At 35.0% G+C, this 125,775-nt stretch overlaps 2 protein-coding genes and 1 pseudogene across 23 annotated transcripts; 2 read left to right on the forward strand and 1 right to left on the reverse strand.

Moving 5' to 3' along the window:
- The first annotated feature begins 31,256 nt into the window (after positions 1–31,256).
- LOC121298129 (microphthalmia-associated transcription factor-like) lies at positions 31,257–74,181 on the forward strand. Of its 22 annotated transcripts, none has more exons than XM_041224978.1 (13): positions 31,424–31,480; positions 50,808–50,890; positions 55,572–55,821; positions 62,659–62,745; positions 67,537–67,761; positions 68,440–68,550; positions 68,670–68,787; positions 69,329–69,421; positions 70,081–70,137; positions 70,512–70,587; positions 70,682–70,708; positions 70,976–71,123; positions 71,467–74,181. In XM_041224978.1, exons 2-13 carry the CDS (start codon positions 50,835–50,837, stop codon positions 71,863–71,865), a joined length of 1,647 nt encoding a protein of 548 aa, XP_041080912.1. In that variant the 5' UTR covers positions 31,424–31,480; positions 50,808–50,834; the 3' UTR covers positions 71,866–74,181. The 22 variants fall into 22 exon arrangements, with proteins under 22 accessions (XP_041080906.1, XP_041080907.1, XP_041080908.1 ...); XM_041224977.1 differs by lacking the exon at positions 31,424–31,480 and adding an exon at positions 49,261–49,396; XM_041224972.1 differs by lacking the exon at positions 50,808–50,890 and having other exon boundaries at positions 31,257–31,480.
- Positions 74,182–78,248: 4,067 nt separating this feature from the next.
- LOC121298394 (2-epi-5-epi-valiolone synthase-like) lies at positions 78,249–80,611 on the reverse strand. Its single transcript, XM_041225504.1, is given in 5 exon segments — positions 78,249–78,395; positions 78,596–78,829; positions 79,105–79,241; positions 79,244–79,438; positions 80,593–80,611. Coding segments are annotated over 5 exon segments (732 nt in total).
- A 3,328-nt stretch (positions 80,612–83,939) lies between these two features.
- Positions 83,940–98,412, forward strand: LOC121298396 (annotated as a pseudogene).
- Positions 98,413–125,775: the final 27,363 nt, after the last annotated feature.

Consider the following 125,775-nt stretch of genomic DNA (forward strand, 5'->3'; position numbering starts at 1 on the left):
TCATAGTTTCATGGTCAAATTCCTAAGGTCACAACACAACTGGAGAGTTGTTATTATTACTTTTATTATTATTATTATTATTTGAAAACACTTCAGCAAGTGGAAAAAATAGTTTTTTCAAAGACAACAGGAGTACAGTATCACATACATTTTCCATTTGAATGCAATGTGCTTCTCGTATTAGAATATTTTGTTCCACTCTTATTAAAGTCAGGTTGCCAGAAAAAATAAAACCATTGGACATTAATGGGAGGCAGAGGAGGGGAAAACACCAAGGTCTTATAAATTAGTTCTTATTTAAATACCTACACTAAGAGCACAGGATTATCACTAACAAGTTAAGAACTCCTTTTTATGGTAAATACCAACATAAAAGAAATATGCCTACATAAACGGACCAAACTAAAGGCAACCTAGGGGTAGATACTGTGTAAATGAACTGAATAAAATGCATAGAATTATTTTAATGGAGACATATACCTCACTGAAACCATTAACAAAACTGTACTAATATCCACAATGTGTATTGTCTAGGTTATTTTAGATTTAATCAGAAAACTGCTAAGAATCTAAACACTTGCAAAATATTACATTTGCACGCTCTTTTCCAAATAGGTTTTAGCATTTTGTGAAATGTTGTGATCTTCCTCCCCATTCATTACAGCTTCCTTAACCAAATATTATGTTAGTAAAACGCCAAATCTGATGATAAGAATTAATGAAATAATAACAATGTAACAATACTGGCAACAGCAAACTCTTTTACATTTCAAGTGGTCAAAAAGGAAGTGGATTTGCAAGTCCCTTTACAGCTAATTAAAAACTAGTATCACTTATAAACAGTGTTTTAATGCAACAAGGAAGGTGACTGGCTGTTTGGAAGTCTGTACTCTATATAACAATGTAATAAATTGTAATGTTATTGTAACCATGCTTTTAGAATACCAATTAATTAGATTAATTAGAATAACTAATTACTTCTACATTGGATGAAAGTCTGTAGCTTTTCACCAAGAAAAAACAACAACAAAGAAAAAAGAAAAAAAACACATTTACAGGTACCTCTACATTACAAAATAGACTTCCACATGTCTTTATGGTTGTTGATTCTGTTCTGGCAGTTGTAGTGGCTTGCCTTGCCTTCAGACACTGTACTGATACCATCCATTCAGGGACTGGTTTGAACAGCACAGTTGAGCTTCACAAATCTCCTAAGCCCTTCCCAAATTGAACCTCAATCCAACAGAGCAATTCTAGAATGACTGTGACTCAGGTTTAGGCTGAAAGGCATTCTAATATAATAACTATCCAAGTGAAAAATCTCTACGTGGTTAGTGTGGTGGGAAAATTACATCTCATGCAATTTCTGTACTAACCTCTGAGCTGTTTGTTCATGTGTTTGCTTAGTCTGTGTGACTTAAAAAGGGATCATTCCAATGTAATAAGAAGTTTGAAGTTTATTTTTTATAACGTTTAGAATTAAGAAATACACTTTTATAGTCTAGATGTTTCTCTTCCTTTTTCAGCCTTCATCACACATCCTGTTATTGCTAAGTGAAGAGGGTTTAAGGTAGATTGAAAATACCCATATATAGTCATGCTTTAAAGTAACTGCAAGAAAGCCTACATGACAAGACAGAGATTGTCATGGTGTCAGGAGAAACAAGACATGCTCGCTAAAGTCATAATAAGTTAATTATAAGTAGTTATGATATTAGTTATATGATGTGTTGTTATTGTATAATTTGATAGGCCACTTTAATGTTGCTACTGCTATGATTGTTTAGGGTTTCCATGCTGAGGTTTAAATGCTATTACGGGTTATAAGATTTAGGTATAATATAATAATAATGTGTTATTATCGGTAGTTGTTTGTGAATATACTTCCTCTTTCTTTCTGAAAGACAGGTGGCCCTTATAAGGGATGGAAAGGTACTGACTACTAGCTAGAAAGAGGAAGTTCTATTTCTTTAGCATCCGCAAGCTGCTTCCGTGGCACTTCACAGAAATGTCACCGACTTACTTTTATTTTAGGGTGCTTGCAATTTAAATAAGTTGTTATGATTGGTCTCATCTTAATCTTCCAAGTTGTTGCTATCCGCTAATATTGAGTTAAGCTTCTGTGATTGGCTAGCAATAACTGTAGGTTACAAGGTATATATTATGCTTACTGGCTCTACGTAGGCAGAACACAGCTCGATTTTTCTAACACCTGCGTGTGTTGACTGTGTTGCTCGGGTTTGTAAACTATTAAACTTATTTACTCAATCTTGTTTGTTCTACTGATTCTCTGTCTTACAGGAGTTTGAGTTGTAAACTTCCATCACAGTTAGCATACTGAAAAATAATTTGGATGGTTGAGACTGACAAAGTTTTTAAAGGTCACAGAATATACAGTATAATACAACTGAAAGAGCAGTGAGAGAGAGTCAGTCTAAGACTGTATTGCTTGTTTGAAGTCTGAAGCCCTGACAGGAATTAGTCAGCATTAGTGCCAAACATGAACAATTAGGTTGGGCAAATATAAATATTAAACATTTAGCACAAAAGGTATATTCTCACTCTTAAAAAGGTTTTGTATTTGCCAGACAACCTTAGGACAGAAATCAATATTAATCCAAGCTTTAGCAAAGCAGAAGGATCAATAATGCAGAAAGATACACTGAAAGTGCATTAGCTATGGTTCAAAGTAATGGACTTGTATAAAACATGCATCTGAAACAATGTGTGTCAGCACTATTAGATGAACAAGTAACCAGGATTTATTTAGACCTGTTTCAAAATGCCAGTTAACACACTTCATCCAATCCTGTTCGATTGTTTGATTCCAAATGTGTGACTGTACCTTAATCTGTTTGGTCACGTAGCTCCTGCTGCAGTGTTGCAGACAGCACACTACTGGCCTTTTCTGCACTCCTCTATTATCCACTGTGCAATGCGTCACCGGAACAGCATCAGAATAGTGTGGCGGCTTAAACTCATCACTGGCACCTCAGATACAGTAACAAGTCATCTTTAACAGAGTTAATATACTGCAGGACCTCAAAGGCTTTTTCATCTAGTCTTCAACAAGCATCCCATTTGGTACTGAATTAAGGTACATTGGGGGTCTGTTTTTTGGAGGTGGAAATTAGTGCTGTACGTGGAATGCATGAACAATCTGTTCAGATACTATAAGAGAAAAAAAAAAAAAAATATATATATATATATATATATATATATATATATATATATATATATATATATATATATATATATATATATATATATAGTGATGGAGTGTACATTCTGGAGCAAAATTGGTCAGCTGTGAGGCCGTGGCTGTAAAGAATGCACACTCCATCTGGGTAACGGTTGTGGTGATGGTTTCAAAGAAAACTAAAATAATAAAATGTGAAGACAACATAAACCAACTGAGTAGTAAACAAACTGTGAAATAATGTAATGTATTTAAAAGTAAAATTTCAGTTAGTAAATTAATGTAAATGGGTTCCCACAGTTTGATGTGTTAGGTTAAATCACAGACTTGGGTTTATGTTATGTTTTGTTGAAAATAAGGTATTATGTTAGACAGGATATATGAAGGCTTTAAGACCCTGGGGAGCATACCTAGGTGAGGAGTTATCGTCAGTTGGTCTTAATTGTTTAATTAGCTAATTATCTAGCAGTTAAAGCTGGTAAAGTTGAGATGGTAGAGGGAGGGGAGAACAAAGAGAAGAGACCAAACGCTGAGGTAACAGAGGACTTTAAAACTGAATGGACAGTTTGTTTCAGGGTGAGCAGAATTAGCCTGCCCCTGTTTAGTTTGGTGGGAAAAAAAGTTTAGCTTAGGACCCAAGAAAGGGTTAGGTTTTGTTTGTTTATTTGATTTTGTTTTTCTAAAATAAATACAACCCAGGGAGGGTAACTGGACTGCTGTTATCAGTGTTTGTTATTTAAACACACCTGGCAGTGTGTGCAAGATTATACTATACAGTCACAAAGTGCGATCAGAAGCAAGAATTCGTCACAATATATTGATGAAAATGCAGACAGGTTGGATGAAGAGAGGACACATTCAAAACTAGGTTGGCCCGTGTCGCCCACATGCTTAATTTTTATGCTTTTCTTATTGATATTTGTACATCTGCTATTAATGTAGATGTCCTGCCAACAATAATGACTGTGACTGTGTTACACACATCTGGATGCCACAGAGACTGCGCATCATTAAATGCATGATTATTTAATTTTTTTTTTTAAAACATCAATACAATGAAAACATAGAAATGTAAATAACCTGAAATCATTTTTTATGTCACTATGGAAAAGGCAAGTAAAATACATGAATTAATCTATTTCATTACTGCCAAGCATTTTATTCATGCTTGCCTTACTAGACTTTCTTTTACAACTGAACCAAGACTTTACCACCAAATGTATATAACTGGTACTTCCAAATTAGGTCAAATGTTTTCATTCACTCGAGGATTCAAACAAATAACTACATTAGATTTGATGCAGGCAGTTTTACGGTCATACACAAGGCTAGTTTTCCATAATAACAATGTTTTTAATGCCAGAAAAGGCTACATCTTCAAGAAACTGCCCCAAGTAACAATAATCCCTGGGTCTTAAACCACATTTTTGATCAAAATAATGGAATGTTTTTTTTTTTTTTTTTTTTTTTTTTTTTTTTTTTGTTTTGTTTTTTGCAAAGAACCTTGCAAAGAACCTTCATTCTAATGAATAAATGATATCAGACATACCGTGCTCCTGCCTGGTAAAAAGAAGCTTGTGAAAGTCAATTTGTTGCTGACAGCATGGTCAGTAACTCACATGTCATGACAAAGCAGTATCATTAAGCAGGGTTCTCAGTACATGCTCTGAATTCAAAAACACAGCTTAAAAATGCAGAGAATAAAAAGACTGGGCCCAGTTAAACTCAAATAATTAAATACAGCACAATTACACCTTCAATAGAATCAATCCTTATTCTGCAGTCTTCTGATTATAACAAAAAATATAAACACAGTGAGTGATAGGCAAGGTGTAATGGGAAGATTAGAGGGATGCCCATTGTTAAGGCACAAAAGGCTGTTTGCTACAAAGAAACTACTGTCATAAGCTCTAGTATTGTTCAACTTTAGTGCCAAATGCACACAACTGTGTACATGTTTCGTTGTTATATTTTTTCCTTCAAAAAACCTTTACAATAATGCCTGTACACAGCAGTGTCTCTGCTTGCAGCACCAATCAAAGCCCCCTCTAGTGGACAGGAGAAGACTCAGCCAGGGAGAGAACAGGTCATTTGCTCTACTTACTTACCAGCGCCCGTATTTTAAAGTTCGGCTTTCATAGTCATATCAGCAGCGCAGGAACAAAGCATTCAAGACTACTGTTACACTATATTCCTGGTGACTTTAAACAAACACATTAAAAAAATTCAAAACAAAATTTATGCAAGAGGTATTTGAAATACATCAGAATGCATGTGCAGTTTCAATGTTCAATAGTTTATTTGTTTTTTCAGGGATGTCATTCTGAAGAGTTTGCTCTAAAGCACAAATCCTGAAACTGTGTCTAATGATGTTTGTATTGTTCTTGACAACTATTTAAATACATATATTAAACAACTGCACTACCCCAATATTTATACTAGAACTTTTTTTTTTTTTTTTTTTTTTTTTTTTAATGAAGACACCACATTTGCAAGTTTAAGGGTGGCAGTATTTAGAAAAGGGTTGCAGGTTTTCTTAATAATACTTCAAATAACAATCTAGACTTTTATTTCAACATAATGTACCATTTGCATGGATTTACCCACTGATCATCAGTGTCTGACACAAGACACAATACAATCACATGGTCTACTGGACCACAGATCAGAATTCATTAGCACAAGCTGTGCCTTGTATGCTGACAGTGCAGGCCTGCTGTGTCTCAGTAGCAGGTGCCTTACTGATACAAACATGTCCAGCATGAATAAAATGCCAACTGTTTCCTTTGGAGTTCTGCTGGTGTCAGTGTATTCATGTGTCTATGGCTTTCCTCATTACATTTCCCCTTCCATTTAGCTCAACTAAAACAAAAGGCTTCTACTGTTTTGTGTAAGACGTTTTAAGCAATAAATAGAACGTGTTTGTCAACATAATTCAAATAATCACTTTTCTTGGACTTACAATAATGAGTTAAAATTGATATTACATTATGAAGTAGGAGCAGCTTCTGATTTCATATAAAAGCTGATAAATATATGCAGAAAGCAAAGGATCTGGGCAGACCATGAACTCCCATCTTCATAATTCAAATACAAAGGACAACAGGAACCATCATAGACAGAGACAGACCCCTAGCTGGCTGGGAGTGTACTGCAGGATAAAGGATCACATTTATTGTGTCTATCTTTTATTGCTGCGCTTCACGGCAAAATAAATAAACAAATAACAAAATAATCATTTGGGTGTTCAGATATGAAAAACTGGCATATCCAAGCACAGCTCAGCATTGCTCTTGTTATATGGCACAGGGACTGACAGGGCATGCATCAGATCCTCCCTACAACCGCACCCCCGTCCCCCCTGGGACCGTCAAGTCTTTGTGTCTGACAAGGGGAAGAACATCCTGAGAGGAGACACCAATCCACTTAAAGAGCCAGCAGAGCTGGTTTTCATTTTCCCTCAATAGGAAAGGAATTTAATTTCTGTCTCCAGAGATCACTGATGCAGCCAGCACCTCTGGTACATACGTTGTGTTGCTTTTCCTGTTCTCTGACACTGTACAATATTTGTGGTTGACAAACAGGTTCAACAGCCACAGCATCTAGTGTATACAGTACGTTTAATTATATATAACGGTTCTTTCACTGAGTGTCATAACTCATTTCTTCAGAACCTTCTGGCTATTCCTCTATTGAGAACTTAAATCACATTAGACAGATGCAAAATAAAAGAAGATCCTCACCCCTTCTATTTCTGATCAACAGAGGCACTACCGTTATAGTGCAAAACTATTGTATATTAAATATGCAGCATATTTCTTGGATTATTAATGGACATGTTTCAATAAACCTTTTAAATTACATTGTAGAAGGCTCATGAAAACACTGTTCCACAATCAAACCCCTTAATGACATTAGCATGCCTGCTGCAGAAAGTTTGATGTGCTGATTCATTTAGTGCACTGTAACTCGATTCTGTGAATACTGCTTTGAGATCCACAAACCCACTGCCAGAACAAGGCTTGCTTCTTCAACATTTTAAGAGGTACCAACTGGAATTTTAGCTTTCGAATTTTAGATTAGCATTTTACAACAGTGTTCTCATCTTTTCCTTATCAATTAGATTCTTGACAAGTTGAAAAGCGTTCCGTAACCCACGTAACCTTGGCGATGAAGCATGCTGTATTTCTGTGCTGTCAGCAAGGGGACTCGTTCATTGTAACAAGCATACTAGTTTTAGAACACAAAAACAGCATAAATTTAACAGTTTATTTACCAGACAGAATACCGTTGCTTAATTTATAACACATTCCAAGGTATTTAAATCACTCTGATCGTTGTCACTTGGCCCAATATTTAATCTATAACACATCATGTACATTTCCTGACATCATCAGACAATATAAAGTCAGAAAAGCTTTCCACCAATCAATAACGTTTTTCACACAAGAACAAACTCACATTTCTTAAACGCTGGTTCCACTAGAGGGCAATATTTGACACACTATATAACAGCATATAGCTGCACAATGGTGGTTTTATGGTCTTAGGAAATAGAAAAAAATACAAACTTAAACAAATAAAGTACCTGAACCTACTGTACACAACCTACAAACGCTACGTTAGACAGAAAACAAGTATAGTAACTGAACTACAGTAACTTGTGTATGAATTTAATTTACTATGTATGCTGAATTAAACATCTGTTAAATTGGCACATGGTACAGATAGCACAGCATTATATCTGCTATAGAAATAGCAGTAGTGACATTATCATTGCAGCTGCAAATACTTTCTGTGGTAAATAACTGACAGTTCTTTATTAAAATATTCTGTTTTTCTCTGCTGAAATCACTTTAACCGACATAAAATGCTTCAAGACACGCTTTCTATTAAAAAGAGCAAAACGATGGTTGTTTTCAAGGAATTACATTGTAACATAATATTTAACTGTGAAAGAAGTAAAAGCACAAATTGTACACATGAAATGGTGATAATAATAACATAAATAAGGCTTCGCCATAGTTTAGTTGGCTATTTTCATTTGCTGCTAAAATTTAACATTGACTGTCTGTAACAAACGAAAAAAAGGGTTAAGGCCAAAAAGTGAAACTGTTTAATCAGATGCTGCGTGAAACACTTACGTCAAACAGACCTACAACATGTTGCATAACAAGGTATACCTATGCTTCAGAAGTGCAACAGTCAGTGTCTTTTCTCAGTAAGCTGTCACAATCATCTGTCTGCTCAACAAGTCTGATGCAAGATGACAGTTGCATTAACATCATTTTCGTTTTCTACACAAAATCAAATCAAGAAAAACTGATTAAATGGTTTGACTTCACATAAAGAACTATTCAACTACATGCAAGTGAAGCATCTCCTTATAGAAGCAGGCCTCATGCTGCTTGTTGCCAGCTGTGTAATGTAAGTGTGCATTAACTGCAATGTGGGGTTCATGCTAGGGATTGAAATCTGTTTCTCTTCAGAGCTGTGACTCCATTAAGGGTGTTACTGCAAAAAGAATGCTTTCTAATCGAGTCTTCCTTGATATTTTAGCATTCATGGGTCTAAATGCTTATTTAGACCCTTGTCCCAGTTCATTATTTCCTTTCAGCCGCTGTATGAATATGTAACAGTCTTGCATACTAAACTACCATCAAGATGAGCAAACATTAATTATAACTTGAAACTGCAGGGATCCTATTTTCATTCCTCAACATAGATAAAGTAACTATATCAAATCATGCATAGTACATTGAATCTGTGACTTCTCCAAACCTGCTTTGTGATATGCCAGGCATGCTTTTACTTGGGTAGGATAGAGGAGGAGATTAGTTTTGCAAAACAAAGTGTCACTGCCGACCCTTTGAAATGTCTGTTTTGCCTGGGATTAAAAACCCTGGTACATATGGCACCATTCTATACCCTCCGAACAGCTGTTGGACTGTAACATATTTGGTGTGTGCAAGAACCACACACTGTGACTTGAAAACACAATCCAATCAATTTAGGCATCCTGGCAATTTGAGGTTTATAAAAGGATTTTATATTTGATGAGGTATTTTTTTGTTTCTTTTTTCCCTTTTATTTCAGCTTTTCTGCAAATTTCAAGCCTCTTAATTTAATTTGCCTTCCTGAAAACCATTTGTTTTTCTACAGAGATGGCCAAGAATACCTTAAATTGTCAAATTAAGTTTTCATTATTCTGCTCCACCTGAGGGTCCAGAAGCTGAGGCATCACTCTGTGCTGCATGAGCAGCCTTATGGTGAAACACTCAGTTAGGTTTAAAATGGCTGGAAAAATGTTATATAATGCACAGTATTATTGTGCACAGATGGAATTATTATCTAGCTACTTCATGTGTGTTGTTTAGTGAAAGAAATCTCAGCCGTTAATAACAGAATTAAAAACAAATAAAGAAGTTAATAAGCAGTGATTATTTATCTTTTAAACATATATTATATCATTCGCCTAATGTGGATTAAAGAGGATTAATTAATACAGTACCTCCAATGATTTCTGCTAACGAATACATATCTGAATTACATTTCAATTACAGGAGTAGTTCATTCTTGCTGTCGTTCCAATCAGAAAACTCACTGTGATATATTAGTTATGTCAGTTTATATCAAATGTCATTCAGTTTTAATAATTTGCAACCACACACATACGATTATCAACTGATTGTATCAAAATGATACCATGAATTTTTAAGTAACATAATGCAAACACATACAAAAAGGTTCAGATGCCATCCTACATAATAAATGTACCCTCTGGTACCATTGTCGACAACAAAAACTAAACAATGGTAGAACATAGGCAGCATGATGCAGATAAATAAAGTTCTTCACATTGAAAACAGAAAGGCTAACTTCATGATAAAGCACAGTAAATGTGTTGTACACTAAAGTAGGATAAACAGCCATGAAACATTCCAAATATATGATAATCCTGTCCTGTCAAAAATAAATGTTTAGTCCCCTTCCAGTCACTTTTGTTGACTTGTGGTATTACACTCTCGTCTCACACCCTAATCATTTTAAAGCCTGTTTAAAACCTGTTTGTCGACATCACATCACGTCTTTCACTGGGCTTGACTTGATCCAGAAATGAACCTGGGAAACAATCCAAAACCCTGTAGCAAACCACAGCCACCATTAAAAAGGTGTGCTTAACCAGAATTAAAAGTAAGCTTAGTGGAGATCAACATCTATACTGTAAAGATGCACAGCACACAATTACATGGCCGAGAACAAATTTATGAGATGTATACAATATAGGAACTAACTGTCTAATTTGCAATCATTTTGAATCTTATTTTAACATATGCTCTTAATTTTCTAATTGATAAATCCTTTTGAACAATGTTAGTTTCAATTTTGCTGGTGTAAAACATCATGTGTTTTGTAAAATACTAATATGCTTCAGAGAATCAAGGGTGCATCCTTGATTGCGTCCCTGCCAGCAAGAAAAACACTTCCATGACAACACAGAATTAAAACAACAGGAAGAGCGATACTTCCTGGGTCAATGGAGCTCTTAGCCAACAGAAGCACCCAAACATCGCAAGGAAATTAAACAAGTAGAGAGAGGTAGTGGGGGGGGGGGGGGTCATCTTCCTCTTGAAACAATCAGAGTGGAACTTGATTGTACACAACAATTGTAAAATCATCACTAAAAGGTACAATGTGTAAAATTAAATGGCAAATGTGTGCATCCCAGGTGACAAACAAAACAATGAACAGTTCCTGGCAGTCAGTGATGTAGAATCAATCATTACTTCATTTAAAATAAAATAACTGGTAAATTGCAAGTCCTGCGAAGGGGCTGTGATGGGACATTTTCATCTACCTGTGTCAAGTTTGTTATTGTTTTACTCCCAAGAAGCCCACACATGCACTCTTCCTGATATTGTAACATCATTCATTCCACTGCTCATTACAGGGTAAGGAATATTAGCGTTAATGTTAGCAGTGTGCTAAATTCCACAAGGACACCTGTTCCCAGATCCTTATCAGAGACCGGGGTTTGATGCAAGATCATCTTCACTAGAGCTAATGAGAATGACGGACAGCAATATATTTATTTAGAGGCAGAACAGTATCATAAATGCTTGTTTTCATTTTACATGCAGATATTTGATACAGTATTTCAGCAAAACTACATTCGTAGTAAGTATTACAAAAAACATTGTCGTTATGGGCTTCACTTGTTTAGTTTCTAGGTATTAAATATTAATATAAATATTCATTACAAATAAACAGTGTAGCGTGTTAGATTTTGACTTATTTACCACAGTATAAGAAATTCATTTTCTTCCCTGCAACTAAGCTGCACATTTTACCCATGTGAGAGCTCCTGGGGCTGGTGATTTCATTCCCCCTGAATGACTGTAGTCACTCTGTACTCCATTATTAATGGTGAATGTAGACTTTGTCTTTGTCGGCTTCCTAGCCCCTGCAGAATAGGGTGTTCCTGTCAACAAAGGCTGACATCCAGACATCAGCCAAAGTGAAGGTAGAGATCTCCCCTAGCTCTTCAGCATGCACTGAAATCGGTCATACGGAATCCTGCTGGCAGAGCCACTGTCCCTTTAACATGAACATGCTGCTCCCTGCAGAATTATAGCCAACCAGCAAAATGCACTGTGTCTACAGTGAACCAGCTACCCACAATGCTTTGGGCATTTTCTCCAGTCTACTGTTTGAATGTCTTGCTCCATCCTTTGGATAGATTTATAAAATGATGGTATGAAAATATAACTTTCTGATGAATTTAAACAAAATATAATACTGGCTTCAGTTCAGAATGGATTCCATACCTTTGTTAACACCATTAATTACAGGAACTGTTACTTAAGTATTGCCTAGATTGGTGATAAATTAAACTATAAGTTACAGGTTTAATAAACATATCAACTTAGATCTGTGGCTGACATTTTAACAATTTGTATCCTTTAAAAAAAAGTAAATAGTTGAAGAATTAATTTGCTTGTAATAAATCTTTATATTTTAATTCCACTCGCTAGACTCTTGTTTCTAAAAGCAAATGACTACATCTTTGACAAGCTATATGATTATCACTATGTAACACAATTTTTGTTCCTGGGTAGTAAGTGTTATTTCCTAATTTCTTATGCCTCAAAAGTATAGAAAATGGCTATTTACAGTATAATTGTTAATCTCGAAAAACTACTCACTTCTAAATCTTTTGTAGTCATCTTTGCATTACTTTAGTATAAATACATGTTAATTTGGATTCATATGTTATTTTTTTCTGACTTTATGTGAACGAAAAGACACACATTTTTCTATTTTCCCATTGGAAATAGTGATATTTTGAAATATCACTGTCCTGGTCACAAAAGCAAAGTTTGTGGGGAATAATAGCCATGTTCTATACTTTTGAGGCATAAGCAATTAGGAAATAACACTTACTACCCAGGAACAAAAAAAAAAAAAAAAAACTTTTGTTACACAGTGTTATCCATACATTCTGTCAGTTTGTTAAATGTATCTTCAGCAATAAACCTTGTAGCTTATACTTAATACTGTCCAGAAACAGGCAGTGTTCCAATAATACAGTATGTTATCACGCAGAATCCAGGCCCATGGAAGGATGTGTACAGTAACAATTCTACAATATTCCATCTGTCTGTTGTCCAGATAAAGTAAACAATTTTGATACTGTTCCTTGTGAAACGTCAGTAATTTCTGCAATCTTGCCTGCTATCAGCACTTTGAAATTCTCTGTATTGTCCATTATGACAGAAACTGACTTCCATTAAAGATAGGAAGTTTTTTATATATATATATATATTACAACATACGTTACACAGATGCCATCTCTTAACAAACCAATCAGTTATGTCACCCCCCCCCCCACCACCACCACCCATCCTTTTTGCAGTCAAAAAGAAACACCTTTTTTATTCCTGCAGCTTTAACTCATGATATTGTATTTTTACTGATAATACATGTCAAAGGTCGTAGGTCGTAATAGGAAAGCACAATTATCTGTAAATATTGCCTTTGTGTAACCAAATATACTGTTCAATATGAAAAAAAGGAAAACTGAGTCCATTGATACGGTAAGAAAAAACAAATACAGCAGTGATGGAATCCAGTTTCATACTCAACAAAAGAGGTCAATATGATGTAACAACATCCCACAGAAGACAGACTGCACACCTATTGTTGGCAAATGCTTCTCCACAGGGGAAGTCTGGCCCAAACCTTGGACAGTGAGCAATCATCTCAGTCTGAGCTAAAAGGAGCCTGGCGGCATTAATATTTCAAAAGCAGTTTCCACAAAAAATATCAAACTGTTGACAAGGCAATGGTTAATTATTAACTACTATTGTGTGCTGGAAGCTGTGCCAGGACGGAAGATGTACAAATACAGTTTGGGTATTTTGAATTTAAGTTTGGCAGGGATGGGGTAAAAAAAATCCCATTCCTGCCAAATCCATCTGCAGAATGTGGCTAGGTCTTGATTGATTAATTGATGGTCAATCAAGCCCCAGCCATATGTTATAAAAAGGGGAGCTAAATCCTGGGATAAGTGGTTCAGTGAAGGTGAACGTCCAGCCTGAACAGTAGGAGCAAGGGACACAGGGTTAATGAAGGCACTGTGTTTATTTAAAGTGCTTGTAGAGTTTTGTTTAACCCTTTATTTTGTTCCTGTGGGTTTTTTTTTCTCTTCTATTTGTTAATAAAAGTGTGCAAGAGTCTACTTCCTGCTGGTAGCCAGCCTTGGCAGTGACTCTGTCCTACCACACAAACCCAACTTTCTTTGATTAATACAATCAGTTGTCTATAGTGGTAATTAGTTAGACTGAAGAGATATTCAAGCCAAGGTGTATGTACCCTACAAAGACTGAAACATAAACACTAAATGTAAAGTATGTTCTGTAAAATGCATGGAAGAAATACATATTTTTGGTTATGAGGCTGTATCTACTTATTGAAAATGTTCACATTGAGATTTAGGTCTATCGAAATGTCCCACCTTGTTTACAGAGTAGTCCCAGGAGACAGCAAGCATATTACACACATGTTGCATTAAACATGGGATGTAGAATTTCCTTTACATTACTTCCATGTTACAGTAGTAATCATGTATAAAATGTGCTATTACAGTGATCCTATATTAAATCAAACATAAAACACTACCAGACAACCAGTTATTACCAATGTTACTGTAAGGCACATTTGGCTGGTTATGTTTCTCTGATAACAATCCACTTTTAAATGGCTATGCAAATCATAAAAAAACAAAAAAAAACAATGTAATCAAAAAAAAGGGAACTAAGAAAATAATATTCACAGAGTTTAAAGGTTTACTGCACAGGGAGCTCATCAAATTGTCATTAAATCCTTTCTTTTGTGCCACAGTAATAAACCTCAGTTGCCGAACATAGTTTCCCAGAATTGAGGGGGGGGGGCAAAACATAAAAACAACACTGCTAATCAAATGAGGGAAAAATAAACAATCAACTGGAAAACATTTTGAAAATACAGTAGTTCCAAATCCATTCCGATAGGGTCCATTTATTTTTTATAATTAAGCAGCCTACTGTGGTTTTGTCCTTATTGAGGGACAGGTCAATGTAAGGACTAACAAGGCAGTTGTTTGGGTCTTCCCTTATACAAGTTTACTGTGATAAGTAAAGTCTAGTAAAAAAACATTGTAAAAGCATGGTAAAACACAGGCAAGTAAGGTAAATGCTATATGCTTGGTAAAGCACTGTAAAAAATATATATAAATAAATAAAATAATGTAAAGTGTTGTAAATGTTGACATGGGTAAAAATATGTTGCAAATATACTAATTTTGATAAGGGCTCAGTCATTCTCTGAGTGGACATGTATCAAATGCACTTAACATTATGTTGTCTGTGTTGTGTGTGGGATGTTCCATATTGGCTGCCTACTGCACTCATTTTCTGCTTTCAGCTACCTAAAAAGCACTAGATCTGATCCACAAACTCTTTACTAGTGCAACCACTAGTGTATGAGCATTACCTCCAACAACCACGTGACATACCTCTTATTTGGGAGAGTTGATGGAGGCACTGCATATCTGCTATTTCAGTGCACAGACCACACTTTCCACATGCTCTCTGTTCTGAAGAGGATACTCAAGTATCTTTGTTACAAACAGGAATTGTGACCCCCCCCCCCCCCTTCAGCTCATTTCCCTTAAGAATATACAAAAATAACCTACAAGTGCAGCTAACCATGTTATCAGACTCTTAGTTTTACCCAGTAGTCTTTTGTAACTTTACCTGGCTTTTTTACTGTTACTTGTACCATAAGAAATAGATATGGAAAGCAACTGAATATAACTAAATCTTTTCAGCTATTTTCTTTAAAGCCACACAGATTTCACTGTGTCCCAGCACTAATCAGAGATCTTTTCTCGTGGGACTACTGTCACGTAGAAAAACAATACTTTAGCGCTATACAACAAAGAACACATTTTTCACATATATTAACAAAAGGATTACATTATATTATGGCAATTTTGGAACACCAACAGTCAGGAAGTAAGTGCCATTGTCGCCTATTATCTTACACTTCTGCTCTTGTAGGATGTTGCATTCAGTCAGCTTCTATAAATAAACATGCTGATACTCAATTCTTAGTTACACTGTATTTCAAGTGCTGAATGAATAAACCTTTTATACTGTAATTCTAATCACTTGCATAAGCAATTGAATTACCTTGAAGATGACTTAAAAAAATAAGTAAATAACCCCACTAAATCTGAATAAATAGCATTACTGCATCCTGCATCACTGAAGGACTTCTAGGTCAAATGAAATAAAAGTATTGGTTGATGAGTGAATCAATGGTATTTCCCTCACAACTCTACAAAGTTGGAATGAGTTTTAAAATACTGCTTTTACCCTAAAGGTATTTGACCCCAGCTATCTTTGTGACCTGGTGTTAGTACAGACCCCAGGCATGCTGCCAGCCCTTCAGAGGCTGCTCTACTTGCTGTCCCAAGAGCGTTAATCTTGGAGGTGGGTGGAAATAGATATTCCAGTTATTATGCCCTAAATCCTAACGAAATGTACAATGCATTTCTTTGGGATGCTCATGCATGGAAGGTATTTTTTAATTTATTTTTTATTTTTATATACATTTTTTTCTTTTCTTTTGGAAGGTAACTGATCAGGAATAAAGCTTAGTAATGTGTGAACCATTACACACTTACCCTAAATGGCAGCATTAGACCATTCTACTGGTGAAGAGTCAAAACAGGTCAAAGCTATTACTTTCCTTGAGATACTACTGAAGCAGAAGAGGCCCTATTTATTCTATACATCTTTCCACTGTGTGCGCTGTAGAAAATAGAAAATGGTTTCACTTGAATCATTACCTGCAAGTCTTTGATTGCCTGAAAAAAGTGGTTGTCTGATAAGCTAAATTAATTACTGGATATGTTCCTGTCAAAGACTCCTCCACAATTCTGAGCAAAATCCCATTTATGATCCCTGAGGATTTGAGACAGGACGTGAGTGCTTGTCTTCATCTCTACTGAGTTAGAGTGGGGGTTGCAGCGGTGAGCCAGGTTGAATAATTGGTCATTCCAAAATTAGGAGAAAATCAGGAGTAAAATAATTGCTAATTCCAAATTTTCAAATAAATAAATCATGGTCCATGCAGAGCTTGCTACCTGTGATGTTTCTTTTGTTCATTACCCTGTTCCAATGAATGCAGTTGGAATCAACTTTAAAAACTTAAATTATTTTGACTGACCACTTGGATAACTGTCAGACAAACTGATAAAAATGACCACCTACCTGACACCTACCTGACTATCTAGACACTCGCTAGCTTTTAACAAATTACATTATATGCTATTATAACAAAGAAACAGTTATGTTTTCTGACAAATATGCAAACCAGCAAATGCAAATTCATGATGACCAACATGATGTCTCAGAAAAACTGTAGTATGTATACTAATGCTAACTCAACAGCACACATTGCCGACTGAACTTATTAAAATGATCAATAATACAATCAAACCCCAACCATAACCCTAAGCCCAACAACAAATGCACACTGGGGGTCTCGCCTCAGTGGCTGCCAGGAAATAAAAGTGAGTGTTGTGATTGTGTTCAAACTAATCAGTTTCCAGCACTGTTAAAACAGATTTGAAATTGAGAAACAAAAAAGACTCATTTTGACTGACCTTTTACAAAATGTACCTAGCATTATCAATAAAATACCACATAAGCAAGCACCATGAACTGCTTTGAACAAAAGAAAAAATATATATATTTAACTTTAATCCTGAAGACCAGCATTGTTGTTCTTTCTCTTCAACAGGTTACTGTTCGCGATGACTCGGTTTAGAATGGTATATTACATTGATAAAGCCATAAATGTACCTTGAATTACGCTGGCTGGATAACAGCGATGGAATCTTCTGTGACAATTAAGAGCTTTATTGAACTGGAACAGCTGACCCCATTCAACACAATACATGGCTTTCTGTTGTCACTTTTTTCTACTGTAAGTTGTTTGGCCTCTTTTAGAGCAGCCATTCACGCACACCTATAACTCTCTACTATTGTATGTTCCATTTTGAAGTCCTGGGGGATTATTTATAATACACTTTATTTATAGGTTTGAAAAACAACAAGTGAAGCCACTGACAGAATGATTTGAAGCATCTATCAAGCCCAATAAGGTATGTCCTAAAAAATGATTTGGTTCTTTCCTGGCAGAATTTGTGGCTCTAGTTGAATATTTAACAGCATGTTAACCATTTGATTTAGATGGGATAGTATAATATTATTTTCCAGCCTCATATACAATTTGCTATGGATTTACAATGGCCAAGTGAACCAAATTCAACAAACGGACATTTATAACTGTGACTACCAGTATTTTTTTCTTATACAACACATTTCTGTTATGTATAATTCCAGAGCAGTCACTTGGAGTGCAATGCTTGATCATGTGTCTAATGGCAGAAATATAAACAGCACCAGGCTTATTTTTTCCTCTCTTTTCTTATCCCAATAGAAGTTTTGAGGTCATTCGGCACAGGCACTTAAGACAGCTGTTTGTTTTTCACAGGAAGCAGGAAGTTAAGTGCTTGACGTAAAATTTAATATGCAGTGCCGACTGTTTGTCGCCGTTTTCTTTCTCTAAAACATTCACATATGCCTGCCACCTGCGCTTAAAGGGCACTGAACAAGTGTAAACATGCCCTTGTGTTTGCAGCAGCACTGGTAAACAAATAGCTGTTCCACTGTTGTCATGCAGCAGCCAACTCGCGATCAAAGAGAGTGTGACCAGTACTATTATTGTTTTCAAGCACTGTTTGTAAAGAACCCACTGGTTTGTTTGCATTCTCAATTGGTATGCATCTTCTAGGTTGCTTCAATTACATAATAGTTTTTTTTTTTTTTTTTATTCATACATCTCAACTTTCTGTGGGTGATTTAATTCTGCTTTCTGAATACAAATACAGGGTAAAAATATAACTGTATCCACAGTTGGAAAAGGTTAAGGATTCACTACTGTAACTGCTGTTAAATACTATAAATATTCATAGGGTTCAGGTTTATATTTGATCTTTTTTGGATGCTATCAACTTCACAACCAAGTTTGTAATATACTACAAAGTAGAACAAAGCTTAAATAAATATATTTTACAAGCGTACAGATGCAAAATAGTAAATACATCCTCAGACCTTTGGAAATGAAAGCTCTAATATTATACAGGGCCATACACAGCACAGCCCTTGAAAACAAATGTAACATTTGTTACACTAGATAAGTCATCAATATCAAAATACAGGCAAGTCTGTGACTTTTTAATGATCAAATGTCTGTGTATTAGGATAGAACCATTACTATAAAAACCATAGGCTTGCCATTAATCTGATACCGATGACTTATCACTATGACAAATGCACCATTTTCATAGAATGACCCAGCAGCAAAAACACAACAGGTGTGCCTATGAAAGTACTGAAGTTGAACATTTCTTTCACTTAAGATGCATTTCTCCTGTTCTTTATTGTCCATAATATAAACACTTGTGTAATTTTGTCTTTCTTTTTTGCAATATTATTTTCAGTACATCCATATTCATTTCACACTTCAAATCTGCTGAACCAAGAAAAAGGACATTTGAAAACATGATCTGATGCATTTAACTTTACCATACCACATTCAAGCTATACCTACAAGAACTGGTTAATCTGCTGAAATGCCTTCATTAATGCACTAGAGCAATTTTATAAATAAGGCATGACAGTTCAGTGTCCAAGGGATTCACATCTCTGCCCAAACCAAACACCAATAGACTATTAATGAGACTTAACTCCCTTATCTTTTATTACTAAAAGACACAGGTGTGGACCTGGAGAGCAATGCAGTTGCCAGGAAACCTGGACGTTGTCGTAACGGTCTTGTTAACAAGTTTCATGTACGACGCAAGATGAACATATATATATATATATATATATATATATATATATATATATATATATATATATATATATATATATATATATATATATGTATAAATGCAAACTGGAAGTGTGTGGCAAATCAAAGCCAAGAAAAGGATACAACTTAAAGCTTTTCTCTTTTATAAAGCAGTGGTTTCCTTACTACACACGACATTGCAGTGCATGCGAGGTAACTGTGTTACTGTGTCATTCATACTAAGCTTTACTTAGCTTGACATCTTTGGCAGAAGGTCTGGCACATTGTAGTTGCGTGCTGCACAATCAAAGCATTTTCTGACAGGAATGCTTACACAACGCTCCACCCAGAAAACGACACCTTACTTCTATTCAGTGCATACATACAGTATATTTTTCAGCTACATAATACTTTTACAAAGTCCCGGGATAAATAATAAGGTTCAGACATCACCGTGGTTCAGACTTCGCCTCGATTAATGGCAAATATTTTTTTTTTTTTTCTGCATTTGCAGCACGATAACTGCCTGCAATGGATCGACTTAATATTTCAATATCTAACATTCGGAGAAATAAAATCTAACGATGTCAGGTTACGCTAAGTAAATCCATGAGGACATTAAATTTGTTTCAGCATTGTGCATTTTACGACCGCCGATAGCACGATATTATAAAACAGCAGCTCACCTTTGTTTTCTATTGTCTGTTTCTTTCGTTTCAGCTCCCGTCTGCCTTAATGGGTCTCCAGCGTAAAGCCTATTAAACCCTTCTCGCCTTCACCCCCAGCCGAGCCTCCACAGCACACGAGGCTACAACACAGACCAGTATGTTAGTCTGCTGTTCTCAGGAAGCTGCATCCGCATATTCTGGCCGTTCACACTTCCATACATCACACCACGCCTTCGCCTCTGTTCTTTCCCTGCAGCTACTGCTGAGCCCTTTAATTTCCCTCTGCAGCTGCCGCTGCCAATGTGACATTACTGCTGTACTGCCCCCTTTGCTCGTGCCAAAGCACTGCTTTGCTGGTACACTGATAGATGGAACGTAACGAAGTGAGGGCTCCCTCTAAACCTGTGTACATACAGTACAGGAGAGTATGTGCAGTATAAAAAGAAAAATGAATGAAGGAGCCCACCACTGCCTCGTACTGCGCTAATGGCATAAAGACTAGGTTTAAGAAACACACTGACATTAATATACTACTCACAGTGGCTCCATTACTATGACATTGAAAATATGTGTATTTCCACACATTAAACTGGCAGTTACAGTAAAAGATTATTCCTGTGAATTGATGCATGTTCCATTAGCAAATGCTAAATATAGGACTGGCATTTATTATAAGGGTCAGAGGGGAAAATACTGTATAGGCATATTTTGCATCTGATTATGCAGACCCAGTATGAGTCTATCAAAGCTAAACCATCTGTCCTGTAAAATACGTTTAACGGTTGTTAACAAAATTCATCAAAATGGCAATTACTAACACCTAGTTGCTGAAGATCAATATTATTGAATGAAACTTAAACCTGGGGATTATTATGTTATTATGGAATATTAGAAGCAAAAAAAGATAATAAATAGGAAAGTTATCTTAATATGCAATATGTAGTATCTTTATTTTACAGTAAAGGATAACTAGTCTGACTAATGAAAAATGAACAAGTAATGATAAACACCACTGATAAAACACTGGTCTACTCCCACCAGTACAACTGAAAGAACCTGTGCACAGCAAGCAGGGAAATGCTGCAGCTGCGTATATAATCTCTATTACTCTGCACAGCACACCACATGCGCTTGACTCAGTAATAAATATGTTAGAAAGTCTTCTGGCATACATTGGTAATGGTATTTTTATGTAAACTTTAAAGGAAACAATATATGAATATTACCAATTTTGTCGTGTTTTAGCTTTTTACAAAAACGATACTACTTTATCATGGCATCCTGTTCCTCAGTGTGTATTTGATGTGTACACAAAACACAATGTTTGATAAACCTCTCTGGGTTTTAATATCCCTGCACCTTCATGTTGAAATTACTGTAAAGCCACAATCTCCCCCAGCATCATGGTCTTAAAGGTATGGTTCACTGTACCGGTATACATTGCCTCTTCGAACATGGCAACTCTAATAAATCAATTTGTGGAAACTGTCAGGGGAAAGGAAGGGTGGGTCTCTTTGTTGCAGAGGAACTTAACAATGGAATAAGGTTTGTGGCTAAAGCAGCAGTTCTACTGGGATGCTGCATAGGATCTAGGATATAAGAATAGAATTTCAAAGAGCAACATAGTGTTTAAAACCCTCAAAATGAGGTCCTTGTTAGAACTTAACAAGCTGTTAGCAGGCCACATTGGTGGCAAAGTCTACTTCAAAGCCTTAAATATCTTGCCCAAGGGAATTGCTGTTCCCAACAGCAGCCCCCCTCAGACCCCCACCTGTGTAATTCTGTCACCGTCTATGAAAGAATATCTCATTAGGCTATTCCACAGCAGACAGTATAATCAGGGCCTGTGTATCCAGACTACTGTTTTGCCTGAGGTTAATGAAAACCCAATATAAAACTATTTTGATTTCACAATTGTCTTCTGTATTTTTAGCCAGTCATATATGTTTGTGTTTTTTTTTTTTAATGGTATGTTGTGTTTAAATAGGTTCAAACAGTATAACTTTTTAAAATAAAATATGTTATAGGTTTCTTGCAGGCCTTGCAGGTTGCACATTCATAAATTGTCTAGATTTGAAAAGAATATATATTCTGATTTAAATCCTGTCGATTAAAGTTGACATAAATCCAGTCCCAACAGGTGGTGTCGCTATGCAGTTCCCAATGGAAAAGACAGACAGTATTTGCCTCTGGTTAGGTCCCTATATCTAAAAGCATACTGAGAGCTTTAACAGATGGGATCCTAATTATTTGTGACATAGATTCATCCTGTGATTTCCACTCCAGAACTTGGGGGTCTGCAATATGATTTGCAAGCAGAATTATAAGAAATACAAGTTTAGATCAATAACTAAAACCAGTAACACACTAATGGCTCATTTGATGGTCACGTAAAAGGCGTATGTATTAAGAGGTTAAGAGACTGAAAATGCATTTAGTGGCTTGTATTTGAGAAGGACCCTTATGTATCAGCATGGGGTATATTCTGATTCTGAGATTTATTCTTGGACTAAATTAGGTGCTTATTGCAGACAGGCAATATAAACCAAAAAAGTATAATTAAAACAATTAATCATTCAGTTTATTTTAAATTGTGGGTTCAAATTGTTAAAAAATGCTATTTAGATCCATTGATGTCATTTTTGGTTATTTGTTATGGGAAACGTACTTGGTACTTGTAAAACAGTTTTGGTACTTGTACCGGGAAACGCCTTTACTGTGCTTGATATATTTCTGTGAACAAAAACAACACACAATTGCACAGCAACAACAAAAAACAAATACAAAAATAAGAAAGGAGGCAAGGTATCAAAGACACCTTCAGAAGCAAGAGCTGTCCTGATTACAAAAATAAATACATACATACATAAAAACAGTGCTTTCTTATTCAGGAAATGAATACTCCAGAGAACTAACTAATGAGGTAATTGTGTTGAGATAATTGTAATAGATATGGTACCACCACACATTTTGAAGTAAGCATAGATTATTCTGGTAATTTCAAGCACTGATAGTTTAGTGTTAAATTAATTACATAAAATATTCCCACATGAGATCTGTTTTACTTATTTTGCAGCCTCTTTCAAACTGGATACTACAAGAAAACTTGTTTTAAATCAAAGTTGCAGCTGAAATTTTAAACCCAAAAGATGCCAAGTCAGACAAAAAATGGTCTGTTAAAAGGTTAAAAACCACTTATAAAAAATACTTTGAGGCAGAATGTCTTTGTATCTTTCTTTTTATAACCTTTATAGTGTGTATCAATAAATACACAATCTCCTAAACAAAGTGCTTTGCTGAATTATAAAGCATGCTGTATGAACACTGAGCTTAACTGATAAAGATCCATAGCATGATTTATTATTGTTACTGGCATGCAACCCTTGGGGCGAGAGCTAGCAATATAATAACAATCTATGGAATATAGAGTATTGGTTCACTAGTAAACTGATCATGAAATACATAAGAGGCATTTATCTTATACTCCTTGGGGGTATGTCTCTACCATGCTATTTTAAATAGATCAGTTAAAAAATTACATGCACTAAAGAAATAATAATAGTTTGTGATTTGAAAAAAAAACATTAAGAAACTAACATAGCACATTATAGAGCCTAGATTTATAGAGCCTATAAAGAATAAATGTATTACATAGTTAATAATTGAAGTGCATTTAAAGCTCACTAAAACATATTTCTTTTCCATTGCCCATGCAAGTAAAAATGTAACACTCTGTTGAAACCGAATAGAAATGATGGGTATGCAAATATATTATTTTCTAAGATGATAAAGAAAGTTCTAAACAGTAGTACAGTAACCGCTTTTAAAAAAGTTGGGATTTAAAAACTTACATTGGGGTATTGTGGTCCAGCATTAAAAACACCACTGCTTGCTTCAGTTAAGCCAGGAATGGATAAAAATTGACTTAATTGTAGACAATTGCAGATTATTGGCAGATTTTGCTACATAGAAATGCAAGGGAACACAAACAATCTTCCCATAACACTAAGAAGCCCATTGATCCACAGCTTGAATTATGTTAAAGTTACACAGTAAGTGAACACCGTAATGCTTAAAAGAGTGCTAACCAAGGGTTTAAAATCTGTTTTCATCCTATTAGTCCAAGCAATTTAATCTCACCTTTCTTCGTTAAAATACCTTTTGTATTTTTTGCTTGATCTTTATCGTTTAATCTGCAGGTCTTTTAGAGACACTGCTATAGATGAAAACAGCTTCCTGGTACCTAATCACATCCTGTGTTGTAATTCATTCTAATGGAGCTGCAATCAGATAATGTGACCTACAGCAAAGGTACCAGGATGCAGCAGTTTATTTTAACCATTGGGTGTTGGTCGGGCAGCAGGTGGAGGGGCTCCTCCCTAGTTAATCAAGCTAATCTATTAATCAACCTCCCTATTTAAGCCCTGTGTCGAACACTTATTCTCTGTCTGGTTTTTCGTGTTTTCCACCATCCTCCCCTCCTCCAAAATGCAGCACCACCTCTTCAACCAATCTCCCGAAGCATAGGCGTTCCTGATTAGTTTAGGGCAACACTAGTCTTCTCAAATTATTATTTTCATTTTCCCCTTACAGGGAAGCAGCGCTTGCTCACCAGCTTTGGAGACCAATCGGTTCAGTCTCACCTCACGAGCCAAGGAGAAAGCATGTCATCTTCCTTAGGGTGCAAGCACATAATTCCTAATTCAAGTCACAGGGCTTACTCCTCGCAGCCCTTGCTCCTATTCCTTTTATGGTTAAATATCTAAAATATTTACATATTTATAAAAACATATATATATATTTTTAATCAATGCTTACAAAAAAACATAGAAATTAATGTATATCTTTATGCATAATATTTTCCATAAATACCACTTTCCTAGATTCCCACAATTAGTTAAATACAGTACTACTGTATTTGTTTTCCTGTCGCCTATGTTCTACTTGTTTCCAATAAATCCACTTGCTTTTTTTCTTATAGGTTCAATATTATAGGTGACAGTAGGTGCCTAAAAATACTCAATGCATAATACAGTGTGGTCTTGCTCTGGGTTTAGCTCAGTAGGATTTATACCAACACAAATTGGATTACGAGCCTTTGTAAATTAAAGGGCCTATTTTAAGGTTTTCGACCTCTATAGACACGTGAAGGAAAAACACCTAAACAGTTCAAAATGACTGAGCTTTAAGGGCTGTAACAATTTGTAACATGTAATTCTTTGCACTGTATGTTTCTGTACACAAACTGTTTTTTGAGCAATGTATGTGCAGAGTGACCACTGTTAAGAGCTCAATGAAATGCTTTCATAAGTAAGTGTAGCATAGGCAGTGGGCATCTATGGCCTGCCTTTCAAAGATCTCCAAGTGCAATTGTAAAACACATTCCCCAAATGCATAACCCTAATACCTACAATCGATGAAAGCCAGGAATCAATATGAAAATACTTTGCGTTCATCATCTTTGAAGAGAACCCCATACTACTGGTACTTGTATTCACAGATTCATTAGGCCTTGTTTTTTAAATTTTATTTTTTTTGTTTTGTTTTGTTCTGATAACAGGGCCATTTTACAGTTTTTATGTTTTAAGAATCGTCTTGTTATTTTACGCACAGATAGTAAAGTATGGAGTTTGGAATAACACTTTGAACAAGGGCATGAGTTGAGGACACCAGTGTTGAATATGTATTACAGTAATATCTTTCTCCTTTCTTACACATTTTAGGCCTGTATACTCACCAGTAGACTAGCAATCATTCTGATACTGGAGAGTCAAATATGAATGTAGTGGTAGAATGATTTCTTTGCTTTTGGCTTAGATTATTTATCTTAAATTACACATTTGCCATGAACATACCTGAGAATTTGCATATATTCCATTGTCATTGACTATTTATAGTAATAAAACGTCAGTGAAAAACACTAGAAACAGATTGTGAGATATTAGTTTTTATTTAGTTTGACTTTAAGCAGTGGTGACTGGTACCAACGCTGTTAACAATAAATCACCCAGAAAGACAGAGGTAATATTTTCAATTAACATTCAACTGAAAGGTCACTCTCTCCTATAGTCAATTGTTTAGAGAGCGCATAGTTGGCATGTTTTGCATACATTATGTGCTTGTAACTTATTTTGTATCCGTATCAAGCATCACTATCTTTTCAATTATTAATTATTCTGGCCCATACCCACACAAAAACACAAACACTATACATGTTAGGTTTCATTGATCAGGGTTTGAAAATGTAATGCAGTCATTTTGAGTACATCATACTGTAATCCAGGGTTTCAGGTTTCAAGTGTTGAACAGAGTGGCAGCTGTTTATATGGAAATATATGTTCTTGGTAGATATGCAGAGCACCAAATCCTATCATTCCTTTTGTACCTCAGGAGGTTCTAGTGAAATGATGCTGTAATATATCTAGCTGATAAACTGCATTCCCCAGGGGTTCCAGGCTCCTCACTGCAGGCCGCCAGCAATCTCCAGTGCTCTAGTTTACAAAAACCAGAGCGTCTGTGTTCCACAATTTCATTATGAAGATTTCTGTCACACCTTGCAAACATCCAACACCTATTAATGAACTCATCTCTACAAGATGGGGTTTTCTTACGAAGATCAGTGGCTTCATCTTCTGAGAGCATTAATTTAATTAATATTCCTGGGTGTTAGACAGATAGGGCCATTCTAGCCATTCCAAATCTTGTTTTAAATAAAATTTTGTTAAAAACAAATCCTGGTTACTTTGTCGTCATTTTTATATTAAATTCCATTGTATTTTATCAATTTAGTTTATAACAACGGAATCCTGGTTACAATTAAAATATCTCAGTTTTTATTTCCGGTGATTTTTGCTTTGGAATATAATTTTAATTTTGCTCATTTGCTTGAAAATATGAACATTATAACTTTAGGTTAAATGTTTGTAACTATAACTTTAATTACACCCTACACAAATGTACAATCTCCAGTTGCAGACTGGATGGTGTAATACAGACGGGAGCGACAGCAGCTCCTGTCTCATACTGGAACGACATAAGATGTTTTATAGACTGGTTTCACATTGCAGATATAAAGATGTGGAAATGTTACCGATCATTTTAAATCCTCCTGGATAAAGTTTTCCATATGAATTAAAGCACACACCCCACCCCCCACCCAGGACAATTTCCAAACCCATCTTCACTAACAAATCTGAAAATGAGATGCTGCATCTCAGCATATCTACAGTTAAATATCCTGTGTAATCTACTGGCAAAACCAGATGTCATGTTTGGCCTTATCTGCATAATTGAATTCAGTTGCCACACTTCATGTATTAATGGCTTTTGATAAACAATTAAAATGTTACTACAATTGTGTAATGGGTTTTACCATACAAAAACAACTATGCTGGTGCATCAGTAAATACACTGCGAACTCAAATGAGGTGTTCATTAATGCAGCTGTTGGTCATATATACACGCCACATACATCCTTAGCTGTTTGAATGAGGTTGCACACAGATTAGAACCAGCAATGAATCAAGAACTTCCTGGGAGAAGACTGTATACTGTGGTAATTGGCTAATGCCAGTTATAATAGTTAAATAAAAAGTTCAGGCTTTGAGCTGTTGAGGCAGCGCCACCATTATGTAACACAAACACCAGATGGCTTTACTTGGTCAACAAGCAAATAAAGAGAACTGCTTACATTTGAACTAATTCGGGTGTAAAACTTCCTATGACTGGCTAGTCAGTTAATGTTCTGATATCCTCATTTATGGAAGAACTACAGTACTCCATGAACCTCCAGCATTAATCGTACTGTATTCTAGACACCCACCGCCTGACTTCTAATTGTGTCATCTATTCCTGCCCTCTTTGCCGAGCTTAAAATAGTGACAGGGGATCACATTACTAACAATATTTTAATCAAACCTCCCCTAGCAAATGTCTTTCAGTATTGGGACATAGTGAGGTTCCAACCTTGACTTAGGTCTGTTTTCAATTGCTACCCCTGTTCATTAAAGATATACAGTGCCTTGCAAAAGTATTCAGACCCCTGACCAATTCTCTTATATTACCGAATTACAAATGGTACATTGAAATTTCGTTCTGTTTGATATTTTATTTTTAAACACTGAAACTCAGAATCAATTATTATAAGGTGACATTGGTTTTATGTTGGGAAATATTTTTAAGAAAAAAAAACTGAAATATCTTGCTTGCATAAGTATTCAACCAACTTTCTATAACGTCTGTTTTCTGTACTGTATGCAGATTCAATGCAAACTCATACTGTTTACCACAAACATCTACAGCTGTCACACTGTATTCTGTATTTTCACTCTGCGTATTGCAGTCCAAGTACTTTGATTAATAGTGATATATTGAATGAGAAGTCCTTGGGTCAATGACATTACAAAGTTCAAGGGTAAGAAATGGTTGGGCAGTCTAATTACTGTTTTCCAGGACTAGAGAGCCATCTGCTGGGAACAAAGGGGAATGTTACAATCCGAAGGTTGGCTCTTTTGACCAGAAAGACCAGTTTTATAAATTATTATATATATATATATATATATATATATATATATATATATATATATATATATATATATATATATAGAACTGGGATGAATGTCACTCATGTCATATAAAACTGAAGACTTATTTTATAACTAAAAATGTTCGTACAGGGTGCCACAAACTAGGTAGAATAACATGGTAAAATTGTCTATTGGAAAACATGCTCTTTGACAAAAAAAAAAAAATTGTGGTATTTCCGTGTTGTGGTAATGCAAATCAAAAGTTAGAAACTGTTTTTTTTTTTTAACACCATAAGGCACAACACCATTACGTTTAGTTTTCAAGTAACTTGCTGCTGAAAACTAGTAAACTTGGCACTAGGAGTAAAGAGCTAATAAAGAAAACGACACATATATTGGCTATCCTATGTATTGTAAAAAGACTGTACATACATGATGTTGCCAAACATCTGTAGCCTAATATTGCCTGTAACAATTTGTAGTACCAAATAAGCTTATCCTGCCCATATATATATATATATATATATATATATATATATATATATATATATATATATATATATATATATATATATATATAGGGGTATGAATATCAGAGTTATCTTAACTAATGTATTCTTTTGATTTAAATTAATTTCAGAGTATCTATCATTTTGTGTTTCAGTCTTCACCCTGGTGTCTTTTTACAACTCAGTTTCAAGCCTCCAAGTACATCTGGTGTACTAGACTGTAACAATTAACTTCACTCCTTGCAAAATTCTGCTCCTGGTGTATGTGCCAGATGTACTTAGCGGTTAGACATGATTTTGAGAGCTATACTGAGGCTCAACAACAAGAATAATAACAAGAAGAAGAAGAATACGCAATACTTTTGCAATATACCTGCCTTCTCAGGGGCATCCCTGTCAATGGGATGTTGGGTCAGAAGATTTAACCCACTGGCAACTGAATGGAGGTTAATGGTTTCATTCTATTTATTTATTTATTTTGTTTTTGGGGGATCTGAGCTTTGATGACAGTAAACGTTTTAAGCTGATATTGGAAAAATAAATAAATAAAAAATTCCAAAAAATAACAATTCTGTTCCGTATTCCAACTTTCCCTTCTGACATGAAGCCCCAAGACATGGCATTTCCTGCTTCACATTTCACAGTTCCACACATTGTCCATTGAGATTTCATACTCTCGAATCTGATCAGCCATGGATTTGTATTAACAGGCCTTAATCTTTGGTTAGAAACATGTTAGGAACACATAAATATAGTTCACTATGATTGAAGGTCCTGTACCAAAAATATGTTTAAAGAACTAACAGGTTTTTACAATCTTTCTCTATTTCCATGGCAATGCACAGGAAAATTCTGCCTTTAGCAATGTTATGATGTGCGATTGACAACCCTCTCTCCCAAAACCACTGACATTCAGTCATACAGTTTACTTCCCAATTCCTGCTGAAAAGCTGATCAACAAGAAGGAAACTGAAAAAAATACAGCTATGACCAAAAGTTTTGCATCACCTTTAATTTTAGGATTGAGACATTATTATAACTCTAATTATGAACATAATTATATGAAAATAATTTAGATCTTGTATTTAACATCGTGTAATCAAAGAAACTATAAAATGATATTGCAAAAGTATACTGGAAGCCATAATAGTAGCACAGTATTTCATGTTAGCTTTCTAAATGTTTCAATTGTTGTCAGTTTTTTTGTATATAGAAAACTACACATTATAATTCAATATGTTAACGTAACAGTAACGTAACCAAATTCTGATGTTTAAACTGATTCAAGATAATGGTAAATAATCATAACGGCACCACTATTATTATTATTATTATTATTATTATTATTATTATTATTATTATTATTATTATGATGATGATTAGGCAAAAAGAGATACTGCGCATGCAATGCAGATGTTTGTGATTTGTTATATTCTAGACTGCTTACTATATCAGTTTATCTTAGCAATGTACCCATTTACGCGTTTGTCTTAAAGCATTTCTCGCCAATACACCAAATCTGAGCGTTTTTCTCATTTAATATAAAGTACTATCAGTGTTCTTAGGTTGTGTCCCCTATAAACCTCTTGACTGCTATAAACAATTACACAGCACTTTCCACTTACCGAACATTTCTGCCAAAACCAACCGTGGTGCCAAGGAATGAAAAGGGTGACATTCCATTGGTGACTGCAACCAATGAAAAGCTGCAAGCATTGACACTGTATCAAAACACCAAGCCTGACACACGCTAGCGAATGTCAATGCCCCGGAGCAATCTGGGATTTGTAGTTTTTAAATCCTCCTCATTCCCTTCGAAAGCCTCTCTAGAAATGTTTGGGAAAACTACAACTCCTACAAACTCTAGCGCCATCTAAGCGTAGATGGGAAGAGGACCGGAGTTCTGGAGCCACTGCTGCTGGTACTGGGTGTTTGACACTTGGAACGTTGTTACATTTTATTTTATTCTTTGTATTTGTATAATTTGACACTGACAGCGGAAAGAATGCAGTCTGAATCGGGGATAGTACCCGATTTTGAAGTCGGCGAGGAATTCCATGAAGAACCTAAAACGTATTACGAACTGAAAAGCCAGCCGTTGAAAAACAGGTTAGTGCGTAATGCAATGCAATGTAATGACACTGTAATGTAATGACACTGTAAGTTAACTGTAAACTGCTGTTTAGAGAATATTGCCTGGACAGAAAAGTTAATATGAAGTACAACTGTTAAAATATGTATATATTTAAAACTACAGTTACTTATTTATTAGATTCCCCCCCTTCAAGAATAATAATATTAAAAATTACTGTAGCTACGCATGTCATCATATTGTCTCTCACTGTCTATTCATTTTATGGGAGGGATTTGTTTGCAGATGGTTGTTTTTTGCACGGCACGGATAATACTAGTTTTTCTCTGGGGTGTTGTCATGTCTATGTAAAGCTGTGTCAATAGTTTTTAATGGACAATGCATTGTTTTAGGACATCCACCTGCATATCCTTCAGTAGTTGAATTAATAATAGTGTAAGTCTCTATGTAACTGTAAACACCCACGTTCATAGAAACATGTCTGGTTTCACAATTATCATATTAACATTAATTGCCACGATTTTGTGATGCCATAACCAACAGCCTGCCTCCTGAGGAAACAGCCCCTATGCCTTTCAGTTTAATCGGTATAATCTTGGTTTTCTTTGCTTTCACCTGTATTCTAAAAGTGATCTTTGAAAATAGAGAACGTGTTCTGTATTAATTCATTTTCATTTGTACCATGAAGTGTAGGCTGTTAGAATTTGGTGAAGGATCCAGAATTTGGATTGTTGTATTTTTGGATGAGGAAGCAGTTTTGACCGCATTTAAAGTACTGAGACATTATAGTCATAGATTATGGCTGTTTCACATCCACTATTTTATATGAACAGCAGAGATGGCAGTGAATATTGCATCATTTTGCTTTTTCAGTAATTATTAACATACACTATTTGTGGTACAAAAAGGCTACATTGTTACAAAGAAATGGCCATGTTGATTGAGTTTGACATCATACAGCATTTAATAACAAATGCATTGTACACATTGGCATTTGTTTTTATTCATTAGAAAGTAACAACTGGGATACCCTATTTTGGATAATCTTTGTTAAAAATGACTTATCAATGTAAAATAGTGCAACATTTGTTGTTATCACAGTCAATGTACACCAAGGTTTAGCATCACCTAGAATTTTAGAATTTTAAGATTGAGACAGAATTTAAAGGATATATATATATATATATATATATATATATATATTATATATATATATATATATATATATATATATATATATATATATATATAACATAATATAGATATTTTATTTAACATGTAATCAAAGAAACTACAAAATGATATCGCATCTAACGGAAGCCATAATAATAGTACAGTATTTTATGTTAGATTTAAAAATGTCATATTTTTCATTTTTAGTCATTTTTCCAGTAAGAATGTGGAAAACTACAAAGCGGTATGTAATTCAATATGTTAATGTAACATTATTCAGCAGGTTTCATTCGACTTTATGAAGCAAAATTAGTTAATTTTATAGGGTGATGGAAAACTTTTGGTCAGAGCTCTTATTTGTGCTTCTGTTATAACTCCTGCTTTAGCTCAGACTGGGACTGGTGCAGCATTGACCCTGTGTTGCAACTAAAGCATATTCCCATCCTAGCTAAACAATTTGAGTCCAGCTGACTCAGGTAACCTTTTAGCTCTTCAGTGAGAAGAATGGCCGCTAACTGAGTACCAAGTTTACTGATTGGATTGACAGTGCTGGGATAGTGCCTGTCAGAGAGGGCTTTCAGCCTGCGAATACTGTATCTTGAAAGTATATCAGTGCATCAGAAGGGATTACTTTATGTACATGTAGCTGCCTGAAATTTATCAAGATCTTAACTCCAAAATGCAATTTTCAACAATTTGTGAAATAAAACAAACAGCTTAGAAGACTAGAAACTGTGCCTTAAGTTTTTTAAATATATTTAAGTTATGTTACACTAACAGTTTGATTTTCCTTTCACAAATATTATACCTTGATAAACCTGAGCTACTGTCTCATAAGGACAAGAAACAGGGTCTTAGGCATCAGCCTTTTGTTTTCAAACCATTGACTGTTAGATGTCTATACTATGCTGTTTCATATCATGGAAAGAGATTGATAAAAGGTATGTTAAAACATGTTCATCTGTACTGCTCCTCACTAGTTTCAAGCCAGTTTTCTACAATGCACATTATTTTCATTCTGCAACTGCCTTGTTTTTGTAACATCAAAACCCTTTTGCTGTCTTCTAACTTACCAGCAAAACAGAGGAGCTCTGCAGAATAAAAGGGGAACAGAAAAGGGGTCTGATGTGCTCACTGTACATTTAGAAACGGTTTGAATCTATAAAAACACATCTGGTATGTGTTTGTTATATAAAAAAAAGTCTATCCATAATTAAATTATGGTAAAATGAAAGTGATGTGAACTTTGCATAAAGTGTTTATTTTTTGTCCTTTACATTGATAAAATGGCCTCAGTTTATCCTGTTACCTTTATCATAGTATTCCATGCATGAGGCATGTGACCTAGATAGCAGCTGTACAGATTCCCACTTTTATGAATAGGATATTGTATCTGTCTCCCGACTTTATGGTACATATACAGCTTGCATGTGCTGCTTCCAATTTAACAATTTCTTGAACTGTAGGGCAACTCCTTCTTATGAGAGACATGAGCAGTTATTTTCTATTTAATGTGTGTGTGTGTGTGTGTGTGTGTGTGTGTGTGTGTGTGTGTGTGTGTGTGTATTTCATTTCAGTTTGACTTTAGGGGTTTTCTTAAAAACAAAAAGAGAAACCATAGGGACGTATGCCCGAAATCTTGTAACCTAATTCATAATTCTAAACCAATTTCTTCATTAGTAAATTTCATTACTTTGTTACTAAGTTAAAACATGAATGATGTTTTTGTGTGAGCATACTTTTTGAACTAGGGCCACCAGATCCTTGGAGAAACTAAGGGAGATTAATTTACAATGGTACAGAGGCCATATTTTGATTGAAATTTTAGGCTAGTTTCTATGATAATGTAAAAAACATGCAGCATCTTGGAGCCAAATTAATGAGAGGAAATGTCATAGAGGTTGACTTCGCTAAATTTATATTTGATTTCTGTACACAGGACAATTCTTCAAATACACAGCAAACAGAACAAAAATACCAAACCACCTCAACCTTAGCACAAAATAATGTTATTATAATGAAAATAAGATTTCAATGTGTACTATTATACAGGTTAGAACATATGAATATAAGAAAAAATACAAGCAAGATGAGGCTTTTCTCCCTTTCGAGTAGCTGGTTGATCTCAAACCTTTGTCAAGTCAACCCACCTACAGTACACGCCTTCATAATCACCTTCCATATTCTCTTCTGTTTTGCACTGTGGCTGCCAACATCCGCTCACAGTTTATTAATCAAGTTATAAGATGCCTTTAACTGTCAGCAGGCCCTTGTTTTGCACTAATATAATTTAAAACAGCTTTGTTTTGTCCTCATGCCAACCTTATACAGTAGAAGCTTTCCTTTGGACATCTTCCTTATTTGATGCAGGTTTTTGTATAGGTGCTTGGCATGATTGCTTAGCAACACACACAGACTTAGGGTGACTTGAAAGTACATCGACAGCTGGCTCAGTATTAATTATGAAGGGGACCAAATTTATGCCTCATATTTGGGCAGATATTTAGGTTTGTTCAACTTGTGTGAATTTAACTTGTGTGAATACGCTTTGGTGATAGACTTTTGGCCATTGTAGTTGATTAAATTGTATTGTATATTAAATTAAATTAAATTGAATTGTATATTAAAATGGTGTATTATGAGGCTGGATTGTAAACAGTATTTTGAGGGTGTTGATTGATTGTTAGACAGCACTAAATGTGTATTACAGGATAGCATATTTCAAACCCATTGATATCTGTTTACAGTGCAATTTAAAATCAGACTTACCGTAAAGGAACTTGACAATAAAAGAAGGACTGGTGGAAGCTGTGGGATCTTTTCATGACTCTCCTCTGACCTTTAAATGCTGTTCAAAAGTTAATGCCTGAATTATATTTTAGACAGTCATCATTGAACTTTTGGATGTAAGGTACGTACAGAACATAATATCAAACGTTTAACATAAAAAAAGGTTTATATAAGAATCATGTACATTAAAATACATTCATTCCTTTATTTTACTAGTCAAAGTTGTTTGTATAACAGCTACTCAAGAGAGCACCACAAAGCTATGTACAGTACTGTACCTGTACATTTATAGCAGTAAACTCCACAAGGAAAGCCCTGACTGTATGTTGCTCTCCAACAATAATAATAATAATAATAATAATAATAATAATAATAATAATAATAATAATAGTAAACAGAAATTATAATAGTGCAAAATAAAATTACACCATTTTAATTAGTTTTAATAACTCCATGTTGATTCATGATTTTATTAAATGCTTCCAGAATATTCTGCACATACTTAATAAAAATGTATACAACATGTTTGGGAAATGTACTGAAACTGTTAAATCTCAGTTGGCAAAAACACGGCTGAGATTACCTGCCAAGCCACTTTGAGCTTTTTCACTGCACATGCAGTGTGCAGTAATCCATGCAACTACTATATGCCTTTTCTATCTGTTGTTACAGTATATTCAGGGCCTGTTCATATTGTCTGTTTTATATAAACACTTGTCTAAGTTACACACGACTTCCAACCTGGATTTTAGTAGGTTGTACGCAAAGTTCCCTTCCTAGAACAAAATGAATTACAACAGCATCTGTGTTCTTCTCTTTTACATTGTTTCCTTTAGTCTGTGCGTTTAGAAAATGTGATTAAGCATTTTCTATATTTAGAACTTCTGGAAGAATAACTGACGTTTCAATAAATATTCGTCAAAAATGTATACTTTCTAGACAGTATATCAATCTAGTATGGTACAGTACAATACAGTATCTACCAAAGCCGTTTATCTTATACTGTATAAAATGTAAACACATTTTCCAGTATTTTACATTAGCAAACATGCAGCGTATTTGTGTCTGTAAAATACCATTTAACATGTTAGCATTAACGCTCCAAATAAGTCTCTATGGGCTTGAGTCCTACCCAGAGAAACGTCCCTTAAAAACCGTGCTGCTCTGCTTGTTCTCTGATGACACTTGGCACCTGACTGTGGTACTAGTATGTTGCCAGTTGTTGTTCATGAATGACACAGATAAAGATGGTGACTCTTTATTCTTTATCTTGACTAAGTTAAAGTCAAAAGCAGAGCTGGGAGGGACACCGTTCATGAAAAAGGCAGTCACTTTAAGGTTGGGAATACCAAGCCGGCTATCAAGCCAGCAAGGTATAATTCAGCAATAACTTCTGGGCAGTGTGAGCAAATAACTGACACAAACTTCTCCAAAAGAAAGCACTGTAAAAGCAAAAGTTGCCCAGCAGTATAATTTTTATACCTGAGATCTGATAAAATGTTATTCATCTTCCCTGTATGCCTGTCAACAAAACAATTATATTTAAAATGATTAAGAGTACAGAGACATACATGTGCTACATTGTAAGTTTAAATACACTACTGTTTGGTTGCAGATAATACAGACAGAAGATGTGCATGCAGCAGTAAACAGTATATTTTCATGGTTAAGGGGGGAAGATACTGTACAAAGACCTTTATATTTCAATAGGGTCTTTGTTGGTGACCTTAACATTTGAATATTCTGCAACTGAAAAATGTTTGTGTAGTTTAAATAATAGTCATGCTTCAAGGCCTGGGTTCATTTATTAATAATAAGACACACTCATGGCAGTACAAAGCTCAGTTGAAGTTTGATCTCCAGCAGACACTTCACTGAAGCCCAAGCCTCGGGAGTAGCCTGACAACATCACTAATCACTGTATTGCATCAGTGAGCTCTAGGCCAAGAAGATCACAGAGTTTGACTTAAGAAGTGCGAGCTTTGTTCTTGGCTTCCACAGCTGGGAGACAATTCCTTGGGAATAAAGCATGAACAAAGGAAGCAGTGGACAGGGTTGTAGAATAAGCAGCCTGATAAAAGAGAAACTGTGAAGCGCCTGTGTTTTAAATGTACCATTTCTTAGTTGAAATAGTTGTCAGATAACCACTTTAGAACCATGTAGACAAACGTTATTAATCGACAACTACAGTGCACAAGGCAGTCACAGTCTTCCAATTGATTGAGATCCGAGGGAATTTTCTGCTTAAGAGGGGTCTCTTCGCTCTCCTGAATAATATTTGTCATTCAGGTAAAAGCAGTTGTTTCATAATTTGAAATGATTACACTTTTTGAGCTGGGTTTAACTTTTATTTGTATTCGTTATAATTTTTTAACTCCTAGATTTCGTTAAACTTACTTATTGTAAAGCAGACAAATAACATTTTATACTCTGACTAATCAACTGAGCTGGGGATGGAATAATGCTCTTAAATTATGTAATGCAAGTAAATTAAATCTTGCATGTAAATTAAAACATTCAAGCTATAAAACAGATATTGAAGCTGACATCCTGATTATTAAATTAAATATATTTAAGGGCTGTTCTAGAAAAGCAGTTATTGCCAGCAGTAAACAAGGTCAAATCCTTGTTATTTTGTTTAGTTAAGGCCGCCACACACCAGAGTCGATGCGATTTTTCATTGGGCGATAAAATACTTTCTCAGCGACATGACCACATACACCAGAAGCGACACAAAGGCAATGCGACAGATTGGAAACTGCCAAATCAGTAAAACTAACAAAAAATTGTTATTGACAAAGCTATGATCAAGACTGGTACATATTCGTCAACATGATGTAGTAATTATGAGTGCCTTTGAAATGGGCCCCTGTTTATTATCTTTAAAATCTGTACCTTTATAATTGCAATGATCTTAGTCATGTTTATGGGTATTTTTCCACAGCAAGTATTAGTTTCTCCTCTGTCATTTTGGATACTGCTTCACCCTGCTGGACCATGTGCATTGAAGCTGTTCTCTGATTGGTCAATTCCCTGGTTCATAAATTGCAAAAAATAAGATTCAGTTCTATTTATTTCACGTCACCTTGGTGTCACAACCCTGTGTTGTCTTGTGTTGCCAGTGATTTGAAAGATACTTAGGTTTGTTTCATTTTGTCACATCGCTGCACAGTTTCGCTTGCCGCATCATGTCTGGTGTGTAGCCTTTACTGTGTTTCAGTTGTAAGTTGACGATGCCTCTGAAAGCTATAATATATTGTACAGCATTAAAGGAAATGCTTCCCTCTTAGATAAGACCATTAAAATAGAGCTTAGTGAGTGTTTGTGCGAGCTGGCTAAAGGAAAGACTCATGTGAATCTGGAACCAACTCCCCAGTAATATTTTTGAAGCTGACACCCTAGGATCCTTCAAGAAGCTGCTTGACGAGATTCTGGGATCAATAAGCTACAAACAACCAAACAAGCAAGATGGGCCGAATGGCCTCCTCTAGTTTTTGTAAACTTTCTTATGTTCTTAAAGAAAAAGCTTCATGTCCCTGAATTGATCAGATGCAAACCATCAGGAGGAAAGAGTGCAAGTTCTAAGAATGAATTACTAAAAAAAAAAAGTTAAAACACCATTTGGAATCAAAGTGAAGCATGCACAACATTGTCGGTTCTTCTGGAGGTCATTGACCGTTAGGATATAGTTGTTAATTTCTGTTGAATTACACCAAATGCCATTTACTTACTGTACTATAACACAATGTAAAAAAATTATTTATTTATTTTTGTTCCTGGGTAGTAAATTTACAGTATAATTGTAAATCTCGAAAAACTACTCACTTCTAAATCTTTTGTAGTCCTTTTTGTATTACTTTAGTATAAATACATGTTAATTTGGATTCATATGTTGTTTTTTTTCTGACTTTATGTGAACGAAAAGAAACAAAAGCTCCTGTTTTTTCATTGGAAATAGTGATATTTCAAAATATCACTGTCCTGGTCACAAAAGCAAAGTTTGTGGGGAATAATAGCCATTTTCTATACTTTTGAGGCATAAGCAATTAGGAAATAACACTTACTACCCAGGAACAAAAATTGTGTTACATAGTGTAATCTTAAACGGTGGAGTTTCCATTCACAAAAGAGCTTGGTAAGGCTGGCCTTGGTGTGGGCTTCTTAGACAACAGAACTTCCTTATTTGAGTCATATAGGCCCAAAACAGCAACCGCCAAGACACAGTGTGCTTTATTTGAGCTAGTTAACACACGGCAGCTGTGCTGAGTATGTGGTTTGTTGGATGGTTTTGCAGGAATTTATGAAAAAAGCCAATAAGTAACGGCTGAACAAGACAGCGACAATATGTGAGCTGTTTGTCTTATGTGCCTTAAAATCCCTGCAATGGCTCATTAGAAATACAAAAGGTACTTTATTGTACAAGATACAACTGGGGTGCTCTTTTATATGTATGTACTGGTGTTAATTTGTTGATTTCAGATGTCGGTCTGTAAACCATCAACACAGAGCAGTAAATGTGTTTGTACAGTAGACTTAGTATTTTTCTGATATATTTTTTGTGTTGCTCGAATGTTTGCTGAAAATGTTTTCTCAGACTTGTATGCTGGGTTTAACAGAATAAAAATATGAAGGCTGCATTTAACAATTGCCGCTGGAGGGTTTCCAACAGCCATTTTATATGGTGAATATTTGGGAGAAGTGACTTCTTTTAGTATTTACAATACTTATATCTCTTAAAGCTTACATATTTTTTTCAAGGGCATGAACAAGAGCTATTTTTGGTACACATGTTTTCTTGGCGTTGAAATGTCACTCACAGTCAAGTTCTCTGTTCACCGAAGTACTGTGAAACTGCTATTGAAGATTTGATTTAAATGCACATTTCTGAAGTAGAGGTAATTCATGTTCAACATCAATTTCATGTACCAGATCGTTCTGTTTTATAGAGCTAAACTGTAAAACTTTTAACTTCAGGGTTCAGGGTAAACTTCTTCTAAAGATTTGGAAAGTACAGCATTTTCGTTCCACTCACACTTAGAGGTGCAGCTTTGGGTCCAATCTAGTGAAATGACAACAGCACATTTTCTGAAAGAAATACAACCATTTGGGTTGTACACATGTAGTAAGAAGCAACATAGTCGCAGCTACTGTAGAAGCAGGCACAGCCATTCCTCTGAGCAATATCTTGCTAGTTTTATGATGTTAAAATTGATGTATTCATATTCAGTGTAATGCTCAGGACATAGCTAGAATCATGATGCTATTTGTAAGAACTTTAAATGTTATTTCTAAAAACTTGCCAACAGTCATTCTAAATATTTACTTTAGTCAGCCCCAGTTCCACTCTGCACACAACAGGTGGCAGTACTTTGTAAACGTATTCAGAACAAAGCAGTCATGGAATCTGTTAGAACATAAAAGAATATTAATCCGTACAATATTCTTTTTGAGAAAAAAAATAAACAACCTCAAACTATTTGCAAAATCTGCTAGTGATCCCAATCTTGCAACTTGCTGTACTGGTGCTTAAGACCAGCTGTTGAACAATCACTACAAATCGTTCACTTGTAAAGAAAAAACCTTTCATTTAAAATTCACCCTGTTGCAGAAATAGATATTTTTAATGGGAAGTCCAGTCAGAAAGAAACACCCATATATACTTTTAGACTAAACTGACACCTAAGAGATGTATCATTAATATTTTTAGTGTATACATGTCACAGAGTGGCGCACCCTGGTTTTCCCCTGGTGTTGCTAACCCACTCATTAGTGAGCTTGCAGGGTGCGTCAACGTGTTTACTGGTAGTTGGTCACTAACAGAGTATTCGATTAAGAATAGTAACACATCTTTAACAACCTGAACTGTAATTATTGTGTCAAGATTAAGTGATATATATATTTTTTTAATATGCATAATGAGAAAAAAAAAATATATGTATCTTGATGTGAAAGGTAGCAAATGTGGTGACATCAGGCCAGAAGCAGGAACAAACACAAACAGGTAACTGCAGGGCAAAAGATCTCGCGGCGTCGTTTATTTATTTAAAGAACAAACTTAAAATAAATATTTAAACAAAAACAAATCTTGAACACAATAAGAAAATAAGTAATCCAGGTCAGGCTGGGCAATTCACCTTCACTGTTCTTAGATTTATTTTTATTTTTATTTCTCTCTTGTCTCCTCCGCTCTCGCTCTCCTCTTCCGAGCTGCAAGCTTTTATGCAGATGACCATCTCCCGATTAGCAACAAATTAATCACTTAAGTAATTCAGGAGATGGCCATCTTCTACACAAGGTTTTTAAATTGTGCATGGGGCTTCCCATCCACACTGCCAAACAAAACACCCATGGCTCTTCGCTGTCACATTTAATGCAAATAATAATAATAATAATAATAATAATAATAATAATAATAATAATAATAATAATAATACAAAATAATAAATTGCACAGGGGTGGAGGGGTACCTTGTTCTAAACTAAACAAATATGTGTTTTTAAATAACAAAACAAAACTAAGCAAATGCATTTATGACAGGGCTTTGCCCTGCCCCCTTTTCATGTGCAGGGCTCCTCGCCCTGTCACACTTGATGAAACAGGCTGGCCTGCAGACCTCAATAAATCTCTCTCTAATGTGTGTGTAGTAGACATGTGCAGAACTCTACTATATTTAAGGTTTCAGATCAAAACCTGAATATTGCAGACTTTTTGGGTGAGAGAGATTTATATTGCCTCATAGTGTTGTCTGTCACTGGATGATTGTGTAAGTCTTTATTGATAAAGGTGACTCAATTTTCTTAAATCTTCATTAAAGGGGGTGTTTATTCAGGCAAAACCTGCCAGATGTAGCTGTACAAACTGCTGTCCCATCAAACAGATTCTAACCAAGCTGAGATCATCTCAACACTGACACCACAGGGTTAGGATTCCTGAAGAAATGCAAACAACTTGCAGGCTCTTATATTTACATGAAGCTCCTGTTGAATTACAAGAGTGATTTTTTACAGTATTGTATTTATGGCCGTGGCAGAGTATGTGTGATACATTTTACTTGTTTCTGTTTGAACGGTTTTCGTTTCAGAGAACAACAAGGTAATCAAGACACTGATTTCTTTGTTATTCGCAATCAGCCTACAATATTCTGGATGCTTGTTCCATCCTTGTATATCTTGTACAGTAGCAAAAAATGCATGCTGTAGGTTTTGTGTAACAGGGCAATTCACAAAATATTTTGTGTTTATACATTAATTTGGTAATTCATACTTTACATGTACATAGCCTACATGTGATAAAGTGACAAAATAATGCATCAAACAGCCTTGCAAAAGCTGTGATCTAGAATGAACAGCAGAGGTTAAGCATTTTGATTGACAAGGGCAGGTGTCCGTTTGGGGTTTTTACTTGTGATTGTGTAAGCACATTACTGTACACTGAGTCACATCTAAGGTTTAAATGAATGTTTTGATCGTCTGCCCCGTGTTCCTCCTGGGTTATTATTCAAGCTACAAAGTGGAATAAAGCACAAAGAAAGTAAACGACTTCAATGGAAATTAGACCTATTAGCAGATTCATTTATGCTGAGAGGAATTTGTGTTAGTATGTTGCTTGTAAACTATTTAGAGAGGTGTGTTAAAATGAGTCCCTGATAGGGTCATGACTTCACTGTTTGTTTGTTAATCCAAATGAAACACAATGAAAAGGTTTCACAATATCAAGTGTGTCCTGAGGGAGCCTGAAGATTAACTAGAGATACAAGAATACTATAAACAATCCTACCCTATATATAATATTTTTTTTTGTACACACACACACACACACACACACACACACACACACACACACACAGATACAGTCAGCCTTGTTAACTCGACTGGTGGGTAACTCGACACCTTCACTTAATTCGACAGTCTTGGTCCCAGATTTTCTCCATAGAACGCCTATTTTATATCCTGCCTCTTTTTTAATATATATATATCCTGCCTCTTTTTTAATTAATCACCACGCTTTACTCGTAACTTGACACTTATTTCTGGTGCTGAAGGGACAAAAACTATTAAAGACTAGTTGACAACTTGACACCTGAACTTCCACAGCCTCCTATCAAACTGGATAAAGCCATCGCCACACTGGACACAGTTCAGATGTTTTTGGCTTAAGAGGGCACTGAAGATACTCCAAAGAGTCTCAGCTCCTTGTCACCAGAACTTTCAAAGCTTTTGTTTTTGCCTGCAAAACAATCAACGGTGCTTGATTTCTGTGTGAAACTCAGTTGTTTATTAGTTATTTTATTAATTCTTATTTCAGTGGAACAATACAAGTTGTACCAGGTTTGTACAGTACTTTTACTTCCTTCAACCATTTTCATAATAACATTTAACTAAAAATAAACCTGTACATACTGTAATACTGTAACCGTGTGAGTTCTGTTAATTATATGCATGTTAATGCCATGGCTCATGTGCACACATGGTTAACTCGACACCTCTGATAAGTTAGCACTAAATGGCATCCCTGTGGGATCTCGAGGTTGACTGTATATAGACACACACACATACACACAGTACATGTAGTTCTCAGTGTGGCCACTGTGGATGGCTGTGCTGTTTATATACATTACTGTACTTTGTATGTTTGGTTCCTCCTGTTATTTATTTCTTTCTTTCAGGAGTATTTCTAACCCAGGATTAGGCTCTTTTGCTGTCACTAATTTGGGCCCTATATGGTTAGATAAAAAAAAATAAATAAATCAACCAGAACACTTACTGTGGTATTTAAATGTATGATAGTCACTATACTATAGGAACAAATCTTTGTATTTTTAGCGTATATTGCGCAAGGAAACACTTGAGTCATTAAAATGTTCCTGTTTTTAATAACCGCTTAGAATATTAAAAATATCCTTGAATATTTTCCAGTTCCTAACTGATCTTATTGGTAAAATTGGATAAAATTGGTTTACGCCCATAGATGAGTCAGAAGCATAAGGGAATATGACTAAATAAAGTTTTATAAAATTTTATTTTTGCTGCTTTACAGTTACTGAACGTTTTTCCACAGGCTGTATAATGTTCACCTTGCTTAAAAGTAATACAAATATTAGGTAGTTCAAATATTAACCTTGAAACATCATACACTGTAAGATGCAAATGTGGCACGTCCTACTGTAGTGTATGCGAAGGAGAAACGGGACTGTCAGATTTTTATTTCTGAATATTTATAACCCATTTACAGGCTAGATTTTTCTGTCATAATAGCCTATTTACAGTGTACCTCAGAGTTTTTAAATCATGTGTAATACATTGAAAAGGGCAAAGTCATACTTGGTATACACTGAATATCCTGTTAAGGAGGAAACAAACCTAAATTCTAAGAAGTGAAACTTGTGTCTCTGTAACTGCAGACATTGCAACACTTATTTTATAAGGTCAATAAGTCTTGTTTGTAGTCCTTTCCTTGCATAGCACAGCACACACACACTTAAGTATGTGTTTATGTTCATCGCTGTGTTCTTAGGTAAATAACTTTTTCATACTGTATGTATTTGCTGCATCTTTTAAGCCATGCGTACACATTCAAAGAAATATCCCTTTATTCCCTCATTGTTAATTTTAGAAGTAGTTGTATTAATATGCTGTGAAAAAGGGTATAAAGTGCATTGAAATCACATTATATCTTTAAATTTTAGGTACAGCAGTGGGTGTTTGTATGAAGCTAACTTTGGTTTCACATAACGGAGGGAATATATATATATATATATATATATATATATATATATATATATATATATATATATATATATATATATATATATATATATACATACACAGCTTTTTTTTTTTTAAATTATTGATAGTTACTCAATTTCTAATGAACGGTCCTCTGCACCTGTATACTAATCCTCTTAGGGTCCAGTGGAGAGTTGTAATCAGTTCAGCAGGGTTATTTTTAAAACATGACACAGGGGGCTAACTCTTAGTAACCCACAGTTTGCAGGTTTCAGTTGCACACCTCCTTGAAAACACTTAAAGATTGTATTATTTTCAACCTTCCTATGTTAAGCAAGGTGCGGGCTGAGCAAAAGGAAATGGAAGTAAATTGTGGGAGTGAGTGAAGTCAGTTTCCGGAGGTAATCTCTCAGCAAAAGCTTAAAGCAGCACTGGTAATGAAGTTATTTCTTATGAGTCAAAGCGTTAACAGTGTAAAGACAAATCCATGAAGATTATAAGGTAGGAAATGCTGTTTATGCTGTTTAACATGAACATATTTAATGTTAAAATACATATTTGAGTGTATGTGCTTTAAATAGTTGTGGTTTTAATCATTAAGGCCTAAATGATTCTCTAATGAAAGTTATTGTTACCTCTTTTTGGTCTTTGCAATAATGTTGCAGTCAGTCAGACAGCTAGCAGAACAAGATGTTTAAAGGAGTGTAGTATGAAATATTGTTGATCACATTTCAGTGGAGGCTTGTGCTAATATTTAGTTTATTAACAAACACATTCATTCCAGGAGAAAAACACAAACAGATCGTATTTTTATAGACCTCATACCCTTTATTAATTATTAAAACAATAGCGGTATTTAGCTGTGACTGTACTCTATGCTGCCATCGATCGATATTCATGTGCAGAATGGTCTAGCAGGTGAACTTCTAACAGCTGAAACACTGGAGTCACTCAAGAAACAATTAGCCTGTTTGCTTGTACTGTATATTGTTGTCATGAGAACAATATTGAACTGATAAGAGTATTGATGGACTGAATATCTTCCAGTCTCCAACATTGCACATGCTCTGTAGAACGTACAATGCTACCGGTGATGTGTAGATGTGTCTTTATAAGAGTTGGAAACCAGTTGCCCAAAATGAGATTCCTCCAAGAGGAAGACAAAGACGTTTCTATCTTGATGCATGCTGGTCTTTCACTGTTTTATTAGGATCACCAGTCTTTGTATAATCACATCTTTCATAGCTAGGGGTCAAGCATGGGGGATGGCAATGTAAGCGTTACCTTGTTACCATTTCCACTTGGATTTTCCAGTAAACAGGGTGTTGTTTTAGTGTGAAATACTGTGCACTGTATAAACGGTATATGTATTCTTTTTTTTTTTTTTTTGTGGATAGTTAGAGCAACAACAGAGATTTTCATGACCTCTAGTTAGCGTTATTTGATGTTTTTACAGTGTTGGTTTACCAAGTATTGTATTCAGTGTATCTATAATACTTCATAACTGATACATAAATGCATACAATGTTTTTTTTTTTTTTTTAACTCAATGCTATTTTGTTGGTTTTCAAATATACTATTTTCTTTATGAAATACAACAGATAATTAGAAAAATCTTTTTACAGAATATTTTAAATGCATCTTTGTTTTAATCATTGTTTTAGAACTTCTGTTTAATAGAGATTATCTTAATTATCTTATCTTAATGTTGGGTGTAATTTGTTTACTTGGTGGAAATTGCCCAACCGGGGGAGAGGTCAAAATTGACCAGCTGTGTGTGTCTTTTGTACATTTATAACCTTGTCTCTTGCACAGTAACAGGTACAAGATGAGTAATTGCTAGTAAAACCTAGCTGCTTTCCATTTAGTTTCCATTCATGTACAACTGAAGAAAAAATGTGAACTCACAGAGAGATAGAGTTACAAATTAAGTACACTTCTTTAGAAAAGTAGGGAAGACAGTGTTGTACAAAACAAAGTCAAGTGGACAAGTGTGTACTGGCAGACAGATATTTCAACAAGTGCCTTCTTCTGTGGATACTCATTAAAGAACTAGACAAAACTGAGGAAGTTATTTACCTTATAATTCAGATATCTTAAGTGGATGCCAATTCTAATTGCTTGTAAAATGCACAGTATTTGTAGACATGCAATGCTGCCTTTTTAAATATGTGCAATGCACTAGACATTATAAGTCTGAAACATATATGAGCAAGCGTGTTCCAGTGGATCATTTTGTATGTTGTGAATGCTGTTATGCAAGGACCAGAGGGAAAAAAAAAAAAGCGATTTTAAAGCAAGGAAGGGCTGCTTGCACTACTTACTTCCACAGTAAGTAGATCATTTTGGCTTACCTGCCATGTGTTATGTATGTGGCAAGTAACTGGAACTCAAGGGTGTCTTTTAAATGCAGGAGAACAAAAAGGGTTTGTCAAAACTAGGGGCCCAATTCAATTTAAAGTGCTTTAGGAAAATAATCACATTCATGCAATACACAAAAAATGTAGAGTACTATTTTTTTTTAGTTCATCACTGATGACATAAAACTTAACATTAATTGATATTTTTATAAAAAATATTTTCACATCCAGAATTCAATTCAGTTGGGGTACTATGTTGTTAACGAATGCAAAGGATTTAAAAAAAAAAAAAAAAAGTTTTTTTTAGAGGCTTTGTCAAATTCATACATTTTGCAAGTCAGTTTATTTTCACTGCTTATGTTTTTTTTTAATTTTTATTTATTTATTTATTTATTTCCGTAATGAGTTACATTTCTGTCTGCTGTTGCTGTTGGCATTGTTCCAAGATAAAGCCACGTAGTTTTTTTGCTGTCAGTTCAAGATTGAGATAAGATTTCTTTGCAAGTGAAGGTGACATTGAAGCAGGGCTCAAAGCTAACTTTTTTCTTAGGCGCACGTGTGATCCCAAGTAAAAAATAAAAGTGGGAGCACAATTTTGCAAAAATAAGTAAATGGTTTTTTTTTAAGCACTTTGGAGCTTAATACTTTTTCATTAACAAATATAATAGACAACTTCTTTCCAATTTAAATGTTCTTTATTTTCAGCTTTTTACCAATACCTCAAGTCTCTGCAATTATCTTTCATTTCCATTGGAGTTTTTTGTTTGTTTTTTTAATCATCAATTTCTTTGGAATTCTGTGTTGAATTCATTACAAGGTTATAATTGCATCAAGGGGTTCTGTTGAATGTATCATAAACCACGAGAGCAAAGTCTGAAATTATAACCTAAAGTAATTCACTGCAGTCGTGTTTTTTTTTTTTTTTTAATAACATATGGATTCCATGAATTTTGTTAAAATGAATAGGTTTTTAATTCTAAAACACAGTAAAACATCACATATGAATTGCTGTCAATCAATGTGGAGAATGCTACTTTTTTAAATAGCGGTATACACTTCCAAGTATACACTCACAGTTCCTGTCTCAAGTCCTGCCTATTTGTTGTAGTTATGTTTCATAAGGTTTATATTGAAGGCCGTTTTCTTTGTTGTGTTTTTGTTTCTCTCTCTAGTCTCTCTAGCTTATTGTATAGTGTGGCTTTAAAACGGGCAAACATTTTCAAATAAAAATGACAGTCACCAGTTTAACAGATCTAGATAGAATTCTAAGAAAAATAGTTGGGGCAGTCTTAATGTGATGCTGTGCTGTCACATTGCTTATTTATGACTTTTATGAGTGATGAAGTGCACATAGTTATCGGTAACAGCAGGGCCTTGCTAAGAATAGAAATAATGGACAACAATCCCAGCTACACACAATGATAAAAATACTGGTGTGAGTTACAACTTATCCGGAAAAACAGATTTTTCAGATCCGTTTATGTTTGTAGCTGACAAAATTTGTATTTCTGATCAGTTTTTTACATTGTGAACAAAATTGACGGTTGTACCACCAACTTTTTTTGTTGTTGCATGTGACCAAATCAGGCGCACCAGACCTGCATTGAAAGTGAAACAGGAAAAAGCGTAGCTCCCTCTAGTGCTGCGTGCCAAAATGTATCTCTGCAGATAATCGGAAATACTGTGTTCTGTTTCATACCTTTAGAAAGAAATACACTGGGAACATGTGTCAAATGTTATTTTTTGGATGTTACTGTTTTTGTCCAAACTGAATAAATCACCCTACAGGAGTTTTTATTATACAATGCCACACGCGTATTTGATGTAGAACTAATCTTCCATATACATCTGGATCCTGTCTGCCACCCAAAAAAACTCAGACTCTGTAAGTATTGCTTGATGGAAACATGGTAAAATTGAGTGGAGAAACCAGCAAGAAATGACAGCAGCAGCAGCAGCAGCAGTATCTCCTGTGTACTCCTATGCTGTTTATATATTGAATATGAATGTAAGGTCTCTAAGGTCAAACGGGTTCTATCTGGTTCTGCTTTCAGTTGTCCCTAGCAGCTGTGAACTTCATGTTCCAGTGAAGTGTTTTATGGCTGCGTTGCTTGTTTCCACCTTTTAGAAGCTGGCGTCGTTCCCGACAATACCTTAATAACTTTCAAAAGAGATGCAGCAGTATTACTCTTGAGTGGTTATCAACACAGAAGAGGATGTCCAAGCCTAATGTTTTCATATATATATATATATATATATATATATATATATATATATATATATATATATATATATAAATTTCAAAAAATGTGTATTTGTTTCTCCTGTTTGTGCTGACATGTGTTCTTCACTTTGTATTGCCCAGCTTGGGCAGAAGAGTGTTAAAGATAACATAAAACTGTTTTATTTCTTCTGCTGTACTTGTCTTGCATTTCAGTAAATGCATGTGTATGTGTAGCCTTGCCCAGTCTGTAATTGTGCAGTACAGAGTCTTACAATTCACAGGAAATGTACCTTCTTGAGCAATAGGAATGAGAAGCCCCAATTTATTCTATAACAGTTGATCAAACTACTAAAGGATTGGTCCAATAAAGAAGTCACAATACTTCCAGGTTAATATTAAGTTTATGGTACATACTTGACTGGAGTAATCAGTGTTTGCTTTAGGAAGGAAGTAGTAAGAACAGCTTATATTTTCTGTGTGGTGAAAAAGTTGGTCACTATTTAATTGTCAGAAGGTAAAACTGAATGGTTTAATAAATGTACAGGTGTTTCTTTTAGATACAAACACTGCACTAGAGTACACAAAGCAGTTCTTAATATTATCCAAAGGAAATATAGCTGACAGGACATCCATTTTCAATTAATACCCAGGAAAGTTCTTTGTTTAAAACACGGAAAGCAGACGTTGCGGCAGGCGTTTTTGTAAGAGGATAAATAAAGATACGTGTCATAGTTGTAATAGTGATTAAATTAGACATGTGAGTTATTCATATGTGCATTACAGAAGCTTGAATAAGTAAAAGCGTTGGTTATACCTGTAGAAGCTCATTTGATACATGCCACTGTATGAATAGTTCTGCTGTCTTGTTGTTCAATGTAGCGGTTGTACTGTGCTTTATTGTTTCTCAGGTAGGTGCTGGATTAAACAGGTCTGCTGTTTTACACATATGCTAGGGCACCGGCATTCAGACACTAAGCTGTGTGTGGATTGGAGTTGCCAGGCCCTTATCTGGAGCCTCCCCCAGTAACACACGCACAGCTCGAGCTGAGTTTGACTTTCACTCTCCTCCAAGGGCTTGCAGAACACCTTTAAGAAAAAGATGGAGGCTCTTGGAATACAAATGTTCAGACCATGCTCCTTTCGAAGCTACTGCCTGTAAGTACCTATTGTTGTAGAACAGATTGTGTAAATACATTATGGACCTGTACTGATTGTGTATCCTCTTAGCCTGGAGAGGTTTTAATATATTCAGGTTTAAATGTGGAAATCATTTTATTCATGGTTATTAATTTTTAAGAACTATGCTACTGTATCAGCCATTATGAAAGTGTGGCTTCTTTGCATTCAGTATGCACCTGCTGTTTCTAATATACCTGTAATTAATTTCAAACTGCAGCAACAGATTGCTGCATACACATACGTATACAAATATCAAATAATGATAGACATTAAACATATTACAACAAACTAAAACAAATGTATTTTAAGTTTATATTTTAAATGAAAAGTCTTTACTCACCTAACTTATTATTAATTCTGCATTAAAGGCTGCTACACTTTTTATACTTTTCAATTTTACTTTCAGCAGCCTACTGTATAGATTTACTACAATAAATGCAAATTATAATATAGAACATTTGTAATATTTTACTACACTTATGTACTATTTTTTATTTTACGGAACAATTCGGTGAACTTTACAGTTGATAACAGCATCCATTCGCAACTCCATTGCTGCTGCTAAGTAAGAACAATGCTAAGGCTTTATGTATTGCTGGTCTGGATTACCTCCAGAGCTGATTAATTATTTACTGAAGTGTTCTTAGGATATGAGAGTGGTTTTGGTTAAACTGAAATAGCATTGTGTGTAGTAGTAGTTTCCCAGCTTGTGAAGGTGTACACAAAAGATCCATACAATACAGCTTTTTCTATTTTTAAATCTTCCATTGTACCACCGAAGAAAATTGCTTGCTAAAATAGGATGACGTTGACTATTATGTAAATGACTGCAAATGGGAAATTGTAAAATATTTACTGTGCTCATCCTGTAGGAGGCTAATATGTTTATTACTGTACTCTCTGTAAATAATTGTACAAGATCCAGAAATAAATTTAAAAAAAAAATCAAATGTCTTTTTTAAATTTATTTTGTAATCATTATTTTAATTAGCTTTATTGTGGACATTTTGGAAATTAAGAAGTGTGATGTCTTTGGGAATAGGCAGTGTGTTACAGCATATCTCACTGCTGGTTTACTTTAATGAAATGCTGATCCAGTTCAATTATAGAACATAGACTGTCTATCTAAAATCAAAGACACAGCTGTTTTGGATAACAGTAAACAGGTGCTGTAGACAGTAAACTCTGCTCTGCATGTGCCTATTGAATCACAGGGGTTCAGCACTAACATCACCATGTCCAACCAACATCCAAAAAGTGCAAATCATTTCTAGAACTTGAGACTATATAGAGAGCAGGTTATTATCCTGGCCGGTGTTTGAAAAGTAGAAGCTGCCATACTTGCACATGGTTTTCTATTTCAATAAATGACACTTGGTATATAGGTTATTGGTAGTAGCGTATTGTGGGGATACTGTATATGGAGGTCTCTCTGTCTTTTCATCTGTTCGTATCACACCTTTTCACTTCTGTTGAGAATACAGAATGTTATTCCACATATAGTACTGTAAAGCAATAGTTTTAATGCTACTAACAATTCATTCCCTTACATAATGACACCAATTTTCATGAAACTATGAATTGCCATTTCTTATTCTATACTATTCTGTGTCATATATGTCAGTTATCAGCTGTTCTGTCACATTAACCACTTTAGTTTTTATTTACCAGCCTTGGCAGGACTTGTTACTGAAGTACTTGTTTAAACATGACAGTGCAGTGTTCTCTTTGTGCTGTAGTGCTTGAGCAATTGCACTATCACAGTCTATTATGGATGCATTTATATACATTTATACTTCACTAAGTGTACAATACTAATGTCACAGAAGATCAAAAGTGCATTACTAAGTTTAGACTTGGCAGGCAGAGAGACAGTCCATGACATTTTCTTTCCCTTGATAATATGTAGTCATCTATTATTTTGTAGATGGTGGTCCACTATGAAAGGGTCTATATAAAAATAAAGATTATTATTATTATTATTATTATTATTATTATTATTATTATTATTATTATTATTAATATGTCATACTGAATTCCTTTGATTGATCACATTAAATACAATAACAGGATAAGGAACTACCTTTTACACTTGTTATTGCTGTATCTATTGAACCACAGTCATTGGCATTGTCTGATAGTCACCTTTTTAAATACATTTTAAAAAACCATCTGGAAAACATTGTGCGACACTCCAAAGAAGGCATTTCATTATATTTTGGAAAGGATTATTATTTTAAAAATAGTACTGTTTGTCTAGCTAAACTTACCTTCATGCAACTATCTAACCTTCTTAACTGCTGCTTCTTTTCATTTTCATATTGGAGCTGCAATGCCATGTGCAACAGTTAAAACAAATAGCAGTGCGACCTTTAACTTGTGTTCATATGTATTAATGCAATGATCTAATAGTCTGTCAACACCCTATAATATTAGAAGGGCAGACTGCTAGACAATGTGTGACATATCCTTGGTAAGGACATTTGTGCATGCAGAAAGTTCATTGTGATCAGAAATATGATAAATAAATAAATAACAAATAAAATCTAGAAGGAGGAGTGAGGCAGACAAAACTTTAATACTATTATCCTTGTCGATACTCTCCTACAATTCAGGGGTTTCTAGTTACTTCTTCCTGTACCATACAAATTAAAAGGCTTGGTGTGTATTTTTATTAATTTTTAGATCTTGCAAATAGTGTAAACTTGTTTTAGCAAAGATTCTGAAGTCCTGGCTTGTGTCGCCCGAATCCTATTGAGCATATGTTCTGCGCATTTAAGTTTAACCAAAAACGTCTGTTGATATTTTCAAGTAACAGACACAGTAACCTTTCCTGTGGGTACCTACATCCAGTAAATGTTCCTCCTGTCTGTAATCTCTTACGCCAGCTGTCCCAGATAACTTTAGCAAAGCTGAACCTGGGCTCGGAAGCTTATCTTTTATTACAGTAGAGACAACATACCACTGAAGTTTTGAATAATTAAAGAAGAGTAGAAAGAGTTATAAGTAAATGTGTTCAATATATGCATTTTAACAATAGATAGTCAGTATTATACCAAGCATGATATGATCATTGTCATGGGCTTGAAAGTTTTTTAGAAATTGGTGGGAATTTTTGTAGCTGATTTATCCCATTGTAATAGTTCTACAAATGACTTTTTGAAAAGGAATTCTGTGGGAGTGGGAATGGTCAAGTCTGAGATATTTTTAGATTACAGTTTAGTATTCAGCCTTTACAATACTCAAACCAACAAGAGTAGTCAGAGCTGTATTTATAAATCTGCTGTATGTTTTGATATGTATCCAGAAATCCCTCAGATATTCCTAGTCATACATTTAGACAAGTCTCAATGTTATAATGGGAAAAGACACTGAAAAGACGTGGTTTTTGCTATGACTGTGTAATATAATTAAGTGTTAATAAGTGTTGGATATATAATATATTGTTTATAAGTAATGTGAGTTATTCCTGTAAGAAGCGCAGATGCCAAAATATTTTTTTGTCAGGCTGAAGCAGTCCTCCCATAATTTGTAATGAAATAATGAATCAACATTTTATTATCCCTCCACTGCAACTTTCAACAAAACAAGAGCTGTTGACATTGCTAAATATTCCTTGGCATTCCCTTAGTGGAAATAAGGCATAAATTATAAATGCCAAGCGATTGTCTTCGAGTGAGGCTGTATTTGACTTGAACAGCTAATTAGTACGATTATTCCACAGCTGCTTTGGCTCAAAGGTTTTCTCTTGTTTTATCAAAAGGTTCACTCACTCTGGGAATGCGCTGAATAGACAGGTCCTGCAGAGCAAGACAGCCTCGATTTTGGGAAAAGAGGATTTTCCTGGCAAATAATAAGCTATATATAATACAGTAAAAAAAAAAAAGTGTATGTAAGAACATGTAGAAATACACTTTCATTATGCACTGTAATTCTTTTATTTATATGTGGCACACTAATGGATACAAATGAGGAATATTTAACTTTGGTACCAAAATGTCCTGTACTGAAAAAAAAAAAAAAAAATGTAGGGTTAGCATAGTAGCTCTGACCATGTGTGTTGTTTACAATCAAAAAAGTATTTTGATTGAGGTGTTTAGAAGTGTGGCTACTGAAAAAGGTAAGAAATGTTTACTGTGTAACGGATGTCAGTCAGTGTATCTCAGGTGTAATTGCTGAGTTTTCAGAACTGAAGGAACAGGAACATGCAACAAAAGTTCATCAAGTAGTCTTCTCAGCATCAGTTTACTCAAAAGGCAAAAATGGTACAGTCTATGGCCATCATCAAAATCACACAAAAGACTGGTTCATGACATTTCCTGACCTTTCTCAAATTAAGGACAACAGGGCAGATGGGAATGTTAAATACTGTTTAAATACTTGTTGTGTTCTGTAAACTGTACATGAATGTGTGCAAACCTGCACTGGGATGCAGTAAAATCTTGTATGTGAAACAAAACAATTGGAACAAATTGTACCTATTATACAAGAAAAAAAGACTAGATAATTGAGTTTAGTTCAATTTTAATTTAGCATAAATGCTATAAATATCAAAGTAAAACTAAAGTGAATATGAAAGTATAATTGAATTACCAACACCAGTGTTTTGTAATTAAGACAGTTAATGCGCTTTTTTCCCTCCTTGGTTTGCCTGCAGTAATTCATCAGAGCAGCCGGGGTCCTCCAAGCCCCCGTTGAGCTCTTCCACTATGACGTCACGGATCTTGCTACGGCAGCAGCTCATGCGTGAGCAAATGCAAGAGCAGGAGCGTCGAGAACAGAGGCAGAAGCAGCAAGCGGCACAGTACATGCAGCAGAGAACCACAAGCAGTCAGACACCAGCCATCAACGTCAGCATCCCCACCAGCCTGCCTACTGCAACACCGGTACCAATGGAAGTCCTCAAGGTAAACTGTTAGAGTTCCCCTGTGGAGCCTTATCTTCTCATGCTTCCACATTTACCTTTTCACAGCATCACTGCTCTGATTGGAAGCATGTTATACACTTGCAGCAATTAAGAATTATTTATTTATTTTTTTATTGCCAAATTGTTTTTCAAGACAAAACAAAAAAAAAAAAAGTTAGTTTGCAAAAGGCAAGCTTTATCAAACAACACAAAATACTGTTACGAGAAAACGAACCGTGTTAAAATCCTCTAGGGATTATCTTTTGAAAGAGAATTCCTGTTTTATGCATGCTGTGTTTCCAGCCTTTTGCTATTAGCCATGTTTAATCCTATTTGCTTGACTACATTGACCTCTTTTAGAAGCTTTGATTCCTTGTTCGTCTGTAGACTAGAAACTCTTGGAAATATTTCTGTGCCATGGGAGATAGAGTGTGATAATTACTCTGAAAAAGAATATGCTTCTAAGAATAGACATGGCTCACACAATTTGGTAAGGATTAATTTATAAAAATGGAAAGTATTTCATTTTTGCATTGTTTGATCAAATAACATTTAGAAACTCATTGAATTTCTGTGCAGTATAGTTCTTGGTGATTTAGACTGCTGGTGTTTTGAAGATGTGTCTAACACCACTTGAATGTATATTGGATTTTTATAAGCATTGCATTTCAAACTGAATATATTTAAATGAATATAGAAGCTAGAAGACTTTAAACAAAATTAGTAATGTTCTTTTTTGCATGAAATGTATTGGACTAGTAAAAGCTCATGGACCAAGACAGTAAACGTTTTAAAGGTTATATACGTTACTGTTTTATGGAAAAGGTAGATACTGCAGTTGTAAATGGTAAAGGACATTTAACAGAAAGGGAATAGATGGGTTATATAATCAACTTAAACCCCTGTCACACTGGCACCCCTAACTGGGTTCTGGCTACCCAGGTAACAATCTCGGGTTGACCCAGGTCCCAGCGACCCACCTCAGGATGTGGGTCGACATGCTTTAACCCGGGTTAAGCGAGACAAAATGCATGATGGCTGTTTGTAAGCCAATGAAATAACAAACAGCCACGCCTCTGTGAAGTTTTCACTTCCACAAGGAACGTTTCTGTTTAGCCATATTTTTGTTTCTTGAGACACACTATGAGTCAGATTGCAGCAGGGATGAAGAAACATTTGCTCTCATCAACATCTGGACTTGTGTCTGTCACCCGGGTCAACCCTGCTGTATCAGAAGCAGTGTGAAATCATGTAGCCAACCTGCATGACACCGGGTCCTGACCCTGGTAGGTTCCGACCCGGGTATAGCATGCCAGTGTGAAAGGGGCTTTAGATTTACAACCCTTATATGTATCCTATCAAAGGTGTTTTTGGTGTGTTAGTACTTTGTTCAATTTGTCAGTTTATTAATTCTGAATAACTTTCTTTCTGAAATATGTGTTTTTTTCTTTCTATTGTAAGTTCTTCCCAGTTTCCAGTTTTGTTGCATTAATATTAATGTTATTTTTTTCTGTTACTCAGGGTAATTGAGTGCTATATTGCTTGCAGAATTGTTATTTTTGATATGTGGCTATTGTATAAGAATAAAAGAAAAAAAAAAAAAGATACAATACTGCTTTTTGCAATACTGCTGCAGTAACTTTAGTACATTTTTACAAGACAACCTGAGACCCTATTGAAAAACAATTGGATTGCAAGTTTCTTAGTGGGCCAACCTTACTGTAAAAAAAAAAAAACACAGCACGTCAGGGTAACCAATTGTTAACACCTGTGAACTCTAGTTTGCAATGGACATGCTGTGTGTGAGTTGATGATGACAAGCCATGTTCTATGAATCTGTGAAGCCATGAATCTGTCATAGGTATTTGTTATAAGATTCTATTCCACGTGTTTTGTAGGTCGTGTGATCTATTTAAAAAAAAAAAAAAAACATTTGATTTTTAGGGACTTGTTTGGTGAGTTGTTAACGAATCAAGAGTCTGTTCTTGACATCTTTATATCTTGTTCCTTTCTTTCATACATTGTGTGGCCATCATGCTGACTGATTAGAATGTGCCACACTGGAGAAATTATTGGCATTAACAGAAAGCTTAAATGCATTTTTTTGGGCTAAATTACGAAATATTTAGAAAATCTGCCCAGCAGTGTGTTAGTTTCAACCTGCCGATCTGTGACAAGATTAGTAGTGTGCTAGTACAGCTATAACATTAGGAGAAATTAGATTAGAGGTACCAGGCTGAGCTGCTAGACCTTAAAAGTGAAACATTAAGCTTAGATGAGTTTGTCTAAAGACCGATTTGTGCCTTAATTAGCTAAATGACCTCTAACCCTGTAGAAATAAGTAAGGGATAACTTTAGGGATCAAGACAAAAGTACTCTAAGAATTACCACACACTGAACACTAATTCATCTAAGAATGCCGAGAATTAGCCTTACTTTCATTCTTTGAAATATTTAAGAAAACAGAATACTGCTAATGGATAGTGTTAGCTGGACAACACCAGCAAATGTTGTTCTCCTAGAAAATCAGTGAGTTGTGTTTAATGGTTCATTTCACCTCTTTAAGTTATTTTAAAATAGGATGGAATTGTTTTTTTGTATCAGAAAGACAATGCTAGTGAAAGAGCACTAAATCACATAAAAGTGAGATTTAGCTGATTTGTGTGATGATTATTTGCCTACCATTAGTGTACCTAATGCTTCTTATAAACTTTTCTGGGAGGCATACTGTCACCTATCAGTGGAATCAAGTGGTGTTACAAGATGACACTTTTCACAAAATCCCCATCCACTGCACACTGGGTTGTATATATAAAGCCGGTCCTTAACAGGGTCTTTGGAGGCAAAGGGGTAATGCAGTTTTTTTTTAGGCAAGTTACGCAGGATGTACAAACCTGTCTTGTTTTGATACCCATGTTTTATACAGTCACTTTAGCTAAACAGGCATTCCTTCCATCTGTGTTCTGTTGTATGTAGTGAGAAAAACAACAAAACTTATCAATGGGCAAAATCTTTAACCGCAAGGCTTGTAACCGGAAGGTCCAAGGTTCAAATCCCAGCTCAGCTACTGACTCATTGAGTTCAAACCCCTGCTCCAAGAATCTAGCATATGTGAACAAATTAAACCTAAGGCAAGGTTACGCCAATAAATTGCCTGTTTTATTAATAGATTTATCTGAGGGGTTAAATGGCACCTAAAAATATCCGTTGAATTGCTTAGCTGTGATCATTGGACTTCTCAGCTTGTTTTCAACTTTGACATGAAAGGTCACTTTTGTACAAGTCACATTTTCCTCATTTGTGAAGGGTATTACAATTACTGTTGTTTCTGTCTGTGTTAAATCCCCAATGTTTTAGTATACTTTGTACTTTAACTGTATTTTCTCTTAATACTAAGTAAGTCTGGAAATTGATTTTGTGTTAAACATACAAGTTCTTTATGTTTTTATACTGTTACAACCCAGGTAACCAAAGCAACATAATCCAAACTATTTCACATCCTCCTAACTAGTTTAAGCAGTATTTTTGATGCAGGATTAAGATACACTCAGTAAATTGTGCTAAAGAAGTGTTTTTGTAAATATAATACAATTTTAGGTGTGACAGACAAACATGTCACAGGCATTTCCAGAGGTAGACAGTAAAACTGGCCCAATTATTCGGACAAGTACGCTCCTCAACGTCTCTTTCGCAAAGGTTTCTTGAGTTTTATATCAGTGACAAAATACCTGGAAGATAGGGAAAAATAAGTGCTAAATCGGGTAACTTTTAATAATGAAGTTTAACCGAATTTGTAAATATACATCTGTTAATCTGGTAAAGACTGAATATCCTCATGTGCGAGTTTGCTTAAGGTTGTTGGCCCAGTCTGTAATCAGTCTGGCCTTGTTTAACCTGTAACTTCCAGCCAACATTAGTACTGGTTTTTTTTTGTTTTTTTTTAAATCATTACCAAACATACAGCGGGAAATTCACAAAGTCTGAATTTGTGTAATTTGTGTAAATATTTTTCAAAAGTGAATTCAATTTTTAAGTACATGGCTTTGTGAATTATATTATAGTCATGTAATGAAGAGAATGTAGAACTTAGATTCCAGTAAGTAAAATACAGCACTGGCAAATGGGCAAGAGGGGGATTAGTTTAAATTGCACATACGTTGAGCACAGTCATTCTGTAGCTTGGCTACATTGGTGTTTTCATAGCCTGCTGGCAATGGTGTTGAAGATAACAAACCTGCCTGGCTCCTTGCTGTCTTTTACTTCTGAAGTATAATCGTTAATCTGCTGGGCCAAACTAAGTCATGATTGGGCACTATGCTTAATGAACAACCTTACGGCTGGTAATTAAATTAACCATGGCTCTGCAAATTCTGGCTTCTTGTTATTCCGATAGTTACATTTACTTCCAAGAGCCAAAAATGTGCTTTCATTTCAGCTCTCCTCTCTCCCAGTGGTTTTGATCAATATATGCCGTTGATTCTTATATCAGTGATTCTTATAAACAGACTGCACTGTGTATGTGTGTATATATATAATTTCAGTAGCTAGGTTAATAATAGGGCATTCTCTCTATCTCTATCTCTATCTCTCTCTTTCTCTCCACATATACTCAATAGGATTCATGTCTACACAGCCCATTACACAGAATTGTAATGGTGTTTGCTTCTTTACAAACTGTAAAGTCCTTCATTGAGAAATTTGATTTATACAGAGAATTAAGAGGATGCTTTGTTACCACTGTGACTTTGAATTATCATCAGATAGTATTATAGTGAGATTTAGCAATGTTTACTTTGTGGTCATGATGACATTATCAATTTACCGATGCACAGCTATATGGCTGTATATCTTTTATCGTTATACTTCCTTGAGCAAAGTGGGTTCTGTAGCAGAGCGTAGTGCTTTTGCTCAAGGCAGTCTACAACAGACATCTTTGTTTCAGTAATGAAAAGACTAGGCCAGATTTATAAGAACTGACTTCACGAAGTTCAAAGCGTGCATCTTGTTCATTTTAAAGCAATTTCTTTAACCAGCCAGTGGATTTCAATATGTTAACATTATTTAGCAAGTTTCGTTTGACTTTATGAAGCAAAACTTGTTAATTACATAGGGTGTTGCAAAACTTTTAGCGTAGCTGAACATTGTTACTTCCATCTTGATAACTTAATTTCTGTTCAGACGCCTGGTTGCAAACTCACATCATTGAGCGTTTTGATTTCAAGTTCTACCTCAATCTCTGCTGGTACCAGTAAAGTATAATGTGTGTTTCTGGTTGTCACTTTATATTATTTTGAAGGTTCTTGTGTACAGAAGACTGCTTCTTCAGTAATTCTAGGCTTCCCAGCATAGGAGAACCAGTTTTATTGCCCCCCCCCCCCCCCCCCCCCCCCCTTTACATTAACATTATTGTTTTAATTCTGAAAGTAAAGGATAACGTTTTGGTAATAGCTTGAGCACTCAATATGACTCTTTGTGCTCACACTGTAGATTGTAGATAGAGTTAGTGTTTGAGTTTGTGTTTGAAGCACAGCACAGTATAAAATTGGCTCCTGCTGTTGGGCTCTTCCTTTGCAGTATACAGCCTCTGGCAAAAAATCAGCCTTCTCTCGATTTAAAAAAAAGATATATGTTTTTATTCAGTATATTTTTATATATTTTATTTATATATAAAACTCTATTGTATATTTCATTAAAGCTGACTTTTTTGCAATTGTAAAACATTTCTGAATGCTACAGGTCTTTGTGTTGCTCTTCATATACAATATTTAGCCTTTTCTTGTTAATAGTAGTTTAACTGTGTTTCTCTTCTTGTTTTGTGATGTACTCTCTGATTAACCGTTTAAGTACCAGGCTTTTTGGTCTATAAAAAATATTTAAGTAATGCTGACCTTGTTGGGAATGTATACTCCTATGAAATGTCAAAGGAAAATTTAGATAAATAAAATAATAATAATAATAATAATAATAATAATAATAATAATAATAAAATAATAATAATTAATAATAATCTGGTTTAAAATACAGCAAAAGGGAACTGCAATCCACAATTCCAGGATTTAAATTGTCGGTTTCAGAAAACATTGATGGGCCCTATTTGAGTATGTGACTAAGGGATTTATGTAGAGTAATAGTTACCTGGTCTTTTTCTTCATTATTCAATTTAAGACTGGCAAGACACATTACTGAGCAGCCTGAGATTGGTTAGATTGCTGCCATCTAGTTACTTTGTGAACAATTCTCAACAAGTTCGTTCTAATAACCAAGACAAGGGGAATCCTGTCACTCTGCCGGATTTTCCCAGTATAGACCACATTGGGTCTCTGGATTTCCAGGTTTCATTCTAGATCAACATTGCTTTATCAAAAGCAGTGTGAAATCATGTAGCTGACCCGCATGAAACCGGGTCCTGACCCGGGTAGAGCATAGCAGTGTGCAAGGGGCTTTAGAAACTCATTTGAAAACTTTAAAAAGACTAATTTGCAACAGCAGAGAAGTACAGTATTCATTGCATATTTGAACACACTATGATTTGGTTTTTAAATTAGCTGGAATCAATACATTGTAAATTGTATTCATTACATTTCTCCTTCAGCTTGTCTAAAACTGTTAGATACCTCAATATAACCAATTCCAATATAGCAGATGCAAAAAAAAAAAAAAACCTGTCAGTTTCTCATTTTCTAAGAATATTACAGTATCAGCTGTGGGGTTAACAGTTTTTCTTAGCCCACAGCTGATTTTCTTTACAAAAGTATTAGTATAAAATCTTTACAACGTGAGGCTTCACCCATTAACACCTGAGTTGTTTTATAAACAACCTTTCTTTTACTTGTAACAGGCTTGTGACCTGGTCTCCGCTGTGCCAGCCTGTATGGGTCCTCACAAAGCTGGGCTGAATGAACACCTTTTAAAAAGAAACAGTAAGGTGAGGACAAGATAATAGAAAATAACAACACATCTCCAAGAAACAATTGGACAGACAATTAGGGTCATAACGCACTATTCTGTCATAGTCAAATTTTAGGTGTGGTTTTTTATTGCAAAGTTACTAAATCCTAATGCAGATGTATAAATGAGAATTAAGCTATAGTTCAAATTCTAATAAATTACAAAAGTTCTCAAATTAAGAAAAAATACATATCTATATTAGTCTTAAAAAAAGCATCTGTAAATAGTATCCAAATGTATACTACGATAATAACTCCATGTATGTCCATTTATTATTATTATAATATATATTTTCTTATATAAATTCTTAATATATTCATATATTATATAGATGATATATATTATATAATATTAATATTACTTGATCATTGAAAGGGTACTCTATTTGTTTCTCCTGTTGATTAATACTAAAAAAATAATTTTTAAAAATTGCTGCATATTCTACAGAGGGTTTTTGAATGACTGTAGTGGAGTCTTTTAAAGTTATTTTTACATTCTATTTTGTTTTGAATGTTGCATACTGTAATATTTGCATACTGGCTAGAGGGTGCTTTATTTTGCTTAAGTGGCAAAAACTGCCAAGTTTGCAAGTGCATTTGCCCATGTGTTGAGAGTTGAATGTTCTTATCCAACATGGTGGTAGCTGGGAACGTGTGTATCAAAAAACTCAGTACAATATCGAGCTTTTTAAAATCGACTGTATTTTTTGTCAAATTTTTTTTTGTTTTTTTAAGTTGGGTTGTGTGTTTATGATCACAGTGCCATACCGTATAGTATTACATGTTACACACAAATACTGAGACGTTATTATGCTTGTGAATTAAAGTTTTTGACAGTAGTGCATACACACAGATGAAAAAAATGGCTTTTATTTATTGATAATAGCAGGCGTCTTTGTCTAGAAGGCTGAGGGGTATATCCTGATCATGCTGCCTTCTTCATGTCGGTAATGACGTCTTTTCTAATACATTTTCCTTCTTGTCTCTGACAAATCTGTGTTTCTGAATGCAATTCTTTTTTAGACCAGCATTTGAATCCATCAGTTGAACACTAATTGTTTTAGGCAATGCTGCCCTTTACATTGCATTTCAGAAATTCAACTTTAAATACAAAATATACTTACGTGGTCATCATATGGTTTCATTCATGCAGGGGTGTGCAATTCGTAACAACAAGATTTGTGTAAGGGACAATACGTTTTGCATTCATACTTTGCCAGTTAGACATGTAGGTTGGTCTGTTGGTTACAAAGAAATCTAGAAATGGCTGCCTGAGAGCCTCTGTCAAGGCACAGAATAATCTTTTAAACTTAAAGTATTATTCATGTTTTTTGTAAATTAGCAAATACATGAGAACCTGGCATCTGAACGCAGCAATATAGTAAACACCATAGTCGCTAAGGGATTAGCAGATTAGAAAAAATCGTTTTGGGATGTTTAAAAAAGAAAACGTATTTTACTGTTTTAGAAGCATTTCAAGACTTTCCCTATCCAAAAAAATAATGATTTTTTTTTCTTTTGATTTTAGTGTTGCAAAGCCAGTTTGCTTTTTACCAGATTTACATATTGTTTTAGATATTTTTTTTGGACATGCGCAATCCAACGATTTGTGAAACTATTGAAACATGAAGTTTGACAAATATCTTTATAATGATAGAAATGAAATGCTTGTGAGATTATCTGTACAATATTTTATATTTAAAAAAAAAAATATTTAATGGACTGTAACTCTCATGGCAATGTGTTTATGTAATAATTCATTGATGTATTGATTTTTCAGTGAGAGTAGTGCAGGGAAAGAATGTCTAACCCCCCCCCCCCCCCCCCCCCCCCCCCAAAAAAAAAAAAGCCATCAGGGTATGAAACCAGGATGACTCTGCTGCAGCAGTGTTCCAGTTAGCCATCATGGGACAAGATGTTAGATGAGGAATAACAGCTGGAAAATGTTGTAAACTGTTAAAAAATAAAGTATATCATAGAAATAAACAAAAGAAAAAAACATATTTTGTAGAATTTGATACAGCCTACTGTAAATATTGCATGCATTCTGGTAGAAAAACAGTAACAAAAAATGCAGAGAGACTTGACATGTTATCCACAAGTCCTTTAAAAATCTGGGGTTTAGCTGTGACAAAAACTGAAAGAACGTCAAGAAAAATCAGAATTCCACAAAGCAGCAGTAATAGTTGGCTATGATTTCGTATGCTTTATGCAACAAACACCTCTACATCAGAAGTTGAATTCAGCTTATAGAGAGAGTGGAAAAAAAATAGGCAGAAGCTATTTTTATATTTGAATAACTCCCAGTATTGCTTATTATAGTTGTACTCTTAGTATGTTACTTAAATTTACTAGCCAATGTGTTCTAAACTACAATGAAAAGAACATTTCCTTAAAGTATGTTATAAATTTGTTGAGGTGAGGTAGAGTCACAGGGAACCTTTTCACTAATTGATTGCTTGTGTTCCCTGTTAAATAAAACCAAAATCCTACAAGTTATATTCTACTTTTTTGTGTGTGTTTTGTGCGACGGAGACAGGGCAAGTAGATTTTTCTAGAATTTTGTTCCTTGGACAACTTTTTTTTTTCAGAGATTGCACACTCACTGTTCATGTGATGCATAGTTTGAACTAATAACGTTTGTTGGTGGGATCAGAAGTGCAATGCATTGCCCTGGAGTAGTGGAACAAGAAAGTGAGAATCAATCCCCAAATCATTCAAATCAGTTTTCTACCTCTTATTAATACAAGCAGTGTTGCCATTGACCCTAGTTAATATGAACAGTAACAGTCTCAGTAAGCCATATCAGTTACAATCATGGCATTTAAAAATCTTTTGACAACCATGCTATGCCTCCAGCTACAACTCATTTGGCTCCATTGCAAATTGTTCCTCGTCTTTAACATGCCCCACTTTATTGGCAGTCATTGAACATTTTGAATTTTAAATTTAGTTTGTTCAAGAAGCTAGCCTTGTCTTGACAGAGCGCTATGTTCTAATTATATAACATAGCAAGTCAATTTGTGTCTTTTATATCGCTTTCCCTTAAAAAAAATAATACTAGCGTAAAATATTTTCGTTGAGAACATTTTAGTATCACATGCTTGAACTAAATGTCGCAGGAAGCCTGGGGGGCCCAACTCAGCTGGAGACAGCTTTGCTTTGTTAGTAAGTTAGTAAAAAATATGTCAAAACCAAACAACAAACCTTTTTTTTTTTTTAAATCTATTCATATTCCAGTACAATTAATAACAATACAGTAACTTACAAAACATATATGAACCCATGCTTCTAGCATTTAAATTAATATTACAGGGAATATGTATGAAGGGGAAAACTTGTTTAGTGTTCATTCATGCATCTCTGTGTTTAATAACATATCCAATGTTTCAGTTCATTGATCTGTTCAGCCTCTCTAACTGATTTCCAGGATAGAGGGTTCCACTCAATGCTTCTAATTCAGAATGTCTTATGCTAGTTAGTAACAGATTCATAGACAGATGCAGAATAGCAAATATATCAGTAACACACATTGTCTGCCACAGCTGTACATTCAATATTAGAGTAAGACAAAAACATTGATGGACACAACATATAACAGTGTGTATAGAATAATGACAATGAATAGTTTAATGAAGAGGGTTTTTTAAGACCGTGATTTCATTAGATTAAGCCAATGAGCCAAAAAATAAATAAAATGAGATAAATGAGATAAATAAGTTGTTTTATTGTCGAGGGATTGTAATGTATCATAAAATGAAAACATCATTCTCAAAAGGTAGATACATATTTAATTTACTTTTAAAACAAAAACGTGTTGCTTAAAAAATCTGGACTTGCTTGTACGTAACGATGTCTTCAACGATTAGCCTGGTATTTAGATTTTTTTTTTTTTTTTTGCTGTACACGTGTAAAAGATACATACGTTACGTTTGTATGCAATGTCTTGTTTTAAGACAACAGTGCAATGATTGTAAACCCAGTACTTGGAACAAACAGCTTTTTATAACGGAAGAGTGGAACGAAAGATAGAAAAGTGAATTAGCCTTAAGCTAGTGTCAGTTTGGAAAATGGTAACTCACCACTTAAAATAGTCCTTTTGTGCATTAGAGATACTGACGTCAAAGCAGTTGTATAAAGGCGTAAATTCACATTTTGGATAAAACAACAGAACTTCAGAAAGTATCCTTGTATGCACTGGTTAGTTCTTTACATGCATAACTAATTGGGTTTGCATTTAATAAGTAGAACTCTGGATATTCTTCTTGATTGCAATGTAAACTTGGTCGACACACTCTCTATTTGAAAGTTTGATAAAGGGAATCTTTTGGTTATTGATTTTTTTTTTTTTTTTTTTTTTTTTTTTTTTTTTAACTTCTGGAATATAAATAATTCAAAATGCTGGAGATGCTTGAATATAACCATTATCAGGTAAGGTACTTTGCTTTAATGTTTTTTTTTCTTTTTTTTTCTTTTCTGTATAGTAACTTGAAATTTAAAGGTATGCTTACTGTCCAATATTAATGAATAAAATAATGAGCGATGGATTGTGAATGTTTTGTTTGGTCTTCCGATTAATTTTTTCTGTTTTTGTATTTTTTCCATTTTTGTACTTTAACCATTCCTTTGTTTTAATCTCCATCGGGGAAAATATGAAAGCTAATTTTCAGGAATGACTTACTGATGTGAAGGAAGGTGTGTGCTGTATTATATTATAGTGTGCTGTATTATAAATTAAGATGCATGTTGTTTTTATGTTTCACGTACAGGTGCAAACACACCTTGAAAACCCAACCAAGTACCACATTCAGCAGGCCCAGAGGCAGCAGGTTAAGCAGTACCTCTCCACCACTCTTGGAAACAAGCTTCCCAACCATGCCCTCAGCTTGCCCTGTACCAATCAACCCATTGAGCATGTAATGCATCCGGGACCTGGGAGCAGTGCCCCCAACAGCCCCATGGCCATGCTTAACTTGAACAACTGTGAAAAAGAGGTTAGTGCTGCAGAGCCTTATTTCAGAACAAAAAAAATAGCAAAATTCTGAAATACGACTAGTTAACTTACATCATAAATAGAATCCATACTTTAAAATAAACCAAAACTGTCACTCTACTGTGTTTTTAATATAGGTGTTTAAAGTGTCTAATAAAGTAAATAGTGGTACTGGATGGCAAAATGCACGTGTATATTTAAAGACAATAACATATGCCAACTCTATTAAGTAAATGCTAAGAGTTAACCTTATAGAACAAAAAAGCAGCATTCTTTAATTTGGCTAAAGGTTATGTGTAAGAAAACAACATTCTGCTAATGGTATTTTTAATGTCTGTGCGTGTCACTGCTCAGCTCATACAGAATCAAATGCACTTTGTTCAGATGACTTGCTAATGAGCATGTTTGCTTTGCATGGCTTTCTCATCATCCTCCCCTTTTTAAAGAATCTGTGAAGAATCATTGATGTTGGGCTGTTTTCTATTTGTAGGAGAAAAGGGTTGAATTTGTTCATTTCAGGGGTACTTTAAAAAAAAAAACACCCCACTAATGAAGTTGTCTCTTGTAATTGAAAATGCAAGAGGAAGGGAATGTTTTGGGAGGTTGAACTTGATATAACAATGACTTCTTATATTGTTTATTTAGTTTATAAAAATTTCTGTTTTTACATAAAATATAGAGTTTGTATTTACAGATGGATGATGTCATTGATGACATAATCGGTTTGGAGTCAAGCTACAATGATGACATCCTTGGACTTATGGACCCAGGACTACAAATGGCCAACACGGTATTTCAATTAACATGCTTAAAACATTTTCCATTAAACAAGACTAGACTGCATTATTTGTAATAAAATGAATGCCTTTTCAGTTAATGATGTCCTTTTCTATTGCTTTGGTTTCTTAGCTCCCTGTTTCTGCTAATCTTCTTGATATGTACAGTAATCAAGCGATGCCACCACCTGGCCTTAATATCAGCAACTCCTGTCCAGCTAATCTACCCAACATTAAAAGGGAATTCACAGGTATTGACAAAATCTCTCTCTCTCTCTCTCTCTCTCTCTCTCTCTCTCTCTCTCTCTCTGTCTCTCTCCTGTGTGTGTGTTTAGTGTTTAAAGGTTGCTTTACTCAGTTCTTAAAGCAACTTTGACACACTACACTACATACGTCATGTGTGGCCCTGTGAATGAAGCAATATTAGGAATGTTTCTGTTGCACTGATGGGCTTGTATACAACACTATAATTCGGTGTAGATACACTTGCTGAATTGCTATTTTTTATAAACATTGCTGTACAGGACATTTAAGTGCTTTCATCTGCCAAAAACCTTATCAAGAAAAAACATGTTCTGTTTGTTATCTAATGTAATGGGTGCCAACAGCAACTAGTGGAACTCCCCATTCAAACACTGTCTCCATGCATGCCCTGTGACCCTTAGAGTTCTGTTGGAGCGTTTCACATTGTGCTTCTGGCACCACATTGTCGTTTATAAATGCAGAACTGTAGAAATATCCATATTGTGTGCAATGCAAATCACACAACAAAAACATGTATATGCCAATTAGTTACCCCAGCTCCTGCCATGATGCACATTCTGGAGAATTCTGGATCGTGTGGCAGTTTTGAAAGCTATCAAAGGCCAGAAGGTTTTCCAGTAGGTATGTTATACCATTTGTGTTTCAAATGTTTTAAACAGTTCTCAGGTTTTAGGAAAAAATATATATTATGTGATTGCAGCATAATCACTGGTTATCATTCGTACTGAATTCTTGTGAAAATACACCATAGTTAATGCTGTGTTCAACACTTAACCTAAAATCACATTTGAATTTAAATTAGGTGTAAAATGCTTTGAGAATGAAGTATTCTTAACAATATAATTAAGGTGTCAAAGTTCATGCTTCATTACACTCAAATTCTTGCTCCAATCGCATAAAAAAAAATAAAAATCCCAACCATTTAAAATGATAATTAATATATAATAGTATAGTTATTAATGCAGTGAAAATGTACTTCTTGCTGTTGTAAAATTGCTTATATTATTACTGTAAAACAAATACATTTTTAGAAGTGTAATATTAGAAAATATCCAATTAGAACAAATCAATTTGAAGGATATATTAATTGCACACAATATGGAGCATAATGCACACTTTAACCAAGACGTGACCAGCGCATTGCGACCCCGTGTTGCCAAGCTTGCCTACAATGTAAAAGCCAAATGTGTGAAATTATACAGTAAATATCACATTTAAAGGAAAAAAAAACCCACAGTTTTCTATAAAGAGAGAACTTGACCTTGTGTTTCTTATTTCAGAGGCTGAAGCTAGAGCCTTAGCAAAGGAAAGACAAAAAAAGGACAATCATAACTTAAGTGAGTTTCTATGAATTATAATCTTTCTTACTTTGTTTGGCTATAAAATTGGTTGAATATAATAAACACTTTAGGAACCTACTGACAGAATGTTTTCTCTTACTAGTGATTTGCGTGTTGATTGCTGGTGTTGATACAGTGCTTAGCTGATGCAGCCCTGCCTTCACAGTACAGTGAAGAATTTTTATTTTCAGTGTATCGTTTGTACTGTAAATCTAGTACATTGTGTTTAATCTTGGTTGCCTCGAAACACACCTTAAAATATCACAAATCAATCCTGGGTCTCCAGCTATGAAAAGACTTTTGAATAAATCGTTTAAATAAAAGATGACTTTATTGCAGCAATATCTTTGTTATATGTGGTTGTTTTGTAGTTGAACGAAGAAGGAGGTTTAACATTAATGATCGTATTAAAGAGCTGGGAACTTTGATTCCAAAGTCAAATGATCCGTAAGTCGAATGCTTTCTTTTTTTTTTTTTTTTTTTTGCAATATGATTCCAAAGTCAAATGATCTGTAAGTTGAATGTTTTCATTTTTTTTTAGCAATATGATTCCAAAGTCAAATGATTCGTAAGTTGAATGTTTTCTTCCTTTTTCTGCAATACTGTTGACATCCTTTTCTTTAAAAGGTTTGCTGAATAGAAGTTACCAAAATCAAAATGTATACGCTAAAATATATAAAATACTATGCCTGTCTTCCGTGTTTAAAAACGTGTTTTATTTGTAAATAGATAGCAATACCCTTAAACGTATAGTATGTTTTTTAAATGTATTTTCATTAAGAACTCGTGCAGTTTTCATTGAGATTAAGATGGTTCTTTATTGTGTATTTTACAGGGACATGCGTTGGAACAAAGGCACCATTTTGAAAGCGTCTGTTGACTATATCCGTAAACTCCAAAGAGAGCAGCAACGATCAAAGGAACTTGAGAACCGACAGAAGAAGCTGGAACATGCCAACAGGCACCTCATGCTAAGAATCCAGGTGAATTGCTCTTCTGTAAATATCGGTTATGCAGTGTGTTAATGACTTCTAAATGGCAGAGGCAGCTCTTCTTATTTATATTGTCAACACAGATTTGTTATTGCATGCAAAACTGCTTGCACTTTAACATACGGTTCTGTTTGTTCACTTAGTCCAAATAACACAGATGTATGTGCTGCTTTAGCATTTTTGATAGCATTTGGTCTGTGTGCTGATCCAAACCATGGATTTTGAAATACCAGGGTAGAGTTATAGAAACATGGAAAGGGGTTTACAAGGGTTTATTGTTTTTCAGACGCGTGGATAAAAACACTGATACAGCTTGTGATTTCTAAATTCTCAGGAGCTTGAGATGCAAGCCCGGGCTCATGGACTGTCTGTTGTGGCCTCAACAAGTCTGTGCTCCTCCGAACTTTCACCAAGGATCATTAAACAAGAGTCAGCGCAAGGAGACTGCAATCAGGAGGTTTATCATCACCATCCAGACCTGTCCCACACCACAACCCTCGATCTTACTGATGGGACTATCACCTTCAGTGACAGCCTTGGACACATACATGAGTCCGGAGCCTACACTGTAGCCACGAAAGTGGGCTCCAAACTAGAAGACATGTTGATGGACGATACTCTTTCCCCTGTGGGAGCGACTGACCCATTACTCTCGTCAGTGTCGCCCGGAGCTTCTAACAACAGCAGCAGGAGAAGCAGCGTAAGCATGGAGGAGAACGACCGTGGGTGTTAGCAGCGGCTATCCAAAATTCACTACATACTGCATAACTTCTATTAAAACTGTACTAACTTCATACACATTATTTCTCCTCTAAGTAGCTTTAACTTCTGTTGTGAAGTAAAGCCTGTCATTTGAAAAAGAAGACTGGGTTGGAGGAGTGTGACTAAGCATTGCTTGAAGATACAGTGGTATGTGTCGGCTACTTGTGTGTGTGGGTGGGTGTGTTTGCGTGTGTGTATGTGTACGTGTAGAATATAAAAAAAAAAAAAAAAAAAAAAAACACTTTGTGTAGAATTGTCTTGTCAAATAATATATCCAGTGCTATTTTCTGAATCTTGCACAGAATTGTAATTTAGCTGTATAAAATGAACCCTTTGAAGTGAATGATAATTATGGTAAGTGTTGGAAGAGAAACTATTGAAAATCAGATTGGTAGTGAGGCCAAAGTTTTAATTAATAAGAATATGAATAAATATCAGTTGTTCGTGCGGAACTACAATATAGTTCTACGTGCAGGCATTTTTTTTGTTGCCCTGTATTCAACGTTGAAATGTCCATGCAGGTCACACTAGCTCAAAAAGGAAGCCTGTCAAGTAAACAGGCATGTTTTTTTTTTTTTTTTATGTCAGTTTCTTAATATTAAAATTCTTTATGTTCAGTTGCACAGTTGATTGATTCGCATGCTCTTTTGATCTGATTTATCTTTAACAGTTACATTCAGGATATTTTTTAAATATAAGAATGTTCATGTTGAGAATACTGATACAGAGCTTAGTGACACTATTGTTTTTAGTGCTTTCTCCATTGTATGACATTTGCATTGTGAATAAACACTTGAAGGAGGTTGAAATACAAGGTTGGATATTTTGGTTGTAACAAACTCGTATTTAAGTTGTTATAAAGACACATGATCTTGTATGACTATTTTAGGTAATCATAACTAAATATAAATGCTTTCATATTCTATTTCTACTGATAAACATAGACGTGCAACTGTAGCAAGCATACAGTACTATTGTATAGGGGTAGAGTTATTGGTTAGTTTTACACTGCAGCTTGTGATAAAGATTGAACTGTTTATTCAAGTAACTGTTACTTAATATTAGTATTGGTTTTATCACTCAACGTTGTTGTAAGACTAGTTTAAATGCATTATCTACTTAAATGTGGAGCTATGCAATTCTAATAGTTGTATTTAGATATATTGTGCCTCTGTGTTATACAAAAGAAAACATTATGGTGTTATGAGCCAGGATGGTGAACTGATTTACTAATAATGGCAGAAGAATGTGTGCTGAAAATGAAGTGCCTTACATTTCAAAAGAACTGACTGAAGAGGGCTGGTTTGTGTATTTAAAGGTATTTGATGCAGGATGTTGCCTTGGCACATTAAGGAGTACTACAGCTGGGATAAACACCACATTTTATGAATGCATTCTCTTTATGCAAGACTGCTTGTCAACAGAAGTTGTCAGCTGAGACAAACTCAGCATATATCTGACATAAAGACTGATTCAGGAGGTGTGCATTGAGAAAGGGACAGTATCAATCTGGGCAGTGACCTTGACGAAGGGCTTTCTTTCTTTATATTATTTTATTTGGTTTGTTTAAAGGTTAAAATGTTATATGAAAAAATAATAATCTGTTGGCATTACATGATGCCTGCTTGCCATATATTTTCAGCACTAACCTTGCTGAAATAACCCATTATATCGTACACTCCAAATGTGCCCGCAATGCAATACGCAGTAACCCTGAAACGCTCCCATGAACCCTGTGGCATAGACACAGTGTAGGATAGTTTTAAACAGAGCCTTAAAAGAGATAATCCAATCCTATCCCACATCAAGACTGTTCTTGTTATATTCAAATGTGAACCAGAATGGACTGCCAAATGTTTTAATGTTGCCAAAAGTGACATAAGTCAAAGTATGCAATGCAATAGACTTTCTGTTTTTAAATGTTTTATTTTTTTCAAAATGCAAAGCAATATTTTTTAATACTTAAAGCAATCATAATATGCAGGTAAAGCACAAAAGACATGCACTTACAGGGATGTTCTTGAAGCAAACGATGCACCGGGGAGATGCCTATATTGTTAGACATAGCACCTGTTATTTCTTGACCAAGTGATATTAAAATACTGCCTCTTGCTGAGATGCTTGGTACTGTAATGTAATTAAAACTCTGTCACTGCTGACTGCAGCACATTGACTTGCATACTGTCCATACTATTGTGGGATATGGATCAGCGATAACTTGTATTCAGTGAAATTGAATGTTTAAACAATTTCTTGGTAGACTGATTAAAGTATATGGTTTTTCACATTTTTTTGTCTTTTAATGGATGCATGACTGTTTATTCGGTAATGAAAAGCGAACAGGCTGTCAGTTTCAGAAGACTACATGGGTAATCAATACTAGTTTAGATATAAGAGCTGTGTTTGCAAATAGTGCTGAAATGATTGCAGTATATATGTACTGGAAGTGTAAAATAATCTTCACAGATTAACAGTCAGTGTTTTTTGCTCATTGCCAATTGTTGTATATACTGCTGTCTGGTGCACTAATCATTGCTTAGCACAACATTTTAACTAACTTTTTCATACCTGTTTTGTAAATATCAAAACCTGAATATTGTGATTATTAGTGCTGCTTGGCAAACAGATGATTGGAGTTGTCATGGTACAATGCAGAAAAAGAGAATATATGTATATTTTATGTGTATATATATATATATATATATATATATATATATATATATATATATATATATATATATATATATATATATATACAGTGCCTTGCAAAAGTATTCAGACCCCTGACCAATTCTCTCATATTACTGAATTACAAATGGTACATTTAAATTTCGTTCTGTTTGATATTTTTTTTTATAACACTGAAACTCAGAATCAATAATTACAAGGTGACATTGGTTTTATGTTGGGAAATATTTTTAAGAACAATAAAAAACTGAAATATCTTGCTTGCATAAGTATTCAACCCCCACACACTAATATTTGGTAGAGCCACCTTTCGCTGCAATAATAGCTTTAAGTCTTTTGGGATAAGTATGTACCAGCTTTGCACACAGTGTCGGAGTGATTTTGGTCCATTCATCTTGGCAGATTTGCTCCAGGTTGTTCAGGTTGGTTGGACGACGCTTGTGGACCGCAATTTTCAAATAGTGCCACAGATTCTCAATGGGATTGAGATCAGGACTTTGACTGGGCCACTGTAGGACATTCACCTTTTTGTTCTTGAGCCACTCCAATGTTGCTTTGGCCTTGTGCTTGGGATCATTGTCCTGCTGAAAGGTGAATTTCCTCCCAAGCTTCAATTTTTTAGCGGACTGAAGCAGATTCTCTTGCAGTATTTTCCTGTATTTTGCTCCATCCATTCTTCCTTCAATTGTAACAAGATGCCCAGTCCCTGCTAATGAGAAGCATCCCCACAGCATGATGCTGCCACCACCATACTTCACTGTAGGGATGGTGTGTCTTGAGGCATGGGCAGTGTTAGGTTTGCGCCACACATAGCGCTTTGAGTTTTGGCCAAAAAGCTCTATCTTGGTCTCATCTGACCACAAAACCTTTTCCCACATCGCAGCTGGGTCACTCTCATGCTTTCTGGCAAACTCCAGACGTGTTTTCAGATGGTACTTTTTGAGTAACGGCTTCTTTCTTGCCACCCTCCCATACAGGCCAGTGTTATGCAGAGTTCTTGATATAGTTGACTGGAGCACCATTACTCCACTCCCAGCCACTGAACTCTGTAGGCCTCTCTTTGGCTTCTCTCACAAGTTTCCTTCTTGTTTGAGCGCTCAGTTTTGAGGGATGGCCTTTTCTTGGCAGTGTCTGGGTGGTGTGATGCAGCTTCCACTTCCTGATTATTGATCCAACTGTGCTCACTGGGATATCCAAACACTTGGATATTATTTTGTACCCTTTCCCTAATCTATGCATTTGTATTACTTTATCTCTAACTTCTGTAGAATGCTCTTTGGTCTTCATTTTCCTTCAGATTCACAGCCTTACCAATGATCCTTCAACAGTGGGGTTTTTATCCAGAAAATGTGACAGCAACTTTAATGGTTCACAAGTGGAGGCCAATGGTAAGGTAATTGTGTCCTCGTCAGGGCAATTTCTTTCATCGGTGCAAACTGGGAGCTTCCATAGCACAGGGGTTGAATACTTATGCAAGCAAGATATTTCAGTTTTTTATTTTTCTTAAAAATATTTCCCAACATAAAACCAATGTCACCTTACAATAATTGATTCTGAGTTTCAGTGTTTAAAAATAAAATATCAAACAGAATGAAATTTCAGTGTACCATTTGTAATTCGGTAATATGAGAGAATTGGTCAGGGGTCTGAATACTTTTGCAAGGCACTGTATGTGTGGGTGTGTGTATAGGTATATGTATATATGTATATATATATATATATATATATATATATATATATATATATATATTATATATATATATATATATATATATATATATATATATCAGTATATAGGTTAATAATAGGGCTCTCTCTCTCTCTCTCTCTCTCTCTCTCTCTCTCTCTCCAGAATAGTTTATTAACAACTTCTTCTCACTCTGTTACTAGCATACATTCTGCCAGTGCTGTACTGTCAATACCCAAAAATGTGCTCTTTCAGTATTATGCAAAAGTAACTCCTTCATCTACCACATGTAAAAAAGAAAGTTAAATGTAAAAATGGTACCTGGAGCATGTGTTTGTTTTTTTGTTTGTTTTTTCAATAATCACCCATTAAAGAAGTGACAATGTAAGAATTAATGTTGAATGCTTCAGGAAAAATTAATATATATAAATAAATATTTTCATTTTCAAAGGCTGCAGCAATAAAGTCTGCCATCTTGTGGTAAGTTTTAAGAATGACACTATTTATAGAATAAGACACTCCTGTATCTGGACATAAAGAGAATTAAGAAATTGACTGGGAAATTTCCCTTGAGAATGCATAATATGATTTGCATAATGCAGGCTGTTCTAGTTAATTGAACCCTGAGAAGTATTTAATACAGCATGACTCTTGCGCGTTGCTATGCTTTAGGTGAGCATATTTCAAGTACTTTTCTTTTTAAATCAATATGAAAGATTCTCAAGGTATCACTTTATCTATCAGAGATGCTAGTGTTAGCATACAATATAAATATCCTCCCTGTGAGAATAAATGAACGAATCCCTGCCTGCACTGTTAAATTCATTCTGTGCATATTGCTACAGGGTTATGCATGTGGTGCATATAAAAAACATCAGAGATAGAAACACACCGGGACTCCTGGCAATAATATTATGTTTCAGTAGCTAGCTCAAAACCTAGTTAATAATAGGGCATTCTAGTTACTAGTAGACTTTACTGCATTGTGATCACTGGATCTCAAACACAGTACAAAGTCTGCAGCATTACCATCCGTGAGTCTTATAACAAACATATTTAGCTTGAATGCCAGCTTGCATTGTCATGCAGCATTCTGTTCCTTCACTATCATGAGTTTTGCATGGAGCACATTATTTGCTAGTTCTAGGAAAACAGTAGGTCTAGGTTTGCAGAAATTCTTTATTTTACTTTCCCTTTAAAATAACATCTAACTATATGACCACCACATGGTACTATTTGCAAGTTAAATACCTGGAAACAGAAATTCAACACTCTAAAATTGGAACAGACCTAGGAAACATGCAAACTTATATAGTAGTAAATGATATATTAATTTAGGGTTAGGGTTAGTGTGCTAAATGTCAAGTTCCACTGAACCAGCAAATAATATATTTAAGTTTGCTGTTTAAAACCCAATTTACACTAAACAACACTTATCACAAACTGAAGCCTAAAACTAATATTGCGTGATTTGGAGATATTAGGATTGATTTAATACATTTATTAAAGTACAAAGGAGATTATTTTAATGATATCAAGTAAACAGTGCTGCAATTCATAAATCTGATTTTCTGCAGTCTTTTATTCTTTGTAATGAGATTAAAAATCATTTATGGAAAACCATCACAGATTCTATAGAAAATGAAATCAGGACTATTGTAGAACGGTATTTAGGAAGGTGGTATTTAGATCATTTTGTGACGCACATATATGTTTACTCTTCAGTGCTCACGTCCTCGCACCATTTCTTAAAAGCTCTTTCTATCTTTTCGAGAAAGAGTGTCATAAAAAATTTTTGATATAGATTTTATATATATATATATAGATATATATATTATATATATATATATATATATATATAAGATATATATTATAATATATATATATATATATATATATATATATATATATATATATATATATATATATATATATATATATATATATATATATATATATATATATATAATCAGAGTCAGTCAATCTGGAAGCTCCAGGTTCCTCATGCACTGAATAATGCGATTTCTCTCTGCGGTACTCAAGAAGCCTCTCTCACTGAACACGTATGTCATGTATGCCATGTCAATATTGACCGATTCTCCATGCATTAATGTTGGCAGAACTTTCTGAAAGGAAATATAACAAATATATGTTTTAAAACATGATACTGAAGAAACACGTGCGTTATTAAGCTAAAGGTTGTATAATTACAGATGAAAACATACAAGACACTACATATACATGTATATGTTAGAGGGATAGTCATAAATTACTTTTTTTTTTTAATAATCTATAAAAGATTCAATTTAAACCTTCTGGAACCTACCATCTCTAATTCTAGGCTTATCAAATGGCAAAAATCAACCAGTGTGTCCAGGTCATCTTCCCACAGATTTGGGGCTAGCTCTTCCAGCATAGTTTCTATTGCAATCCTTGAAATCATTAAAGCAACACACCCATGGTCTAACAAACCGTTACAGGACTGTGACTTGGTATCCAGCAGGAATCTCCCATGGCTCTCTAACAGCTCAGACAAACCTTTGTGTTTCATGAGTGCCATCTGAAAGAGAAACATTGGATCAATCCCAAACATCAGTACTTTAAAAAGGTTTTAAGACTATGGAATTTGTCACTGTCTGTTTATTTCAAAGTTGTAAATGTAAAATGTATACCCATATAGGCAAGGGAATGCGTTTCAGATAAACCCTCTTACTTCCAATAAAACACTGACAGGACCACTACAGATCAGCCATGTTTATACATTTTCTTTGATATTGACTATGAGCTAATGTAAAATAACACACCTCTTACAACTTAACTCTTAACAGTCTATACCTTTAACATCTCTGCCAGACCACTGGAGATTTGACGACGTGGCACTGTTTGGATAAACGATCTATCTAGGAAAGTGGCTACAAGGATTTTATAATCAACATTCCTGGGCTCAAAGTAACTGTTTACTTGAAGGCCAAGAGTTGGTTAACAGTCCCGTCAATGACAACAAAGCGTTTGATGGGCTTTGTGCTGCTGCGGAAGACATCCAGTTGCTCAGGATCTCTTAAGTGACCAGTAAGTAACATGTCATTGCTGGGATCCAGGAGGTTTTGGAACTCAACTACTTTATAGCTGAAGTAGATGGGGCTCACAATTGTCCAGGACTTCCCTTGATCTGAAGTAGATTAGTTGTTAATAAAAGATATAAATCCACAAGCCTCATTATTACAGCCAAATCTGTATTAATTATTTCAACTGTGAAAGACAACGCCACTAAAATAGGCCCAAAGTATTGGCCTATTGTTATGAGTGGATGTATGTTTTATATTTTACTGGTGCCCTCTACAGATTTGAGTGGCGTTATCTTTAAAGGGTACATAATGACCTTTTTATTTTATTGTGTTACATGTTCCCATGTGTTGCTACAGCTGTTTACGTAAGGTGTATGTATTGATTTATTTTTTTATTTTCTACATTTTGACCACTTTCTAAAAACTTTTAAATTGCATTCTCTGCCTCAAGATGGCTTCACATGTGCTCGCACGGATCTCTCAGAACTACATTTTCCATCATCCTCAATATGTGAGCAGGAGGATGATGGGAAATGTAATTCTGAGAGGTCCATACACGTACATGTCACTTAAGGAATACGTGTATCAAGTTACTTTATAAAGACATTCACGAAGCAATATTAACATTTTCTTCAGTCCGCGTTTGTTCTTTTTCGACTTGTTACAATAAAAAAGCTCTACACTATAAACCTGCTAAACTGAGACGACTAATACTATTTAATTATAGATATTCCACCAGCAGAACTCTCAGTACTGAACTCGACGTCTTACGCTCATTAAGTTTGTTCTGCCAACGTCCGCTGCCGTTAGTGCTGTTGTAATGCAAGCTTACTCGCAAGCAGCATTAATTACGTGTAAATAAACAACGTATATTTTTATTTTTATTTAACTTATAAAAAAAAAAAAAAAAACGATTACTTTTCTATCTAATGTATTTTAAACTACATAAGAATGTTTTATTCAACTGATATGGCTTACCAATCAAATACAAACAAGCAGCTATGGTGACGTCGCCAGTAAATTATGCAAATTGGTACCATCGAAGGTTCGAACCTTTCTTCGGAACTGTGTTACGAACCTTCGAAGGTCAAAATGTACCCTTCGTTGCAACCAGAATTTGTCACCCCAGGCAGAAAACAGTTTGTAAAATTTAAGGACTGGGCTAATGTGCTAACTTTACTTGCATTTTGTCAAACAAGACTCATTGGTTTCAGTGTATTTGCTCTAGGTTAAAACGAGAGCTGCTGCCCATACTCACATTTTTGCTTCTGAGACATGGTCACTCAGACTTGAACTGTCGCCTGTCATATAGCACTTTTAATTTGCAACTCTGTTTCATTGCAACTGTTATTGCGTAATGCGTCATCTTTAGTTTTTGCTTGGTCTTCTGAAACTACAGTAGCGGGCAGAATATTGTTAGGCATAGCTCGTTTATTTCAATTAATTGCGCACCTATTTCTCAAGTCGAAATGTCTTAACAAACACATCGGTGTTGCTCGAGGAAGTAGTTTATACCTTGACACCCCTATCCCGGAGTTCAGGGGAGGAGCTGTGTGTTATACAATACTGGACTGGTGACACTGACATGTGTTTTATACCTGTGATAAGTATTTTTAAAATTGTTCGTTTTGTAATACCAAATGCGCCTACGGGATGCATTTAGTTAACTTCAAGGGAACCCTGTAACCTTATTTTACTGGTTTACAATTACAGTTACATGACTCTTTGTATAACTGTTTATATAACTCCCAAGATCGCCAAAGAGATTTAAGGCACCATGTTGATCCGCCCACAGCTGGCGTGTATGGTCACGCTGCACACATTAAAATCACACATTTTCTGTCTTTGATTCAGCAACATGCAGGCTGCAAAAGGTACGATGCATTTCTTTGTATTATACCCCTTTGTAATAAATAATCATAGTGATACGGCTTTCAGCGAGAGTGAGCATTGACAAAACTGTCTATAGTATAAAAACTGGTGCTTAGAAATAGAACAGCTGATACAATGCTTTAGAATTGCGCTCAATCTATACTGCTACTGTAGAAATGTGCGCTTATCTAATGTTTATTCAATTACGAAACTTGTTAGGCACTTTGTAAGAGTACCAGATTCTGTGGTTGTAGGGGGATCCGTGTATGTCCACATAGCACACTTACATGTTTAAATATCAAAATAACTTCTTATTTAATTACTATGGAACTTGCTTAAGACATTCTTCAGCACACGTGACCAGTTTAAAGACTCTGAAGGTATATGTCTGTCTGTCCATGTGCCGCAGTCATATTTTACAGAAATATAGTTGTATTTACAAAGTGGAAACATGCAGATATATTTGAATCCAAGCCTGGTAAGTATTTGCCCGTGTCACCCGTCCACCCCCCAGAGTTTTTCTAACTGAAAAAAAAAATATATGAGGAAATTATTATATGTTGTTTATTTAAATAGTGAAGTTTAGTTCACATGTTTTTTTTTTTTTTTTTCTGAATAAGATACTATTCTAGAATGTTGAGGACCTGAAATTCTACATTTGCAGGACCTGTGTGGTTTTGTACAGAGCAAATAAATAGCTTTTTCTTTGTAACATTGAAATTCAATATAAAAGTAAACAAGAAATGTAACAAGGTCAGAATATTTGTTGTAGATGCTATACTTAGTTTTAAATCCTAATATATCAAACAAAAGTAATGTCATTATCCAAATACCAAAAATATAAGAGTGCCTGCATACAGTTTTGTGTGATTATTAATTATAAAATCACATTTAGCAATAAAATTAGCCTAAGTGGGTTGACAAGACGGAGAGAGTTTAGCTGTGTAAGCACAGCATAACCAATGAGGTTTCCAGCTCAAGCTTTTCAGCTGACCAGTCGATCTGATAGGCTGTTTCCATGTGTTCTGATTTATCCTCATGAATATGCACTTGACTTCTATTAACCAGGAGTGTGCAATTAAAAAAAAAAGAAAACAAAAACAACTTGCTGTCCAAGTCACAGTCACACAAAACACACACAAGAAAGCAGAATATAACTTGTAGGATTTTGACATAATATTTAATGAATGGAAGAATTAAAACAAACACTCTTCTGTATAAGGAGTGCTTAGTAGATCTGCCACACTACCTGCTCCTCATATCTCAGATTTTGACATACTGTACTTTCATAGTTTTTAATGGCAAAATCGTACTTGTCACAGACATCCGTTTGCTATCTAGATCGCACATGCACAGCTGTTGCAAACAAATGCAAGGGTTTGCATACCATAACTTATTTTCAGGTAGTTATGGTTTTAACTCCTCGGTCAGCTCGGCAGTGTTTTTGGGGTCACAGCATGTCACTGGCTGCAAAGCATGCCAGTCACTGAGGGAAGCAGCAGGTTGGTAATGTCAAGAAAGAAGACATTGAAGGCGTGGGGACAATTTTTTCTACACGTACTGTAAAAAGACATTGACAACTATCTGATTGCCATGTAATATGTTTTGCTTTTGCTTTACCTTCAGGAATATAGAATATACTGTAAACTACAAATGATCTAAGAAGGCTGAATGGATTTTCTTTATATTTTAGCAAATAATTATGTATTTATGTTTGCGTATCAAACTTATAATATTAGCTTTATCTTAAGAACCACTCTTCCAGATATCATAAAAAGTTAGTACTGTATTTTCCTTTGTACATAGTTTGGTCTAATGAAGTCACTATATCTAAATAACTTTCACAAATTGAATACAGCTTGGCATAGAAAATAAAGTTTGTTTGAAACTGTAGCATTCTTCCACTTCCAATTTGTTTGCTTGTGGCAGACAACCATCAAAATGTATCTATCTTTTGACCATTGATTGCAGAATACACATGGAAATAAAATGTAATTCAATCCTTGTGTTGAAACTTAGTGAATAAGACAGGGACAGTAAATACAGTTGTATGTAAAACTAAAGAACAATATTTATGTCCAGTAACTCTCTTGTCCCTAATAAGGGACTACGACATTGTTTACAAGCATTATAAAAGCAGAGAAGCTATACTGAGGGGCTGCTGTCGTATAAAATTATTTTCCAGAACAAATAATTGATTACAGTGTAGAGAAAACTTTTGTATAAGACACTGTCAAACTTATGATAAATCTCAGTATTTATCCTGCAATCACAGCAGTAATTAATCATTTGCGTTGGGATGTGTAAATTAAAAAGTGGAAGATAATATTGTGTTTGTGTGTGCATTGGCAAAGGCAGTCCGTGAAGATGCCAGTGCGTATCGCAAAAAAACAACAAAAAGCCTATATATTCTGTAAAGGAGAGGCTTTTGTGAAAAACGTTTATTTTTAGAATGTTTACAAATCTCTGATTCTCATTACGAACTGCTTGGAAGAATGTCAAATGAAAGTGTGTGTGTGTGTGTTCGTGTTTGCAACTTATCTAGCTGCCAGTTTACACAGGGGGGAAAAGATTTACAGTAAACTCAATGCTGTACATGCTGTCCGTCGTGCTTTCCTGATACTCGCTGTGCTTCATGTTTACCGTGGCAAGCTACAGTCAAAATGTATGTCTATCTTCTGATCACTGATTGCAGAATAAATGTAGAAATGCATGTTCACCATTTCACTTGCCATGTTATTCTGCTCTTTTTCACTAGTTTCAGATACACCACTGGAGTTTGTGGAAGAATACTTAACAAAAGCCAAAGAGATAGCAGAGGCGGACCCCAGTGTCCCTGAAGAATTGAAGAATTACTTGCAGAAGGCTTTGAGTATTGTGTCCGGATTAGACTTGTATCTCGAAGATGTGACTGATCAGGAGAGTGAACACCTGTCAGCTCTTTACAGGTATTTCATTTCTTCCTGAATCATTCATTCAAATGCTTTCCATTTTCTTGAGAATTACTAAAATGTATCCTATAAAATGCACTGGTTGACCTTTTAAGGAAAACAATGGACCATGACTGGAACAAAATATATGAAAGCGGCAAAACAATGTTTAAGCTTCCCGAAAAATGCATTACTGGCCATTTTGAAGGTAAGATGTTATTTCTATTTTAAGGATATATATATATATATATATATATATATATATATATATATATATATATATATATATATATATTATATATATATCGGTCCATATGCCTAATGATACTTAAACCTATTGCCTACTGTTTTAAAAGACGCACATGAAAGCAAAGACTTATTTTCATTTTGAAAAATGATCTCTGTTACCATGTTGGCTTTAAGAAAGCACTCACAGTTTTCATGTCACTTTCAGTAGTCTCTTAGACTTCCTAGGTCATTTCACTTCAGAAGTGTCTTTGGGGCCAACAGATGTTACTCATACAGTAGGAAAGTGTGCCTCTAATTACAGGTGTGGCAGCTGGCTAGTTAATGAGAGAAAATGAGCTGTTGATGGTGGGGAGAGAATTTCAAGCACTGGGCGAAATGCCTTAAGGTTAGCCGACCTGAATTAATGCAAGTCACAACTGCTGACCATGAACTTTCTTCAACCTAGTATATGATATATAATATGATACACAGGAAAGCATTTTGCAACTGAAGATCTAACTGGATATATTAGTTTTATGTATCTTACAAAACTTCATATACAGTAGCTAATGGAAGCATGACAAGCAAAATGTATGGAAATCTCAAACATCTTTTATAAGATTTCAGTTCTCTGCACATTTTCTTCATACTGCAAGTACAATACATTTTCTTCGTACATATTTCCTACATCCCAATGGAGGGTAATGTTCCTGTATTAAGGTAATATGATTAAGGTTTCATAGCTCGATCAACACAGCATGAGGGTGATAACACATTGTACCCTCCATCTATTGTTGTAATACACAGTGTTTTGAAATATGTGATTTGTTTTTATGAAACGTTTTATTCTTACTGACAGGTCAGGTCTTGAAGACATTTGTCCACATGGTTAAGGCCAGGAGCGTGTTAGAGATTGGCATGTTTACAGGGTATGGAGCTCTTGCAATGGCAGAAGGATTACCCGAGGATGGCAAGTTAATTGCTTGTGAAATAGAACCATACCTGAAAGAATTTACCCAACCTATATTTGACAAGTCCCCACATGGTAAGAAGATAACTGTGAAAATTGGTCCGGCCATGGAATCATTAAAGGTGATTATTATGAATGAAGATGTTTATTAACCCTTTCCTGGTTGATCTTTTGGTCTTAAAACTAAATAGAATGCTTAGATGCTGAATATATTTGAATGATTTAAACATCTGTTATATGTGAGTCACTACAGTATACAGCTTTTATGCATTATATAAGGTCATGTTTGACATGCAAAAAGGAGGACTGCAATGTGTCAGAATGTAGGAGCCAGAATATAATCTTGTTGTTTTGTATTGTATCTCCATTATCCTTGCTATATGTTCTGAAAAGCCAATGTAGAAAACAATGATCAGAGAGTCTTACTGTACGTTTCTGTTTGTGAGATTTAAAACGGTGCTGTTTTCCAATTCACACATATGTATTGTTTCAGGTCCACTCTGGTGAGGGCTAGGGGGTTAAGCCGCAATTCGAATTTACGCTTGCCTTGTCTGAACGCTGACTGGGAGCTCAGCCAACAAAACCCACCTTGACAAAGTCAAGGACTTTATGTTTAGTACTGAACTGAGTGAATAAATTATGCATGAAATTGTTCTGGCGCCTCTGGTGTGCAGAATAGCTTCATTGATATGAAAGGTTAATTCAGAAAGCAGTCCAGAATAGCTGGAAATAGCTAGGATAAGTAGATAGTGTTTGCTGCTATGAGCCATTATGATCAGAAATTGCATTTTCTTTCCAGTATCCCCTGAGAGGAAGCTTCACTAGGGGATATAAAGTGTGCTCAGTCATGTATCATTTATGAATATATAGAGCAGTATGAACACACTCCTGCCTGTATTGTGAGTAGCAGTAAAGTACAAATAATGAAACTAAAAACTTTTCTATATTATGGTCAAAATGTACATCACAGTTACCACTGTGGGGAGTAGGCTTGGTTTAATTATTAATACAGCCCAATAGTACTGATCTTTTCTCTTAAATATTTAAACTAAGATCCTAGTGTACTGTCAAACTGTGTTCGAGTTGCTCTGCTTTATCGCAGTCATTGTGTTCAATAAAAGTTCAAGTTTACTTTCCACCCCACCCTCATAATTTACACCCAATCTTTATTAATTGTACACACATTTTATAATACTGTAGCAATAAGTTTTCAATGGGATGGATATCAAGTCTCCATCTGTTACTGCTTGGTAGAATATGCTACTAGACACTTAACCTTGAACAATTATACTGTGGCCAGTCTAGTAACGTTGATAAATGTAAAGAAAACACACAGGACTAGCAATTAAATATTGCATTGATCTCATGACCAGGGCTGGGATTGAGAGGAACGGGTTCCCTGTTTTAAGTAGAGTTTTTTTTCAGAACTTGAGAACTGGCGATTCAGCTTGTTGTTAGAGTAGGTCTTAATCATCTGTTGTTCTGGCTTGTTGGGCAAACTAAATCAAAATTGTTAGAAACAGTTGCCTACATTTCATGGAACTGGCATCTCTTGGTGACCTATCGGTGACCTAAGTTAAAGGGGACTGTATGTATTTAACGCCCGGTTAATATGTATGTAATTTCTACAACTTGTTATTCTATAGGTTCAGGTACAGTTAATAATGGCTTTTTTTCCTTTTTTAGGAGTTGGCTGCTACTGGTGAACAGTTTGACTTTGTGTTCATTGATGCTGATAAAGTCAACTACATCAACTACTACAATTGTGTCTTGGATAACAATTTACTCCGTGCAGATGGTGTGATCTGCGTGGATAATTCTTTATTCAAAGGGCAGGTTTTTCTGAAGGATGCCACTGATGAGAACGGCCTGGCCGTCAGAAATTTAACGAAGCTCTTCAAAATGATCCTCGTGTAGAACAGGTCAGCAACACTGTTTCATGGTGCCAGTGCACTACACAGTTCCCCTTACTGAAGTGGAAGATAGTCAACCCAGAACACGTCACAAATCCCAGCAGTGTTTGACCACACCCACATGTACCTGTGATGCAGATGAATGACAGTTAAAGTCTGCCTTGACAGACAGCATGGACTGCTGAACTCAGTGTAACAAACAGTTAATACAGTACATGTGTTACTCATATTCCCTTACTAATATACCCTACACTGAAAATGTTTCACTTTATATAAGTAGACATTGCTAGTTCTAATAATGATTTAAGTTTAAATGACTACATTACTTAAAAGGTTCCAGAAAATGCATATAGAATATAAAGCTGTCCAGATTTTGTTCATATGATATTCCATTTAAAGTGAAATTAATTTTCAATAACTAAGCTGAAGTTAACAATGTAGTTTAACATAGCTGCTCTGGACAACTGTATAAATGACCAATAAGGCTATTCAATGTATACATGGACAGAATATTCTTGCTAATCCATTAGGTCAGCAGTATAGACATGCTTCTTGTGAGACACCAATACTATCTTCTTGGTTGAACTGAAGCTACTTTGTTGCTGTGAAAAAGTAATAGACCTCACACTTTTCTCATGTCTAGATAAGCAATAGATTGTTCATTCCATAGGCTGTTCTTGGATTTCCTCTTGTCATCTTCAGTCATTATTCTTACAGGTTCAGAATACTAATAGTATTTTAATATAGCATGGTAGTATTAGTATAGTGTTGAAACAAGGTCCCTCATTCAAACATGCTGCTGCATGCTTATAAAGGTCAGTACAGTGTACATGTATTTTTCATAAACAGCACTATCAAATTCTGATCACTTATAAAAGTATAAGCAATTACCCTGTAAGAGAGAGGATTTCTAAAATGTGTTTTCTACATTATACTTATTGTCGTAAATGTTTTCTGAAGCCAACTGCTGACAAAATATCCACAGATCAGTACCTAACTACATCTGTATTCTTGTATATTCTTATATCAATGTCCTTATTTTGTGACCTCTCTTCACACTTTGGGAGACCCTGTCAATGTTAATGTAAAACAGAAGGATCTCAGCTCCTCAAGGCTGAAACTCCTATTGTCAGTCAGATACCAGTAATGACTTTGTCTAATGATGCTTTTTGAAGGTGATCCTACCTGTGCGAGATGGGATAAGCATAATAAGAAGAGCCTCAAATGCAACAGCAGAAAAAGAGCAGAAGGTAGGAAGTGTGTACACACCAGACTAACAATCAAGATATGTTTATAGGTTTTAAATATTTTAGAAAGCTGCCACCTTATAACCCATTTGTTTAGCTCTGCACAGCTATGACCAAAGGTTTTGTATCCCTTAGAATTTTAGGATTGTGACATCATTTAAAAACAAACAAACAAACAAACAAAAAACAATGTAGTTCAATATGTTAATGTAACAGGCTTAGCAGGTTTCATTCAACTTTATGAAGCAAAATGTGTAATTATATAGGGTAGTGGAAAACTTTTGGCCATAGTTGTATGTGTTTACTGTAACATGTTATTGGCATAACACACAGTTTAAAAAAAAAAAAAAAAAAAAACCCTGCTTTTATAATTCTTGCCTGAGGTGTAACACAGAGCTGGTTCTCATTATAACATCCCAGTGTTTCAGGCTGTAGCAAGATCATACTTGTTTGGGAGGAGGCTTGTAACCCTTCAAGTAAAAGTCTCTAAGGAATGTCTCATTAAGTGCACAGAAGACTGTTATAAAAATAGTCTGTCAAATTTGCAATTGCTGGTATTTTTATCTTGTTGTAAATTATCTTTTGTACTCTCAGTTTGACATGTCTCTTTTACACTTTAAGGTGATTGACAGCAGTGTTGTATTGCCGTGGTGTTGAGCACTAAGTAATTAAAATGTACTGCTGTGCACAAAGAATACTATTTTATATACAAATATGGTAATGGTATACTTTAATGGCTACATGAATTGGCACAAAGGGTTCTTGTTCCATTAAGATTGGAATTGTTAATGTAGTTAAAAGGTTTTGATTATAATAGACATTGACACAACAATAAGATAATAACACTTGTGTTTGAAGACTAATGTTACTGGTAAATCCAATTCACTGCATTAAATGAATCTACAATTCTCCGGATAATGTAATATTCAAGCTATACATCAAGGTTTACTAAAACACCCCTAGAGATCACATCAACATATTTTTACACATTTATGTATTACTTTATTTTTTAAAAGGCATTTAGGGTTCCAAACAGAAGAACTGATAGCTAGTGAAGCTATTTTCTAACTTCCAAACAGGAACATTCAGTGCAGTCAATTTTATCAGTGTACCTAAATTCTTTGATAGAATAGTCTTAGAAAAAAACAAAATAAAACAAAAAAAACATCTCCTGTTTGATGTATATTACTAATACAAAATAGTGCATTGCTATTTCTGGAAGGGAACTCAATTATCTTCCAGCTGATAGGGAAACATGTCACCTCATTTAGTTTCACTCACCACCTCCCTTTTCTCCACATCGCAGCAGAGCGGGTTTTTCTTTGGGGGGGCGGGGCGGGGGGGGGAGACGACTCATTGGGAGTGCCCTGGCTGCTTCCCTTTATAGCTGGCTGCCCTGAAGGCACCAATGGGTTAGACCCATGAGCCATCTTATTGTGGCAATACCATTCTTTTATTGTAACAGAAAATCAATATAATATTGTTAGCCTTAATTTTGTTTCCTTAAAATATGTGTCTCTTAATATTGAAAAAAATAAAATAAATCTAAGAAATTTGATGTACGGTATTTCAACCAAGTCAACCTTCATAGAATGGGATGGGGAGAGTTTTCTGGCCTGCATGGAAAAAGCATCCTGGCTCTCCTGAGACTGGATGGAAAAGCTGCTTATGTCACGGGTGGAGGTCAGGGGATTGGCAGAGCCTTTGCACACGCCCTGGGAGAAGCAGGGGCAAAGGTTGCCACTGTAGACGCTGTAGTTAAGAACATAAGAACATAAGAAAGTTTACAAACGAGAGGAGGCCATTCGGCCCATCTTGCTCGTTTGGTTGTTAGTAGCTTATTGATCCCAAAATCTCATCAAGCAGCTTCTTGAAGGATCCCAGGGTGTCAGCTTCAACAACATTACTGGGGAGTTGATTCCAGACCCTCACAATTCTCTGTGTAAAAAAGTGTCTCCTATTTTCTGTTCTGAATGCCCCTTTTTCTAAACTCTATTTGTGACCCCTGGTCCTTGTTTCTTTTTTCAGGCTGAAAAAGTCCCTTGCGTCGACACTGTCAATACCTTTTAGAATTTTGAATGCTTGAATTAGGTCGCCACGTAGTCTTCTTTGTTCAAGACTGAACAGATTCAATTCTTTTAGCCTGTCTGCATATGACATGCCTTTTAAGCCCGGAATAATTCTGGTCGCTCTTCTTTGCACTCTTTCTAGAGCAGCAATATCTTTTTTCTAGCGAGGTGACCAGAACTGCACACAATATTCAAGATGAGGTCTTACAAGTGCATTGTACAGTTTTAACATTACTTCCCTTGATTTAAATTCAACACTTTTCACAATGTATCCGAGTATCTTGTTAGCCTTTTTTTATAGCTTCCCCACATTGCCTAGATGAAGACATTTCTGAGTCAACAAAAACTCCTAGGTCTTTTTCATAGATTCCTTCTCCAAGGCAGAAGGCAGAATCTGTAGCATATGAGCTTAAACTAAAAGGTAAGACCACATATACAGTGTGTGTTTGAAGGTAATTACTGTATCAATACCTTCAATTAAGAATTCCACATTCTAAGAAATTAATGTCTGTTCATAGTTATTTAGGAACTTTTTTTGATTAATTGTAAAGGTGTAAAATCAAAGTATTTACAAAGATACTGTTATTGAATTAAGTAGATTATATTTTAAAATGTTTCCACTAAACATGTAATACTGTACTGGAGAAATGTAATTGATATAAAATAACAACAAACATTCATGTACAGTACTAGAGTTTTACCAGCAGATGGTGCTGTGTGTTACATTTTAACAGCAGAGCACATTAAAATGACATAGTTAAAAAGAGCTTGGAAACGGGATACCTTCCGTTGCTTTTTAAAGTCTAAAGTTCGACATGTTAAAATAAGACTTTGGCATCGCTTAAGATTCTAATTAGTTTCAAATTACTGGGTTTTTCTCTCTCTTATTTTAATTAAAAGTAATGTCTCTTGTCAATCCAGGTATTCAGTCCATTTCCATTGCTGCAGATGTTAGCAAGTCTGGGGATGTGCAAAGAATGATTGATACGATTGTATCCAAATGGGGTACAATTCACATAGCATGCAATAATGCTGGAATCAATGCAAATTCTGCCAGTGAAAACACAACATTGAAAGAGTGGAATCAGACTTTTAACATAAACTTGCAGGGAACCTTCATGTGCTGTCAAGTATGTATAATAACATTGTTAGCTCTGTTCTGAAGTAACGCAGTACATCTTCCTTGTCTCCTTTCATCCAAACCTGAATTGCACACTTTTAGCAGTGACATGAAAAAACCAAGCAATCATGTGATGTCCCTTCTGTTAATGTTTTAATTGTATATGGAGAAGTAAAGGCTAAAAATAGAAGTTCTGAAAGATGCTGTTTTTTTTCCACTAGAGTATATCTCTCTGTAATTTGTTATCATGTCAATATTAGCATGTTCATAAAAGACTCATTTGTCTTTCCCTAATTCCTGTCACAGGCTGCAGGTCGTATTATGCTGAAGCAAGGATATGGAAAGATAATTAACACAGCATCCATGGCAAGCTTAATAGGTGAGTGATGAGCCTTGTGTCTTATTATCTTAAATTTATATTCAAATATCGTATTCCTGCAATAATACATATTTACAGTAAGAACTTGATTTTGGTGGTGAAGATAAACCTTTGAAATAAATCGGTGAGTGTTTTGAACACAATACACCTATTTTAATAGTTCTTTGGTAGTAATAGGCCAAAGTATAAAGTCAGAACTATAATTTACAATAAAGGCTAATGTCCTTATCCTTTCACCCTGCACTGAAATGTGATGTATTTTTACAATATCACCCATATATTTAAGACACAGTTTGCAACAGTTCTCACTGGAATAAAACAATGTTAAACACAACATTTATTTTGTTATACTGACATTGATAAAACAAACAAACACATCTTTTTAATCAGATTTTTTATCTGTTGCAAATAGGTAACCAGCATCATGCAATTGTTTGCAAAGCCTTGAACAAAAAGGAAAATTGTTTTATTAATAGCATGTGTTATTTTAGGTCCAAGGTTTAGTTCAGTACCAGTAGTATATAGCCAGGAACAATTCCTCAATAGTGGAAATGATATCTGACAGTAATACACAGTTTTAACTGTGGGAATTGTAAAACGGGAAGTCCTTATTGTACTTTGTAATTTTTCCAACAGGTGCCTAAGCAAGAGCAGCACCACTTCATCAGCAATATAGTAAAATAGCCAATACACTTTTGTACCATATGGGCAGTAGTGCCAACTGCTGAGCTAATCTGTAAAGCAGTAACACGCTGGTAAATAGAGGCCAATGCAAAAAAGTGATCAATTACACACATTAAGCACAGTCCTTTAGGAATTTACTTTATTGGTCTGGACAGCTGTTATAATATTGTCATAATGTAGAATCAGATGGTGCTGTCTTTTGCCAAGTTAGGTAAGAAAATGTAGCTATGAAAGTCTAATTAAAATCCACAATGACAGTGTTATATCCATCTGTTGGCTAAAATAAAGTGTATGTACTTTTCTTTCACAAGAATGTACATATGTTGTTATTTTCTTTTATTATTGCTATATATATATATATTTCAGACCTTAAGATGTGTTACCCAATATACACTGAACAAAGATACAGTATTATAAATACACCAGAAATACAATACAATAACACCTACAATAACCGAAAGATGGTATCAGGACTTCAATTCTACTTGAAATCTAGAAACCCTGATACTGTATCTTATATTGTGTTTGATTTACTTCATATTTACCATCATACTCCATGCACCCTATTACAAAGTGTAGAAGCATTGTGGCACATTATACTGGAGTCCAGTCTGTCAGCCTTTATTTTCAGTTTTTCTTTTGTTATAGTCTAGCATTTCTTTACTTTAGAAAAATACTACTAAAGCCAAAGATTTTATATTGGCATTGTCTGACGTTATAACAAGTGTTACAGTTTGTGCGGAATTAATGCGTTTATTATGGGAGGCCGTGAGCTTTACACGGGACGTGTAGTACACAAGGGCTGTATGATACACAAGAGGTGCACATTACACAAAAGGTGCATGATACACAAGGGGTGCACATTGAGATGTTAAATGAAACTGCACAGTCATGCACACAATGCACGGTGCGCACGCAATTCACAGGCTGTAAAGTCTACACCTACCTTACCACAATCCTGTGATAACAACCGCTTTGGAGTCAGCCAAAACAGCTAACAAACAATGTGCATTTGGTACAAGTATAAGTAATATAAACTAAAAACACGTTTGAATGTGGCACCTTTCATGTCAGTAATACAGAAGATTTGACATCTGCACCGAAGCATAATCTAATAAAAGCTTTACAGATTACAATTTCAAATTTTTTACATTTTCTGAACTTTACTGCTGTGAGTTCAGAATTATATTAATGGGGTTGTCTTACTAAGCATTTTAAAAACTTGAGTAAGGGTAATGTTAGCAATGCGGTTCATACAACCTCTTCTGAGTCTTATTTTCTTAGATGCCATTTTTCTTCTTGGGGTTTTATGAGTGGATCTTGAAATTATGCGAGGCAACCTGCAGTGCAGTAATTGGCAATGAAATGCTGTGTAAGTGTCTTGCTACACAGGTGTGACGTCTCAAATAAGAATGAATTAATCTAAAATCTGATTTAATGAAAAGTTTAGCTTTCATGAAATAAGCATCAGTTCTGTCAACAATTACCCGGGGATAAGGAGCATGCTTTCAAAGCATCCTGCTGAAATTTAGCTGCTTCAAATTAGCTGCTTCATTTCTTGACTGATCTGAAAACCATGGATGTTTTTTTTTTTTTTTTTTTAAGCAAAGCTGGATTTCATGTAGGTCTCTCTCTTTCAGGTTTTATTTCCACTTTGATATCACTAGTCCGGTCTCATAGTTATCCAGCGGTGTTACTTTTGAAACCTTTTAATTTTGCTTCTTAAATCAGGAAAACACACACACACAAAAAAGAAATGTAATCACATTATTGATCATTTATAACCTTGGATCCAGTTGACAGGTCTTTGTAAGCATAATTACAGTTGCTACATTAGTTAACCTTTAAAACAAATACACAGTGTTAAACATGAAGCAAAAATCCTTACCAAGAGCAGTCATTAACAAGTGTCTGTTGTGCAACCCCATAATATTTATCATCGGTTTACAGGTTTAGGAGGCTTGGCAGTTAGTTGTAGCACAGGGTGAGAAGGTTAACTACAAAAGTTGTATATAACTTGGAGTCTGTGTATGATAATTAATCAACTGATTGAAAGTGGGCGCATACTAGCCTCCCATGCAGGGTAAAACATCTGTGATGGTCAAGGCAACAAATGGTCTGATTGCTTTGTTCCCAAGACATAATGCATAACCAAACAACTAATGCATTATATTTGCTGTTTTATCTTATGTTGTTTAAATACAATATCAGGTATACCACAGCACGTAACAAAATAACAGTCTAAAGATATTAAAACTATACATGAATACATTTTAATGGAAAGGCCTATTTTATACACTGAGTTAGAGCATCACGAATGTATTTAAATACCCAAATATTTAATATAATATATGCATTTTTATGATTATACTGTGCAAAATATGTATTAGTTTATCATAAATTACTCTAAGGAAGAGACATGATCAGGTTTCTTTAATGCATTAATGTATTAGCAAAGTAATGCTAGTAAAAGTGCATCTTCAATGCACAGAAAAGGTGCTCCATTTTATTTGGTCACCAGTTTGTCACTAGAAAGAGACAATAATTGACTTTAATAATGGGTTTCAGGAATATTACAGACTTATTCATGAATAAAATATGACAGAGGACCAAACACATTTCTACTTCACAAATTTGCACTCCAGTCCCATTTCTATTTCAACATGTTCTGAATAATCACTCCTCTTCATGCAGTCCCTCATCCTTAGAAACAGCTGGCATATAACACATCAAAAGCTGGGGTGTTGAAGCTGACTCAGACACTCGGCACCGAGTGGATTGACAGAGGAGTCCAAGTCAACTGCCTTTCACCGTAAGTAATCCTCAGGCATGTTTCAGTGTCTTTGATTACCTCACATGACCTAATGTATGTGTCTTAGTTGTATTGTGGTTTTACTCTTCTATCCTTCGCTCCTGTTTCATCCCCTCGTTTACCTCCTAATACAGGTATTAGCTATTACAAATGAATATGGACTTTCTGAAGAGTAAGATTGCCTGCTGTGGTCATATTACTTACTGGAAGTTATTTGAGCATTTGAGACGACCTTAGTCACCTTTCTGTTTCTAAATCAAAATAAAAAGCATCACATTATGATTCCATCTTAAATATGTAATTTAATTTACATTTAAAATAAGAGTCAGCTTTTTTTTTTTTTTTTTTTTTTTTTTAATTCTAAACATGAAATGAAAAAGAATGAAATCACATCTTATCCCAAGGCGTGGCACCTGCGATGTTGACAAGCCAACATTCTGTGCCACAGCAGCCTGAGAAACCACAGGAGACTCCAGCTTCTTCAAGTGTTCAACGTGGTTTACGCAACTCACATTGTAATCACGTACTCACTGCACTGTTGCTACATGAACCTGTCTTGGTCTGCAAAGCGATCTTCGTTCATCATTTACAAATACTGTATCCCAATTAAACAAAGTGACGTCCCAATTAAGCAACATAAATAGCATTGGGAAAAACCCAATCTCATTTAAGCAGAAATCCTGATTACCAGTATCCTGATCGGGCTGTGCCGACTATATACCAGAAGAAAATTGAAAAAAAAATGTGTTGCTTATGCATAAAAGTGAAGCAAATTAGCTGAAAGTGCTGTACAATATTAATTTATCTTAGTCCTTGCAGTGGCTTAATTAAATTTTTCATCTTCAGGGATGCATTAACAGTTTACTCGTAATTGTTTTATTCAATTAGAGAATCACATTAGCATCTTCACTGTGAGTGTCACGTCAACAACCGGGTGTTGTTGGCATCTGTTTGTCTATTAAGCCTTGGTCTGGGGGGGGAAATAAATATATACATTTAAAAAAAAACAGGCACTCTTTTACTCAGCTGTGGCTTGCTGTTCCCTTCAGATGCTGCAGCAAATCTTTACAATTTACCTGGGGGAAAATAAATTAGGGATAAACTGAAGTGATGGAACAAAGCACCATTCAGTGACTTGGTTCATTTTTTTTATTTATCACTAGCTTGTTTGCTAATTTTAATTTTCAAGAAGCAATTCTTTCTGCTAACTGGGTGACTCAATGGACCACTGATTTCTTTGAAGTGACAGTCAGTAAATATGCATAAAAAAGGGATGCAATTAGGCTGTGTGGTTCACTGCAGACTGATTTCATTGGCAAGTTTACCCGCAGTGTTGATAAGCTACATTATCTAGAAAATTGGCTGCTGAAAAAACAGCACCTCTGTTTGCCAGGAAAGGTTCCAGATAACAGGGTGCTGAACAGAAATATAATTGAGGTTGAATATGTTAACCAAGGTGTCACATGTACTATGCAAGCATTAATTTATCAGAATGTTAGAATTTTTATTAACGCGAGGAATGCATTTATGTCACCCTAATGAAGAGGAGTAGGAGGGTTAGGTTTTACTCACTGTCGTGTCTGTGAAGTTGAAAGTAATTTCTCATTAGACACAGTTGTGTAAATATGTTTGTTCAGAGACTCAACAAATTAAACATTTCATTAAGTGGAGAAACATTGCTGTTGTCCTAGGAAACCAAGACTAATCAAGAAAAGAACAGAACAGTTCAAGAAAGCTTGCAAATAGGAAGGCAGCGTCTGTTTTACAACCAGTGCCTTTCAGAGAAGTGAGCTTTGCTGTTAAAAACAGATTGTGAAGCCAAATCATGACAAATTCAACAGGCATTCTTATTGGAAGTTTGGTGATTGATAATGCCATTTCAATTATTAATCGTATTTATAAAGCAGCTCTTCTAAACATCTATATGTGTATGCCCCTGCAATGAGGTGTAAATGAGTTTAAATAAAACCAGTACTGATAACAGTAGAAAATCTTGGGGGTCTACATTTTTTTTTCTGTAATGCCAACACAAAGCCAAAGTACAGTGTTACAACACTTTACATCTTTTGAGCCATTTCTAACATGTTGGTCTTTTATTTATAAATCTGTGGTTGAGGAAAGGTCTGCCAAGACTCACTGAAGCAATCTATGTCATATTTCAAATAATAGGAAAAGTATTGTTTTAACAATGTTATCCTTCGAGTGTAGATCATTTATCCATTACTCGTTCTAGGTGAAATGGCTGAAAAGGCAAAGCTTTATGACTACCGCTATAAAAAAAAAAAAGAAAAGAAAAAAAAAAAACCTCTTGGTTTTTACATTTTAGTTCTGTTGTTTTAACTTAAAAATGACATTAATGAACTTCAGGCTTGTACATGACCTGATCATTTTTGTATTCATAAAACATTAAGTAAACAAAAACAAACAAAAAAACTGAAATAATGTAATGTAAATTTAAAGGCCAGATCAGTAAAATAATTCCAGTACAAGCTATCCTGTTGGTTAAAGCATAGTATACTCCCAACATTACTGTGCACATTCACTGTGATTTTGTAACAGTTTGTAAAACTGTAACTTAATGACTGATTTCTATTTCTTTTTACAGAGGAATTGTTGACACCCCTCTCATCCATTCTGAAGCTCTGAAGCCACTGGTACAGCGCTGGCTGACAGATATCCCTGCTGGACGACTGGCTCAAGTGACAGACCTGCAAGCTGCAGTGGTTTACTTGGCATCTGAAGCCTCCGATTACATGACAGGGCATAACTTTGTCATAGAAGGTGGTCAAAGTCTATGGTAGAAAAATTGATTTATGAATGCTTTACCAGTAAGTTTTCAGAATGGGATCAATAAAATGGACATGTAATCAATCAACTTTGGATTAATGTAATGACCTTAAACATTACTGAGCTCAAAATTAGGAGGGGTGTATTTAAACACAGTGGGATAGTAGCATTATATTAGAGTAGTATTTATTAGATTAATGTTATTATGGCAGTACTCTACAAAAGGTGGACCATGCTTTATTCACTTATATCGAAGGTCTTTTTGAGGTACAAAATTACTAAATACATTCTAGTGAAACAGCAATTACAACACAGCATAAAACAAACCATTACACATACCCATCATGACAGACTGAATGACAGCCAAGCCTGCTCTTGACACTTTTTTTTTTTTAAATGGATCTGCCATTTACAGAGTTGGGTTGATTGAAAATTTGGAGCTTGGATGGAAAATAACAGCTTATGCAATTATACTGACCTTCATTGTATGGTATATAAAACATCAAGACACACTTCCAAATGAGCATGAAGAAAACTAGACATACACAGACATATAGGATACATTTGTTCATGAAATCTTAATTTATTATTATTTTTTTAAATTTTAAGATGGATAAGAACACAGAACCGTCTTGCAGTCAATACATTTTAGTGTTGCATTAAAGAACTTACATTTACGTCCTCATAAATTAGCAATCATACATGCAGTAGTACAACAGTTGACGAAAAGGATGATCTTTGTAATAAAATACAGGTCAATGTCTGTTCTGGAAGCGAGGATTTACCCACTACAAACAGCATGAAGAGGTTTCTGAATTCATTCATGCTTGCTGAGGTTCCTGCCTGGGAAGAGGAAGGCCTAAATTAAATCCAAAAAGTGTGTCATGATCATGTTTACCCTTTTATTTTTGGACAAGGAAATGCAACAAGCTACATTCTAGCCCCTTTCCAGCCCCTTCTTCTACAGTCACTGATTCACACAATGGTCTTTTAAAGTGTGCAAATATGAGTGGTGCTTACATTTTTATAATTGCACTCTATTCTATTTAGATAGTTTTAAAAAAATGCATTTTACTTGTAGATTCTCGTTATGATGTACACAATACCCTTCGTGTTTCCAGTCCTTTAATTCATTTGGCATAAATGTTTCCAAATGCAATAATTAATACAACATACACTGGAAGTGTGCAACGTTTGATGTCATAGGTATGCCATCACAATGGAGTCATTGCATCATCAAGTGTTTGTATTTACCTGCAGTTAGTAAGATAATAAAACAACTCATCTCAAGCAACATAAAAAAAACATGAATTTAACTACAGACAATGAAAGGAGAAGAAACATAAGCTATAATAATATAATTAGGAATACATTGCAATGTGGCCCAACGACTTTAGTTATATTTTTTGTACAGTAACGTATTGTAAATGCTGGTATCTTTTTTGCCTTTGTTTAACTAGTTTGTCCCAAAACAGCATCCAGACGGAATGATCTACATTACAGGCTTATTCTGTAGCTAGTGAAATCAGTAATATTTCAGGCATCAGTTTTTGTCATTTCTGAGTTTTCACGGATATAAATAGTGTTGATGAATAATTAATAATGCGTAGTTATTTGCTTTTTCTTTGTTGCGTTTTTGGGATTTAGATTTTCAAGTTACACATACCGGTATATGTGTAACATTATTTATTGTAATGGTGCTAAATACTCATCGGGTTACACATGGTAAAACAGAGCCATACTGCACATTTAAATAAATAATGTACATTTCATTGGAAGATTTCCAGAAAGCCGCTTTTGTGATTCACCCATTCTAACAATAAACCTCATGATTTCACAGGAGATTTTTTTTTTTGTAATAAAAATGGAGCATCAGTGGCCTATAACGGAATGTGAATCAAGCCTATATAATGTTCAGTTTCACTGAAACAGCAACTTTATGGCAGCACCAATGGGAATCTAGAGGTACGACAGAACTTGCTAATGTAACAGGCATTTGAATAGGATTTACAGAATGCTGCTTAAAATGTATAAATAAAGTAACAAGGGTAGAGTTTAGATGGGTCTAAAAGCTTGTTTTTATAAGGCTTCACAATGTGCTATTCCCTGTAGCCAGTTAAGTCTGTTTTATCAGTATTTGGAATTACTGATTATCATAAGTGAAGATGAGCTGAAACATTCCTTGTAAAGTAATGTTTAATTTTTTTTTTTACTTTTCTGTAAAAATCTAATTTGCACCGGCAAATAACATCTAGTTAACCCCACCAAAGTCAACATTACTGCTCTGGTTTCTTTCAGTATTAGGTAGGATTTTCGTTTTCATATAATGATAACTTATTGAGCAATAAGCTGAATCATTTAACTGTGCACCAATTACCTAATGGGATTTCATTTTTTTCAATGTAAATTGAAGCCCTTTATTCTCATTAACTAACACGTTGCTTTTTGTTGAGCATTCTGATCAAAAAAATCTGTTATCTGAGTCGTGACAGTTATATATGCAATGCTTTGTAAAGAATCAGTTTGGCAAGAAAAGCTTGGTTTGCCATTAATTGATTCCTAGCATTTAGGAATCCAACTACTGCTTTTATTACTGAATTATGTTTAGGGTATTGTGATTTGAATATCCACTTTAACTATAAATTCACAGTCAGTAGCTAGATTAATGGTGTTTGTAATGCCCTGAATTTATATCAGTTTACCTCAGCAGCTGCTGTTTTCTGTTCTCCCATTTAGTCAGTAGGCTGTGTGGTCCAGTGGTTAAAGAAGCAGACTTATAACCAGGAGATCTCTAGTTCAAATTTTGGCTCAGCCACTGACTCATTGTGTGACCCTGAGACATTATTGTAAGTGACTCTGTAGCTGATGCATAGTTCACACACCCTAGTCTTTATACGTTGCCTTGGATAAAGGCGACATAATGATAATCAGCCTTGCAGTTTGAGACTTAGAGATGACTTAAGCACTTTACCATGTGATTGGATGAGTTTCATCATAAAGGAAGTCTAAACATTATTATTAACAATCTCAGTAGATGCAGCTTGTTTTTTCTCAGGTGGCAAAGTAAATGTGTCGGTCTTGATAGCACTGTTTGTGTTGTCATTATTATCTATCATTCATCTATGTGTCATCTTCAGCTTATAGATGGCATTGTACACTGGCTTGATATAATATAATGTTACCCAGAGGCAATATGTGAAAGCTAAAGAGAATTATACTAATACACCAACCCTGTGGAACACCACAGCTAACAAGCACAGTGGTTGAAAATTAATTATTGTATCAAATACAACTGAATAGAATCTATCTGAAATCTGACAAATTATAAAAAGTTTCATTCAGATCACCAATATGTGATTGTACTCTACAAGTAGAGATAAAAGCAAAGCAAATAACTTTTACCCACCATCTGAATTTTGGATTTCAATAGTCCATCAGGATACAGAATACACCGCATCATAGCGTTGAACAATCAGAATAAGAAATATTAACAACAGAGCTGGTGGCAGTCAAGGTCCATTTATTTTTTCAAATAATGTCAACGTGAAGCATTGAAAAGTTTAAACGAAGGACAATATGTCATTACTACAAGGTTTTCTGTCATTTGATAAACATTTTGAGACCAAATTGGATGAGCACCACTCAAGAGTCTGGTATAGATCAACAACATGGTGTTTGGTGAGTAGAGGACCGTAACAAAACAAATGGTGCAGTTACCCACATGGAGTTGAAAATACGGTTTCAAAATTATTTCTGTAATATAAAAGCAACAGCCCACTACAAGGGTACTCAAGATGACGAGGTAGGAAAATGGATTAAAAACACTTGCAAGCACACCTTTATTCAGCAGACTGTTTAGTTTATTCAACCCAAGGAAAGAAACATCTCTCCACGCATCAAAGAAGAGGTCCCCCAAGCTAAGGATACAGAAACTTGCTGAGCAATAATCATGAGTCTCCAACAAGGACCTGAATTCATAATATTAGAGTTCAAACTGAATGCACCGAAGAATGGCACTCGCTGGTTAATACAGTAACTTATTTTAGGGAAAAGATCAATTCCCACTTTTACTTCAGTTTTTTTTTTTTCACCAATATTTTTGGACCTGTACAGAGGATATTGAAACCACTGACACCTTGAAAGAGGCAGTGGAGGAGTGCTGTGGGATTCAACCCAAATGTATGGCTGATTGATATATCTGTATCTGTATGCTTATAGTATATGATTGTAGGGAAGTTTTTTTTAAGCTGTCTTAGGAAATGCAAATGTTCCTTTGTATCTCTATAAACAATGGAAGGAAAGCATTTTCTTTTTAATGCCTTTTAACAAAGGCAATCATTTTCTTGGTATTCTCGTTTTTGGGTAATATAATGCATGATATTGCAAAGCACTTTGGTGTAATGTTTCAGTTTCTTAATCTTTCTTGACATACATAGAGTATTACAGACCGACAAAAACCTTTTGAATGGTACATGACAGTTGTTCAATAATAATTGGTATGGTTTCTCTTTGACATCTGCCTTAGTGACAGCTGCTTTGTTCTGTGGTCAGTTTCTTCTTACCACATCAAAGAACCTCTGTACTGTAACAGTGAAACAGTTCCAGTATAGAGGTTCTATTTAGGCTGTTTTTAATTCATTAATTTATTTATTTACCAGTTACTAACTTAGTGTACAAGTTAAAAACAAGCATTACACATTACCAGCAATACTATTTAAACATCATTGAAGAAACTTGAGACATGAGTGCACATGAAGTAAAGGAAAAAGCTAATGTCTCAGCATGCATTAGATAGGAACTGCCCTGGCTCTAGAAATAAGCTTAACTGAAGTTGGGGCCAAATAATCAGAAATCATAGAAACTATAAATGAGTTAGTGCTCCTGTGTCTTTTCAGAAGTTAAAAGCGTAAGTGTTATTCATATCGGGAACTTCAAGATGAAAGATTGGATGGAAAATAGTCAAAAAAAACTTTACACCTTCTTGTCAATGATTGGTACATGTCAGGTTGCCCTTCTGCTAATATTTTAAAGAAGAAACACAGCCCTTTCTTCGCTGTTGGTGCTAGTGCAGAGATGATGTAACAACCTATATTGCTGACTTTGTTCACAGACCAGCTATTCACAGAGTACAATAGCATTCAACATCTAATGTAACAATGGACATTTGGTTAACTATATTTCTCAATACTAATATGTACATTAAAAGCACCAGCTGTCATTTTAGATCCATTAATAATGTATCAAAACCTCCTTAGGTGTGCTTTTTTTAGACGGCTTTGAGACATATCCTTTAACAACTAAACTTTGCTAAGATGTTAATAGGACCAAAAACAATTTGGGGGCTGCAAGGAAGCCAGATTGTGCCTCTGACTGTTAGATTAAGATGAGACTTTTTTTTTTTTTTTTTAATTGTATGTATATTGTAATTGTGCTGTTATTTTCTTCAGTGGTTTCTTAAAGAGGAAGTTATTATTTTTTTTTAAACATCCCCATGTATTTAGCAATGGCTTTTCTGTCTAAAAACAAGAGCACAATAAATTGGTGCTAATTATTCAGTAATTAACTCAAACTGAGTGTATCCCACTGGGTGTTGCCTTAAATCATGCCTCTCAACTCCTGCTGAGTAGCTCTTTAATTTCCTGTGAGCACCAGGGAGTGTTTGCTCCCTCAGCTCTCAATCAAATTTCGCCAGTTATGCCTGTATAGGTTGATAATTTACCTTCCTTGGAGAGATGCCCCACCTGGTAGAATAACAAGGAAGACAATGAAAAACTGGGGAAAACAAGGAAGCAGGAAAACAAGGAAGCAGGAAAGACATGTCTACATGTCTACCGCTCATAACATATCTATCTATCTATATACAGTGGCTTGCAAAAGTATTCAGACCCCTGACCAATTCTCTCATATTTCTGGATTACAAATGGTACATTGAAATTTCGTTCTGTTTGATATTTTTATTTTTAAACACTGAAACTCAAAATCAATTATTGTAAGGTGACATTGGTTTTATGCTGGGAAATATTTTTAAGAAAAATAAAAAACTGAAATATCTTGCTTTCAACTTGTATTCAACCCCTGGGCTGTGGAAGCTCCCAGTTTGCACCGATGAAAGAAATTGCCCTAACGAGAACACAATTACCTTACCATTGGCCTCCACCTGTGAACCATTAAAGTTGCTGTCACATTTTCTGGATAAAAACTACTGCAAGAGAATCTCCTTCAGTCTGCTAAAAAATTGAAGCTTGGGAGGAAATTCACCTTTCAGCAGGACAATGATCCCAAGCACAAGGCCAAAGCAACATTGGAGTGGCTCAAGAACAAAAAAGTGAATGTCCTACAGTGGCCCAGTCAAAGTCCTGATCTCAATCCCATTGAGAATCTGTGGCACTATTTGAAAATTGCGGTCCACAAGCGTCGTCCAACCAACCTGAACAACCTGGAGCAAATCTGCCAAGAAGAATGGGCCAAAATCACTCCGACACTGTGTGCAAAGCTGGTACATACTTATCCCAAAAGACTTAAAGCTGTTATTGCAGCGAAAGGTGGCTCTACCAAATATTAATGTGTGGGGGTTGAATACTTATGCAGCAAGATATTTCAGTTTTTTATTTTTCTTAAAAAAATTTCCCAATATAAAACCAATGTCACCTTACAATATTTGATTTTGAGTTTAAGTGTTTTAAAATAAAATACCAAACAGAACAAAATTTCAATGTACCATTTGTAATTCAGTAATATGAGAGAATTGGTCAGGGGTCTGAATACTTCTGCAAGGCACTATATATATATATATATATATATATATGGTCTTAACCCGCTGTAACAAATGAATGCCATCCTTAATCTGTACACATTTTATGTCAAATGCAGGAGACTTGAGATTGATGCCATTTAATTTGTTTTAGCTTGATTCTGAACCGTCAGTGTCTGGAGGTTAATGAAGCAGACAGAAGCATACAGGTGCACACCTCAGAGTAGGGTTGAATAGGGATCCCCCCCTTATCTGCATGGCAATTCTTGCTCTTTAAAACTGGCATAGTCCTATCTAATACAGTTAACCCAAGTGGAGGGGAAGGGGACTGTCAGGAATTAACCAAGCAAGGAACTAAAATGAGGATCACATTTAGCAGCAGGCCATCCCAGATTATACAAGCCAGATTGCACCTCCATCTCACTGCTAAACAGGTATTTGTTGCTACCTTAGATAAATCAGGAAATATATTTTCAAAGCATTATTCAATCTGGAGCAGTTAGGAATATAGAATATGATGTAGAAAAAAAGAACATACAAATCCTGTTAATATTTCATAGCACAAATGTATTCCTCAGGACTATTATCGAATTTTGCTCGAGAGCATACTGATGGAAATGGCTATTAGTGCTTCTGCTGTGGTTTGGAAGAGAGCAAACTTGTCTGATGTTTATTAAGCAACAGGGGACTGAAAAAATGCTGAAATTAAAGGAAAGTACAGTGCAGCATTCTAAAGCTGATTTGGAAAATAATTAACCTTTTCACCCTTCCATTACAAATTCATATTTAAATTACTGTTTGTTGCACGGTTAAAAAAAAATTAAATAAAACAAAAGTAGACTCACTTTGTGACAAAACTGGTAAAATGTTTTACGTTACATTTTGTGACTGGCTCTAAACTTACAGGTTTCTGAACTCTTAAGTTGTTTTATGTATGGGCATGAAGGTTTACTGAATTTAAAATTCAAATGTGGAAACATGCCATGTCGAGGATATGAAACTTATGACTGTAAAGTTTAGGTGACTTTTTGGAACAAGTTTAATTCTCTAATGTTAAACATGAAAGCTCAGACTCTGTTTCAGGCTCTTACGATGTGCAGTCAAACAGACAACTGCACAGTATGAAAGTATATGACAATCCTACACTGTGTAATGTTTTTGCAGTTTCCATGGGTTATACTGATGTACAATGAAAACACAACAGTCTGTTTTACATCAATAGCTCATTGGGCACATACATAATGTTATTCACACTTTAAATAGTGAGCAGATAAGTTTGTTGATTGTTTGAGTAGTATTGTTCCTTGGGATAAGAAAACACTCAGCTCAAGTCATGTGATTTCATAAAAACAACAGATGCTCAACGTTTGGTATTTGAGTTTAGTTAAAATTGCCAAAATGACTTGATTAAGAATCTGTATAAATAGTCATTCAAAAGGACATAATTTTAATTAACATAAGAACAGCAAAAGATACGTTAATGCCTCGTTTGAGTAATGAAGATCGCTTGGTTGCTATCGGCATTGTTGAAGGCGGCCTGTCTGTGAGAGAAGTTGCCTGGAGAATGAGATGTTCTGCTTTAGCAATCAGCAGACTAGTCCAGAGAAACCAGTAAACTGTCTCTGTGAGGGACAGGCCACGTCCTGGAAGGCAGAGGGTCACCACACCGGCCCAAGATAGTTATGCTGACTTGGGTTGTGTTGTTCAAGCCAACCGGTGGGGAGATGGAGGTGTGATGATGTCAGGAGAAATCCTTTAACACAAAAACGCCTTTGGTGTAGATTGAGGGCAACCTTGCTGCTCAGCAATACATTGACAAATTCCTTGAAGCAACAAATTTTCCCTTCCTGCAAGCCAATCCAGAAGTGTCAAATATTTGATTTGACCTGAGTTTGACCTGAGTGTTGACCTGAGTGTTGCGTTTCTTTTGTGCATCACTATATTTAGACATAACATAATTTGTAATTCTTTAAAATGTTCAATGTGCAATCTGTTTCAAGTAGATAAAACTATTAATTTGGTGAATTGAAGTGTTAAAAAAAAAAAAAAAAAAAAAAAAAAAAAAAAAACTCCCCAAAGTACTGTATGCAAACATGTGTTAAAACAAACCCAGTCATGCATTGTGTGTTGAAAGAGAATAGAGTCTGCGTTATAATCTGTTGTTCTTAATCAGACATTTGCCTGTATGTTTTTGCTTAAATTCAACATTCTTTAAAAATAAAGAGACATAAAAATAATACATGTGACATTTTTTTCAGACCAATCCTGCACTACAGTGCCTAATACATAAATGAAGGTAGTCCAGAAAAGTTAATTAACATCTCAAAAGTGTTCAGAAGATTTTTTTTTTTGTATTCATTTTATTGAGAAATAAAATGGAACAAACTGCATTTTGGTGTAACTAGCTCCATAAATCATTGATCTGGATACGAACACAGGATGACGTGACCGTCGATTCAGCTTTGCGAAATGTGTTTGGTTTCATTGCCCAGTTGATTTATGAGTCAGGATACATAATTAAAATTATATTTAAAAAAATAAATAAAATAAGAAAATGTATCAATGGGACTTGTAGAACACAGGATAGGTAAAACACTCCAGGCTGTTCTGTAAACCCCCTTTAAGAAATATATGCTAGGAGATGTGGATAATACAACCTGTTAACATACACCTGTGCTGAATTAAAAAACAGTAACATTGTAGTGTATGAAATTACTAAAATGTGTACATGTATATATATATCTATATATATATATATATATATATATATATATATATAGCAGGTGATTTGAAAGTGGTCCAGAATATAGCAGATGTTTTTTGTTTTAAAACAGGCATCTGTTTACACAGGCAGGCTTTATGTTGAAAACCACAAGGGTTGCCAATGTGTTTTATGGCAAGGCATTAAGCAGATACATTCTGTCTTTTCATTTTACTTCTCAGGATGAAAAACAAGCAGAGCTTCCTAAACAAATGTTACAAAATACAGAAAGTGTGAGCATTGCATTAATACTGCACATTTACGCTGGGGGAAAAAAACAAAAACACAATAACTTTAGAAGAGTAACAAAATATGATTTGTTATGTATGTGTTTTTATTGAATACGAGGCAGGCTATTCTACAGTATAAATGCAGATACTGTAGTTTGGTTTTACAGTATTTTTAACATGAATATATGTTTTAAAAATTGTACTTATATACAAAACTTAATACTTATATATATACTATATATATATTATATAGATACTCTATATATAATATATATTATATATATAATAAATATATATATATATATATATGATATATTATATTTATATTTTTGTCATACCACCAAATAGTCATTTATATTTTCTTAAGAAAAATATATCAGAAAAAAAAGCTGCCCGCATAAGCTACAGTATTTGGTCAATTTGAGACCAATATCTTCTGATATCTCCAATATAGTTCTTAAGATAAAACTAATTGTGGCATTACATTTTCTTTTAAAATAAAAGGTTACAGCCTACACCTTTTTTTCATAAAACACGGTTATATACAATATACATAGCCATGATTCCTAAAAACAATTTGCAAGTGCCCATTTTATCCATCCAGTAATTAAATCTCGAAACATAAAATGTCACAGGGTATTTTATTCAGGATGATAAACACTTGTTAATTTGTTTGAATGCACTGTAGTAAATTGCTCTAGTTTAACATACAATCCTGTATCACTTGACATTACACGTTTGCTTTTCCGAATATCAGTTGTTCATCCCCAAGCCTAATTCTTGTAAAACCACGAAAGCATTCCAGTTCATGTCCATCTCGTTCAGTCCAGCATGTTTAAGATGGAAAACAAAGGCCACAGCTCTCTGAACATATATCCAGACACACTGGATTTCTGCAGCAGTCCACCATTCCTTCACAGATCATACAGCACAGGCCCAGGCAGCTCTCCTCACACAGAAGACAAGTGCTCATACTAACAAGGGTGTTACAGAGGGTGCAGAATTCACAGAGCAAGAATGCTAACAGGCAGCTGTTGCAATGATCTTCTTGTGTGGTTAAACAGACAAAAAATGAATAAAAAAGGGCAAACATGAACAGCAATTTTTGCAAACAATCATACTATAAAACAAACATTAAATACCCCTATATATTTAAAAAAATAATCTCAAATAATGTAGATTATATTGACGACTTAGAGAATGCTGAAGATACAAATGGCCTAAGATGTCCTTCATTAATATACAATACTTTCGAATTTCTTGTTTCTGTTAGACAGGATTAACTTTGCCAGTGTATTTGTCTTTTGTTTTAATATCCACATTTATCCAAATTCTGTTTCATGCACACCACTATGTACTGCTCCTATTGGCTAGCACAGTTTCAACGCAGTTTCATTTTTTGTTCACTTGCATTCTTTTTGTTTGCCAGTGCATGCCAAGGTCCCTCTCTGCTACAATATCAGATCATTGTCCACTGCGGGTTGCACCACAGCATTTATCTGAATCTTCTTGTCTGAATTACAGCACGGATGAGGCCAGTCAACGAAAACACACTTCTGAGATTTCCATGGCCAGTTCCAGAAATTCGCTGGCATCGTGACAGGCATCAAAACAACCGCCATCAAAATCACAATTACAGAGACAGTCATTGTTGGCTTCATGCTCATTTGAGGTAAATTGATATTTACGAGATGGGCAACAGCACACATATCTCACTTGCGATTCGCACATGTCGGGTAACATGAGAAAAAAATCGTAAAAGTGGCAGAAGAGGCAGTTCAGAGTAAGGGTGGCACACTCATCTAACAAGACAGAAACAAAAGACAAAAAGACACGTGAAACATAAAGAAGCAACAAGACAGAAAAAGACAGGAGTGAACAAACAAAAAATCTGACCCAGCGATAAAATCTCGTCTTCTGTTTACTAAAAAGTTCAAAATCAAGACTGACTCTAAGAATTTACTATTTACCCAGGATTGTCCCTGCTGATTCAGGTCATCAAATATTGCAATAGATGGCTGGCAACAAGAAACACAGACACAACGCAAATGCTCTGACTAAAAAGGGCTCCAATTATTTTATTCTCCACCTGCAGAACCACATCAAGGTTAAATAATAAAAAAATATATATATATTTTTCAACTAAACTGTATGATCCATATTTGTGTCCTAGTTGCTATGAGCAAGAGTGCAAAATGTGTGAATATGTTTCACTTTCCATGAGAAAAATGTAAATGCAATACATATTCTGACCTTTAGTAATTCTGTGCCTTATTGATAGAACAGATTTTTTTGGTGTCGACAAAGGGCACATAACACACAACAGACGGTTGTGATATCAGAGATCATTAAAAACTCTGTTTACATTGACCATTTAAAATTCCTGTTAATTAACCTTCTAGCAAAAATGATAATGGTTAAATATATGTAGGAGACTTGAATTATAAAACATTGGGTTTAATATTTCCTTATAGGCACCTTTTCTCAAGAATTCCACATAATGCAGCAGTAAAGTCACAGATGTCCACACATGGGGCTACTTTAAAAGGTTAGCTACTAGCTAGGCATTTAATATTAGGTGCCACAATCTCAAACTTTACAGCAGCACACAAGATTTGAAACTGCAGTGATAACAAAAAAAAAAAACAACAAAAAAACACTGGCTTTTTGCCACTCTTAAGTTGATTAAAACGTAGGGTTGGGCAGATCAGAAAACATTTCAATTGCAGGCAAAACAGTGATATTCGGTCCTGAATACTGATACTACAGCTGGCTGAAATGTAACACCTCTAAACTGTAAACATGTAAGTTTCCCAGAACACTACAAGGTGAAGTAAGCTGTCATGGTTTATTATCATGGTAAACATGTACAGAAAGAGACTCAACATGTGTGTGTCTGACATGAATAGTGTTTATTCTGAGAAGCAGTTACGGTAAACTGTTAAGCACAGTGTTTAGTACATTTTAAAAGCTTATATATATATATATATATATATATATATATATATATATATATATATATATATATATATATATATATATATATATATATAAATCAACTTTCACTTCCTAATAGAGAGAGCCAATGAGTTTGTTCATAGACATAATCAATTAACATGATCTATAAAGTCTGATATGAAGTGCAATACTGTGAGAGTGTTTCATTCCACTTGCCAAACCGCTGCTGATGAACATAACATGATGACATCTTATCAGTTGCCTCACATGGCTAAGTGTACCTATGTATGCATTAAAACCCTTGAAAATAACAGCCAAGCAGTTTTACGAACGTGTTCTCGCTGTGGGAGTATCTCATATTTTTTCCCCAGATGCACTATGAAATTCTTATTTAATATTTCGGATGTTTTCAACTTGTCTGGTTTGATACAGAGTGACATATAATATGGCTCTGTTGTCTTTATTCTCAGATGACGTGACTAAGTACAGTATGATATCAATTATGCAGTTATGTCTTAGAATCATTATTATTGTGTTTGAAAACTATTTGAAATTAAATAGCTAATGTATGTGTCACTTGTAAACAGACAATGGAAAGTAATTTAGCAAATCGCAAGCAACCTTGCCATGCACGTTCAAATTCTCCTGTCATGTGCCATGAGCATGTACTTACATATACCCGACTGTGAATAGAATGACACAGAACATGAAGAGAAAAGCAAGGGAAGATTGAATTGATTGAACAGAACCAAATTGAAATTATATGTTTTTCCACCAGTCAAAAGACTTTTATGGGAATGTATGGGGTTAATGAAATAAATGCAGAAAACATAGAGTAATATGTTTTTGGATTCAAGTAGCACACCACTGACAATAAAGTAATAGCACACTTATCTATATATCTATCTCTCTGTATGTAATGTAAAAAGTTAATTGGATGACACCAACATTTGAGTTGTGTGTCGTATGTATATTGTTAGATTATCTAAGGGGATTTTAATTGACACTCCAATTAACAGTGCAACCTCACTTTTATGGTGCTTTAAATAGCCTGCAAAGTTTGCCAGACGGCTTGAATAATGATAGCGCTTCAGGACAGTGTATAACAGAATCGATGTGGGTCATAGCAAGTGAAAATGTGAAAAACATAAGGATCTACAAAAGGAGAACTTAATTCATGTGTTTCGATATTCTACATCTAACAGGTTATTTTTCCATACTTGCTTTACACAGAGATTAACGCTTCCAGGCGAACAAAGCTAATAATGAATACAAATCAGTGTTGGATTGTTACCAGTTTTAGGAGATTACATTGCTGTATTTGCAATTTTATTTATGTCAAATCAATATTACATGGATTTCAACAAACTAAATATGTACTATAGCACAATAAAATAATTCATATTCTAGACTGAATTCATAACTAATTATTCTGCCCTGTTGATGGGCCTGAAGGGGTACATACGCGTAACGATTTCCAAAGTCCTGATTAAATGATAAATTACAGAGGCAAGTCTGTTTCTACTGCAGTAAGAACTTCTAGATTTTGGGAAAATAGTTATGAAAACAGCCACTAATATGAATGTGTAATTTACATAATAAACAAACGCTAATTGGTTTGGTTTGAAAAACCAATCAAAAAAGGTGTTTTTGAACATACAGTACATGTTTAAACTTGTCAGCAAATTCCCTTGAGTCAGTGTTGTGTATGACAATGTAATGCCGATTCCATTTCTCTGGTCTCTCTATGGTGTTCACTTTGTATACTGCTTAGGATACAGGTTTCACCAAAGTGACACAATAAACATCAATGCATATTATATTCTAAAAATTATGGTAGCTGAATAATTACTTCAGCTTCATTTTTCAGTGACGTTTATTGACGTAGATAAGTGTGGTTTTAAAGATAATCTGTTTTCACAAATGTTTTATTACTGCATCTGAAACTCATTCAGTATCTCAAGTGAGTTCTAACCGCATCTTTGAAAACATACCTCCATTGTCTGGCTGAAACTGTGAATTTCCATTACAAGCACAGCTACCGACAGATTTTTCCACAGAACACAACGAGAGATTGGATCCTCCCCACTTGTTTTCCGCCAAATGTTCTTTAGAAGGCACATCTGTGACAGTGTCTGTTGCTTTATATTCTGGTCCAGTGTCGTTATCTCTTAATTCATTAACAGGTTCCCCATTTAATGGCACTTCATTAAGAGACTGATGCACATTTCCTGGACGGCAATAAAAATGAGAAAGGACAATTACTTAAGTTACTTTTAACACACATTCAGAATATAACTTGCTATGCACATGCTGCATAATAAACTGTACTGCAGATAATTTACCCAAAGTTGCACACATTTATTACAGTTACAGTTGTCTTCAAACCTAGATGTGTTGGAATTGTACTAAGCTGGGCTGATTTCATTGAAAAATCTATGGAATCCTAAAGAGTAAACCTCAAGCTTTGAATGCCTAATGTAAAATATCTTAAATACGTCATTATACCTGTAATCTGCCCTATATTAATTCAATTAACATAAAAGCTATAAACTCTTCTTTTGCACAACAGAATCATAATTCAGTATTATTTGATTTCCTTTTTTTTGTTTTTACATCTAGCTAAAACCATGTTGTTAACAATATGGCATATATATATATATATAAAATTCATTTTCAAACTAATTTACTTTAGAGAATAAATAAATACATAAATAAAATAAAAGCAGCAATGTGATTTATGAAAAATGTACTTATCAATCAGGAATAACCATTCCAATATAAAGTGAATTCCTTCCCACGAAACAGACATCCTTTTAGAAAAGCAACTGTACAATAACGGTGTCTGTCTGAGGAGTCTATTCTAATGGGGAAAGCTGTGGATTGGTTTCAGTTACCTCTCCTCAACCCCCCTACACAGGATGTGAAGTGTCAATAAGAACATCAGTAGCATCTTTACTCACCAGATAAACTACTGTAGATTTCACAGTACTGACAGCTTTTTTGTTACAGGAACATTTACTTGTAATAAACAGATGTTCCAAGGTTTATTGAATGCCTATCAGTAAAAACTGTTGTTATGGTTTGTGTACACACAGAGAATGGGAGAGACTGTCTCTAAACAACAGAAAGTTAGTCACACAACCCCAATATGACAGCCACATCTTAAACCACGACCACAAAATGGCTCCCATTCCCTAAAAACATACATCAAAAACATATGTTTGTTATTTTTATTTATTTATTTTTTTTAAACAGGAGACTGTCTGGTCCAGTGGTTAAAAAAATGTGCTTGTAAGCAGGAGGTCTCTGGTTCAAATCCCAACTCAGCCACCGCCTCACTGTGTGACATTAAGCATGTTAATTAACCTCCTGGTGCTCTGCCTTTCAGGTGAGACGGTGTTGCCAGTGACTCTGCAACTGATGCATAGTTCACACACCCTAGTTATTTTTAAGATTATTATCATTACCCTGCTGCATATTTTACAAAAAAAAACAACAACAACAAAGCATACATGAGGTTGGGTTTCGTTTGAACCCTTTAGGCAATCTGGCTTCAATGCCATATATTAGTGGTAATATTGTTAGAAGCATTGGGTATTGTTATGAACTTTGCACTATCAAAAGCAATGCAGTCTATTTCATGCAAAAGTCAGCATAGCAAACTGCATGCAGCTCCACTCTTCCCTCTTCTTTTAACTGAGGTGTACTACTTAAATCGCATAGCGAGTTCAGCATGGTAGGGTAAATGAAGAAATAGAAGTGGTTCATTTTATTGCATGTTTAATTGGCATTTAACAGCAAACTGAGTTTCCCATTTTGCACTAATGCACTGCAAAGGTATTGTTGAAGATTTACTTAGCTAGCAAAATGTGAGATGGGGTAGTGCACTGCATTAGTATAATGTGAAAGAGATATTGACCAATGCCTTCAAGCCAAGTCTAAGAGGAGCACAAAGGCACAACACTGGGCAAAAACAATGTGCATTCTGGTTAAACGTCCCACAGCTGTCATACAGTACATAGTACATTAGTTTCACCTAACTACTCAGTGGAGGTACAGCACATGACAGGGCTGTTGTGGTTGAAAAGACAATTACTCTAAAAGGTGCTATTTTAGAGCCCTTCATTGTGATTATAAATTCATCATTACAGCAAACAGTTTAGCCATCCTTTCAAATACAAATTGTTAAATTATATATTCAATAATTAAGCTTCTTTTTACAGGTTATTGAAAAACTGAATGAAGATTTGAATGAATAAAATACATGTTTATTTTTCTACCACCTTTGCAAAATGAATTATTTACAAGTATACTTTTCATTACTGTTTAACATTTAATGATGTATGTATTATTAACGTTCAGAACATCACAGTATTTTCTACCCAGCTTTTTTTTTTTTTTTAAACCTAGACCACGGGTTTTTGCTGTGTAGACTGATAAGCAAATTTGATCTTGAACCATGGAGATGGATATTAAATAATATAATGCAAAAAATATTTGCAATATGCGTATGTTCAACACACTCTATGGAGGCATGTATATTTTGTGAAATGAAAGCCTTCATGTTTAAAATTATGTATAAAGGGTTTCCATATCTACTTACATTTTGCTTTAGAAGCACATTAGTTGTCATTCTTACTAGACTTATCAGCTGTCTGGTAAGACTGATATACAAAAAGCAGCTCATTCAACTCTTTATCCGAGCAGCCTGAGAAAGCAAAGCTTTACTGAAAAAAGGTTGTGCTGGACATATTACATGTAATAGCTTTACTTGTGGGATCTTTTGATCAGCAACGTAGTACACCAAAAGCAAGCCATTTACTGCTGTAATGAATCATTGGGGGATTGTGACGCGCTCGGGAAACATCTGCATTCGTCTAATGAAAACCAACCGACATTCATATACCACGAGACAGACAAAAAAAAAAAAACACTAACCTAAAATAATGAAAGTTCAGTACTCAGGTAGGAGTAAAATATCCAGAGGCAAAGTTCTAAGAGATTAGATTGCATTAGTTTTGTTTTCTAGAATATGTATAGGTTTTAAATAGCAACTTGGAAGGGGTAGCAGAGCAACGGTAACTCATTTATTATTTTCAGTTTCAGTCATCCCACCCTAGTGACTCTGTAAAAGTTTAAAGCACCCCTATAACCTCAACAGACCTCTCAGAATCATGTCTAATCCCCAAGTATGGGACGGGTATTGTGAGCTTTAAAGTTACTATGATGTGATTACTGTAATAAAAACATATATACAAACAGGACTGGCTGTAGCCAACAATGACAAATCACGAGACACTCCCCCACCCCCTCCCACCAGTAAAGCTTTTATAGCAGAAGAAAGAAAGATATGATGACATTATTACATGCTGTTTATTTAAATACAAAAGTTTAGTGAACAGGGTTTTTTTGTTCCTGTAAGATAATGTTATAAGAAACTTTCTTTGCAACATTCAAATTCAGTATAAAAGATTACAAGAAAATAAGAGTGTAGCAATGGCAGAATATTTGTTGTAGACTTTGTTTGGGATCTAAACAGGAGGAACACAACAGTCCTGATAACGCTGACATGTCATGCTCACACAAAGTTGATCTTTAAAAGATACAAAAAAGTGTTCAGTTTAAAAGAACGTTTGGAAGAACCTGTGTCCTCCAAAACCATAGCCTTTCAAGAACACTGCACTACACTTGGAACAATACAGGAATAATGGTGTAACCAACGCATCTTATACATAAAGAAATGACGACTGACTGTCAAATACACACACGTTTATGTAGAAACAATAAAAGCATTTAAAGCTGAACATGGGCAGCCTTTATTCACTTAAGTATATTGTATCACAATCCATAAAGGATGTTCGAGTACAGAAGATTGCCTCCATTGGCTTTTAGCACAAATGTACATTAGTATTCATAAATGGCAAAATGGCTTAATGCAATAGAAAGAGAGGCATGATGTTCTGAAATTGAAAACCCCTGCAAAAACAACAGACAACAGTTTCTGAAAAAAAAAGTTAGAAAAAAAAGTTTATTATTCTGCTTGTTATTGGAGTAAACTAGCATATTTACAGTGCAACTAAAACTCCCAAACAATGTGACTCCATAAGAAAGATACTGATAATTGTTACAATTTAAAATCTATTATTGTGAGGTGTTCAATCAATAGTCAATCTCCCTATTTTTTACTTTTCCAGTTTTAAAGCTTCTCAAGTTTTGCAATACACACCCATTAGGAGAAAGTTTCTGGATAAGATACTACCTACCTTCAAAGCTATTCTGAAGTAACTGCCATGGCAAATACTCAAGGAAAAATTAATTCTAATAATCTTTTATAGTGATCAGGAATGATAGAAAGATTGAGAGAACTGGCTCTATTTACCCTAGAACAAAGGGTTAGGGGGAGATTTGGTTGACGTTCTTCAAGGTGTCATTGATAGCTGCCCTAAAGTAGAGAGAGCATGCATGTTTGGTTCACAGACAGAGTAGCAAGAATGCTTCAAGTGGGGAGGAGGTCTGTGTGCTAAAAGCTGAAAGCATCTTTAGGGAAGGTGAAATTTGAAATCCAACATGATTGGGCAAACTATAGAAGAATGTTACAGTGCTAAACTGAATAAAGTGGGTCACTGCAGCTTTAAGTACACTTTTTTAAAAATAGCAAAATTAGGGTCAGGAACCTTAAAGGGTACAACAGAGCCAGGTTGAAGATCCACTTGGGTACTTGGGCATGACCCAGGACTGTGGGCACCTTTAGTATCAATATGCCAATCTTGTGTTCTTCATACCTGCTCCATGGGTGCCCTGGGCCAGGGTCATTTCTAAAGTATGGCTCCACCGACTTTACAAAGAATGCTCTTGGACTGACATTTCAAGAGCTTTATTTATTGTTCTTTCCTGTTACTTCCTCAATTAAGGTTTCAAAAGGATAGTTCTTCACATACTTATACGCCTATAACTTATGGTAACTGAAAATCCCACAGCTTAGTATTAGTATTATTTTAGTAATTGTGTCTGTGAAGTGTAGAATATTCTCCATTTATTGCAAGGACAAAAGTGTGCAATATCACTTAAATAAACACAAATATACACAAACAATAGTATTGTACTGTGCTGACAAATATTATCCAGTAGTGACAGTATACTAGTGGTGGTTATGTTGCTGTATTGTTATACTGGCTAGCATGTTTTTAACATTTTGCCACCAGGTAAGCTTCATATTAATGCTGCTTTTGTTTTATTTTTGGATTATGCATTACTACAGTTTATCCCCATTATATAGCTGCAAGCTGTTACAAAAACAGCTACTGCACAAAATCCACCAAACAGCCATCTCCTGTCAAGCTCTTGGCTCATTGCACATGTTACACTGCCTGTATTTAGTATATTGGTCCAGAGATGAAAGTGCTGGCCCACTGCCAACAGGATTACTTTTCTGATATGCACTTCTGTACAGTGCAGAATCAAAATAAACCTAACTAGTCACTTTAGGATAACAACTACAATGTTCAAATACACCACACATTTTCCAGTGTACAACTAATTAAACACTACAATTCCAAACTGTACTGAGTACAGCACTAAAGGCAGTTTATAGCTGAACTACAGAGATGTAGTTTGAAGAAGTGCAACATATCCAAAGTAATTAAGGCTCTGGCTGGGTGATTAGTAGTAATTATTATTTAAAGCACTCTAATTAATTACAATACATAAATACATGAACACATAAATAAATAAAGTGCAACGTACCATTACTTAACAAGGAGCTTTCTTCAATGTTGCCAATGATTTCTTGTGCTTTGACATCACCTTTATCTGGATTTTGGGAAGCCATCTAGATAAATAATAATAATAAATAATAATAATAATAATAATAATAATAATAATATAATAATAATAATAATAATAACTAAGATAAATGCAGTAAATACCACAGTGACAAATAAAGTTTCAAATAACACACGCGTGGTTACTAAAAATGATTGCATAAATCACATTATTAAATCAAAGTAAGATAAACTACAGCGAATATGCCAACAACCAAACATTACAAATGTACCAATAGTAAACATTGTCAGTTTACAAATGGTTACATCCTCCCTTCCCTTCATCAGTCCCGTTACAGACAGAACGCATTGAACTGTTTGTCCCTGACAGCGCACACTCAGTGGAGTAACCAGTCTGTTCTAGATTGATTAAACTAAAGGTACTGTACCTGTAGTTCCCTAAAAGATTTTGCAGCATATCAACGAAGAGCAGCTGTGCACCTGTTTGCCATTAGCGCGTATTCTGCTCATTCACTCAGCACTGATTCAGTAGGCATCCCAGTCCCTCCCAAAGCTCTATCGTCGTGACGTCATCCACAACCGCTGACTGAGCCAAGGGCTTGGACTGCATTAAACTTCCTAAACTTGAGCAGAACTAGCCGAAAAGTAAGTTTGTTTTTAAATGCCCTTCCTACTTATTGTTCAAACTCGTGTATACATGTTGAGAACAAATAGTGGTTAATTCGTTTGCTCCGAGCGAATTCGACTGCATCTGTGAACGACCTGGAATCTTAAATGAGTTTGCATTAGTTGGAGAAAGAGAAAAAAATGAATCGCGTTGCCTTTTTTTTTTAAATATAAAAAAAGCATATAAATATATTATATATATATATAGCAATATAGCATATATATATATATATATATATATATATATATATATATATATATATATATATATATATATATATATATAATGTTTCTGTTCTTTAATGAAGGTGTACACAATTAAATATTTTTGTTTCTTGTGTAATACATGTACTTTATTAAATTAAATTTTTTTATTATTATTTTTTATTATTTATTTATTATTATTATTATTATTATTATTATTATTATTATTAGTATTGTAATATTTAAAATTTAGCAATAACGCATTTGTTTGTATTGTTTTAAAAACAAAAGTAATTACAACAGGTCAACTGAATAAGGACCTAGATAAAAAGTACACTGATAATATATATATATATATATATATATATATATATATATATATATATATATATATATATATAAATTACACAAAATAAATTCAACACTCATGTCGAAGGGATTTAATCAAATATTTGAAGCATAGATATCAAACCAAGTCACAGAAAATGTGAACTTCCGTTTCTGTCTCTCCCTTTTGATACATTATCTGAACTGAAGAAAAGATGCGCTGGCACTTTATAACACAGACATCTTACTCAGCATTCATTTTACAACTAAATAAATATTAGGCTTATTACGTGGTTATCTTTCCTAATGTATTTACTTTTTTTTTTTGCTGTGAGAGGAGCTGCGGCTTTCTTAAGGAGACCAGACGCGCTGCAGCTTCGCTTCCGGCCCGCTCCGGCAGCCGAACCTGGGGCGAGCCCATTCCGTCTTCCCTGTCCCGAACCGCTCTCCTTCTCACACTTAGTTTGCTTGTGTCACTTTGAACTGAACCCCCGACCGCCATTTAGCCAGGCTATTTATAGTTTAAAAACTGCTAATTACAGTGATCCATAGCGTTGATTACATTGTGCTTTATGCATGGTTAATTCACGGAAAGTTACATTTTTGCTTAACTATATGTGCATTATAGAGAGGGAGTTATTTTGTATGTTAGTCAGATGTGTATTGTTATGGGTCCCACTGCGCTCAACACCCTCACACCCCCGTTTATAACACTCTTCAGTTACCGCTTTATAGCGAAGGAGCTAATATATATAATCTCAAATCAAGTTTTATTGATCTGCCATAGCTACACATTCATAATGGGTGTGGCATGGATCTTTTAAAATGTTATCCAGGCCCTGGTCTCAAGGCTGAGAAAAACTGAAAAGGTTAATTTGAGCTGCCTTTCTTGTACTAATTAGTAATTTTTGTTTGTTTGTTTGTTTTTTAACCAAATTATTACATTTTTACCTCATCTTCATAATACTTGGCCAATGACCTGTAAAGTCTACCCAGAATGTCTTGGCAACAACAAATGAGAAGTTATCATATTTACTCATTTAGTGGGTTTTCCCAAAAATAAGTGATAAATTAAGAAGCATAGGTACAGGCCAGTTACTGCTACCCCCTCCAACATCAATACTGTAGTCAGTGGTGAATCTTTCCTTTCACAGCGGTCTGGGGTTATGTGGCAGGTGTGGTGGTCTTGGGAAATATTTAAATGACAGTTGCTCAAACTGTAAAACATACTTTTTCCAACTACCATTACAAGTCATCAGCAAATGCATTAACATAGTGGTCAATATGGATTCCCCAACACGCCTTCCTTGGTTGATCCAATATGGAAAAATCGAAGTAAATATCCATATCCAAGCCAAGCCAACATTTAAAAAAATAAGTGCAGTTTCATGACACAGCACTTCTGTTAACTTTTATTAAACAGAACTTAGATGTGAGGTTTAATTTTGCTACAGTGTTAGTTTGGTCTTGTACAATATTTGTTGCAAGCTGCATCAGAACTCAGTGACAGTGCTTGAGAACACAATGCGGCTCAGGCGCGGGAATACTGTGTGTGCACGTCGAACGATCTTTGAAAAACTGCATCTGCACAGGCATGGAATCATGTGAGAATACAGAATTCTATGCAGTATAGAAATCTGTGTAACACCTGTCAGAACAATTTGCTTTTGAGATATGTGCTTCATTTCAAATATCAGTGAGTTTTTTTACAGTTTAGGAGTTACTGATTTGAAGCTAATAGAGGCTACTTTATGCCAAAATGAAAAATAAATAAATAAATGAATGACTGTAGAAATAAATGTCAAAATAAATACATGAATAAATTAACAAACAAATGTCTATATATTTCTTTATTTAGACATTGCATTTTATTATTATTTTTTAATTTGAGTGACCAACTATTATTTTTTATTTTCCCCCAATTTGGAATGTCCAGTTATGTTATGTCCAGCAGCGGCTCCCCACACAGCACAGACGTTCTAAGGGTGTATATTTTACAGCAAGCAATCCAGAGCAGGGCTACTGATCCCGGAGAACAGAGATCAGCCCTGCATTTTATCCATTCCGAATGTGCTCGATGTCTGGCCAGTAGAGTTCGCTGTTGCGCGATCAGGAGGAGTTGTCCCTGCCGGTTTCCAAAACGGCAAAGTGGCCAAAACAAACAGACATGGAACAAAACAAGTAGCAATTGCTGTGTTTCTGGTTTCATTTGCTTTACTTCCCAACTCTTGTTACACCTCAGAACACACTAACCCCGTTCAGCCAAAAGCTTCTTATTTTTATATTGTGGCTGAGGGATTAACTGTCTATTAGTTATTTAGTTTATCAGCACATTCGGCATGGGTTTTCTAATATGCGTGGTCAATAGCCAGTCTTAACCCCATCCAGGTTTTAAAAAATAATAATAAAACATTGTGCTTTTAACACACCAAACCATATAGTTAATAATAATAATACAAAATATCCTTTTACATTGCTGCTTTGACATTTGCATTCCCCCCTCTGCCCCCCTTTTTTTTCTTTTTGTGCTTTGCTTTTTACATTATATTTTTGGCAGTCAATGTTGACGTGGTAGGATTAAAGAAATGATGTTCTGTTAGAGTGGATTCCTTCAAGAGCCAAGGTGTGTTTTCTTTAGGAAAGTCTTTTAAGTTAATTCATGCATTATTTAAAGAGGGCTCCATGGACCTTTTACAAGTAGAGACGGCGCCGATTTGTGCTAACATGTGCATCTAGTAGTGATGTTTTGTTGTACTGTTGAGAATATCCCATTTTAAAAATGATAACATTGCTGTCTTAATCTGACTACATGCAGTCTGTGTGTGGTTTATAATTTTTTTTACCATTAGCATCTGAATATTTATTTTATAATGTTTGTTTTTCGAGTAGACTATATCTAGGTTGTTGATCTCCTTTGCACGTAAGGGTCTTGAATGTTCCAAATCTTGCTTTAGTCTTTACCAGTGTTGTCACTGCTGTAAGTTAATGAAGAAATTCTTAATTCTTGTTGAAAGACCAAAGTTACTATTATTCTTGATTTGTTTTTGCCTTTTTTTATGAGAAGTTGCCTCACAATGCTGATATTACTTTTTCAGAAACAAACAGAAATACTTCTTATCCGTTCTCACTGTTTTTCTGCTACGAAACCCAGCGTAAAAAAAAAAAAAAGTTATGTAAAACAACCCAATCCAGAGTTCAGAAGAAGGAGGTCAATTGCAGAACACTAGGACCAGAGGCTGGACATGAAGACAGAGGTTGAGGTTGATACACCCCACGCAGACAAACAGGATTTATTTACGTATCAACACACTGAACAGCTTACGTGACACTACCAGCAATGGCAGCGCACTTACAACACAGTGTACAAAAACTTTGGTATGATCTACAATCTCTGGAAATCTTCTCTTTTCAATAATAAACTAACGTTGCTGAAGAGATTAATCATGGCGGATAAACTGTTAGGGTGGACATATGACAGGCGGATAACAGATTTCTGTATAAGTGACGGTGCCACGGCTACAGTCCGAACTAATCTCAAACTGTACCATTTTAAAAATATCTTGTGATGATCCTTCAAATATCACAACAACAAAAAATGTTTCACACTCTTATCCTAGAAGTACAATGAAGAAGGCACTAGCTGAGACGTTTGTCTACTTGCTTTCGTTTCATATAGTTTTACCATAGAATTATCATACTCAAATGTGCTTTTCAACCTCTGCTATCCACATTCATTTCATTATGTTAGCATGGGTCAGATTATAGGTCAGTTTTAACAACTAGAAATTGAAAAGCAGCTATATTGCAGATATATATATATTTTTTTTCTTGGCTAGAAAACTATCTTTGTAAACATATTGGTGCTAATGCATGGTATTTAATGCAGTATGCTGAGAGTGCTGGTCTGTATATCTTAAGTAAATACCTAACTAAATCAAAATTAATATCTTCAATAAGGCAACATAAAATGTTGATCTTACAATGAGCTTATAAAGAAATGTATGTTTCCACTGGTTAAGGTGATTACAAGGATGCAATTAAATGCCTTTACTTAAATGTCCAAACCTTATCTAATAAGTGTATTTTAGCCAACAATTAAATTGTATGTAAATGCTCAAGGTAATTATTTTATTATGGGATGACACAAAAAGTGAATATACATTTCTTGAAAATCCATTAAGAGATAGAACCATAATTCAACATTACTGTCTGGTGGTTGACGGTGTCTGGAAGATAAGAACCTACCAAGGTAATGAAATCTGAATCTGTTTTTATTTGTGACTCATTTGTGAAAATGTATTTAAATCTCAAATTATAGTACAAATTAAGTTACAGTATACAAAGCCATTTTAATTTCTAACATTATTTCAATATCGGTGTGTATGAACACAAGTAGTTTTGTTGCATTCTTTAACATTTCCAACTACAAAGTCACTGTTAAACCTGTGTTGTGGCTTTACGATCTCCGCTATACAAAAGCGTGTGATGCAACTTATTGCATGGAATTTGATCCTGCTAGCCTATTATTGTGTTTCAGAAGTCTACTGTTCAGATCAAGATTTAGAATCTGCAATGGCTGGGGTCAGTGTTTGAGAAGTTTGTGAATGATGTTATGATATTGTTTTCTCTCTCATAGTCCGTCATGGCTTTGCACTGTCACAGGATAAAATGGTGACAGTGACGAAAGAGGCTGCTTTTTACTGTATTACTTGAAGAATATGTTTTTATGGTGACTTTGCTGTGAAACTTTGAGGTTGAAAAAAGTTGTACTACTATTTGGTGACCCAGCGCTTTGAGATTTTTGAATTTTGAAATGGGCTAAGCCATTCATGACAGTAATTTTTCAGAGCTGCTTCTGGTACAGTGTCAATGTCCAGTGAAAGTGATCTGTTTCACTTCCACATTATTTGAACCTCTGGCCATACTGCATCAATGATACCACTTTTTCACATATCTAGTTTAATTCGTGTTTAGCAAATCATTCAATCAGATAAACAGATATCTATAAAAGTGGAGGATTTAGACATAGATAAGCTGTATTCAATGTTGGTGGGGGTATGGAAAGAGATTTGTGGTTTTAACCTGTATAAATGGATCTCACAAATAAAATGTATAGCCACGTTTTAAATTATCTTGCTAAAACTATGGAGTTTGTAGAAGTGATTGCGAGATGACAGGTGTGTTTAATGTGGGATGAGCGCCATTGTCAATATCTTCATGGACTACAGTGTGGCTTGTCAGAGCTATGCTTGTGATAGCACGTTGACTAAGTTATCACTAAAGTTAATTATAGGGTAGGTGCTCTGTATACAGAAGGAGTAAATATTGCCTGAGTTAAAAATGATTGGCTGGATAGTTATTCTCCCCTACTTTGGGATTGTATTTGTATTGTTTAAAAAAACAGGGTTTTATTGAAATATATGTCTGTACTGGTGCAACAAAAATCAGATTTGCATTAAAAAAGGATTATTGCTAAGCCAGTAGCCAAAGGAAAAAAAAAAAGAAGCTCCACTTTTTTCAAAAGTTTTTTTTTTCACACATAACACAGATTATTTTTGTACTTGTATAAACAACCTAAAAAAAACAGCAAATGGCTTTTTCATAATATAAAGCCAATTACAAAACTGAAAAACTTAAGTTATTTTTTTAAACCGCTATACTGTACATTTGCATTACATTAAAATGCATGCATTTATAGAAGTGTATATATTACATATATTATGTAGCTACGTTTAAACATGGTAACATT

This window comes from Polyodon spathula, chromosome 23 (genome assembly GCF_017654505.1).
Source record: "Polyodon spathula isolate WHYD16114869_AA chromosome 23, ASM1765450v1, whole genome shotgun sequence".
Taxonomy (NCBI): Eukaryota; Metazoa; Chordata; class Actinopteri; order Acipenseriformes; family Polyodontidae; genus Polyodon; species Polyodon spathula.

Bases quoted from the DNA above. Each gene is read 5' to 3' on its own strand.
- LOC121298129 (XM_041224972.1), top strand. From the start codon at position 31,377: ATGCAGTCTGAATCGGGGATAGTACCCGATTTTGAAGTCGGCGAGGAA. The intron at 62,746-67,536 runs GTGAGGACAAGA...TTTCACGTACAG, and splicing joins TTTTAAAAAGAAACAGTAAG to GTGCAAACACACCTTGAAAA. The intron at 68,788-69,328 runs GTATTGACAAAA...TATGCCAATTAG, and splicing joins CATTAAAAGGGAATTCACAG to TTACCCCAGCTCCTGCCATG.